This window comes from Lutra lutra, chromosome 9, assembly GCF_902655055.1.
Source record: "Lutra lutra chromosome 9, mLutLut1.2, whole genome shotgun sequence".
Taxonomy (NCBI): Eukaryota; Metazoa; Chordata; class Mammalia; order Carnivora; family Mustelidae; genus Lutra; species Lutra lutra.
This window is the reverse complement of record NC_062286.1, coordinates 129660249-129763103: the sequence shown is the minus strand read 5'-3', so window position 1 is coordinate 129763103 and position 102855 is coordinate 129660249. Positions and strand designations below refer to the sequence as shown.

The 102855-nt window shown below is 49.0% G+C and overlaps 4 protein-coding genes across 13 annotated transcripts; 1 reads left to right on the top strand and 3 right to left on the bottom strand.

Annotated features, from left to right (window-relative positions):
* Positions 1–1091: 1091 nt before the first annotated feature.
* On the bottom strand, positions 1092–12425 carry CD40 (CD40 molecule). 5 transcript variants are annotated; one of them, XM_047746533.1, is made up of 9 exons: positions 12176–12294; positions 8824–8899; positions 8366–8491; positions 7758–7904; positions 7337–7490; positions 4311–4372; positions 2358–2456; positions 2216–2244; positions 1092–1670 (listed from the first exon to the last, which is right to left on the bottom strand). In XM_047746533.1, exons 1-9 carry the CDS (start codon positions 12224–12226, stop codon positions 1509–1511), a joined length of 906 nt encoding a protein of 301 aa, XP_047602489.1. In that variant the 5' UTR covers positions 12227–12294; the 3' UTR covers positions 1092–1508. The 5 variants fall into 5 exon arrangements, with proteins under 5 accessions (XP_047602489.1, XP_047602490.1, XP_047602492.1 ...); XM_047746534.1 differs by having other exon boundaries at positions 2370–2456; XM_047746536.1 differs by having other exon boundaries at positions 7337–7430.
* Positions 12426–21836: 9411 nt separating this feature from the next.
* Positions 21837–33273, bottom strand: LOC125108653 (translation initiation factor IF-2-like). Its single transcript, XM_047744777.1, has 2 exons — positions 32021–33273; positions 21837–22058 (listed from the first exon to the last, which is right to left on the bottom strand). Exon 1 carries the CDS (start codon positions 33076–33078, stop codon positions 32350–32352), a length of 729 nt encoding a protein of 242 aa, XP_047600733.1. The 5' UTR covers positions 33079–33273; the 3' UTR covers positions 21837–22058; positions 32021–32349.
* Positions 32433–63084, top strand: NCOA5 (nuclear receptor coactivator 5). Of its 5 annotated transcripts, none has more exons than XM_047744771.1 (8): positions 32433–32569; positions 44600–44666; positions 53526–53852; positions 55188–55324; positions 56520–56646; positions 58719–58918; positions 60300–60620; positions 61078–63084. In XM_047744771.1, the coding sequence occupies exons 2-8, from the start codon at positions 44629–44631 to the stop codon at positions 61665–61667; spliced, it is 1740 nt and encodes a 579-aa protein (XP_047600727.1). In that variant the 5' UTR covers positions 32433–32569; positions 44600–44628; the 3' UTR covers positions 61668–63084. The 5 variants fall into 5 exon arrangements, with proteins under 5 accessions (XP_047600727.1, XP_047600731.1, XP_047600729.1 ...); XM_047744775.1 differs by having other exon boundaries at positions 60300–60643; positions 61078–61273; XM_047744772.1 differs by lacking the exon at positions 32433–32569 and adding an exon at positions 45277–45495.
* Positions 63085–65942: 2858 nt separating this feature from the next.
* SLC12A5 (solute carrier family 12 member 5) lies at positions 65943–101528 on the bottom strand. 2 transcript variants are annotated; one of them, XM_047744769.1, is made up of 26 exons: positions 101335–101528; positions 87865–87959; positions 87411–87542; positions 86933–87079; positions 85464–85518; positions 84840–84970; positions 82846–83087; positions 81900–82111; positions 80109–80279; positions 79713–79811; positions 79514–79571; positions 77393–77567; positions 76662–76780; positions 76243–76341; positions 75172–75291; positions 74803–74907; positions 73392–73560; positions 71399–71594; positions 70318–70487; positions 69818–69949; positions 68859–68966; positions 67651–67773; positions 67355–67554; positions 66981–66995; positions 66597–66730; positions 65943–66359 (listed from the first exon to the last, which is right to left on the bottom strand). In XM_047744769.1, exons 1-26 carry the CDS (start codon positions 101453–101455, stop codon positions 66268–66270), a joined length of 3420 nt encoding a protein of 1139 aa, XP_047600725.1. In that variant the 5' UTR covers positions 101456–101528; the 3' UTR covers positions 65943–66267. The 2 variants fall into 2 exon arrangements, with proteins under 2 accessions (XP_047600725.1, XP_047600726.1); XM_047744770.1 differs by lacking the exon at positions 101335–101528 and adding an exon at positions 93471–93878 and having other exon boundaries at positions 65944–66359.
* Between the last annotated feature and the right edge of the window lie 1327 nt (positions 101529–102855).

Genomic DNA, 102855 nt, shown 5'->3' with positions numbered 1-102855 from the left:
GAAATGCAAAGCTGCTTCTCAATGGAGAGACAGGTTGAGCTCCATAGGTTGAACCACCCTGGTTGAACCCTCACCATGAATCTTTGTGCCGGGCTTTGTGTGGCTCTTCCCTCTCCTTGTCCTACAATCTTCCTCCCCTCCTCTCCCCTTCCCCTCCCCTTCCTTCCCTTCCCCTCTGCTCCCACTCCATCTGCTGTTCCTCCTGGCTAGGCTCCCCCTCAGTTGGCACAGCAGGAAAAGAGAACAGGATGGTTTATTTTTATCCTAAGATACTGCTGGGGGGCGGGTGTGGGGAGGGGCACCATCTGACCAAGCAGCAGCAGCTCCTGTAGCAGTTGGGAGGTCAGAAGGAAGTGGGAGGCTGAGGACCTCCCTAGGAAGGAGCTACAGATGTAGGCTCCAGAGAGCAGGAAGATCTGGAAGGAGCAGCCCAGGACCAAGAGTGGCGAACTCCGAGTGCCATCACTGAGAACTGCTGTGTGACCCCAGGCAAATCCCTTCACCTCTCTGGGCTCCCACTTTCACCTCTGTTAAAGAGGGAGGGATCTGGACCCTGCCTGCCCGCAAGGCTGTTTTTTATGAACATGAATAAAATGAGGAGAGTGCTTTGCAAACACAATGCCAAATGTGAGCACACATGGAAACCGCGGGAAGGGCGACAGCCTGGGGATGTTCTTATCCTCAGAAAAGTGCCCTAATTCTGTGAGGCTGGCAGCAAGTTAAACAGCTCATGTCACCCAGCATTTCCACCCCCGTTTTCCTTTATACATGTTTGATGACTTTTTTTTTAATTACATAAGCATTATATGAACTCACTCTCCTCTTGGGGGAAAAAAGTCAAATCGTCGTTTAACCCTTCCCCAACTCTTCTTCCCCAACCCACACATTGCAACTCTTGAAGCTGTGCTTGTTCTGTGTATCCTTCCAGAACACTTGTCATATCTACATACACACTGGTATGTTATGATTATACACGTATCTGTAGATGACATATCCTATCGTTCCGGGGTATGTGCTTTAAGAAAAAAAAAATGTTTCCATACCCATCATTCTGCAACCTGATTTTTTTTTTCACGACAGTGTTTTTGAGATCCTGTTGTATAAATATATTATAATTTTATTTATCCAGTCCCCTGCCGATGGACAGTTAAGTGGCTTCTAGCTGTCCACTGTCACAAGCAACGCCACAATGGATATTCGCGTACGCGTCTTCCTGGGCTCGTAGAAACCACCAGGGTACATCTCTGGGTGCTGAAGTGCTGGTTTCGAGGGTTTGGTGGATATTACTCTACGGCCGCCAAAAAGTTTCAGCTCCATCTTTAACAGCAAGTTGGGAGACCGAATGGACTCCAGGGCTGGGGTGGAAGGTTCTCTGATTCTGCACCTCAGCGATGCGCAGGGGTTGCCCTGCCCCTTGCCGCCCAGCGCAGCAGCTGGAGCAGCAGCTCCAGGCTCTGCGGCCACGCGCCCGTCTTCCCCTGCGGCCACACTCCTGGGAGCGCACTGCCTCATACTCTCTCCTGCACAGAGATGCGACTCTCTTTGCCGTCCTCCTGGGTCACCGGCTGGCACCCGTGTAAGGTCTCCTGCACCGGAGCAATGGAGTGGAGAGGGACAGGAAATTCCTCCACGTCCTCCACGGGGTCCTCCCTGTGGTCCTTCCACATAACCTTAGGGGAGCCAAGGCGTGAGGTTACCCCCCAATACCTCCGAGTAGCCCTTCCCTCAGAAGGAGCCCCCTTCCCCCAAACACAAGCCCCTTCCCCTTTCCCAAAGGGAGGGTCAGAGCTGATTCAATGGGGACCTCCTGCCCCCTGCTGGCCACACAGGGAGTGTCAAGAAGCTTCCAGAGTGGGAGCCCGTGGATCCAAGGAGCTGCCCCCTCCAGCCCCTGGCCAGTGACGGGGCACCAAGGCCCCAGAGACACGGTTCCCCATGTATTAAATGCCAGGAAATGTCAGATCTTGCCCATGGTGCCAGGGCTGCCAGGGAGATGAGCTCTGGAGCCGGCAGAGGTTGCTGGTGCCGGGGAATGAATGGGAAGAGGCGTCCCTGCAGCCCAGCCCTGGGAGTGACAGCAGCTGCTCCTGGGCCCTTCCCCTACCCGCCACAGGGGCAGACCCTGAAGCAGTTTTCCTGCCACAGAGGCAACACTGAGTCAGGCTTTCTTTCCAGCTTGCCAAAACCCTGAGCTGGTTCCCCAGGGCTGACCTACCTTATTCTCTGGCTCCTTGGCCACCTTTCCTGGGGGGGAGGGGGTGGAGAGAAATGAGGTGGGGAGTTGATGAAGTCAGATCAGGAAACAGGTGGCCAGCTCCGTACCTTCTCCCTCCCTCCTTCCCTCATCACCTCCCCACCTGGGGACTCACTGACACAGGCGGACACCAACAGGACAGCAAGCAGGATCCCCATGGTGATGGGGATCACCACCAAGGCTCTCATCCGAGGTGGGGGACCTAGAGAAATCAAGACTTCAGTGACAGCTTCCCACCAGTGGCAACCTCCCTCCCAACCCCCATGCCTAAGGCAGCTGCACCTTGCAGGACTCTCAAATCCTTCAATGGCTGAGCTCATCTCAAATCCACTGATTCAAATAGGTGGCCCTGGAGAATGTGGCCCGATGTGTTTAGTGTGACCAGCACATTTAAAAAGAATTCTTGAGGGACACCGGCTGGGTCAGTTGGTTAAGGGGCTGCCTTCGGCTCAGGTCATGATCCCAGGGTCTAGGACCAAGCCCCGCACTGGGCTCCTTGCTCGGCGCAGAGCCTGCTTCTCCCTCTGCCTCTGCCTACTTGTGCTCTCTCTCTCTATCTCTCTGTCAAATTAAAAAAAAAAAAAGGAATTCTTGAAATACTTGCCAACTTTTTAAAATTGGGAGATGGCATATTGGGTATTAGGATATCTGGTTTCTCTTAGAAGTTTGGAAGATCCAGCCACAATGGGCCAGCAGCCCCGCCTGGCACCCCTTACCAAAACTGAGGAGTGGTAGCTGTCTACTCTGGCTCCCCACATGCCTCATACCTCCCCACCCTCTGTCCGGTGCAGAGGTCCACCTTATATCTGCAGGTTGTCTTTGTTATAGAAGAATGAAAGGAAGTAAAGTATTTCTTGGACCTAAGTCTCTATCCTAAATGGAAAAAAGAGATGCACAGCAGGGACTAGGGGAAGGCAAGTGAATCATTCACCTTGGGACAAAATCTAAGGGGACACCAAAATCTCAGTAATCGAGAAAAGTAATATTTCAATGTCATGTTTTGAAAATTATATCAACAAACTATGGCCAATAAGCTGGCTGCCTTTTCTTTTCTTTTTCTGAGATTTATTTATTTATTTGAGAGAGAGAGTGCACACGAGTAGGGGGAAGGGCAGAGGGAAATGGCGAGAATCTCAAGCAGACTCCCCACTGAGTGGGTAGTCTGACACGGGACTAGATCTCACCACCCAAGCCGAAACTGAGATCATGACTTGAGCCGAAATCAGGAGTCAGACACTTAAATGACTGAGCCACCCAGGCACCCCTGGCTGGCTGTTTTTTAAATAAAGTTTTATTGGAACCAGGGCTGGGCTTAGGCTGAGGCAAGTGAGGCAGGACTGGATCACATTTTTATGTAAATTTTGATATTTTGTTCATTAAGGGTTTTTTTTCTTACAATAGCTTTGATTTTTTTAAAAAGAATGTATCAAGTGTTATTTATCTTGATGACGGCATTTTTCTCGCACCCCCTTTAATACTGTGTCCAAGGCACGTGCCTCACTCTAGTCCCAGCCCTGCCAAGACCTGGGCATCTACAAGCAGGTCTTAAGAAAAAACAGAGAAAAAGTCTTTGTCTTAGCAGTGACTTTTCAACTCCTCGACATGACCTGCCTGGTCCCTGCAGTTATCGGAGTCTGTGATCTGTGCTGTGGGCCAACCCCCTCATTCTAAAATCAAAACCGAGGCCCTGAGAGGAGCAGTGTCCCACCATGTTGGTGGTTGAAACGCAGAGTGGCTGAAGAGCATTGCTGGAACACCTCGAAAGCGCGAGAATCCATGCCAGGCACTTCCCCCAAGCTACTAAAGGAGCTGCTGCTATCATCCCACTTCACAGATGAAGAAACTGAGGCTCAGAGTAGGGAGGTGACTTGCCTAGGCTCCACGGATAAGTGGCAAAGCTGGGATGCCTCAAAACCCCAAAACTGCTCCCTCCTCTCACCACCTGCTCTCCCTCTTCCCCGCATCCCCCTCCCCGCCATCGTCTCTGTGCCCCTCTGTTCCCCTTGAGCTCCTCGCCTCCCAAGCCTGCTACGAGGACCCATTCTCCAAGACTCACCACAGACAACATCCGTCTTGTTCGTCCCCTCCTGAATCTCCATCAGGCCTTTGGTCTCACAGCTGTGCACAGACAGACGTGCATGCGTGTGTGTGTGTGCATGCACACACATGCACACACACACACACACACACACATAGACATAGAGAGAGAAAAAGACATGAAATTTCCCCAACCATAAGATTTCAAACCCCAGAGGGAGACCGTCAAAACCAACAAATTCAGGTTCACCGAGTACGTATTGTGTGCACCCTCCGATGCTGGCTATTATGGGAATGACACAGACTCTGTTCTTAGGGAACTCATGAGAGCAGAGAAAAAATTGTTGCACATCTTAAAGGAGGAATAATCGAAGAGTCTCTACGGAGTGCTGTGCTTTGTCACATAGGCTGAAGTGAACTGGGAATCACTCAGAGCAGGGGAGACCAAGCCCACAATGGCTGGACGAGAGGGACGATGAGTTCAGGCTAAGGCAGGGCTTCTCACACTCAGCACTACTGACATCTGGGGCCACATGGCTCTCTGTTGCAGGACTTTCCTGTGCACCACAGGCTGCTTAGCAACACCCCTGGCCTCCACCCACTAGATCCCAGTAGAGGCCCCTCTCCAGTTGTGACAACCAAAATGTCTCCAGACATTGTCAGATGTCCCCTGGGGAGAAAAATTGCTCAGTTGAGAACCTCTGGGTTAAGGGTCATCCAGAAAGGCTGCCCTAGGGAAAGGAGATCTGAGTGGCCTTGAAGGATGTAAATTTTTTTTTTTTAAGATTTTATTTTACTTATTTGACAGAGAGAGAGAGATCACAAGTAGGCAGAAAGGCAGGCAGAGAGCAAGGGGGAAACAGGCTCCCTGCTGAGCAGAGAGCCCAATGCAGGGCTCGATCCCAGGACCCTGAGATCATGACCTGAGCCGAAGGCAGAGGCTTAACCACTGAGCCACCCAGGTGCCCATGAAGGATGTAAATTTAGAACAGCAGCACCTTCAAACTGAAGCAGGACAACGTGATTTGAGGGATTCGGTGGGGGACATGCCAGATGGTGCGAAGGAACTACAGAAAACTGGGCTTTAGAAGCAGATCACTGGTGATCAGCCATGAAGGTTTCACCCGGATTCAGCTGGTAATACTGCGTCAGCATCCAACCAGAGGACCACACAGTGACGGGACTTGGGGGGCCAGAGAGCTCACAGGAGGAGAAATTCCAGACAAGTACAGCTGGGAGGCCCGCACACGCATCCCGATATGGGATGATGAAGACGTGGCTCTAGGGGCACCTGGGTGGCTCAGTGGGTTAAAGCCTCTGCTTTCGGCTCAGGTCGTGATCCCAGGGTCCTGGGATCGAGCCCCGCATCGCATCGGGCTCTCTGCTCGGCAGGGAGCCTGCTTCCCTTCCTCTCTGCCTGCCTCTCTGCCTACTTGTGGTCTGTCAAATAAATAAATCTTAAAAAAAAAAAAAAAAAAAGACATGGCTCTAGGAGGAGTTGGGAGGAGTGGACAGAAGAGAACATCGCCAAGAAAAATACACCTAAAGCAGGGGAAAAAAGGTGAGAAGCTACAAAGAAAGCATGTACATAAGGGTGCCTGGGCATCTACAAGACACTCCTACATGTCTTTTCCTCATGCCTTGTGAAGTGAAGGTCATTCCCATTTTCTAAATGAGGGCACTGGGGCTCAGACAAGGGTCATACACTTATGTGGGGTCACAACCATTCTAAGCTGCACTGAGGCTGGGATCCAGTGCTCTGATTCCACTAACCCAGCTGCCGCCGGTTATCATTCAGCAGTTCTCAGTAAAGATCTATTAAGCATCTACTGCGCACCAAGCATTGATGTAAGCATAAGGAATGCATCACTGGAAGAAAAAAAAAACAAAACACCAAGGCCAAGTCTCTACACTGAAGGAACTGGCGGTCTCCTGGAGCAAGGCAGGCAGGAAACAAATGAGAAAGAATATAAGGAATCCTGGTATTTGTGTGGAAAATACGTGTGTTTGCACGTGCATGCGTTTATTTGTTTGCACATAGAATCTCTGGAAGGACACGCAGGAAGAGTAGCCACCTCCAGGGAGGACTGAGTGGCCGAGGAACAGGGTAAAAGGAGACTGGTCACCCTAGGCCTCTTTGTGCCTCGTGTCCCACGAGCTTGTCTCACCCATTTTTTTAAAGTTAAATGTAAAAATTAATCGGGCACGTGTTGAAGGGTGTTCCAAGCAGGAGAGCTGGAGGCAAGAGAACCAATAACGTGTTGAAGGTTGGGGCCTGTGCAAAGGAGTCTGGGTTTCATCCTAAATGCACAGGGAGCCATGAAGCATTTTACATAGGGAGCTCCAGGATCCGAAATTCACTGCAGAAAGCTCACTGTGGCAAGAAGGTGGGAAGGAAAGAGCAGAGGCAGGGAGGCCGGTGGGGAGTAAAGGCACTGTACAGACCACAGTGATGACTGTGAAGGCAAGAAGAAGGAATCCCGAAAGAGGACCTGGTGACTGATTTGGGAGGGACCGTGGGACAAGTACCCAGACCCATGGAAGTATCTTCCCAGAGGATAAAAGGGCAGACAAGTGAGCCTATTTGGCACCTGTGGGTCACCTGCAGGGAGCTGGACCCCCAGTGATGGCATATGACTGTCTGGGACCCAGGAGACAGATCTGGACAGGAGATATGGTTTGGGAACCATGGACACAGATGAGACGCTCAGGCGAGGCAGGCAAAGTGATTGGGGAGTAGAGCCTAGAACAAAGGCCAAGGAAACCAGGTAGGAGGGGTAGAAGGAAAGCAAGAGAGGTGTCATGGTGCCCCTAAGAAGCGAGTTTCATGAAGACTGAGAGATCAGCAGTGTCTGTTACCACAGAGACAGCGGGCCAAAAAATGCTGAGAAGTGACCTTTTGGTCAGCCACGAGGATGTTCTAGAATTCTCTAACTGCAAAAGTGTGTGGACATGGGGAGGGGCCGAAGGACAGGTAGCCAGAGAGAATGGAAGTGGTCCCACGCCCCTCTTAGGGCCAGAAACACAAGGGATGGATCCTTGTACCTTGTCCAAGGGTGACACTTTTCCAAAGCAGATGACACATTAGAGAAGAAGCCGACGGGGCAGGGATCGCAGATGGTATCAGAAACCTCTGTAGCTGGAAGAAGGAGGCGGCATTCGTCATCACAGTGGACCACCTGTCCGGCTCGCAAAGGAACTGGTGGAATGGCAAGGCAGGACCAACCTCCTGTGTCAAGGGCTGTCCCCCAGCCCAGAGCTGCCCTGATAGAAGCCTCCTCCCACCGTCCGCCCCAGGCAGATGCCCAGGGCTGGAGGCAGGAAGAGAAACATTCTGTTTTCTGCTCACCAAGCAGAGATCCCAAGGCAGGGGGATCAAGACTGAGTGCCCAGTGCCCAACCCCTCACCTGGAGCCTCAGCTCCCATCTCCTGCCTGCAGAGCAGACTCCCAGACAGGCCACGTACCGATCTGCTTGACTCCCAGGCCAGGGGGGCACAGGCTGTGCGCGGTGCAGCTTTCACAGGCCTCGCTGGTACAGTGGAGACCTTCATGGCACGTGCAAGTGGTGTCTGTTTCTGAGGTGCCCTCTCTCTGGACCCGGAGCCCTAGGTCTGAACAGAGATGGCAGGAGGGATAGAGACATCTTACCAGCCGTGCTCAGGCGATCTGCTCCTCACATGTCCCGCTTTTCTTTTCTTTTTTAAAGATATTTTCCTTATTTATTTATTAGAGAGAGAGAGAGAGAGAACATGAGAGGAGAGTCAGTGAGAGAAGCAGACTCCCTGCCGGGCAGGGAGCCCGATGTGGGATTCGATCCCGGGACTCCAGGATCGTGACCTGAGCCGAAGGCAGTCGCCCAACCAACTGAGCCACCCAGGCACCCCTGCCTTTATTTTCTTAAACCATCTTCCAAGTAGGGATAAGTATCAAATTATTTAACAACCCGGACACCCCAGACTGCAGCCAATCAGAGCAGACTCTGGCTATGAAAAAAAGTAAGGGCTCTGTTGTCAGGAATGAGCTAGACTGTCAGCCTAACTCGAGCACACCCCTTCCCCAGCAGCCCACGCACTGGGGTCACAGTATTTGTGCTGGTGACAGTGTCTCTCTGAGTTCCAAGTGCCTAGGAATTCGCCTTCTTTGCAATGAGTGCATTCTGTGTCGATGGTCTGTGTGCAGTCGCTCACCAGTTTCTGTCCTGGAAAACATTGGGAAATGAGATGGTTCCAGCCAGCTCAATGAGTCAGACACTTATCCAAAACTGAGCAGGCTGGGGTGGGGTGGGGGGCTTAAAGATGACTGTCTTGGACCCTTCCAGACTTCATAGTCTGGTGGGGGCCACAGGAAAGATAGGAACCCTAGGGCTGGATAGACAGAGAGGGAACCCAGAACATTCTGACAGCAGGGCAGGGATGGGAAGAATCTCCAGGAGTCATTTAAGACTGGAGTGGACAGTTGACACATGGAGTCTGTGTTCTGCCAGCGAACCAGGAAGGGTCCCACTACGGGGCCAGGGGGTTGGCGGCTCACCTGGAGGACACAAATTACAGCACTGGGTGTTTACTGGGTATTGCTTTTCTCTGCATGCAGTGTATTCTGGGTGGACCTAAAAACAGAATGGGGTGATTGGCGGGGATCTTGCAATCTCTGCTACAGCTGGCAGAGAGGTGGAAATCAGCCAGGACAGAGGTTAGAACTGAAGTCTGGAGCAGAAAAATGGAGCCTGTGTATTACTTGGTGTGTTTGTTTTTAACTAAACTGCCAACTGATGTGATTATAAAAGGACCCAGAGGATCAGTCTGGCATTTCACAAAGTGATTGCACCGGAACATCACAATATTCCCTGAACCAAACAGATCTGCCTTTTGGCTCGACTCCTGAGTTGTTCCTCTTCCCAAAGACCCAGAAACACAGGAGGACTCCAGTACCTCCTCTGGAGTCATGAAGCTGGCTTGCTTCTACTGGTCCTAGTTCTGGCTGGGGCTATATTTAGCACTTGGCCCCTTCCTTCTCTTCATCTGCTCCCCACCCTTTTCTCCTCTCCAAACACTCATCATCTGCTGATCCAACTCCTTCCTCATGAAATGCCAAGACTGTGAAGCTGGAAGGATTCCAATCCAATGCTTTTGCTTTACAGGTGACTAGACTAAGGACCAGAGAGGTGGGGCACTTGCCCAGGGTCACACAAAGAATTTTCGAGAGCTCAGGTCTCAATACTGCCCCCTCTCCATCAAGTTGGGTCTTGCCTGTGCTATTTTTACTCCATCCAAGTAACACCCATGCTATTAATTACTTCTCATTAATTTAAATACATTGGGTTTAAATGTAAACTTTATATCATTGACATGAGAGAAGAGCCAGTATCACTTCTCATAAATAAACGGTAACCCTAAAAATAAATTCAACAGAAATGCAACAATGTTATTAAAAACCCAGCAGAGCCCCTCCTCTCCAGGTCTGCCCTTGGTTTGGGTCTTGTTTTTTTTTTTTTTTTTTTTTTTAAAGGAGTATTAGAGGGGCACCTGGGTGGCTCAGTGGGTTAAAGCCTCTGCCTTCGCCTCAGGTCATGATCCCGGGATCCTGGGACAGTGCCCTGCATTTGGCTCTCTGCTCAGCAGGGAGCCTCCTTCCTCCTCTCTCTCTCTCTCTCTCTCTGCCTGCCTCTCTGCTACTTGTGCTCTCTGTCTGGCAAATAAATAAATAAAATCTTAAAAAAAAAAAAAAAAAGGACGAGTAGCAAGTGCTGGAGAGGTTTTAACTCTATTCTAGCTCCAGAGAGTTCCTCCTTCAAAAAAAAAAAAAAGAGAGAGAGAGAGAGAGAGAGGATTTTAATAGAAGTGTAAAGTGAATTTCTGTTGTTCAGTTCTATATCTGTGTGTTCCCTAAAATCATGCCACACTTCAGGAAGAGCCAGTGAAAAGAGCACAGGCTTGAGAGTCAAACCACTTAAGGCTCCAATCTTGCCTTTGTAACACTTACTAGTTTGGTTTCTCTTAGCCTCAGTTTCCACATCTCTAAAATGGGAGTAGCGCCTGCTCCACAGATAAGGTTGTGAAAATCAGAATGAATATCCATAGACAGTCCGGCACAGAAGCTAGCACATAGTAGGGCTCATTTCAATGGCAGTTTTAATTATCACATGTATATGGATATCTGCTGGGATGACGAACACCCTGGATTCTGCCTAATTGGTGGCTCTCATTCAGCTTGGGTGAGAAGATTACTTGCAGAGAAGCTTCTTGTTCCAAATGGGGAAGGAAATATACAGGTCTGTTGATTCCACTACCACATCCTGTGAATGTTCTCCCTGCAACCCTGTGGACCTTCCCACCAGACTCCCAGAGCAGCGGATATCCTTTGTCATTTTCAAACCCATGAGAAATACAGCTCCTTCTCTGAGAGTTTATCAATCTCCAGCTCCCACTCCATAGCCCCAGTCCTTCTGACACAAAGCAGCTCAGGACCAAGGCTCGGAGAAGGTGGCTCTGGAATCAGGCAGATGTAGATTTATATCCAGGTTCCACCTAGCTATGAGAACTCTGGCAAGTTATTTTCTCTCTCTGAGCCTCAGTTTGCTTAACTGTGTAATGGGGGAGTTGAAAAAAATCCGACCATGAATGCCTATAAAGGATTTTGCTCAGAGCCTGACACATGGGAAGCTCTTACAAGTAGTCCCTGCTATTTTTGTCACCACCCAGTCTCTACCTGGAGCCCGAACTGGCAGTATGTTCTTGAGAAGCCCAGATCACCCGTCACGCTACCTCGCCTGGCTCTTCCTCCAGTAACCTCCTACAACCTCCTCCTCCTCCTCCTCTCTCCAGCTCCACCTTCTTCCTGCATCCTTTCTCCCTAAGAACCATTGCTTAGAATGAAAATGAAAGTTCTGGGACCAAAGCAGCTTCCCCACTGACTCTCTTCCCCTGCTGCTGACTCCCCAAACCCTCCATGGGTCTTTCCTACTCAGACTTCATGCCAGAAACTACAGGCCTTGAAAGTAGGGGGAGACCAGAGGGTTTGGGATGAGAGGGTCAGGTTCTTGGGGGGGATTCCCAGCCTCCAGAATGAGGAACTACCAAAATAGATTTAAACAAAAAGTGAGTCAAGTGTGGGCTTCTGAAAATCCCGGAGACATGCTTGGTTGGGCATAAACTAAGACTTCCTGGTGACTGGAGAAACCCCTGCTGGTCTCCTAACCCCTTCTTGGGTCCCATGAACTACGCAACGCATCTCCCCGGGGCAAAAGTCTCCTATATCATCTTAAATTCAGGAGGTAGACACACAACCTTGGATATGCCTCCTAGGTTGATCACCCAGGATTGGGGGTGGGCATGGGAGAGTGAAAAGCTCCTTGCCTTCTCAGAGCAGTACCTGGCCCTCTGCACCCACACTTATTCCCACAAGAAGGCAGCCCCAGGTGGCCAGGATATGATAACCCTTCACAGAGGCTGGCATCTGTCCACAATGGAAAAGGGACAGGAAACCGACCAGACCCGCCTCTTCCCTTGCCCAGCCTCCCTTCTGGCTTCTGAAACCCCTCGCCAGTCTCTGTGCAGCCAGCCTCTGAAGCAACAAAACTAGACTGCAGCCTTTTGACCAAATAAAGGCTTGAGGCTCCCCAAATCCCATCCCCATCTACACCACAGGTGCACGTTTTTTGCAGTGCCCTCACTACACGCCCTCTGTGGACTACCTTCCAACCTGGAAGAAGACAGAGGCAGCCTACCTCGTACAGCCAGGACCCTGGGGTACCTTCTCCGGCTTCTCTACCCACCTGTCTGTCCTCCCAAAATCAGATAGGAAGGTCCCTTCCCCGAAATATTGCTTCTCTTCCCCTTCCCCCCTCTCCTGTCCTTTGTCGGGTCGGAGCAGAAATTCAACTCACGGCGGTCAACAAGGAGCCCCAGAAGACACAGCGCAGAGGCAGAAGAACCATGGCGAGGTGAATGCCAGGCGGCGGAGTAGGGGCGCGGGCACCGGGCCCCTAGTAACTCCCCTAGCCCGTGCCCCCCGCCCCTCCCAGGAAATGGGCGGGGTCTTCGGGGACCAATCGCGGTCAGTTTCGTGGGGCGGGGGCGGAGCTCCTGACGACTTCTCGCACCGGGATTTCCCCTGGACATTCCTAGGAATCTAATTCTCCCCGGAGTTTAGGGACGCGCTTTTGGCGCGGGGAAGGGCGCGTAGTCCCAGGAACAGCACGGCCGGCCTCCTCTCCTCGCCCCTGGGGCTCAGAGGCCAAGCTGAAGGGCTCAGGGAGCTAGCAGTCTTCCCGGAGAGCTAAAGGAGAGAAGAGAGATCCCCACGTGCTGCGAAGACGTCCCAGGGACACCACCCCCAAATGTTCTCCCCGGCAGCCTTCGGGAATTCCGGCAGAACTGAAAGTGTCCCCACCGCGGATGGAGAGGCCTGAGGAAGTTCCCCCTATCCCTGAAAGCGGGAAGGCCGCAGCTGGGGTGTGGGGAAGAGGAGGGCTCGGGTGGCGTTTCAAGGAAAAGAGTTTTCCAGTTTAAAGTTTCGGTCTCACGGGGCGCCTGGGTGGCTCAGTGGGTTAAGCCGCTGCCTTCGGCTCAGGTCATGATCTCAGGGTGCTGGGATCGAGCCCCGCATCGGGCTCTCTGCTCAGCAGGGAGCCTGCTTCCTCCTCCCTCTCTACCTCCCTCTCTACCTGCCTCTCTGCCTGCTTGTTCTCTCTGTCAAATAAATAAATAAAAAATAAAAATCTTTTAAAAAAAATAAAGTTTCGGTCTCTTTCAGAGGAAATTCCCTCGAGTGGACGCAGCGTCCCAGCCTCCCCAGCCATCCATCCGTGCATCCATGCGTCCCCGCGTTCCCGCCCGGCGGCGGGAGACAGGCAATTAGAGTAGAACATCAGCCTTTCGGGGAGCGGGGATCCCCACGAGTATCTCAGGGGACTGCGGACCCTCTCGTTCTACAGAAACCCCCGCATGCTTGTGCCTACATTTCCCGGGTTCTGGCCCTCCAAGCCATTCTTCAACCAACGTTAACGTTCCCTATTCAGCAGCATGGAACACCTGAATTCTGTTCTAGGCTCCGCCTCTGATGGGTTGCGTTCCTGTTCCGTTGAACCTTGGTTGTCCCCGATGGAACCTGAGGAGCTTGAACTAGATGGCTGTTAGGGTGATGGCCCAACAAGTTTTGCATTTCTGGGCCAGCCCAAAAGGCCAGGCTGCATAGATCAGGGAAGATGGGAGAGGAAGAGACTGCTAACCCCACCTTCCTGGCTTCTGCTAAAAAGGGCACCCTCTTTTCCAACACGTGCCACTAATTCAGAACCCCATCATCTCTCACCTGGGCTGGCCTCAGTCATTCACTAGGTACCTGTTGAGCCCCTACTATGGGCCACGCAACACCCAACAACCCCCTCCCCAATTGTTCATCCTGTTGCAGTTTTCCTTGCAAACCCCAGATCTGATCCGATCAGGACACTTCCCTGTTGAAAAACCTCTTTGGGGGGCGCCTGGGTGGCTCAGTGGGTTAAAGCCTCTGCCTTCGGCTCAGGTCATGGTCCCAGGGTCCTGGGATCGAGCCCCGCATCGGGCTCTCTGCTCGGTGGGGAGCCTGCTTCCTCCTCTCTCTCTGCCTGCTTCTCTGCCTGCTTGTGATCTGTGTCTGTCAGATAAATTTAAAAAATCTTTAAAAAAAAAAAAAGAAAAAAGAAAAATCTCTTTGGGCTCCCCATCCTCAGGATGGTCCAAACTCCTTCTCATGACACAGAAAGCCCTTCTGCACTCTACCCCCACCTGTCTCCCCACATTCACTCCCTGCCATGCCCTCCCATGCACACTGGCTTCCACAGTACTTTCCTCCCCATTTTCAAACACTCTTTTCTTCTTACTCTGTCTTGCTGTTTCCTTCTTTCCCCTCTCCTTCCTGGAACCAGTTTAAGTATCGCTTCCTCTTCAGTTAAGCCTCACCCCAGGACAGAGGTAGCTGCTCTACCTTAGCCCCTCCCCCTGTTTTCTTGCAGCATTAGTGTGCTGGACTAGAACTCCACCGGTCTGGCCCCACTGGACCGGAAGCATCTTGAGGGCAGGACTGAATTCATCCCAGTCCTAGGCATATAATAGGACACCAATATGCACTGGCTGAATGAATGAATCAGTAAATGGGTTCTGTTGATTCTCATTCCCAGCACACCCTCCATCAAGAACGATGTGGGGGGACGCCTGGGTGGCTCAGTTGGTTAAGCAGCTGCCTTCGGCTCAGGTCATGATCCCAGCGTCCTGGGATCGAGTCCCACATCGGGCTCCTTGTTCTGTGGGGAGCCTGCTTCTCCCTCTGCCTGCCACTCTGTCTGCCTGTGCTCGCTCTCTTTCTCTCTCTCTGACAAATAAATAAATAAAATCTTTAAAAAAAAAAAAAGAACGATGTGGGGACAGGAGGTGCAAAGCAGGTTGGTAGTCACAACACACCTAGAGCTGGTGGTCAGACACCAATAAGCCAGGAACCCTTGAAATCAGAGTCCACAGGACTTCACAAAAGCCACCCAAACATGCCTGGGATGAAGAGAATATTAAACTATCTTTTCCCTCTTTAATCCACCTCATAAAGCAAGTAGAGTTTTAATTCCTTTGGGAGGGGGGAGGGCGTTGCTATAATAACTTCAGCCATTACTTATTCTTTATTTGCTTGATTCCAAAATTGGGCCCTTCACAAAACTGCCTTGGGAAGCCAGTACACAGAATTAAAACATTAATTATATTATATAAAACGTATCATAGCCACAATTAAAGCAGCTTAAATTAATGTGTGAAAGAATAAATAGTAGCCTTCGGGTTGCCCCATGGGGCGAAGACCAGATAAGATAAAGGGAAGATATTTTAGTATATGCATATCCAAAGCAGACGTGTGCTGGCAGGAATAGGCCAAGAGAAGGCATAGAATCTCCCTGGACTGAACAGAGTACGCTGGGAAAGGAAGGAGAAAAGATGATTCACAGGGAGGGTGGATTCCATGATAGGAGTAGGGCAAAGAGTGGGGACCCAGGATTCTGGAAAAACAGGAAATGGCCTTTGCAGGGGAGTTGGGGGGGCGTGTCCCAGGGCCACATGGATGGGTAAGAAGCAGGCCTGGAGGTCAAGTCCACAGCACAACCAGAATCTGGTGAGCAGATGATTCTAATACACAAACCCCATTGTGTTCCTCTTGGGTTTGAAGCAACTCCCCAAAGAACCTCGTTCCTTCAAGCTCATGGAGCCTCAAAGCCATGGGTTCCACTGACCTGCATCTCTGACTGTCCTCCTGTCTTCAAATGTCTGCTCCAAGCTGTGCTGTGACCTCTGCCAGAAAGCCCTTCTCCACTCTCCTTTCTTCAGACCCACCCTTTCTCATCTTTCAACTCAGGTGCCCTTCTCTGGAAACCTTCCGGAACAAGCCACCTGGAATGTGCCCACCTACCTCCCTGTGCCCTCTCAGAATCCTGTGGCTGCTTACCTAAGCAGGACTCCAGCCCTACCACACTGTATTTCGATTATTCTGTTTACTCACGGAACCAGTGTGCTGAGGCGGCTCAACTTGATGGGGCATAATAATGAAGCTTTCCCGTCTAATCTCTACCTTCAGCCATGCTGTGCTGAATTTCCCTTTTCCATCCCTTAATGACATCTTGGGCAGATTGCATTACTTTTGGATCACTTTCTGTTGTAAAACCTCCATCCTTGAAAGCTTTATTCTCAAACTCAATTTAAATCTCATTTTGTCTTCTCCCTTATTTATCCGAGGGTTGACTGGAGCCAGTATCCTTCCTGCTTGAATAAAAGGTGGGGGGATCTGGGGGGAGGTGGATATAGCCTGGTTGGGAAACACGCATCCTGCATCCTCCCCCTTATTGAAACTGGGAGGAAGGAACGGGAATAGCTCTGCGATAGACCCCTCCCTGTTGGTTGACCCTGTTTCTTTGGCTAACCCAGAATGGCAAGTGTTCATAAATGGTTTCTCATGGGCCACATGAGTCTATTTCTTGTGGGCTTCTCCACTGCACAGTTTTCTGACAGTGGCCATCCAGCTCAGGCTTGAGCTTCCCTACCTTGCCCCACCACCGAGGCTTCTACCTCTGGTGGGATCCTGTTGCTCAGCAACAAGCCCAGCTGGGTGAGAATGTCAGCTTAGGGAACTACTACAGGGTCACTTGACTCAGAGAAACTCACACATCCTGGCCAGCTGCTCCACAGTGACTCTCTCTCCACCTCTCTTTTCCCCTGCTCAGATAGGGACAAGGGAACATCAGCAAGTCCATTGCCAAGTAAACTCCCATTGGGGAACAGCATTCCAGTATCCTCTTCTTGCATTCCCCTCTCAATCTCCAGAAGGGACTCCCAATTGAAGAGGGGAAGAGAAGGGAACCACCTTTCACCATAAAAACTATACTCTTCAATAAAACCTAAGAACTCCTCCCTCCCTGGTATTATGGGGCAAGGAAGAGGAAGTGAGCTTTTAGCTAGGGGATATAGGGCCAGTTCTGCCCCCTTTAGTAAACCCTGCAGGGAATGCGTCTGGCTTCTTTAGAATGCAGGGTACATGGGGCCTGTTTGCTTTGGTTGTGGGACATAATACCAAATCGTAAGTAACTAGGAGTTCCTGCTCAATAACCTTTGGATTGGGCCATCCTTCCTACCTAACTTGATTCTTGAAGAGGAAGATCTTTGTAGCCTGATGCCCACATAGAGCCCAGGCACATGCTGGATGCCAAGCAAGTGTTTGTTGAGTGAATGTGAGACTATAAACTGATGAGACTGTAGGGATCCATCAGGATCTACTTGCTCATTCTCACACTGTCTGGGGAGTTCTTATCTCCACCAGACGACCAGGCTCTCTAGCTAGGATTCCCAGGCACAAGTGTAAACAAAAATCTCTCCTTTCAGCTCAGCAGAATTGGGTCGGGATTTATCAAAGGGAACTAAGAAACTCAGAAAAGAACCCAACTATAGATTAAGAAAACCCAAGAGCTTGCAAAACAGATGAGTGAGTTAACAAAATATAGACGTTTGTTATCATGATCCGGTGAAATCCACTTACTTACTTGGCTGTTGCTGATTCTTAGACCTCAGGTCTGGTCCTCAAGTCTTCTCAGGCTCTGATGTCTGGAATACGAGACACTTTGGCTGGGGGAGGGGATCAGATTTCTTTACCATGGCCTCAAGATCTTGCGTGATCTGGCTTCTGCCGACCACTCCTTCCACCCTCCTACTTGCTGGCTACACCCCAGTCACCCAGATCTCTCAGTTCCCACCTCAGAGCCTTTGTGCTGCTCCTTCTGCCCAAGAGGCCCCTCCCCGCACTGTTCCTCTGCTGACTCTTTCTCATCATTCAGGTCTCCGGTCACATGGCACCTCCTCAGTAAGGCCTTCTCTGATAACCTTATCTAAAGTGAGTTCCTCTGCTCCAACCCACCTTCCCCACTGCTGTCCTCTCTCCTGGCACCTGTTCGAGTCGGGGTCGTCACTGCAAGCAAGAGAAGACAGAGCTGATGAACTTAAGAAGAGAACATCGTTGGAGGGTGTCAGGTGGCTCATAGAACTGATGGGAAGGCTGAAGGACCCAACTCCGGCAGCAGCCACAGGAAGCAGGACATAGTCAAGACTCTGCTACAGAACAGGTCTTACAAACCAGCCCTGTGTTAGCCAACCCCCCCAAGACAGCCCCCAGCGACCCCACCTCCTGGCCTATGCACCTTCCGGTGGTCCCCCACCACCACCACCACTCACTGTACCAGGGCTGGTCACATAACCAATAAAATCCTGGAGAAGTGATGGCATGTCACTTCCAAGATCAGGTCATAAAACTGAGATTTCAGGCCTACATGCGCTGTAGAAGAGTCCCTCTCCTTCACCTTCCCCCTTTCTTTCTTCCCTCCCCCTTTCTCTCCTCCTCCCCTCTCTCCTTCCTTCTCTTGTCAGGCCCACTGGGAAAGCCAGTTGTCCTTTCAGGAGAACACTTGGGAGTCTATAGAGAAGCCCACCTAGTGAGGATCTGAAGCTTCTGGCCATCAGCCATGTAAGAGGAGTGGCCCCTCGAGCCCCAGTCAAGCCTCAGCTAAGTGAAGCCCAGCCTTGACTGCCTTGACTGCCACCTTGACTGCAGTCTTGTGAGCTCATAAATGTTCTGTTATTTCAAGTCACTAAGTTTTTTTTTTTTTTAAGATTTTATTTATTTGACAGAGAGAGGGAACACAGCAGGGGGAGTGGGAGAGGGAGAAACAGGCTTCCTACTAAGCAGGGAGCCTGATGCAGGGCTCGATTCCAGGATCCTGGGATCATGACCCGAGCCGAAGGCAGATGCTTAACGACTGAGCGACACAAGTCACTAAGTTTTAAGGGAATCTCTTACACAGCAATAGATAATACAATCAGTAAGTGACCCTGAACTTGAGCATCATCCCCTCTAGGTTCAACATCTCGGGAAGGGACCTCGGAGTGGCTATGCTTGATTCACACTCCATATTCTGGTTGCCAGGGGGGTAAGAAGAACTATCTCTGCCTTCCTGGCCCCTGGTGGGTCCTGCCCCGCACTGTTCCCATCAAGTAGGAGGGATGATTGTATGCTAAACAGCCAAAGCAATCTGTCTGTACTGCAATGTTCCATCACAGCATTACCACTAGTTATCGTTCTCTGACAGGATGGCCTTTTTCTCCTTTCTTCTCCTCCTCCTAATTTTGGGCACACAGCAAGGCCCCAGAACTAAAGAAAACAGATACCCCCTTTGCCCAATAGTATAGGGGAACTATTCTCAAAAGTCAAAAGTCTGAATGCCTTAAGAACGCCAAACCCTGGGGAAACCTCAGGGCAACCTCCTCTCGGTGGATTAATGGGTGGGAAGAAGAGAAAATTTGGGAATCGGGATCAAAAGATACAGTTCTGCAACTTTTTGTAGAGCCAAAGGCTAATGAATAATCAAATCTTCCCCACTCAAAATATATGTATGAAACAGATACTTTAAAACAGACCAAAAATTCAGCCATGGTCCCAACCCCAAAATAAATCAATGTTTTATTTGTGCATATCTCCTTCTTGACCTTGTCAATATGTACCTTCAGATTTTTCTTTCCTGAGGATACCCTAGATAGATTTCTTGTTTTACGTTATCCTGGAACATTAGATCGTAAGTATTATTTCCACTTCTGTAAATATCCATTATTTTTTTTCTGTTTACACTCCCCTCCCAATCACAGCTTTGTTGGGATCCTTCTACGTATTTAAGAATATGTTTGTTCAGGGGCACCTGGGTGGCTCATTGGATTAAGCATCTGCCTTTACCTCAGGTCATGATCTCAGGGTCCTGGGATTGAGCCCTGTGTCCTATCAGGCTCACTGTTCAGCAGGGAGCCTGCTTCTCCCACTCTCTTTGCCCCTCCCCCTCCTTGCGCTATCTTTTTTTTTTTTTTTAGATTTTATTTATTCATTAGGCAGGCAGAGAGAGAGAAGGAAGCAGGCTCCCTGCTGAGCAGAGAGCCCGATGTGGGGATGTGGGGCTTGATCCCAGGACCCTGGGATCATGACCTGAGCCAAAGGCAGAGGCTTTAACCCACTGAGCCACCCAGGCGCCCTATCTTTGTGCTATCTTTAAAAAATATATATGTTTCTTCATATCATAAGAAAAGGAATCTTTGCCAATTTTCCGCCCTTTTCTCATTTAACTCTATCGCGGAAATCATGCCAGGTTAGCAGACACAGATCTAACACATTCCTTTTGTAGCAGCTGCATAATATTCCAGGATGTGGGCTTGTCACAACTGATTCAGTGGTTTTTCTGTTGATATACATTCAGGCTACATCCAGGTTTTACCACTGAACAGCATGCTGTAACGGCACATACTTGTACCCATATGCTTGGGCATTTGTGCTTCTATTCCTACAGAAGAGATTTCTAGAAGTGGAATTTGCAGGTATGTATACTGTAAATGGGAACAGTATTTACAAAACACTTGGGAAATTCACATGTATGAAAGGACCTTTACTTTGCGTTCTACCACTAGATGTTATCATCTATTTCAATATCTGACAGTTAATGCATGGAGATAGCTCATTGCTTGAATTTATATTTTCCCAATTAATTGAGCATCCTCCCAAATGTTTATTAACCATTTGGATTTCCTCTTTCATGAGCTAACTGTATATATCCCTCGCCCACTGTTCTACCAAATGTCTTCTTCCTATCAATTTCACTTATGCATGTATTCATTCAACAAATACTCATCAAGGATTTCACTATATGTCACATGTTAGGATTATGGTATTGAACCAGGCAAGTACCAACCCTAATGAAGAGCCCTTTGTATGGTTTCAATAGTAACCCTTTACTATGTCACCCACCTTGAAAATCAGCTCAGATGTCTAATTGTATTTTCAAGCTCTTCCCATACCCATGCTCTAGGAGACTGCTAATCTTTATAGTTTTGGGTTTTATGATGTAAAGTACCTAATACCAAGCACCACCAGCTATTAATTTGTTAGAACAGAAAGAGCACCTTGTTGGTACACCATTTTTATGCCCTTCACATTCACTGTTTCTGTCCCTCCTTCAAGCACCTGTGACCTTCTCCTGAAGGGCCTTTTATAGCCACAAGTTCATATTTAGCCCTTGAGGGGAGAAGGACAGAAGTGCCTGGGGGAATGTCCCTGGGAGCATCCTTTTACCAATGACAGACAAAGAGCTGGTGAATGAATACCCCAGTTCCCTCCTCCCTTAGGTGGGATAACTCAGAGGTGTGTGTTCTCCACTATCTCCGCCATCAAGAGGAAGCCTCAGTTGTCCGTGATGTAACCAGCATATGAACCCTCTCCACAAGGGCTTCCTTCCCTCTCTATTTCACTTCCCCACCAGTGCTTCATGGAGTCATCTTCCAAATTAACTACTTGCCCTCAAATCCTTATCTCAGTTTCTGTTTCTGCAAGACTTCAACTAAGCGCCCTTGGTTTGCAGATGAGAAACTAGCTTGATGGGTAGGAATGTGGCCTCTGAAGTCAGAGGTCTGGGTCCAAAGCCTGGTTCTGCTCCCGATTATGGCCTTGAGTACATTCTAAATCTCTGGTTCCTCCTCTGTAAAATGGGCTTGAAAGCTCCCACGGTTATGATATGGATAAAACTAATTTTGTCATTTCCTCATAATATCCAGTGGAAGTGATATTAATCATTAGTATTAGAAATATAAGAAAACTGCATCCTAGAGAGTAAAAGTAGCTCACCTAAGGTCACACAGGAACGTGGGACTCATGTGCCATTTCGAAAGACCCTAATCCTCTATCTTCCCGGGGCCCAGGGATGTTACAGTCATAGGGTACCACTTGCCTTGGACTTTGAATGCCCCTAGACTCACAGGAGGAACTGGGTATTTACCAAAGCTGTCGAACAGAACTTTCTGTGCTGATGGAAATACTCTATATCTGCATCCAATGTAAGGACCACTAGCCAAACCACAGGGGCCAATTAAGTACTTGGAATATGACCAGTGCAAACAAGGAACTAGGTTTTTTATTTCATTTACTCTTAATACACGTAAATAGTCACACACAGCTAATCACACAGCTCAGGTCTAGAGAATGGGGGTTGGGCAACGATGAGAAGAATCTCTTAGGTTCTTTTCTTCTCCCTTCTTCTCCCTTGCCTCCTGCCCCGTCTCCCAGTGCCAGCTAGTCAGCACCCAGCTTTCCCTCCTTTGAACATGCCGGGTTCTATGGCAGGAAGCACAGGGACTGTGACAGCGGCTGTATTTTCATACACCCAGCAAAGTGAAACACACTCCTTTGTGGTCCTGGTGTTGAAAGACAAGACGAATACCTACTATAAATAAAGTTGAATAGAGATCCTTTTCTAGATGGCTTCCATTGTTCCCTGTTCCCTTCAAGTGTTCACGCTGAGATAATTTCCAGCTTCTCAGACCCTCAATAGTTATAAAACATACCATTACCTCATTTTCATTTCATTAGATTCACAGGTCACAAGACCACTCTGATCCTTACCAACTTCATCTTTAATGGTTTCAAAATAATGGTTCTTTCTGCTTTAGTGTGAGCCCGATACAGAACTTCCTACTAGTGTATTGTTACATCTCCTGCTTCCCCTTTCACTCTCTGTCTAGACAATAGCGGCTAATGGAGTTTTCCAAATGCCAGTGTGCATTTCACATCCATGAAGATGCACTCCACACTGCTCTGTAACTCCACAGCTGGAGTAGGAAAAGCAGTCATTTCTCTCCAAGCCATCTAATGCTGATGGATGGCATGGAAAGGTCTGCCCAAGTCATGTATCTGATAAACCATCAGCTCGCCCAAGCTACATTTCCATGGCACCTTTAGTTAACTCTGCAGGGCACAGTGGGACGCGGGGGCTCTGGAGCCTGACAGATGTGGGTTTGACAGACTGTGTTGCTTAACTATGAGGAAGAGTAACTTACCCTATTTGAGACACAGTTTCCACACCTGCAAAATGGAGGAATGGGATAATTACTCTGCAGGATAGTGAAGGACTAGATTTATGTGGAAAGCAAGATGTTGGCCTTAAAAGTATGAACTCTACCACTGGGATACTGCCCTGTGACATTGGGTAACTTATCCAACCTCTCTGAGCTTCAATTTTCTTGCCTATATACAGGGGATCATAATAATGCCCACGTTTTTTTTTTTTTTAACATTTTATTTATTTATTTATTTGACAGACAGAGATCACAAGTAGGCAGACAGGCAGGCAGAGAGACAGAAGGAAGCAGGCTCCCTGCCGAGCAGAGAACCCCATGTGGGGCTCGATCCCAGGACCCTGGAATCATGACCTGAGCCGAAGGCAGAGGCTTTAACCCACTGAGCCACTCAGGCTCTCCTAATGCCTACCTTTTAAGGTGTTGGGAGGATTAAGTAAGGATGTATATATAAAGTCCTCGGAGAGTGACTGACTCAAAGAAAGCATTCACCTTTTATTTTGTCCTAAGGAGGGCTTCTCACCCCAGACATTAACTTCTTTCTTTAGAGCAGGATTCTTAAGAGTGTGTGTGTGTGTGTGTGTGTGTGTTTTGCAGAATCCTCTGACCATACATAGAAGTCTTTGGACCTTTCTTAGAAAAACATTTGTGAATGCATAGAATATTATAGAGGTACAAAGAAAACCAATTATGTTGAAATACAGTCATCAAAATGGTAAAAAGGCAAATGTGTCTGTAGTCCTGTATGAGCTTCTTCGTTAACGGGTTACATAATAAGATCTAGCGGCAAGTCTAAGCTTTCCATAATTTCAAAGTAATGATGAGTGCAAACAATAATTTAAGACATCTGCAATAACTGTACTGTGATATGAAATACCTGTGATTTCCACTGGAGACAATGTAGCGGGCTCTGCTAATACCTCTATTGCTTACATTCATAACGGAAAAAATTGCTTAATTTCAGTCAGAGGTAAATGAGAACAAAGAAGCAGGTTTTGCCCATCCAAGTTCACAAACCCCAGACTAAAGCCTCCTGCTTAAGAAAATACTTAGCGCCCCTTTATTCTCAACTGTGGGTCCAAAGTCACAGATTAGGAGGTGCCCCCAGGATTCCCCCTCACATCTCATCAAATGGCTTCTGACTGGAAGAATAATTTCAAGATGGGAGAGCATAGTTCTACAGGAGCGTGTGTCAGGTTGACAAACCACTACCAGCTAGCTAATGCTTACTGTGCGGTACACGGCAGGCACTAAGTGTTCTAAGTGTTTTACAGATGTTAACTCAGCAACATCCATAATAATCCTTTCAGGGAGGTCCTATGACTATCCCTGTTTTACAAAGGAGAAAACCGAGGCACAGAGAGGTTAGGTGACATGCCTGAAAGTCACTCTGTGAGTAAATAGTGGAGCCGGAATTTGTACTCAAGTAGTCTGAATCCCTGGTCTATGGTCCTAGCTACCAGGCTATGCTATCTTTCTATTTTGAGTGGGGATTGGGATTCAGATTTAAAAGAACATCTTGTTAACCTTAAATGTAAAATACTCAGGTATTGACCAGCAAAATGAGTTTATTTGGAAATTGTGGAAGAACTGCAATCTGAGACATGCAGGCTATGGCAAACCACACAAAGCAGAGGAACTTTACTCTGTGGAGAAAAAGGAGGAAGTTGGAAGGGGCTGCTCTGAACAAAAGCCCCTTGGAGGAAAGCAGGAGCTCAGGGTGATGACGGCTCCTCATTGGCTGAATTATGGCAGTTTCTCATGGGCTGGGCTGTTGCTGGGCTAGGAGAAAATCTTCCTTCCTCCTGCTGGGTAGTCTTCCTGTCTAGGAATGTGAAACTAGCTGCCCTGGTAAGTTTGTGGGTGAGAACTTCCCCTTCGGGGCTTCCCAACTCCACTCTGCATGACGTTTCCCTTTATTGACTTTCACAACCTTAAGGGTGAATAGGAATTCACTAAAGAGGTGGCAGAGAAAGGAGGAGGGAAGATGGAAATGTAGGAAAAGGGTTAAGAGAGTACTTAAGCAGAGAGAACAGGAGGTATAAAGGCCCTGAGGCAGAAACAATGTGGTGAATGTAGGGCCCAAAATGATACCCGTGTGTTTGCAGGTTGGAAAGCAAGAGGGATAGTGGCAAAATGTTAAGTCTGGATGGCAAAGTTCCAGATCTCACAGGGCCTTGAAGGCAGCTTTATCATTGTCCCAAGGACCATGGGGAGTGATAATCAGATCTGTTACATAAAAACATTCTATGGAAGAAAAAGATAGGGAGAGAAGAAAGGGTGAAAGCAAGGAGCCAAGTTTGGAGACAAGGAAAGCAGTATAAGCTAGGGGTGACAACAGCTTGGACTCGGTGGTGGCCGGGGGGAGGACCAACTTGAGAAACATTAGGGGGAAGGATCTGGTGTACCAGCTACGGGGATGAGGGAGAACTCTGTGGCCCACCGTATTCCCCAAAGGTGGCCACAGCTCTATCTCCCTCCCACAGTTTCTGCTCAGAGTGAGAGCCCTCGCCACTCCTCCCATTGAGAGGGGGTCCGTGAATCTGGCCAGCCTTAGGAGGCATATGACTTCCATGACTATGTCAGAGAGGGCAACACATCTCCTCCCTGGTTCTTCAACCACTCTCCCAGGGCACCGAGCTCCATAGAAGCAGCACAGCTACTCTGAAGCCACCATGTTGTGAGGAAGCCCAGGCTAGCCCATGCAGAGGCCATGTGAGGGGAGAAAGATGTCCCGCCGGCCTCCAGCTGCTCCAGCCCCCTGCTGTTCCAGCTGCAGCCATACTGTCTGACGAACCTGGAGCCAGCACTGCCCAACTAAGCCCTTCCCGAATTCCTGGTTCCCAGAAACTATGAACAAGAATGAAACAGTTGCTTCACATCACTAAGCTTTGAATCTGGAACATTCATCCTTCAGATTCTGCCTCTACTGACTTGGCCAGTTATCCATTTCCAACTCTCATAAAGGAGACTTAACAGTCTCAGTCTGGGTAATTTGTGAGAGACCCTGAAACATGGTAAATGGTTTCTAGGTATGTTATCTCTGTAATCACCAAGCCCAGCGGTTTGTAAACCTGGGAGGAGACTTGTTTTTTTGTTTGTTTGTTTGTTTGCTTGCTTAATATTCTCAAGTTTTACCCTAAACTCACGGAATCAAAATCACCAGGAAACAGTGACCCAGGACTTGGCTCATCTCTGGCATCATCCTTCACCATTTTTATGATTATTATACTTATACTCTATTTCTATAACCCAACATATATAGGCAAATTTGGAGATGGATCCTTTGAGAATTTCAAAGGAAGGGAGGCATTAATCAGATTGCCCTGGGGATCCAAGTAGCACAAAAAAAGATTTACTTACCTGCATCAAAGATAATTCCTTTTAAACATTTTCATAAATATATTTCACATGGCTCTGGAAATAAAACAACTAAATATGTGCCATCTAGGGTAATAATAATTAAAACAATGTGAACTGCCCCCAAAAGGAAGGGTATTATAGAATCAATAAAGAGTAGGATACCTGGCTGGCCCAGGGTCTCGGGGTCATGAGTTCAAACCCCACGTTGGGTTTTTATTTTCTGGAAAAAAAAAAAAGAAAAAAATAGGAAATGATACAGAAGCAATGAAAACCCCTAAATTTAATCCTCCTATTAAAAAGAATATTATATGATAAACAGATACAAAACTGGTTTGGGGGTGTTATTTTGTGTTGAAATGGCTTGGAAGAAAAGGGAATCTAATTGTACCTACCTGTGACATCATACTTCAATATTAATTGGATTAAATAATCAGGTATTAAAAGGGGAAAAGTAAATCACGGAAACATTAGAAAAGGAAAATGTATATTTACCACGTTTTCAGGAGGGTGAAAAGTCAGAAGTTAAAAATGTGTCAGCTGGGGCGCCTGGGTGGTTCAGTGGTTTGGGGCCTCTGCCTTTGGCTCGGGTCATGGTCTTGGGGTCCTTAGATCGAGCCCCGCATTGGGCTTCTCTGCTCAGTGGGGAGCCTGCTTCCCTTCCTCTCTGCCTCTGCCTACTTGTGATCTCTGTCTGTCAAAAGAATAGATAGAACCTTTACAAAAAAAAAAAAAATGTGTCAGCAAAGCTGTGTTCCTTCTAGAGGCTCTGGGGGAATCTGTTTTCCCGCTTTTTCTAGCTTCTAGAGGCCTCCTGTGTTCCTTGGCTCATGGCCCCATTCTCCACCTGCAAATCCAGCAGTGTAGTTACATCTCCCACTATCTCCCTCTCCCTCTCTCCCTCTTCCTGTCTTTCTCCCACCTCCACACCCTTCCCCCAGCCCCCACTTCCATCATCACATCTCCTTCTCTGACTCCAACCTTCCCACCCCCCACCCATAAGGACCCTTGTGATTACATTACATTGGGCCCACTTGGACAACCTAAGATTATCTCCCCATCTCGAGGTCCTTAACCTAATGACACATCCAAAACCCCCATTGCCATGTAAGGTGATGTATTCACAGGTTCCAGAGACTAGGATATGGATATCTTTAGAAGGTCATTACCTGGATTCCCACAGTTGTACAGAGCTATACTAACACTGATGGGCGTGTCATAGAGGCTGGTTTCCCTGATGGCAGGGAGGGACCTCAGTGTGGCTATTCTGCAGTTCCCTGAGCCACTCCTTTCAACATACAACAGACCTTGCCAAGTTGGGGCTGTCCCATTCTGACCCACTTTGTTGGCAGAATCTTACTCTGAGGAGCTATTAGTTCATTTGGGGTTCACCAGGAACTCCATATCACAACAAAGTCCCTTCCACCCCCACCCCAACATCCTGGGGAACCAGGATTCATTCATTCATTCATTCAACTCCCAGTGACATTTATTCTATTTATTCCACTTGTGAACAGAGTAGCCCATGAAAACCCGAGGGCCTTTGTCTTCTAAGGATTTCTCTCTCTTTTTTTTAAAGATTTTATTTATTTATTTATTTGACAGAGAGAGGGAGGGATCACAAGTAGGCAGAGAGGCAGGCAGAGGGGGAGGAGGAAGCAGGCTCCCTGCTGAGCAGAGAGCCCGATGCAGGGCCCAATCCCAGGACCCTGAGATCATGACCTGAGCCGAAGGCAGAGGCTTAACCCACTGAGCCACCCAGGTGCCCCTGTCTTCTAAGGATTTCTAACAAACTGCAAATACAAATAAATCTATAGAAAGACACAAACCATGGCATCATAAAACATCTATGACCCATTGAGCCTGCACGAATCAGGCATAATTCTAAGAGCTTTATGCGTGGTACATACTACCTCATTTAACATACTTCACATTGACCTTATGAGGCACATACTATCATCATTCCCATTTTACAGATGAAGAAGAGGAGTCATGGGACATTAAAGAACACATCCAAGTCTGCCAGCTAGGAAGTAGTAGATTAGAGTTGTGAACGTAGGCCAATCTGATTCTACAGCCTATATACTAATCTACCGAGACTTCATAAATGGTAAATTCCCTCAATAGGTTTGAGCCAAGAAAGCTGGAGCGTCAGAGGTCTGTGTTCATGGCCCACCAGATAGATGGCTAGGGCCACACAGGCAGTTCCCAGCTAGGCTGGCAGTCACCTCCACTCTCAATGCCTCTCCCCTCCCCTGTCTCCTATTGGCAAGGAATCCCTTCAAGACCAGCATGGAGAAATGAGTTTCTTGGCCTCTGTTAGGTTGTGTGAACCCTTTGGGAATTGGAAAGAAGAGATAGTAATCACTTTGCCTGGAAAATGCATTTTATGCACATAATATCACAGAGGGTTCTACTCAAAAGAAAATTGCTGGCTGAGAAGGACACAGCCTCGCTTCTGTGTCTTCCTGCCAAAAATGTAGAACCTGGATCTCACAATGGAGAAACATCAGACAAGCCTCAGTGAGGGTTGTTCTATAAAATAAGTAGCCTGTACTCTTTAGAAATGTCAAGGTCATGAAGGACACAGATGGACTGAAGAACTGTCACAGATCAAAGGAAACCCAAGAGATGAAAATAAAGGCAACATGTAACCTGAAACTGGGTCCTGGACCAGAAACAAATTGTTTCTTTTGCTCTCAAGAACATTAGTGGAACAACTGGTGAAATTCAAATTAGGCTGTGGATTAGATGACACAGAGATAACACAGAGGAAGAGAGACAAACAGAGAGACAGCTACAGAGCAAACAAGGTAAAACGTTCAATATTTGGAGAATCTGGGAAAAGGACATTCAGGAACTCTTTGTACTATTTTTTGCAACTTTTCTGTAAATCTGAAATTATTTGAACATTTTAAAACATATTTTTAGAGATTTTGACATCTAGAGTCACAGTGCTTCATTATGTAGTGAATGAGAATTGCCTTAACCGGCAGCACATCTGAGCTCTGCACATCCTATGTGTCTATAGAAAAGGCTGAGAAGTGTTCTCATGAGACAATTAGCAGAGCAAGACGGCAAAAAGTTCCTAAACCAGAATTAGTATCTGGTTACATGCTTAGAGGTCAGGAGCCCAGGCTGTTCACCTCCAACATTCTGTGACCTTAGGCAAGCTATATAATATAGAAGCTCTCTGTGCCTCAACTGGCTCACCTGTAAAACTGACATACTAACAGTACTTACCAGGGCACCTGGGTGGCTCAGTGGGTTAAAGCCTCCACCTTCGGCTCAGGTCATGATCCCAGAGTCCTGGGATTGAGCCCCGCATCAGGCTCTCTGCTCAGGGGGGGCGGGGCCTGCTTCCCCTTCTCTCTCTGCCTGTCTCTCTGCCTACTTGTGATCTCTGTCTGTCAAATAAATAAATAAAATCTTAAAAAAAAATAGTATTAAAAAAACAGTACTTACCAAGGAGACCATCTATATGACATTAGCAAAGGGAAGGAATTCTTTCGTTTTTTAAGATTTTATTTATTTATTTGACAGGGAGAGAGACAGAGGGAGAGGGAACACAAGCAGGGGGAGTGGGAGAGGGAGAAGCAGGCTTCCCACTGAGCTGGGAGCCCAATGCGGGGCTCAGTCCCAGGACCCTGGGATCATGACCTGAGCCAAAGGCAGACGCTTAACTGACTGAGCCACCCGGGTGCCCCAAGGGAAGGAATTCGTAAACAAGACACAGAATACCACAAATTATAAAGGGGAAGGTTGAAACATATGACTACATTAAACTGTAAAACTTGTGAATGACAAGATACCATTAACAAAGTAAGAGGACAAACCACAGAGAGAAGACCAAACCCTAACATGAGATCGGTATCCAGAATAGATAAACAACTCCTATGGATCAATAAGAAAAACAGAAATAAACCCAATGCGAAATGGTCTAGAAATACCAACAGGCAGTTCATAAAGGAAGAAACTCGGGAAAAACTTGGATAAGAAAATACGCTCGATATCACTAAATTCAGGAGAATTCAAACTAAAACAACAAAAATATTTTTGCATACCTAGAGTCATAAGCAAAAAATAAGTAAATGAATAAAATCCAAAAATATCCAAAGTTGATAAGGGTATCTAGAAATGGTACTTATACATTGCAGACAGAACCATGCATTAATACACCACACATACTTCTCTGAAGAGCAGTCTGGCTAACCCTCCTAAAGTTCGAGATGTGATATATACTACAGAGTCAGCAAATCTACTCCTAAGTGTGTGTCCTTGATGTACCCAAAGAGGTACGTACTAATGTGTTCAGAGCAGCACACTTTTAGCCGAAAGAAAATCTAACCATTCCTTAGTACAGATACACAAACTGTGACAGATTCATACAAAATAATACTACACAGCAAATAAAATGAATACATTACAGCAGTAGTTCTCAGACTTTAGGATGCATCAGAATCACCAAGGAGGGCTTGGGAAAGGACAAATGCCTGGGTCCTACCCTCAGAGTTTCTAATTCAATGAGTCTTGTGTAGGACTGAAATTCTGCATTTCTAACAAGTTCTCAGGTGTTACTGATGCTGCTTGCTGGTCTAGGGACCACAGAAGTAGTTGTAAGTTTCAACACAGTTAAATTTTGCAAACCTAGCAGAGTTAAAAGATAAAAGTTTGAAATGTTAAGGAATTGTTGAAGTTCAAATTATATAGCATCTATCTTGTGGATGGGCATGAATAACAACTGATATAATGTGAAATGTTCTGGATGGGAAAAGATAGGAAGATGAAGTTGGGCCACAAAATCCCTGTCTCTGTATATCTCACCAGAAAAATAATAATAATAAAAATAAAAATAAGTTAAAGGATATCAGAAAATTAAAAGAATTAATCAATTCAACCAAAAAATGAAAAAGCATACAATTTTATGGCATAAACATCAAAAAGGGCTAACACAGGAAAGAAGCAGAAGATTCTGAACTGAGTCCAGTGTGGTTCTTAACCTACCCACAAAAGGATACCAGGGAAGCAGGTGAATCTACAAAATCCAGAGACTTCTCACCTAGAGTGAGTGAACAACCTAGGAAAAGTAGAGAAAAAAAAAATAGTCCCTGGGCGTAGATGTCCCTATCTGCTCTGGGAGCTCTCAGCAGAGGTGGGAAATCCCAGGTGCCATGATGAATTATGAATTATTAAGGACCCAAAGATGACGCGTATCTGTCCAAAGGCATCAGGCACACCCTGCACTCATCACAGGTGAGACTAACGAGACAATACTGTGTGTCTCTGTTTCTTTCCTTCAAATATTTACCTGTTTGTAATTACACACTCAGGTGTGATTATTCCCTAATTCTCTCTCTCCACTAGAAAGTAATCTCAAAGACAGCAGAGATGGGTCTGCATTTGCTCATGACAGTGTTTCAAAAGTAGGTGTCTAATAAATCATAGGGCCACCTAGTAGGTGTGTAATAAACATTCAGTGAGCAAATGAGTGAAGGGGTGAGCAAGTGAATGGTTGTCAAAGAAATCTGACTTCGCATAGCATTCCGATTCCACAGCCACCATTTTTCCTTGGCATGCACTATTCACAAAGAGAAAAACTAGACCCCAGCGGGGTCTGAGACAATTCCTAACTAATAAAAAAGCCTACCTGGTTCATATAGCGATAGCTGTGATTAATGAAGTGTATTTACAATTGTGTGAACAAATTCCATCCCCTCTGACAAATTATTCTAGAGAAAAAATGAATACAGTATTTTGCATGCTTCATAGTCAACAATTACATTCTGCGGTATTTATTTTTGACATTGACTAAATATTCCAGGAAGAAATAACTCAAAAAGAACCTGTAACTAATATCAACAGAAGCCTTTTGCCCCTTGTCAGCAAAACTAATAGGGTACACAGCCTATTTAAATGTAAATTTAAATAAAGCGTTTTTCTACCTCTCTGCTTTCTTTGTTCCTTGGGATTCGGAGGTAACGGGAATACATATACTATTCTCCAGCACACACATCCAAAGGTGTTTTGTTTTTTGTTGTGTTTTATGAAAAACGAAATCAAAGTGTTTTAGGATTTAAATGATCTATTTCCACAGTTAGAATGGGAGAAAAGGCGCTCCGAATATCAGAAGAAAGGCGAAGCCTTTGGGGTCGGAGGACCAAGCCTGGACCCATCCTTAGCCTTGGAGCCGTTACTAGGCAACCCCTAGCGTTCTCAACGGCCGCCAGGAGCCACTTCCCCGCCCTGATTGCTAAGGAGATCGACGCCCAACTTAGCCCTGCCGTAAACCCAAGCGCTCTTGCGACATTGTCGCGCCTGCCGCTGCGTGCGCGCCCTCTGCCCCCACTCTCCGCCCCGGCCGCCATTGCCTCGTGCCCGCGCCGGTCGGTTGGTGGCGCCTTTGTCCTACGGCGGGCAGGTGGGCTGAGGTGGAGGCGGCAGGGGCGGGCCTGAGGCGAAGGAGCGGCCGGGAGCCCGCCGCGCTGGTAGCGGTGAGTGCCGGGAAGCGGTGGCCGTCCGCCGAGGCGTGGGGCTCACGGCAGGCGGTTGAGGGGCCCGGGCCGGACGGGGAGGCTGAGGCGGGAGGGCCCGCTCGACGCGCGACCGCGGCCTCGGCTCCTCTCCGGGTGCGCGCGGAGCTGCGCATGCCCGGTGCGGGGCGCGGCCTCTGGCTCCCGTCAAGCCCAGGCCGGGACAGCCGGGGCGGCCGGTGGTGGGCTCGGGTCCGGGCGGCGCCGCACCGCGGCCGCCTGTTTGTGCGCGAACCGCCGACAGTAGTCCTCCGAGCTTGTCTGTAGGATAGGCCTGCACACCCCGCGTCCCTTTCTCGAAATTGTGAAGTCGCTCGCCTGCGGGTCCTCAGCGAGTCGGTGGCGCAGGCGGGATTCGAACTCGGACCGAGGTGGCCCGCCTCTCCGGGCGTTCTACCGGGCGTGCAGCGCCGTGCGGCGAACCGAACGCTGGCCCCCGTCGCCGCCGCCTCGCGGCCCCTTGACAGCATCTTCGGGGCGTCTGTCTCCTTGTCGCGTGATACCTCCACTCATTTTATAACGCGGACCCCGGGCCCCGAGGATGGGGAAAGAAACTGTGCCCGAGGTTACCGCGGAAACTAGCGACAGAGCCAACGCCCCAACCTGCTGGCTCTTCTGTCTCCTGACCCAGGTCACTCTCCGCTCCCCACGACGCGCCAGGGGCTTTTTTGAGGACGGCGTTTCCCAAATTTCAGTCTCTCGCGTTACACCTTTCTGTCGTGTACCTTCTGTACTGTTATTTATTTACCAAATGTTAATTTTTTTTTTCTTTAAACTGACTCCTTTTTCCTCCTTCTTAAATACATTTGTTTAAGGTGGAAACGTAAATCACAAACCGTATAATGGAAAGCCAGTTATTTTTCTAATGCTCATAAAAAATAAATACCTATCTATTAAACAGTGCGTCCTTGTTCCTCCTGAAGTTATTCTGCGTTCCACGCTTTGGGAAACGCTGCCCTAGGAGTACGGGGTTAATTGTCGTCCTGGCTTTCGCTCTGTGCATAGATTTTTTTTTTCCCTGAGGCATAGCCGATTCCGTGAAATGCTCCAGGATCTTGGGGATGATGATATCACAAGGCTTTTTCGTTGTAAACTGTTCTCATTATTGACTTACCAGCGCTAGTCCCAGGGAACTGCAGGAAATGTCCGCGCCAGTGCGCCGGTGTGCCTCCTCAGTTTTCTTGTAGCATTGTGGCATGGTAACCACCTGACTGTTTCTGCGTATGACCATGGAGCAGTTTTGGTTTTTGACAACTCTATAGATTTAATGTTTTCTGTATGAGTCAGTCCGGGTGTGAAAACTTACTTCCATGTTGCCTTTTTCCAACCAGTAAAGCCCAAGCTTTTGCATTGTGGGTATTGGAGATCACTTGGCTATTTAATATCTGTTTCTTCCTATATTCTAGTTTCTTTGCCTTTCTTTTAGCTCGTGTCATGACATGTGTCATCGTGTCATCTTCATTTGAAACCTCTGACATGATTTTTTAACCTAAAACATAGAAACTGTAGTTTTCCTTGTAAAATGTGCTGGAGAAACTGTATTCCAGGGCCCAGTGGAAGGAATTTTTCTAGCTGCAGGTGGTTCAGGCTCACATGCCAGTGAACACCACATATTTCAAGAAGGTATTAGGAGCTCCTTTCTCCTGGCTAGATCAGATGCTGCTGATTGATGCATTGTTGAAAAAAGCTAATTAGGTTTTTCAAACAAAGGGAAGCATTGACAAATTAACTTATTTATGTAAACAGTCTGTTCTATTTGTAGTCTGTTCATAAACATTGTGTGTGTGAGAGAGAGCAGATTTACTTTAATTTATTGAAAGGAAACTCAGAAAAGTCTGCTCAGACCATTCAGGTGTTGTTTCTTCAAAGTCTACTAAAAAGAAAAATCCACATTCCTTGGAGTTACCTTGGTAAGAGCAAAATGTAGAACTTACATAAGGCTAAGGTGATCAGTCCTGTTTAGAGAAGAAATGAGAATTTTTTACTCAGGTCCGTTTCTGAACTTCAGCACATGGAGGTTCAAGCTATCAGTGCTCAAAAGCTAAGTCCTTTGGAGAAAGGTTTTAGAAGTATGATTTTTAAAAAAAGAAAGAAAAAGAGTGCCTCATGGTTTGAAACTTCATTCTTAAGTACCATTGCAAGCATTCTATCCCTGTGGCCTGCAGATGGCAGTGCCTTTGTATGGCTTGTTACTACTGTGAGACTATTGGAATTCATTTGTACTTGTAAGAGAATGAGAAACCTGTGGAGGAAATGTATTTAGTATTTGAATGAGATACCTGTGGAGGAAGTGTGTTTAAAACTTTATTCCCTTCAACTATCTTTGTTTCTTTGTTTTTGACTCCCCATATAAAGAATGAAACATCTATTCCTAAACTATTACTCTTAATGGTAATGATCACATACAACCTTCAGTGCATATGATTTAAAAGCAGGTTTACAGTACCAATTCATTTGCTCCCACTAATCATCTTGTGAGATAGGTAGGCTGATATTATTAAATTTTTTTTGCTTATGAGGAAATAATGGCTCAGAGAAGTTAGATTTTTTTGCCCAAATCATATACTTAGTAGAACATATTCAGGATACTATTGAAGATAAGATTTTGTGGTCAAGCAAAATTGGGAAATAATGAGATAAAGAGGTGTCCTTATTCCAGAACTTTAATATGCTAAACATATGCACTGTAGATGTCCGAGAGAGGAAGATATCATTGGTACCGTTGTCTTGCTATCCTCTTATGTACATGTTTAAGTCCTAGTGTTTTCCCAAACTGACTGTTTTTTCTGCCATGCTCTGTTTCCTCTCTTTACCATGTGGTTTACTAATGATTACCATGTGTTTTGAGACAGGTGGTTTTAAAGCTCAGTCAGCTTTTTTTTGTGCCAAAAGATTTGTCCTGTGAACAGCATACACATTTGTCTAGACTATTTGGCTTAAGCAGAGTTGAACTATCAAGAAGTGAAAAGGGCAGTGACCAACAGAATATTACCCTCTATGCTACTTTCATTAATGAGAAGCGTTAATGAAAGGATCAGGGTAAGGCCACTGTCTGAAGCCGTAGCGCATTAGAGAAGTATGAAGTATACTGACAGCTAAATATATAATACCAGCATGCCTGCTGTTTTTTAAATGGTGGTTTTATTACCACCAGATATGAATATTTATAGGGATGGTCATTTTCATTCTTTAGCCTGTCACTAAAAACAAACAAACAACAAAAAAAAAAAAACAGAAATAAACAAAAGAAATAATAGGTCAACTGGACCAAGTGCTTTTTTCTTTTTTTATTTAAATTTGATTAATTAACATATAGTGTACTATTGGTTTCAGAGGTAGAGTTCAGTGATTCATCAGTTGTGTAAAACACTCAGTGCTCATTATCAATTATTTTTATGTTAAGAAAATTCCCCTCAAAAAATCAAAACTTTTGCACACCATAATACTCTTTTCCTTTTATTTCCTATTCGAAACAACATTATTGTTGACCTACATAAAGACTGACAACTTTAGGCAAGGATCAGAGCAACTTAAGTTGCATTGGAGAACATTTAGAAAGCAGAATGTCTTATAACTTGAGCTCTATGAAATATCTTGAGTGGTCCCCTGGTTTGGATCTAGAGTGATTGAATTACTGAAGATTAGGTTGATCCTGCAGTTAGTGAGCAAGCTTTGGAGAACTTTGAATTATGAGTAATTTGGCTTTAAGTGAGTATACCTAATTATCCAGTTGAAGATTGAGATAGTAATAACATGTATTTACCATCAGAGATGATGCAGGAAATTTATTTTTAAATGTCTCTTCAGAAATTATTCTTGATATCCAAAAGAAAAAAATAAGAAAAATATTATTTCGTTCAGTACAAAAACTTAAGATTATAAACTTATTTCAGGACAGCATCAGTCACTAGAACAGCTTGTTGAAAATACAAATCTGTATTCAGCTTCCCATCCCCCCAACTCTGGAGTTGGGGGCTGGAGAATCTACCTTTCAGAAGCAAACCCTGCAATTTTTATGTACATTATGGTTTTGAGAACCCCGGATTTAGGCTTTAGAAAAGGAGTTTTCACTAGAAATAGAAGATTGAATCAGATTCTAGTACTAATCTATTCATATCCCAGATTACTAATAGGAATTGGCAACTCTGGTTTATGGTTGGTATACATTTTAAGCAAAACTGTAATTTAACTGTAAAATGTTCTTTGGCTTCATGGTTTGAACTAGAGGTAATAGCAATAGTTAGAATATCTGTAGAGTTTTTAGTATTTTAATTCCTTCCATTTGCATCAGTAGGATGCTTTTACCTCTTGAAAACAAAGAAAGCAGACCTACCAAGATTCCATGGTCTGCTTATTAAATTTAGATTTCCTCCACTTTGCTTTTAGTGGTGTGGATGTGAAATCATATGTGTGACCATTTTTCTCTTCTTGCAAAGAGATGCATTTAGATATGAAAACCAGATGCCTAAGAAGAAGCAGGAGTTTTAGCCCCTGCCAGCAAAACAATATCAACAGGTCTAGTGTGCAGAATTTAGAGAGAACTTTAGTTGAAATTTTGCCATTTATTAGCCAAAGAACTGGATAATACACTATCAAAAAGTGGCAAGCTCAGTGGATAATATTTTTCTTGCTCTTTTATAACTAGGTAATTGGGGGAAAAAGCTTAAGTTTTCAGGATACTTCTTAAATGATCAGGTGAAATTGAAGAGAAGTTGTTGGTATACACTCCTCCTTGGGGGGCAGGGACACTGACCTTACAATTGGATATTATTACTAACTTTATTATTTTTTTTTAAAGATTTTATTTATTTATTTGACAGAGAGATCACAAGTAGATGGAGAGGCAGGCAGAGAGAGAGAGAGAGAGGGAAGCAGGCTCCCTGCTGAGCAGAGAGCCCAATGCGGGACTCGATCCCAGGACCCTGAGATCATGACCTGAGCCGAAGAAGGTAGCGGCTTAACCCACTGAGCCACCCAGGCGCCCTATTACTAACTTTAGTACAGTGGAAACTTGGGTTCATGATTCCATTTCCTTTGGAGGTAGCTATATGATTATGTTTTCTATACTGTTTTCAAGGGTTATACTTTGACAGATTTTAGCCATTGTCATGACTTTTTTTGGTAGCATTATGTTTATGGGTTATTACTCCTTGAATACAGGAGTTTAAAGAGGTTTCTAAATGGAGGATCTAAGTATGTGTTGTACATAAGCTAAGGGATAAATAGATAATACAGTTCCCAAATACTTGCCAAGGATCACCTGAGAAGCTTGTTAAAATACAGGTTCCTAGGCTTCATCCTCAGATTCTCAAAGTTTGTGATGAGGTCTGAGAATGAGGTTTAGCCATCTTCTCGGGTGGTACTGATATTTCTTCATGAAAGGAATGCGACGTGAAGAATGAAAAAGTATGTGTGTGTGTGTATATATATATATATAAATGAGAGGGGACATGGGAAACTGTTTAATGGGTATAAAGAATTTTAGTTTTGCAAGATGAAAAAGTTCTGAAGATCTGTTGTACAATAGTGTGAATATATTCAATGTACTATACCATGCACTTAAAAATAGTTCGTATGAGGGGTACCCAGCTGTTTCAACCTGTAAAGTATGCTACTCTTGATCTCTGAGTCGTGAGTTCAAGCCCCACATTAGGTATAGAGCTTACTTTAAAAAAAATAATAGTTAATATGATAAATTGTGTGTTATGTGTTTTTTTTTTAATCACACTAAGTTGTTTTTTTTGTTCGTTTGTTTGTTTGTTTTTAAGTATTAGGAAAAATTAAGGAAGGGTGTTTGGTTGTCTGTTTCTTCCAGAACAGTGGGTTAAACTAATATTGTTGACTATTAATTCCTGACTTGGGCCCAAGTTTATTTTATATTCCTTTACTGAAGATAGAATCATAACCTTTTAAATACTTTTCTCATTCCTGTACCCTTCATTGTCAAACCAGTGATCCTTGAAAATCATTACTATAGTTAATATTTTGAATATCTTAGGTTTAAATACTCCTGCCCCCCCTTTTTTGGATAATATACGTATAGGAATCCTTTATTAATTTAGCTTCACTGAGACTCTATTATGGTAGCTCAGTGTATACAGACCCTCTTGCCACCAATTTTTTCCTTTTCAGCAGCAAAGTTTTTTGTGACATTTTTCTAACTCTGGCTTGCATCTGTAATTCTTCTCTCTTTTCTTCCTCCTGTCCCCCTATTCCCTACACTAAACTTCCTACACTAAACTTACTAATTATGTTCTTCACGCCATTCCTTCACCTTTACATGGGCTGGAATGACTCTTCTCTTTCTGAACTTTCTAAACTACTCATCCTTCAGGACTCTTCTTTTAGGCCATCCCTGCCTCCTCTTTGTCCCTCCTACCCCTTATTCTTTTCAGTCTCTTCTCCCCTGCCACACAAGCCTTTATTGTCTCTGCAGTAAACCTACTTTAGATTATGATTATCCATGTGTATGTCCCACTCTCCTTTATTAAACAGTGAACTCCTTTAAAGCAGAGACTTTAGCCTTGTTATTTCTGTATGTGTAAGGCGTAGTACAGAGTGTGACACATAGTAAGCCTAGAGGCATCTGATTGAGCTGATTAGAAACTGTTTTTAAGTGTGTTAATTCAGTTCTGTAAGGATTTCTACTTGTACAGTTCAGTGGAAATTTTACCTGTGTTAAATAAGCCTGTATTTTACATTTTTTGTAGCTCAGGCTGTTTTACCAGTTTAGATTAGCTCCATCTTTGTGAGTCTAAATTAGTGATGCTGATGCTGTCCTTGAATCAGCATAACCAACACAGGTAGAGTATCCATTTCATCAGGTTTAGAGAAATCAAATGACTTGACTAACTATCCATCACTCCCATTAGGACTAGAACTCAGATATGCTGATCAGGCGAGTGCTCTTTCCTCGAAAGAAGTAAAAAGGGCAGAAAATTAAATGATGTAGAATTTTTTTCTAAAGTGTTGAAGTGAATAGAATATCGGTAGCAAAGTCAGATTGTACAGTTGACCCTTGAACGACATGGGTTTGAACTGCACAAGTCCACTTATATGTGAATTTTTTTTTATAGTACTGTAGATGTGTTTTCTCTTTCTTATGGTTTCTATAGTAACATTTTCTTTTCTCTACCTTACTTTATTGTAAGAATACAGTATATAATACATATAACATGCAAAAATACATGTTAATTGACTGTTCATGTTATCAGTAAGTCTTCCGGTCCACAGTAGGCTGCCGTTAAGTTTTTAGGTAGTCAAGTTTTTCCGCTGCATGGGAACAGCACTCCTAACCCCTGCATTGTTCAATGTAGTTTGAGGTGATAGAAACCGAAGTGGTAATTTAATAAGTAGGCTCTGCCCTGCTGGGTATCTGGGGCACTTAAACATTGGTGTGACTGGCATAGACTGGGCCTATCCCAGGTTCTGTCATTTTGATCAGGGAGTCTTAGCAAGCGTTCATAATGGAAACCATGTTTTTCTGTTTCCTGTTGGAGCAGTATAGCATAGTAGTTCAGCACTTTGGTGTCAGACAAATCTGGATTTGAATCCTAGCTCTGCCTCCTGACCATCATGTGATCTAAGAAAAGTCAGTTAATTTCTCTAAATCTCAAATTTCCTCATTCGCAAAATAGAGATCATAGTACTTACCTCCAAGCGTTGTAGAAAGGATTGAATGAGATAATGTACATGATGTTCTTAGTACAGGCTCTGGGACAGAGTAAGCATTCTGTAAATATAAGTTATCATTGTTTCCCCCATTCCTGTACCTAGGAATAATAATCTAATATAGTTAAAGATATAATCACTATTTTTTTTTTAAGATTTTATTTATTTATCTGTCAGAGAGAGCAAGAGCGAGCACATGCAGACAGAGTGGCAGGCAGAGACAGAGAGAGAAGCAGGCTCCCTGCCGAGCAAGGAGCCCGATGTGGGACTCGATCCCAGGACGCTGGGATCATGACCTGAGCCAAAGGCAGCCGCTTAACCAACTGAGCCACCCAGGCGCCCCACAAATTCAGATTTCACTATTTTAATTAGAGAATGAAAGAAAGAATCCAATATGAGGGAATGCGTAGTTTTTAAAGTAAGCTTAAAGGATTGAGAAACAACAAGCAGAGCATTCTCTTATCCCTGACACATTGCATTATAACTTGTTACGTATTCCTGGTGTTATAGTACACCATCGAGGCCATCTTCATAAATATAGTTGAACTGAGAAGTCCAATCCTTTCCCCTCCCAGTTTGGGGAATTTAATGTGTGATAACCTCTTTCTTGTCAGTATGGTTTTTCAAGTGGCGTTATCTTTATCATTACGTAGTTCCAATTTAGTAATTACTGATTATTAGTTGGTTTTCAACTAAGCCCTTGGGGAATTTTATTTCATTTATAATCACATCAAAATTACATGGGCTTCTGGGTTCTTTCAGCAGCCAACAGTCCAACAGTGATACTGTCACTAAGTGCAGCAATTCATGCTAGAATAATCCTTATGGTGTTCCATTATGATAGCTTGTGATAAAAATTGATTTTAAGGTGAAAAGAGTTGTTTTTATGATGGTACAATTAGAAAAAATAGAGCAAAGCCATTCTTGGCTTTGAATGAAGCCTATGAATGAAACATGCATTTTTATTTATAGCATTGTACAAAGACCATTGTGTGAACCCTGTCTAGCATATTAGTCTAAACTAAAATTGTACAGTAGGCATTGTGTCATTCTTTGAAAGTTCTTTACCCCAATCTTTTGTGACTTAAAACAGCTTTGCCACTTCCTGTGTGACATCGTGTTTTCTAGATTATTTTCTGGTTTGTTTCCTTTTATGTAGATCCCTTCAGTTGGTGTTATTTTTCTTGCCTAAAAATCCTTAACTGAAAAGTGCTTTTAACTATTTTCAGAAGAAACCTTAGAAGATATTCAGGCCAAGGTACCTTGTGATGGTGATTTTGAATGGCATTCACATAACTAATATAGCTACCAAAGTATGGAGGTACCAACCAAGCTGAGGTAAAAGAGACAATGAGAGACTGACTTCAGGTCTTAAGGGCATTTGGCCAGGATGAGATAGAGCAGGAGGGGAAAGAAACATCAGAGTTGCCACTACCCTCTTGTTGATTAAATTCTCTCCAATTATGGTTCCCTACCTAATGTCCAGAAAGGTGGCCAGATTGTCTTTCCATCTTTTTTTTCTTTTCCTTTATATTAACATTATTTCTATTTCCTTGGTGTAGATTATATATCTCTGTGAAGAGTTAAGAAGGAAAAAATCTAATTAACCAATTAATACAAAAGCCCCCTTTACCAGTCCCAATATTTGCATTTTCAAACCACCTCCAACCTTCCAGTTGGTGGGTTATTAAATTATGTGACCAACAAAAGGGGGGGGAGGGGTTGGGACAAGGGTTTTTTCCTTGACTCTTTAAATCTTAATTATGCTTTGTGACCAGTTCCCTGAAGTTATTTTACTTTTGGCAGCTTCTCTATTCTTCCTGTATTTCTGAACTCCTAGGTTTTCCAAAAGTTCTACGTGACCATGTGTTAGGTTTTTTTGTGTATAGGTCTTGGTGATGATAACAGTTTTGCTTTCATAACTCTCACTGAAACCCACCCCCCCAACCCTCCTCTAACCTGAGCAGCCCTCTTGGGTGGCAGTGAAACTATCAAAAACTTCAGGTCTCATTTTCTCCATATCTCACCCAAGATGGAGGTATAAGGAACTCTTAAATAGAGGTGAATAAACAAACACTTGGCATTTAAGAAGAAACTTAAAATGGTCTAAGAGTTCTCTTTTTTACAGAAGAAACATAAGCCACACCATCCAGATATAATTGCTTTAGGCTATTTAGTGAAAATAGATAGTAGGAGGCAAATTATAATCAAAATGGTTTAAAGATAAAATAATCTTGAATTTTAAATAATCTTTCAAATAATTGCAAAAAAATTTCACTAACTTCAAAGTAAAATATTTACCTCCTTCATTCTAACTGGAGCCAGCTTTGCCCCAAAAGTGTGTAATACAGGACTACTTTGGTCTCCCCAGTACTAATATGTAGGTGCTCACAGAAATGAATATAATTTGGTAGTGTAGTAGTCCTTTTCATACCATGTAAGCAAATTATATCACATTAATAGAAACATGCCCACTAAAATGGTACCATATGTTCTGTACTCTAACCTAAATGTTCAGGTCAAGTCAATGTTTAGTAGAGAAGTTTTCTTTATTCACAAGACCATCCAATAATACCTGGAATCCTGCTGGGAGATCCCGTGCTTATTTAAAAGAAATCTTCACACCCCTACTACCCTCAGTATATTCCATAGAAAACTACTTAGACAATCAAAGAGGTGACATTTCTTTCTGAATCATAATCACCCCATATTAGAGAGCAGTACAAAGTAAGTAGACTAGGTCAGTAGGCCCCTCGAAACCTAAACCAATATTCTTCACAATAACACATAAAAGAACTAATCATTATATAATGTGCAGTTGGGCTGTTGCTGAGCTTTTGGGGTTGTAAGTGAAAGTGCAACTTGCCATACCAAAGCAATGGTCAGATATTACTATTGGCCAAGTCCTGTATAGACGTTATTTTTTTAGTTTTATTTTTTTTTTAATAGAGGGATGATAGCATTGTGTCTACTTAATTGAAAGTGTGAGAGGCAACTTCGGGTGAAATATGCTTCTCTTATTGTTTAGATTTATGTTACCTTCAGTTTATCAAAAGTCATTCTTCTCCTAGATACAGCAGAAACTTGACTTAAAATGGAACTGAAGATTATTCTCACTTAAATAGGAACTCAAAGTTGACAGCATAGCGGGGTAAGGTCTGTAGCAGACCTCTTAAGTTCTGTGTTATTACTGTGATCTCTCACACCGTAGGACTCTGGTTGGAATTTTTTAAATACATAATTACTATTTTAAAGTACTCTAATTATGTGAGTGCTTAATACCATTAAATGTCATTAGATACGCTGCCAGTTGCTTAATATGGAACATGGAGAACAAAACTACACTGCAGCGGGACACAGTTTCATTTCTTCATGCAACCAAAGATTGAAATTTTTAATACAGTTATTAATCTGTAAGTCACATAAAAATTGTCCTGTGTTATCTTGCGATGTAGATTGGTACATTTCTTTAGATAATTCATCAGTTCTTACTCATACATGGTGTTTTTATTATTCATTTCGGTTTTTGCAAAGCAGATTTGTTTTGTTTTTAGCAAGTAGGCCTTAACTGCACAAACTGGCTTTTCTGTAAGTTTGTATGATTCCACTGTTCTCCCTTACCTGGTTGTAAATGCCACACTTCTCTAATGAAAACTTCTTGTGTGGAGTGTTTTACTACCTAACCAAATGCCAGTTTTTATTCTGAAGTACTTACCTGTGAGGATTGTAGTTGCTAACATGTAATATACTTCGTTTAGGAAAAAAATATTCTTCTCTACATCTCATTCTGGAACATTCTATACAATGGAATGCAACACAAGGCACATTAAAAGTAGGCCCTGCTTCATGGCATATTGGCAGTTTTAAGCAACAGAGTCCGGCTGTTTCTTCTTTATAACATAAAATGGAATTATTTTCCTTTGCTGCTTTTTTTTCTTTTTTCTTCTTTCTTTCTTTTTTTTTTTTTTTAACTCTATCTCTCCTGTCTTTCTCCCACTCTCCTGCCCTCAAAAAAGAATCTTGGAGCTGGCACTCGAAGAGTTTAGAAGGCAACCTTTTCTACTTTTGGAGGGGGCAGTTAGGTTTAGGACTTGATAGCGTGTTAAAGCATAAACTGAGGGACATTCCTTACCAAACCATGACAATGTACTGCCGTAACTTAATAAAAATTGCCCAAGTGACAGTGTGTCTGCTGAATGGATTTTCTTACACCATCTGGTTGTCATTGTAGTTTTTTTGTTGTTGCTTTCATTTGAAATGTGCTGATGATTTTGTTTTTATTCCATAGCATTGAACAGATGGGTTGATTATTCTTTTCAGATATTAATAAGGCAGCGGAAAGAAGAAATATGAATACGGCTCCATCAAGACCCAGCCCCACACGAAGGTAAAGTACCCTGAAGCAGTGAGTTACCTTGGGAGAGTTGGGCTCTGGGGAGTTAAGCCCAACTTCGTACGTCAAGGGTCTTTTCTTCCCCCCAACAAATCAGAAACGCTCAAGCAAACAATAAGAACATGAACGTTGTGTGAAGGGCCTTGCTGCTTTTTTTAAACATACATCAGGAGATGCAGAGAAGCTTTGCGTTTTCGGTGACAAACCCAGCAAGTTCAGCTTGCAACATGAGTTGCTGGCGATCGGAAGAGGATAAACCTCTGTCTGTCCCCAGCTCACGTGTCGTTGGGAGCCTCCACAGCAGGAGGAGTGCCCCAGGGTCGTTGGTGCGCGCCATGCTGCGCTGCAGTGGGCAGCAGAGATTCGACTCTTCGTCCCAAATGGCTTGCGGGCCGCACGTGAACCGGGTTTATGGACAGCGCTGCTTGAGAGATGGCTGCTGCACCTGTGCTGCAGACCCCTGTCTGCACGCATGCTTGGGTTACCGTCTGAGGGGAAATAAAAAGGGCAAAAACATTCCAGCTCTCAACAGTCTCCCTTTTTCTTAGCTTTCCTGGAAACAAAAGGCATTTCCCTAATACATTCTTTCTTCCAGTATCTACAGAAGAGATAGTCCTGATGTATACCCACGAGATATGCATTAAATTGGCCCCTTCTCTCAAAGAAGAGCCTGTTTATGTTACCATATGCACCAAAGAGGCGTTATCCAAACTAGCACCCTAACCACACACGAGTGGATGCAGTGTGTGCACTTCTGTGTGGAATGCAGACAGATTTGATCTGTTTCATATCTGGTGTCTCTTCATGGCCAGATGGATACTCAGTAAGGATTTTGCTTTTACCTCTAAGTAAAAATACCAGTTTTCCACAGTAAACTACATACCTAAACTACGTACCATGATAGACTACGTTTCTTATATTGAACTGAACATTGCTGAGTACGATGAATCCTGGTCTGTACTGCTAGCACCGCAGATCACCTGGTATATACCCAGCTAACTTACACATGACATACAGCTGTCTTTCGAGACAAAAACACCTCTATTTTGTTCCCCACTCATAGGAAGGAATGGCTGCTGTATGTTTGGTGTATGTTGCCCCCACTTGGATGTGAAGGGTGGGTATTTTCTAAGATACCAGGAATAGATTATACATGATTGCTCTGCAGAGTTCAGGCAGACGGTAGCAGCAAGGTGGTGATTTCAGTTGGCTTCTCTGAGCACTCTGCCAGTGCAGAGGAGTTGATTCTGACACCACAGCCACAGCTGCACTACAGCCACCGGGTGGATGCCCTGGCTGGCCATTGGTCTCACTGCAGAAGTGAACATGTACATTGGTATTCTGTCTGTCCGCTCTCACACTGGAAGGAATGCCTGTAACTTACAGGTAAATACTGTGCTGATTGATTTTGTGGGCATGAGTGAGTATCCTGAAGAACTTAAATGAATCCTGCAGAACTTCAGCAGTTCCGTATAATGTCTCCTTCTATTATGCCGCATCAAACCATGCTGTAGATGTTGGGAAGTCCCATCTGTGTTGCTTCTCATGCCCCAACAAACACGGAATACAGAGGGTGAAGAGTTTACATCTAATGGTCAGAAATAGAGGGCGCCCATTGGAAGCTGTGGTTGCCAAGAGGCTTGAAAGGAGATAGAGTGTGTATCCGGTTTCCAAGGAGCAAGAATGCATGTGTTCCTGAACTAGGTAACTTACCCAAAGGAGTATGGAATTGGTATCTACAAAGACACTGGCTCCACTAGTAAAATCCTCTCCCCTCTCTTGTCCCCATGATGCTTATAATCTCTGGATCATGTCTGTGTGTTTTTGCAGGCAACACGCCTTTCCCCCGCCCCCGCAAAAAAAAAAAAAAAAAGGCACATCACAGAATAGAGTAGTTCCTATTTGTGCTCTTGATTTGTGCCATCTTATTAATAATACTTAGTTAAATCTTTTTAACATTTCCAATTGATTATAGGTATTCAGCAGACATTGGCAATGTTGAGAAAATAACCATCTCCCCTGCTTGGAATCCAATATAGCTATTGCCAGAACATTAAATTAAAAAGATTAATTTCATCCCCTCTTAAAATGCAACTCTATAATTTCTTGTGTAATGGAAGAAATAGCTATATGCTTTTCTTCTTTTTTTTAATAGTAGATCCCCCTACCAAAAAAAAAAAAAAAAACCAACATACAAACAACATTGGAAGGGGCTTTTAAAATGTTCTCCCTGGGACGCCTGGGTGGCTCAGTTGGTTAAGCAGCTGCCTTCGGCTCGGGTCATGATCCCAGTGTCCTGGGATCGAGTCCCGCATCGGGCTACTTGCTCAGCGGGAGCCTGCTTCTCCTTCTGCCTCTGCCTGCCATTCTCTCTGCCTGTGCTCACTCTGACAAATAAATAAATAAAATCTTAAAAAAAAAAAAAATGTTCTCCCTACCAGAGACATAAATACAAATACGTCACTTCTATATACCCTTTTAAAATATCACCTTCCTCAGGGCACCTGGGTGGCTCAGTTGGTTACGTACCTGCCTTTGGCTCAGGTCATTGACCCCTGTGTTGGGCTCCTTGCTCAGCCGGGAGTCTTTTTCACCCTCTCCCTCTGCCCCTCCACCCCACTCATGCTTGCTCGCATGCATGCTTTCTCTCTCTCTCTCAAAATCTTTTAAAAAAAATAAAATACCACGTTCCTCAAATAATTTCTAAAATGAGGTTGTTTGGGATGTGAATAGGGCAGTAGCCTCCTGCTTCTTTTTGCAATCAATGGGAGGCACAGTTGGGCTCGTTTAATTGCCATCAAGAATCAGTCTTCCCCCTTGGTGCCGTGTCCCTAACTGGGTTCCTCAGCGTGTTATTTAACATGACGAAGTGTCATACAGTTGCGCTTAATAAGGTTCAGGGAAGGAGGATATTCACATTTCGTAAATCTGTTCAGAGCCCTGTCTAAAACCTGAGCAGAGAGTCCCAGTTTTTTATCTCTAAGAATAAAAATTTTAAAGCCAGACAAACTTGATACTGTATTCAAAACAGAACACTAACATTTTGATCACACTGACCATATATTTTCTCTTATGGTATACCAATAAGGCAGAAATAAAATGGAATAAGTAGGCAAGATGGACAACTGGCTAGCCTGGAAGAGGCTAATCATTTCTCCAAGGATGAACACTGGGTATCACTGGGTATCACTCTTCGGGTACATACTCCCAGTCAGAGCCTTGAAGTAATTCAAAATATACCAGTCTGTTGACAACTGCCAAACTGCCTTCATTTGGCAACCCTAATCAGTTACGTGTCCCCCAGCCAGACGGAATGCATTGTTCACGGGCAGGGTGGGGGGAGTATATTTGTGGCAGATAGTTCCCTGGAGTTGTATTTTAATGTGTTCAGTGTTGCTCCTTTTAATAAAATTATTTCTAAACATGCTGGCAAGACCTTTGTAACACCTTGTTTTTCTGCACGTTAACCTTGACTGTCAAAACACCTAAGTGTCTTTGGGAGTTTTCACAAGATTATCACCTCTTCAGATGGCTCTGTAAGCCACAGTTCTGCTGGCATTGCTCTCTGTTCGGTAATGTGCCTCCCCAATGCCTCCAGCTGTCAGTGTGTAATTCTGACACACTGTCCAGCTGAGCACAAAACTCTGCATCAGGGATCCCTGCTCTGGATCAAATTTCGGCCTGAATTCTCATCATTTAACCCTTGGACCACTTCACTGGACTCTTGAGCACATCGCTTAGTTGCCATGTAGGCTGTCTAGCATTGGTGCTAGGCACTGGCCCTTACTTTCTTCAGAGACTGTACCGTGATTCTGGTTGTACCTCAGATGTTCTCAGTTTCTGTCCTCAGCTCAACACCCTGGCAGTCCAGGTCTTGGAACATATCCCTACACAATTGTGGCCTCCAAGTGAGACTCGATTTCCTAAACCTTCCTGTCTGACATTAAAAAGAGCAAATAGAACTAATTTGTCTACACCAAAAGCTCTGCAGAGAATTTCCCCTGTGTGTTAAGGATGTTAGGTTTGGTGCATCTCGGTGAAAGTCATCGGGGATCGGCTCATCAGAAATATACTAGCTATAGACGAGTTTATGATGTGGCTCAAGATGACTCCTATCTCCGCTAGTTCTTTTGATAACTACAACGCTAGCTCTTAACGCTAGCTCTAGGTGGGCCTCGCAAGTTAAGATTCCAGGCTGTGATTACCTCTGCACTAACACTTAAAGAACAGCCATCGGTTCTCAGGAAGTGCCGCCTCTACCGACAAAAAAAGTCGTATTTGTCCTTGAGAAAATCATCAGCGTTCTTCCTAGGGAGAAGCATGGACACTTAAAAAATTTGGATCTGTGAGGTGCGATAACTCATTGCACCCCATGTCCTACCAGCACCTATCAGCAAAATTCTGCACAAGTCTGTTGTCTCCGTTTCTCACAGTAACATGGAGCCATCATGGTGGGGGATCAACATCACGCAGCAGCCAGCCATTTTAGATAATGATATTTGTGGACAATATCTGCGACAGAAGTACCAGCAACTACTGAAGTTGGTTTTTTTTTCAGGAACGGCCAAAGAAAAAAAAAGCTCGCCCTCCAAGGGAAAATATTCCAGTGAACAGAAAGGAGATGCTGACAAAAAAGGACAGAGGCCTTTCTCCCTGACATTCTGTAGAGCCAAGGCCAAAGAACACCATCCTGGGCTTGAGGTTTCGGTCTGTGGAGGAAGAGAAGCTTAAAGTCCATCACAGACTTCCAAGATGATCATCTGTCCGTTCTTACTCTGTAGGCTTTCAAATGCCTAGCGCTCTGCATACCTCTTGGTAGTCCCCGGAAGAGAAGCTGTTCTACCAGAAGCACATCACTTTACCATCTGAGCCATGGCTTTTCCCGTCACCCACCCTTCTCTTCCCTCTCAGATGTTTCCAGGTGATACGACTGTATTTCTCTCAAGGCAAAGAGCATTTAGCTTTTTCCCCAGCTGAATAGATGAGAAATGTATAGCAATTTTAGTCGTATTTGTCATCTGCCTTCAGTTTGTGGACTCCAGTGCTGAAATTTGTTTAACTGGTTCTGTTTAAAAGGTTCAGTTCTTTTTAGCTTCTAGTGACCTGGTACCTGAGGGTACACTGCGGTTGTTCTCCAGTAAAACACCTCTGGGATGAGATTATGAACCCTATTGTGCTCCAGAAACTTGCTGTTATCTAAGGTCAAGTATCTCATTCAGAGGCTTCCTCCTTGTGCACTCTGAATCCTGCACCCTGTACCTCCCTTTTGTTAGCTGGTTCTTGTTTTGAGAAAGTTGTTGGGGCCAGCAGCAGGAGCCCTTTTGTTCTGGGGAGATCTTTGTTTGGGTCCTAAAGTGACCCTAAAGGTTTTTTTGTTTTTGTCTCTAGAAGAACAGCTTCTGCCACACTGCTCGTCTTTTGGAGAAAGGAGAAAAGCTTTGCCTTTTCATATTATTATCTTCTCTGTTCCTACTTCCACTGTTCTTTGGTTCTTTCCCCCTTGTGAATATCATCTTTTCTCCATTTTACCCAGAAAGCAATGAGGGAATTAGTAGTTTTGTTGCATATGGACTTTAGATTCATTGAGGGGAAGGGAGTGCTTGCCTTCTCACACTGGAAGTGTGATCTGAGACTTTGGGAATCTAGGGTTATGGTTAGCCTCCAGGGATGGAGGTAAGTAAGGTAAGTTTAAGGTATTTCAGTGGATTCAAAACCATGAGGACAATATGGCATTTTTAATTATCCTAAGGCTATGAATAATGTACTATGACTCGGTGTTCTTAGCCATATCCCCACCCCTTGTTGCCACCACCTGAAGGCTTTGTGTATGGTCTGTGGTCTGTCAGGTTCATGGTATCTCTCATCCCTGATTGCCAAGAACACTTGAAATCTGATTCTATCTCTAATGACTACTTCTGACTGCTCCCCAAGGCAAGTTTATCTGCTGATCATTAATCCAAAAATACTTACTTGTCTCTTTCCATAGGATCCTGAGTTTTTGCCCACATTATATACTCTTATCAGATGTTATACACGTGAGGAAGATTCTAGGACATGATAGAAAAAAATAAAGAATCTTGGTTAGTCTGCACTTTAATAGGAAAAATCTTTAGCGCCTCCTCATTTAACCCTGGTCTCCCATGTTTGCGCCCATAAATCAAGAGTGCGTGTGAGCCTTAAAATATATGACAAGGACTTTTCATAGATGCAGAATTGGCATTTAAATTCTTTTTACTGTGCCCACATGAAGTAAAATTGAGGCTTTCTACCAGACTTGATGGCATTGTGATGGCTGCCCAGTGTGTGTAATCATGGTAAATGACAAAAGCTTAGACAAAATATGACAACTGCTCGTAAGAGGCTTACAGTTGAGTTGAATAATTCGATTTATTAAACATTACTGAACTCCATGCTGATGTCCTAGGGATCCAAAGACTTCAGGAGAACTTACTCTTCAGTAGAGAAGCAGTGTAAACAGGTAATGACAGAACCCTGTGATAAGTGCAGTGATAGAAATACATACAATGTAAGTTATGGGGTATCTGCTGCATGTCAGACACAAACTGACCTAGTGGGTTTACAGTGGAAAGCCAGACGGACAGCCCTTGTCCTCATGGACTCACGGTCTAGTAGAGCAGACAGATGTTACACAAGTAAATAGATATGTCGAATTGTGATAAATGACAAGTAAAAACAGTGCTATGAGAAAGTGTGGCCAGGATTTAAGGGCAGAAAATAAACTTTTAGACTATTAGAATCGAAGGTAAGAGACACATATTACACTGAGACCTAGAGAATGAGTATGTTCTGTTCTCGCTGCTCAAGCAGAGGCATCAGGAAAAGCCTTGGCTAGTCACAGCTGAGAGGCCAGTGTGGCAAGATAGTGTTCGAACTTCGGAGGGGAGGGAGTGAAGTTGGAGAAGACAGCCAGGACCGTGCAGTACCTGACTTAACCTTACTGGAGATTTTGGATTGAATTCTGAATACGGTGGGAAACCAGTGAGAGGTTTTTACATATTTGAAAAAATCACTCTAGGATAATACAGAGAAAGAAAAGAGGCAAGAGCAGAAATGAGGAAGTCTTATCCCACAGTAGAAGTCTCTTGCTGTGGTTTTAGGGAAAGGTCATTATGGGTTGGCCTTCAGCAGTACTAACGGACATAAACATGAACAGAATTGATACAGATTTTAGAGAAAGAATGAACAGAATTTGAAAATGGAATTGGAAGAGGGGATGGGGCTTTGGAAAAGATGACATTCAGCTTCTTGGCTTAATGATCTGAGTAGGTAGGTGTGCCATTTATTGAGATGGAAAGGACTGAAGGAGGAGCATTTTTGTTGGGGAAGTTCGAGAGTTCGGGGCAGATTTTATGGAGGCGGTAATCCTTAAAGTAGGTCAAGCAAGGAGACGCCGTTGTGAAAAGGTAACTATCAGAGATGAGTAATAGAAATAGTAAGTGTTCTAAGAGTTGAGCCGCAGGAAAGATCAACACTTATTAGGGAGATTAGAGAAGATCTCTTGGAAGATTTGGGACATGAACTTTCCTGTGAGGTTTGGGTGATCCTGGCATTAGTGCAGGAAAAATATTCTAAGTTGAAAAACCATGTGAACAGAAATCCTGAAGCAGATAGGATCATTCTAGTTAAGTCCTAAGAACAGAACAGATGAGATTGAATCAGGAAATGGGGGGAGCAGTAATAGTTGGGAAGGGTCCGGATTTGTTAGGGAGGGGTACCTAAAAGTGTGATTGTCAAGCTGTGATTAGTAACAGGTGGAAATCTGATAGTTAATCTGATGTTTATATGTTGAATGAATTGAAATCTGGAAGATTGGTTTTTGGTTTGGTTTGGGTTTTTTGTTTTGTTTTGTAAACTTGTGAATCCAGTAGGAATGAAAAAGAAAAGTGAACAGGATTCAAGTGACTTAATGGAGAAAGGAAAGGAAGAAATCAACATTAACTTTCAAGAACTTAAACCTTGGTAACCAGGAAGATAATTTCCAGCAAAAGTGAAAAAGTCGGGAATGGGACTAAGAAGTGGGTTGGATAAGAAGTTTAATTTTAGATATGTTGAGGTTTAGTTTCCAGTGGGGTAGAATGTCTCATGAAGCCCAAACATATCTGTGACTTCAGACACTGTTCAAAGACCCAAAAAAAAAAAAGGGGGGGGGGGGGGGAACCAGGTTCTGCATTAAACTCAGATTGAGAGAGACCACTACTCAGTAACTGTTGAGAAGACAGAGAAGCTGAGTGTTCTTATACTTTACTGTGTGTCATATTGTACTTTTTCTTTTTTTCCCCTTAATTTGACTACCCTACTAGATATTTTAAGTGAGATTTTCTGTACTTCAGGAACAACTACTTTGATCACTGTTACTATATATGAAATTGTGCATTTGCTCTTTTTTTTCTTCATGAGTGTTGCTCCTTACTATGTCCCTCCCCAACTTTTCCCCCTTTTAAAATCTTTCAAACATGTCTAGTGGGAGAAAACAGGTTCTGGGGGAAAGATGCTTGAACTTTGAAAACCTGGGGAGATTTAGATGATAGCATGGCATGCGTAGGGAATACCGAACGGCTCTGGGACAAATACCTGACCCCAGTCGAAACCTTTGGCTTTGGATCTACATTCTTCTTTTGATGTCCTAATCTTTTGGGATCCTGAAACCTACTAGTCTTTATTTGCTAACCAGATGGGTGACTGTCTTTAAAATTTTAGTCATGTTCTCACTGTTTGGCTGCTGTGTTTTAGAGAAAAATGCTTGGAGAGGGTGGGGACTTCCTCCAATAAAGAGCTGAAGGGTTGGCTACCTTCAATTTCTTTGTCTTAGCTCCTCCTTGCTACCTCCCACAGAGATCCATATGGCTTTGGAGATGGTCGAGATACAAGACGTGATAGATCCCCAATCCGAGGAAGTCCAAGGAGAGAGCCCAGGGATGGCAGAAATGGCCGGGATGCCCGTGATAGCAGAGCCATGCGAGACCCCCGAGACTTGCGGGACCACAGAGATGCCAGAGACATTCGGGATCACAGAGACAGCCGAAGTATGCGTGATGCTCGGGACATGAGAGACCTTAGAGACTTTCGTGATCTAAGAGACTCTAGGGATTTTCGAGATCACCGGGACCCCATGTACGACAGATACAGAGATATGAGAGACTCCAGAGAGCCCATGTACAGGTACATATGCAGCCATCTGCTTGGATTTTTGTTGGTTTTTTTGGTAACAGTCTTTTTTATGGGTGTTCTGTTGAACAAATTGAAAGCTTTGTAAGGGCAGTGACTTTATCAGCCTTGTATTTCCAATGTCTAGCAAGTGGCAGATGTGCTACTCAATAAATATTTGCTGAATGTGTGAATGTTTGATGAATTATGCTTAGTGAATGAATCTGGATCTCCATGTGACCTGTGAAAGGCAGCATTGTGCAAATGGAAAAAAAAGATGGATCGCAAATTGTTCTGGCAGTGCAGAAACACAGGGAAAATGTACGCGTGGCCAGTAGGTCCAGGAAAAAACACTCAGCATCATTCATCAGAAGGGAAATGGAGATCAAAGCCACAATGGCCCACCCCTTCATACCTACTAGGCTGGCTGTAATCACTGAATCGTTTATCGAGGCAAACAACAAAAGAAAGTAGCAAATATTGGCAAGGTGGGGAGAGAGAGAACCCTCGTGCATTGTTGGTGGGCATGTAAAATAGTGTGGCTGCTGCAGAGGACAGTTGGCAGGAGGTTCCTCAGAACGTTAAATACAGCAGAATTACTCGGACCCATCAGTTCCACTCCCGGAACTGAAAAGAGGGACTCAAAACAGATCCTTGTATGTGAGTATGCATAACAGCACTCTCCACAGTAGCTGAAAGGTGGGTCTAGCAAAAGATGAATGAATAAAAAAAGTGATCTATCCATACAGTGGACTTGTATTCCAGCCATAAAATGGAAGGTAATTCTGACATCTGCTACAACAAGGATGGACTTTGAAAACGTAATGCTAAATGATGTAATCCAGACAACACAAAAGAACAAATACTGTATGATCCCACCGACATGAAATACCCAGAGAGAGCAAATGCATGGAGACAGAAAATAGATTAGTGGTTACAGGGATGGGAAGTGAAGAGTTTCTGCTTAGTGGGTACAGAGTTTCTGTTCTGAGTGTTCTGCTCAAGGTGATGAGAAATTTATCTGTGTATTTACACGAAATATATGTCTGTATGTATTATAAAATTAATATCAGTAGTTACTATCAATTATTTTGCATTTAGTTTAAGCCAGGGACTATTCTGAGATCTTTCTGTACATCCTCCCAGTCATTTGCAAAGCAGGTTAACACAGTCACAGTCACAGAGCTCATAAGCAGTGAGTCTCAGACACAGACTTCATTTGTCTAATCCCAAAGTCCTGCCTTACCGTGCCTCTTCCTCACAGAGGAGTGGGTGTTGAAGAATTCTCTCTATCTGAGTTTTGCAGCATAGGTGAGTTTTAACTTTGTGCAAATTTGTTCCGCTTTTCAGGAGAGAAAGCTCTTATGACCGATACCTGCGAATGGATGACTATTGCAGGAGGAAGGACGACGCTTACTTTGACCGCTACAGAGATAGCTTTGATGGACGAGGCCCTCCGGGCCCAGAAAGTCAGACTCGTGCAAAAGGTAAAGTAGCAGTTTATTTCTGTTACTGGTGAGACACTTGACAAATGGGACAGGAAACGAATAACTGATTGGAAAGGGACTGATGTTTTGGCGAAGCAGTCCACGGAAAGGAGAAATGCAAATATCCCTCTAATATGTAGGGAACGTACAGCTGAAAATAATTTATAAAATGCAAATTAGTACCGCCATCCGGTTTAGTCATGTAACAAGAAGAAATGAATATGGGATTCCAGCAGGAAGAAATGAACAAAAGATTAGAGCTAAAGAGGGTTAAGTGTTTGCTTTTTGCCAATTAGCAAAATAACTACAACTGTTTGCACTGCCTATGCATCATGTGGGGTTTTTTGTTTATTTATAATTTTTATCTAACAGCATCTCTTTTTTAGGTAAAGACAAACATGGTTTTTCTTTCTTTCTTTCTTTTTTTTTTTAAGATTTTATTTATTTATTTGACAGTCAGAGATCACAAGTAGGCAGAATAGCCGGCAGAGAGAGGAGGAAGCAGGCTCCCCGCTGAGCAGAGAGCCCGACGCGGGGCTCGATCCCAGGACCCTGGGATCATGACCTGAGCTGAAGGCAGCGGCTTAACCCACTGAGCCACCCAGGCGCCCCCGAACATGTTTTTTCAAATACTCATGTTTCATAATACATCTTTAAAGATTTTTAAATTATTTCATAGTTGAATTAAAAAGCTCTTTTAATTTGTAATAAAACTTTACTGCATGATTTTTTTTTTTACAGAAAAAATTAAAAATACCTGTCAGTAAGGGTCTTAAATATTTGTCCCCAAAATGCAAATTAAAATAATAACAGAATACCATCTTTTACCTATTAAGTTGGCAGGAATTTTCAGAAGTGACAATTCCAGTATTGACTAAGATGTGAAGAAATAGCACTGGGTGATCCACCCCTCTGGGGGATAAGTTAGTAACAGCCTCTCTAGAGTAACAGCCTTGGTGTCGTGTGTATCAGATGACACATTAAAAATGACCATGCCCTCTAATCGAACACTTCCATTCAGTGAATTTATAATAGTAAGGAACAATTACACTGGTTATTTTTAGGAGGTAGACCAGAGTGTGTTTATGTTACAGCCTTGTCCGACAAGTAGTTTGGGATTCACAGTAAGCCTTATGACTTATTTTTATAGAAAGTCACAGTCCATATTTCAGTTTGCCTTGTTGGTGTCTTACAGAGCGTTTGAAACGTGAGGAACGGCGTAGAGAAGAACTTTATCGTCAATATTTTGAGGAAATCCAGAGACGTTTCGATGCTGAGAGGCCTGTTGATTGTTCTGTGATTGTGGTCAACAAGCAGACTAAGTAAGAATCCTTTGGTTATTTCTCCTGAGTAAGGAGAAACGTCAGAAGAGAAATTAAGACGTCCTTTGGCAGCTGTACCCACTGGATTTGGGCTGTATATTCCAGCACTGCTCTCCTGTGTTTAGCCAGAGTTTGGTCTTTCAGTTGTAGCTTGACAAAAAAGCCATTGCAAACGGTCTTAGACCCAAAGGGAAATTTTTAGTTCGCTTGATGGGGAACTTTGGGTATGGCCACATCCAGGGTCAAACCATGTCATCAAAACTTAGTCTCTGTGGCGCCTTCATTCTCAGACATGCTTTCTACTTGAAAACGCAGAAGGGCGCTGACCCTAGACGTTTATCTTTGTAGCAGAAGCTTCTTTCCCTGTGCTTCCACCTAAAAGCCTGGAACTGTTTCTCACTGGACTGACCTAGCTTACTCTCCCATCCTTGAGCTAGCAGCGCTGGGATACCTTGATTGACCAGGGCTAGATTATGTGCCCATTCCTAGAGCTGAAGGTAGAATTAGGTCTGTGGAATCATGTGGACTCAGTAGAAGGGTGCATTCCCAAAGGGAAATTGGAGAGGGAGGGAATATATGTTGGTCATGCAAAGCAGCAGATGCCCCCTTCATGGAAAAACCCTGAATCCCAAGTGCTTTGAGAGGTGCATGTCTCTGCATTTGTCAGCCAAACCTTCTTTGTGAAGATCCGTGATCTTGCAGAACTCTTAAGAGACCATTCCGGGGGCGCCTGGGTGGCTCAGTGGGTTAAGCCGCTGCCTTCGGCTCAGGTCATGATCTCAGGGTCCTGGGATCGAGTCCCACATCGGGCTCTCTGCTCAGCAAGAAGCCTGCTTCCCTCTCTCTCTCTCTCTGCCTGCCTCTCCGTCTACTTGTGATCTCTCTCTGTCAAATAAATAAATAAAATCTTTAAAAAAAAAAAAAAAAAAAGAGAGAGAGACCATTCCGGCCAATCCAGAGTTCACAGTACCTTTTCGCGTGCCTCTTTTTCACATTCTTTCCTGAAGAGACCGAGCAGAGAGGCAGAAGGGAGCATAGCAGCTTGCAGGCTTTGGCACTAGCTATGTTCCTTTCCCCAGGTGGTTAGTAAATAACTTCATGTGTTTTCTAGCAGTTTGGGGTTAAAGAGCTAATTTCAAGGCAGAGACTAGGGAAATAGGTGTTGAGACACCAAGCAGCAGGCAGAGTTCCCAGGCTCTGGGCTGCCTTTGTTTAGAGGTAGATGCTGCTTTGACTGTAGATCGCTTTTTTTTTTTTTTCTCTCGACACATGGTAATAGCTGTCATTTTCCGAGTACCTACTCTACCACCCCTTGCTAGGCGCTTTACTTAAATTATTTTTAATCTTCACTCTCGTCATATTACATGTATATTCATTCAGCTCCTCTCTTAAATACATGGTGAAGCTCACTACTGGGCCTGTAATGGTCCGCTCACACACAGGGCCCCTTCCTGTTGTCGAGCTTTACAGCCTAGTCAGGCAGATGACAAAAAATGGATGTATTGGGCAATGAGCCCTAGGAGAAGAAATACATCAAGGATCTAATTTAGATTGGAAGGAAAGTCAGGGGAGTAACATGAACCGAGCCATATTGTTCCTGTTTAATTGGTAAAGAAACAAGTTTGTAAGAGGTTAAGGGATTTGCTTAAATCTTAACAACTCTATAAGTAAATGTTAAGGCTGGGATCCAGATTTATCTTTGTAGCATTAAAGCCCATTTTTTCCCCATTATATTATGTAGCCGCCCCAAAGACAGACACATGCCTCAAGTCTTGGGCAGCAGGATGGTGTTTAAGGAAGGACCACTGGACTACAGGGACCCAGAGAAGGACCTGTATACTAAGTACTGCACTAATGGCAACTTGTGTGTGACCATTCTGAGCTAGTTCACAATTGTTCTGAGCTAGTGTAAGGGAAGGAATTGGTCTAGATTCTTGAAGAGGGTTCTGGGGAGGCCACTGGATACACTAAGATTTGAACTCCCCTTAGGAGCACACACTGCTGACAGGTGCAGCAGCTACACACTGGGGGTGCTCAGGCAGTCCTCACCTGGATCCCGTTTGTTTCTACAGAGATTATGCTGAATCTGTGGGCCGGAAGGTACGAGACCTGGGCATGGTAGTGGACTTGATCTTCCTCAACACAGAGGTGTCACTGTCACAAGCCTTGGAGGATGTTAGCAGGGGTGGGTCTCCTTTTGCTATCGTCATCACCCAGCAACACCAGATTCACCGCTCCTGCACAGTCAACATCATGTTTGGAACCCCTCAAGGTACGGAAGCCCCAGTGGGTCGGATTTCCAGAGGTAGTCACTAGTCATTAATTCTTTCATGTCTTACTCACAAGAAGCAGTTTTGACCACATGACTTGTAGGTCAGCTCAAATATGGCAGGGCCCTTTTATAAGTACACTTGAGGAGACCTGCATGGCCACATTCTCATCTGATAATCTTTCAATGGATACAGTTTTCAGTGGATACAGCTCTGGGCCTGCTACAGAGAAGACATATTTAGCCCATAGGTAGAGACAGTGGGATCCCAGCAAATGTTTAACAGCTAGTTCTGAGGAGCGGGTAGGAGGCATTGTGGTGTACAGTATTTGTTGATCTCCATGATGTAAATGCTCCCACTGTGTCCTGTTTCAAGCCGCCAACATGAAGTCACTTCAGAAGAGAGGCGCACCGTCCGCTCTCGTCTGTGAGAGCAGGCCCCGGTGCGTCTCTGGTGTGGGCTGCTCTGAGTGCGGCAGAACCCTTCCTTCCTTTCACCAGGCCCCGCAGTAAGGGGCAGAGGACAGAACAGGCGATGAGGATGCTACCTGTGAGTGTGCTGGAGAAGTAGAAGGGGCAGGAGAGCAGGGAGGAGGCCCCAGAAGTCCTCGAAGCCCTTCCCTGAAGTCACTTTTATTTAGTATTTCGCACTCAGAATGTTGGGATTCGGCCAACTGATGTCCTTGTCATTGCTTCTCTAGTGGGGACTTTTCCCTTTTCCCACCACATACGGAATCTCCTCGCCTGACAGGTTATACACATAACCGTGAAGTATGTAAGGCTCTCCATTAGGTCATTCAGTCGTTTGTCTCTCTGAGGACTAGTTCTCAAGATGCGGGAGGATATTTATGTAAAGTTCTGAGGCTTCTCACCACCCTGTAAGTCACGTTGCCCGAGGGCGGGTGAGGAGAGGAAGCTGTTCAGGGTTACATTTGATCTTAATCCATGACCTTTGAACTGATGAATTCAAAAACAGTAGGCCGGCTCCATCCCAAGCATCACAGGGGAGAGCCAGGCTTTACAGGAGCCCTTTTTCTGGCCCCCCACAGCCTGCCTCCCATGCTTATTCCCTATGTGGTCTTTTTGAATCTGTGGGAGACTGTCGTGTTTCTTTGATTTTTGCTACCAGTCTGTGTGATCTAGGAATTCCCCCGAAGAACCAGCCCTGCAGAAGGTGTGTGTTCCCCACCAAAGAAGTCTATTCACTTTTCTTCCCAGCCTTCATTTCCTCCCCCCCCCCCCCCACTCCCCATCCCAAGACTTTTTGTCACCAAAATGGCTTTCTTGCTGGTTTGAGGTTAGGAAAGGCCTGGTAGACTCCAGCAGGTAGACTACACTCAGGTGTATTGGGGGAGAAAATAACTCCTGCCGTTGTCTCCTACAGAGCATCGCAACATGCCCCAGGCAGACGCCATGGTGCTGGTGGCCAGAAATTATGAGCGCTACAAGAACGAGTGTCGGGAGAAGGAACGTGAGGAGATTGCCAGACAGGCAGCCAAGATGGCCGATGAGGCCATTCTGCAAGAAAGGGAGCGCGGAGGTCCCGAGGAAGGAGTGCGCGGGGGGCACCCTCCGGCCATCCAAAGCCTCCTCAACCTGCTGGCAGATAATCGGTACCTCACTGCGGAAGAGACCGACAAGATCATCAACTACCTGCGAGAGCGGAAGGAGCGCCTTATGAGGAGCAGCACCGACTCTCTGCCTGGTGAGCTACGTGGCAGGGCCGAGGTGAAGTTCTGACTCTGCATTTCTCTAACCCCCAGGCTCTGTTGGGAGGGTGGCAGGCCCCACTCTTTGGGGTGGGTAAGGGGAGTGAGCCCATGCCCTGGGTTCTCCCACGGGCTGTCCTTACTGATGTAATGATAACTTAAGATTTGGGTACTGAATTTCAGTCCCTGTAGTGAATGTGGTGACCGGTGGGCTAGGATTGCTGGCCACCTGGTAACCGAGTTGGATGCCCTTTTGTCCTTAAGTCCTCTGGGGCACCTGAGCTGTTTCCTGGAGACAGCACATACCATGAAGTAGCCCCTTGGGGAAAGTGATGTTATAGTCTGTGTGTTATGTGATTGATGTGATCAGTGATTATTGTTCTTCCCTGGCTGCTAAGCCGCCTGCCCAGGGAGGGTACTTTCAACTGGATACCTCCTCCTTCTGTCTTTTAGGCCCGATTTCCCGCCAACCACTCGGGGCGACCTCGGGTCCCTCGCTGAAGACACAGCCAAGCTCCCAACCGCTCCAGAGCGGCCAAGTGCTCCCCTCTGCTACACCCAGTCCAGCTGTACCCCCCACCTCCCAGCAGGAGCTTCAGGCCAAAATCCTCAGCCTCTTCAATAGTGGCACGGTTGTGGCCAATAGCGGCTCTGCATCCCCCTCAGTCGTTGCCGGAAACACCCAGAACCAGAATTTTTCCACAGGAGTGAACAGCCAGCCTCAGCAGAGGTCACAGGCCTCTGGCAATCAGCCTCCGAACATTTTGGGACAGGCAGGATCTGCTCGGAACATGGGCCCCAGGCCTGGGGCTCCTTCCCAAGGGCTCTTTGGCCAACCTTCCAGTCGCCTGGCACCTGCCAGCAACATGGCTAGCCAGAGGCCCGTGTCTTCCACAGGTATCAACTTTGACAATCCAAGTGTACAGAAGGCTCTGGACACCCTGATCCAGAGTGGCCCTGCTCTCTCCCATCTGGTTAACCAAACCGCAGCACAGGTGGGGCGACCCCCGGCCCCGATGGGATCTTACCAGAGGCATTACTGAGGCTCAGTCTCTCAACTACCCCCGGTCCCTTCATCCCCTGGCCTCCCACCTACTGCGTGCAAATAGAGTTATTGGAGGATGTTTTCGGCGCCTCTCCAGGTCTACATCGAATGTCTCTACCGCCTGCTCTCACTTCTGCCTGAGCCTGTGTTGCTTATTCTTTCCGGCGTCAGAGTTTATACTGCATTTGGGGGTGCATCTTCTTTTGTTGTTTTTGTTTTTTGTTTTGTAGAAAATAAATATCTCTGGGGTCACTTGGGCAGTATAGGTGTCTGGGCTCAGTTTATATGTCATGGGTTTCTCTGGTCTCTCTGTGCACGGATTCGGAGGTTGCGGCTGTGGGAGGCGGCAGGAGGAAGCCGAGCCCGAGCGGCTGAGTTTGGAGTGGCGCTTTCATGTCATTCGCCACCGCCTTTGTTCATTTTGAATCTGCCAAGGTTTTCAGCTTGGCGCGGGCCGACCAGATCTCAAGCTCCGGTCTGCAGCTCCTGCCTCAGGTTGCGGGGGACCAGCCTGGCCTTGGCCGGCACGGCGCCGTCATTGTGCCCCCCATCCCATGGGTATGGGGTCTGCTTGAGGACTCACTGACCAGCTGCCCTGGAGTTGTCGAGAAGTGTCCGTGGCAGCCACAGAAGCAGGCGCTTTTCTACATCATCCAGGGTTGTGGGTTTAGGGTTTGTTTTGTTTTCCTTTTTCTTTTTTTCTTCATTTCATTGGAGGATCTCCAATGAGCTGAACAGCTACCATCACCAGCAGTTCAACAAGAACTGTGAACCTGGACCCTGACCACTCTCACCCCCTTAACGTTTCTGTCAGCCTCTCCCTCTCCAGTGCTAGTTTCATGGAGGTTCTGAGAAGGCAGCTCTAGACTCTGACAGGGAGCACCCTTTTTTTTTTTTTCTCTCTCTCTCCCCCTCCTCCCCGCCCAGTGATTGTTTCAAGCTTTTGGCTCAGAAATCAGGTTCTTATTTTCATTTGGATTCTTGTTCTGTTTTCTGAGCAGCAGGAAGTAGGGACCATTTTGATGTCAGACTTTTGGTAGATGGACATGTCCTTAATACAGGTGGCTGTTCCTAACTTTTGAGCCAGAGTGAAATTATTAAGAGGGAGGACTTCAGGCTGCTGCTCTAAATGGAGCCAAAGCGAGCTGCCGTCTCCCCAGGGAGGTGCTCATTAGAGCCCTGTGGATCACAGTCTCGAGGGGCCTCTGGCGGGACGAGGGAGAGCAGTGACTTCAGCTGAGTCCCTGCCAGTGGCTGAGTAAACAAATGATTGCAAAAATTCACGGTCCCCAGGTGGCAGCGTTTTATGTTCTGACATGTTTGTGTTACAGAGTGGGTTTTTTCCTCTTTGGAATTCTGTGTTGTTAATAAGATGAGATGATTACTTTTTAATTAAAATGAAAAAGTAAAACCTGTGTTGTCTTTTTGGGGCCTTCTGTCTGCAGGGGCATTCCCTCCCAAGGTCAGAAGGTGAAGGTCCCGGATAGAGCCCTGACTGCTTTCGGTCTGGCGTGAGGTCTGCCCCTCTCGTCCTCCTCCTGTGGTCAGGCCTGAAGACCTCCTAAGCCTGGGCTATCCTCACGCATCCCACCTACTTAAAAGCTTTTAATAACATTCCAGAGCTACAGCCTATTGGCTAATGATGATGTGGTGTTAAACATCCGTGTTTGTGTGGCAGCAGGCTTGTCCTCAACTCTAGGAAAGGAAAACAGGACCCTGAGGAGGCCCTTGCTGGCCAGTGGAGCAGGGCACCCTCCTGTTTTGATTCTGTTCAGTTGCCACCCTCTGTTCTGTCCATTATATGTGAGGAGTTGGCAGAACTCTAGAGTCCTAGAGGCCGTGGGAGCCTGGAAGGGCATTCAGTAGCCCCACCGGGACACCCTGGGGCAGGTGTGGTGAAGTGACTGGCACTAGGCCTCCGTGGCCTGGGGTTAGCACTGAGCCCGACCTGCCTAGTGCTTGCCTTCAAGGGATGTTGGCAGAGCTCTCCAGGACAGGGCCCCACAGCCATCAGAACACAGACCAGGCCCCTTCTGCCAGTGACAGGGTTTGATGATGCCAGGCTCCCGAAGAGCCACCTTGAGTGCCCCTCTTCCCACCTACTCACTCTTCCCCCTTGGGTGTCCAAACAGCACGCCTCAGGCTGTGAAGGGTATAATAAAATTATTTTTATTGCATTTTGTGCAGACAGGAGTCTAAAAAATACAGTAAAAGCTGTAAAGCATTAAATGGGAGCATTCAACAATAAAGGAAAGAACCCACGCGCTCCTTTCCGTATTGGCACAAAGAACACAAGATCAATACTGAGGCAGAGTGCGGAATACTGAAACACACTGAAAATTAAAGGCAGGCCTAATAATAATAATAAATAATCTTGATTTGGTTTGCAACCTCTCCTATTTACAAGGGTTTTCAACTTCATTGCATTGCCCTGCACATAGATCGTCTAAAACAAAAGCAACACTAGTTATCACTACAAGGCTATTGAAATATTGCACTCAGAATAAAAGTCACTTGAATGGACATGAAACATCTAGCTACAATGATTATAAAGATAATTTGATGAATGACTTGTGAGAACATTCATAACAAATATTGCACATGTAGCACAGAAAAGTTGGGTTTTGTTGTGGGATGTTTGTCTTCCTCAACGGAAACTTTGCTCTTGCCAACCGGACATTCTGGGCCCAGATAGTGCAACTTTGGTTCCCTAATTGGTGTTGATACAGACCCCTTCCTCTTCTGCCCAGCCCACCACTTAGCCTAGGATGTTCAGAACACCCAGAAGCCTAGGCCCAGCTGTGGTTCTCAGGGTGGTGTTTAGGAAGATGCAGGGGTTCAGGTGGGGGCCGGGGCCGGTGTCTTAATACTTCCAACTTTCTGAAGAGTCTATCTGGCCCCCTCACCAAATCTCAGAGGGCTTGGCCTAACAGGCAGACGTCCAGACCTAACCTCCAGCCACACCTGACCCAGTCTATAGATGGCAACAGCTCCAGCTCTCTGCCTTGGGCTCAAAGGGAAGGAGGTGGTGAGGTCAGGAGTACCCAGTAGCCCCAGCTCTGTCTGGGAGGTGGGCAGGATGTCTAACTAGGTGCAAATGTCAGGGCCCTGGGGCTGGAGGTACTGAACCCAGAGGGCGCTGGAACGAGCATGCAGTGCCTATCCCCCTTAGTAACGTGCCCTGGGGGAAGGGAACCCGCCCAATGCGCCTTCTCTAGGGATAGAGGGCGCCTCTGACCGGGCTGCTTGGAGCAAAAACGCCAAGGATTGGAGTTGGAGAAGCCAAAGGCTTTGGGTCCTAGTTGGAGGAGGGCCGAGAGGCGCTAAGAACAAAGCACATGGCGACCCCAGCCCTCCCCCAGGCCCAGGTGTCTGGGAGACGCAACTAGAGGCCGCTGCTGGGCAGCGAGGCCGGGCCCCGGGACGCGGAGAGGGTGACTGGGTCCTCGAGGCCGGAGCTGCCGGATGGGGACAGGAGAGGGTACATCAGGGGCAGCGCTGGAGCCTCCCCGGTGGGTCTGGCCCCTAAACCCAAATCGCCCCCCTTCCTCCCTCGCCTGTCCCAGGGACGCAACTCCGGGGAGGGGACGCCGTCCAGCTCCCCAGCTTCAGTCTTTGGCGAGGAGCCATGGGATAGGGGGAGCAGGCGACAAGCCGACGAGGAGAGACGCCTGCAGCCCCAGCGAAGGCACGGGGGCGGGGCTTCCTCGGTCTCTCCCCATCCCCGAGGAGCCCCTCCCCTGCCCTGGAGCCTGCACGCCGGGAGCCTAGAGGAGGCCACGCGCTTCCCCGCAGCCGCTGGGAGGCGGATCCAGGAAAAGCTGGACACTGGTCTCACCCCATCTCCGAAAAGAGCTCATGGAAAGGGTCGGAAGCCAGGGGCGCGCGGGAAGGGCGAGGAGGCGAGAGCGGGGCGAGCGTGCGGAGGGGCCAGGACCGCGACTCTCGCCTAAGCCGAAAGCACTTCTGCTCCCAAACTCTCGGACGTCCGGGAAAACCCAGCCTCCCCGAGGCCGCCGCCTCCCCCCGGCGCTCCAGCGGGAGAGCTCGACAGTGGCGAGCAGAGAAGTCCGTTGCGCTTCTAGTCACAGAAATATGGGGACGTTAAAAATACACGCGATGTCTCCTGTACACTATGTATAGGCGCGGCCCCGCGCGGGGGGGCGGTGGATCCGGCCGAGCGCGGCCTCCCCACCGCGCGCCCTCGGGACGCGGGGAGCCGGGCCCGCGCCGCGGCGCCGAGGATGGGGCGGGGCGGGGGAGAGGACCCGGCCGCGAGGCCCGCCGGGACTCCTCACGGCCCCGCGCCCCCCGCTCTCTGCGCCTCCCCGGCCTTATTGCAGCGTCTCCTCCCGCGGGGCTAGGCCAGGCCCGCGGAGCAACGCGCCGACGGGGCGCCCGGGCTCCGGCCTCCGCTTGGGGCGGTCCTCTCCGAGTCAGCCCCCAGCGGCGTGGCCTCCGGGCTTCAGGCAGCGGGGAAAGGGGCCAGGGCGCGGGCACAGGGTCTGTATGTAAACGGTGACAGCGGCGGGGGGCGCGGCGAGAGCTCCGGGGCCGCCGGCCGGGCGCACTCGGGCCCGGGTGGCAGGTCCTGGCTCTCAGGAGTAGATGGTGATGACCTCGCGGCCACCGCCGCGGACCAGCATCACCCGGTCCAGGTGCTCGGTGAGGACCTCGAGGAACTCCATGTCTGAGCGCGCGTCAAGGAGAAAGACCGTCCCTTTCCCATCCACACCCCGCTCCCGGGTGGAATGGGGGCTGCGATCGGCGCCAGGGAACCCTGGGCCCTGGAACCGTCCGGGTCCCAGGTAATTGAAGCAGGACCGGGCTCAGCTCTTCCATCCCAGGACTAGGACCCCGGCCCCCTGACGTCCGCCTCGAGCCCCCACCCCGCACCCCCCACCCCCCAACGTTAGGTCCAGGATACAATTTTCGTCACCGTTGCGGTTGCGTGGAGGTCCCGGCATGTTGAGCAAAACCAGCTTGGCCTCCCGGGATTTCTTCACGATGACCTCGTTCAGCCGCACGGCGGTGTGCATGCGCCGCACGTTGGACTGGTTTCTGGGGTGGGGGGTGGGGGGGGCAGAGGGGAGGAGGGCGCGTGAGCTGGAACTGGGAAAGCTGGACCCACGGCCCTCCCAGCCTCGGGGGCACTGGGCCGCTGGCACCAGGTCAACCCAGGCCTCTCCAGACTGGGCTATTCAGAGACCCCAAAGGCCAGGACCACGAACTGAGGATTCATGATAAGAGTCAGGAGAGCAGGGACACTGGCAACCCAGAAGAGAGAATGAAAAAATCCTGAAGCACTTACAAATTCTCCCACTCCCTTCAGGAAACACAGGAGAAGCAAAGAGAAGAACAAGAGATAGGTCAGAAAAAGGAGAGACTGAGGACTTGGGCCATCATCACCCCTTACCATTCGCCCACCCTCACCGCCCCCCCCCCCCCCGCAGTAGGTACTGCCCCCCCCCCCAGCCACTCCCCCTTCACTTTTTCACTGGCTCGGCCTGGGAGTACTGAACCTCACTAATCAGCGCAACCCCTCAGTTCTCAGATGGGGAAACCCAGACAAGGTTTGGGCTGGGTCTTCCAACCAGGACCTCCTCTGCTCCTTTGCTCTGCCATGGGGAGTAAAGACCCTGTAGGTTCACCCAGCCCCCAGCCCCCAAGGCCCCAGGCCCCTACGGCTTCATGCTGAAGAAGTCCTTGATGCCCTCAGAGGAGACCGGACTGGGGCCCTTATTCTTCTCTGCTGCCGACTTGTCCTTGGTCCAGGTGAGATGCACCTTCTCTGGGTCTCCCTCGCCCTCCCCTTCGGGTTCCTCCCCCGGGGATGGAGAACTGCTGGGGCAGCTGGGAGCGCTCTGGTCATGGATCAGCTGCACCTGGGAGAGGAATGACAGGGCAGCATGTAACTCCTGTAGAGGCAGGCCAAAGCTTCTGCCCCCACCGGCTGGGGCCAGACCACCCCCGCCGCGCACCTCCTCCTCTGGCTTCTCCTCGCTGTCACCAGCTGTCTCTTCTGGGACGTTGAGGCGGAGCCGAGTGTTGGCTGGATTCTTTCTCCGGATGGAGCCCCGAGACTCATCTGTGATACTCTGGATCTAGAGAGTGACACGGGTTAGGACCAGCTCTGCTCTCGCTCAGCACCCGTGCCCTGCAAAACGCTATGGCCAGAGCTGCTGCTCAGCCACAGACGCGCACTGCTGGAAGCGGTACCAGTTGTTGGAATACTGAGGTGTGTCCTTGTCAAACAGCTACTGCCCTGCTCACCGGGCTGCTCCAAAGCATTGGCAGAACACCCTCCAGCAACCAAAGGGTTAACGCTTGCCCCCCACCACCCCCCCCGCCCTCACAGGGCTCTATCTTAGCTTAGCGCCCAGGGCCAGTTCTGAGTGGTCAGTGCCCTTGACATTTCTTACGTCTTTGTCTTTTACTATCAGCCCTGGAGTGTTCATCCTTCCCAGCTCCCAGAGGCACCCATCACCCATTCCCCTGAGGACCCATTACTCACACCTGGGAGACCACCTCAACCGTGGTCTGTCACCCTCACCTACAGGATCTGCCCCCCACTCCCCAGACACCCTGTCACCTGCCTCTGAGAGCTCTTCTGTCCCTGGTCCCAGAGTACCATCCTTCATTTCCCCGAGGCCTCCACTCCCTGAGGTGCGGCTGTCCTCCCAGCTCCCGGGGACAAGTGGTCCCACATTACCTACACCTGGGCAGTCTGACACCCACACCCCATGGGAGACTCATTGTCGTCGCCCCTGAGAACTCCGCAACCACACCCTAGGAGGTGAGCCCCAACTCCCACCGTTAGCTAGTTATGGCCCATCTGGTGCCCGCTCTGGCAGGGTTTATCATGTGATCCCTCGTCCCCCACACTCGAAGCCCATGCCCCTGAGGAATCATTATCATATATATTTAGCTTCCGCTGTTCTCCATTGGGCCCCAGAAGTCACATACAGAGGGGGGAGTCTGTCACCCAAGCCAAAGCCCTTGGCATCATGGCTGGCAGGCTTGGTAGGTGCAGCAAGGCGGGCTCGAGGGGGGGGAAGGGTGATGAGTAACGCTCCAGGGTGAAGGCGGTGCCAGCGGCCAGGAGTGGGAGCCCTGGGCCCTCCCTGCCATGCAGACCCGGACTGGGCAGCAGCTTGAGGCGCTCAGAACCCTGCCAGGGCGAGCTCACCTCCCGCTCTCGCTCGTTCTTGGTTAAATGCATCTGTTTGAGGATCTGGGAACGCTGCTCCATCACCAGTGTCTTCTCGTAGGTGTAAGCTGAGATGTCGCTCTCGTGCTGTGGGCGGGCAGTGACGGGGGCAAGGGAGGAAAGCTTGAGTTCAGGGGCGAGGCCAAGGGAAGGGAGGCAGCCTCCTCTCCTTCCGCCAGCCTAGGGCTTCTCCATCTAATGACCTAGTTTAACCAATAGCTGTGGGAGGCAAGGATGAAGCATCGGGCAATGCTCCGTGAAGGCAATGCAGCTCATTCCCTGCTCAGCCCAACGCAGGACCAGGCGTATGAATGGGTGAATTAATGAATGAGTCGATTAATTAATTACCTGGGTGAATGGAGAAGGGGAAGACATTTCATAAAGGAACAGTGATGAATGAATACATATATGGATGAATGGGTGGTTGAGTGAATGAACACATTAATGAACACAGAGGGACGGATGGAGGGATAAATAAACGGGGAGAAAGGAGAGAGGAGAGGCTCTGGCCCGTAATGACGAGGGGCGTGGACTCTGAAGCCAGCTTGCCGGGACGTGAATCCTGGCTCTGCCGCTTAGCTGTACTGTTGGGCAAATTACTTAACCTTCCTGTGCCTTGACTCCTAATCTGTGAAATGAAAATGCCGATAGTTCTGTTTCACTGGTTGCTGTGAGAATATACGTAAAGTGTACGAGACAGCGCCTCGCATCTAATGGCACCGCTGTCCTTAGAAAGGGAGGGAGAGACAGACGGACGGATGGAGGGACAGACTGGCTCTTGGGTGACTATGTGAGAGGCTAAGAGGTGGATAGGGTGGGGAGGAGATCCATCGTCATAAGCTGAAGGATTTGGGGCTTGCCCTATTCGGTGCTGGGGACCAAGGGCAAAGAGGGCCAGGAAGGACTCCAAAACCTCCGGGCAGTTCCGGGGAACTCACCATCTCCACCACCTCGACCTCCGCGGTGATCCGTAAGTGGTACAGAAAGGTGGTCAGGTCCTTCTTCATCTGGATGCTATTGTCGTCCATCTGGGCCACCGTGAAGATGCGCATCTTGCACTTGCGCCAGACCTGGAGGGGTGAAAGGGACCCAGAAAGGTCCAGCCCAGATGCAGTGAGGAGAGATCCAGAACCCGAACCTAGAGAGGACCCTGTCCCTCGCCCTTCCCGCCCACCTTCCCATGCCTATATGCAGACCCGAAATCCTCTATCTCAGGGATCACTGCCTACAAGAACTCCCTTAAGTAAGGGTCCCCCATTAAAGCATCCCTTGTGTGGGTCAAGCACTGCTCTCCTTTATAGGCAAGGGCACAGCAGGAGGAGACACGATCAGTTCCCAGACAAGGGGGGTGGTTAACCCCCTTTCCCAGGAGCTCTCGGGGAGGAGCTCGCCTGGAGGCTGGCCGCGGCTCGAGCCCCGGAGCCACGCCTGCCCTCACCTTGTGGTGCCGCAGCAGGAAAGGCAAGAGCATGAGCATGCCGCCGTCGTGAACGATCCACCAGACGTCGATGCTGCCCTCCGAGAAGCGCTCAGGGTTCCCGGGGAACATGGACACGTTCTTGGTGACCAGCAGGGCCAGGTGACCAGCTGTGGTTTCCCGGACCAGCTCTGGGGAGGGCCAAGGAGAGGGCCAGATGGGAACACAGTGACCCTGGTCCCTTTCCCATACCCACTGGCGGCCGCAGAGGCTCCTGGCACCCAGCGTCCCCACCTCACCCCCACCCCAGCCTTGGACAGAGTCGTCAGAAAACCAGCATCCATGTAGGTCTCATCACTTCATTGTTGTTTGGATTTGGGAAGGCCTCTCAGCCTCGCTGGGCCTCAGTTTCCCCACCTGTCAAGGGCAATAACACCAGGTGCCCTTCTTTTTAGGAACTCTCCCATGCGTGGCCTCATTTATGCTCTCAACTGCCTTCTAACTATGACCTCCGCCCCCCATTAAGGACCCAGAATAGCCTGGAGTAGTCGCCAGGGCAGCCTCTAGATTTACCAGCTGTGTGACCTGGAGCAAATTCCTCAGTCTCTCTGTGCCTTGGTTTCACACCAATAAAGTGGCGATAACAGGGAATAACCCTCCCGGGACTGCTGAGAGAACGAGAGGCTTAGAGTCTGGCCCACGGAGCGTGGTCTGTAATCGTTCGTTATTGCGTTACTACCGAGGGATCTAGTGTTCAGAGAGGGTGAGTCACTTGTGAACCATCACACAGCTAGGAAGGGCCAGAGGCGAGATTCAGACCCCGGCTTCTCTGACTTCACAGCGGCAGCTCTTTCCACGGGCCTCCAAGGACGCCCTCCCAGGGCTGAGCCAGCTCTGCGGGGCCCAGGACTACCTCCTTCACACCTGAGTCCCGGCACCCAGTGCAGCGTCTGGCACATGGCCAGCTCTGAACGCCCGCACCTGCAGATGCAGAGTCCGCACCTGTCACATCCGGGAAACAGCACCCGGGCCCAGGAAGGAGAACCCACGCCCCGCTCACGGCGCCCCCCCCCCCAACGGCCCCACACCCTCCCCATGTTACCAATGAAGTTCCTCCACGTCTGATGGTCTTCCTTCTGCCGCCAGTTTCGGGGCCAGCCAACGAGGACCGTGTTGTGCTGCAGCCCCCCAAGGCCCCCAGACTGAATCAGATGCGACACACCGTCACGCAGGTTGGAGGAAATCACTACCTGGCAGAACCCCTTCACTTTCTCTGCCTCCATCAGGCGCCGGATGGACTGGGGAAGGTGGCGGTGAGAGGAGCGTGTCAGACAAGGATGAGCCTCAGGCCTCCCTGGCCCTGCTCAGCCCTTCGTGGCCTCCCTTCCTCCTCTCTGTCCCCTGTGTCATCCCGATCTTCCTGACACTCAGCCCAGGGCACCTGAACTGTGCGGCTCCCATTCCTTGTTGATGCGTCAAAGCTCTTCATGACCTTACCCCACACTTGCCCCCACCCTGCCATCATTCGCAGTCCCCCTGCAAGCCCTCCAGCTCCGCTGGGACCTCTCCCCACACTGTCCATTCCACCCTGCCTGAGACCACCCCCCACCCAGACCAGCATGGAACGGGGCTCCCCTGCATGCCCAGATGATTTGCTTCGAACGACTTTTAAAAAGTTAGCCTGGATGATAAGCAGTTTAAATGCACATTCCGCCTGCACTATGAGGGTAAGGCTCTTCTTACTCTCACTTTACAGAGGAGGAAATTCAGGCTCAGAGGAATTAAGTCTTGCTTAGGCCACCCAGCTAATGGCTGTCACTGTAGGGGTGAAACTCCAGGGTTCTGACTCCATCCCCCACACTCTGGACCCCTACCCTGATGTCAGAGAGGACCTCAACTCCTACCTCTGCCACCTCCTGGCTGTGGGACCTCAGGCAAATCACCTAACCTCTAGGAGCCTCAGTTTTCCCATCTGTCAAATGGGAATCATAACAGCTACCTCATTTAGGAACAGGGAGAATTACAAGACATGATGTGGGTAAGGTAGAATGTTGCCTGACAGATTGTAAACACACAACACATTCTATTACTCGGATATGAACTCAAGTGGGTTTGAGAGCCCTCTGGGTATGTTCCATCTTCCGACTAGCATGGGAGCGCCTCGAGGGCTGGGATTTGGTCTCACACCCCACCCCCAATCTCCCCACGCCTGGTTCACAGCACATTCTCAGCCTCTGCGTGTTGAAGGAAGCTGACCAGCGGAGGCTTCCAGCTCTGGGCCTTGACAGATTGGTGTGAACGGCCCAGTGAGGCAGAAACACCAACTGTCACAAGCCATTAGGGGTGCCCCTCCCTATCTCGCCTTACCTCCCTCCGGCCTTCTTTCCTTTCTCCACAACTAGTCACAGCCCGAGGGGAGAGAAGCCTGGATCGAAGACCGAGCCCACTTCCCCTGCTGCCCACCAGGTCTCAAACACCTGTCAGTGCCCCATCCTGCATAAGCCGCCCGCCCCGCCGGCCCTGGCTCTGGACTCTGCTCTGAGAGCATGGACCGTAGATGTGGACAGGAGCAGGTGACCCAGAGCCAGGGCCCCAGGTTCAAATCCTGACTGTGCTTCCAGCCAGCTCTGTGGCTGTCTGCAAGCTGCCTTCCCTCTCTGGGCCTGTTTCCTCCTGTACTAAATGTGGGTACTCACACTGCCAATTCCACACAGTGTGGGGATTGAGAGAATCACAGATGTGAGAACACCCTGAAAGGTGTATCCTTTGGCAGGGAGAAGACGGAAGTAGCAGTCAAGCTGTCCTAATCTGAGTCTCCGTTTTCTGTCCTTAGACAAATGCCCTGACTTCTCTAGGCTTCAGTTTCCTTATGCATCAAATGGGCCCTTTGGGCTCTGACGGTCTTGGCTTCTGAGAGCTGGATTCTAAGGAACTCTCTCTCTCTGAGCCCTTAGATTCCTGTTCTAAGGAAGATGACAGAAAAGCCAGAGCCCACTTCGATCCCAAGGGTGGGAAGGAGGGAAAAGTGTAAAGGGACAAGGACTGTCTTCCTGAGTGCCCTCCCGTTCCCCATCCCCACCAGGGCCTCAGCTCACCTCCTCTGCCCGCTGGGCCTGGGGATGGTTATCCAGAAAGGTGCCCTCAAGGACGGAGCCCACAATGGTCAGGCCCTTCCCTGCCTTGAGCTGGGAAGTCAGCGAGAGCAGCTGGGGGTGTACCACATTCTGGTCTTGGTCCACACGCACCAGCACCAGCAGTTGTGGCCTGAAGAGGATGCAAGGTGGTCCACACCACACACGCCCAACCTCCACCATACACCACACACCCCTGTGCCATAAGCCAGTGAGTTCACTAGCCATCCATCCTCCATACCCCCATCCCCTACCTGTCCATTTAAACATCCACCCACCCATTTCCTTGAACATCAACCCATCCCACCAGCTCCCGCACAGCCACCCACCCACCCACCCACTCACTTATCTCTCATCCACCTCACTTATCCATCCATCCATTCACCCATCCAGCCCTCTCGTCCGTCAGTCCCCAATCATATCCGTACTAATTTCCCTATACCTGCATTAATCACCTAATTACCTGACATCCACATGCCCCCATCCATTCACACATTAACCTGTCAGCAGTCACCCTCCAATTCACATATACACTTGGCCATCGACCCAACTATTTATCCATTCATTTCCTTTTTCATTTGCCCCCCCCCCCAATCCATCGCACTGGCCATCAGTTTAGGAGCATTCTCTAAGCACTCGGGGTTAGACCCTGTGCTGAGCATTTAAGAATTCACAGATGAGTAATACAAAGCCCTGATCTCTGGAAGCCCCAGTTGAGTAGACACCAGCAAGCACAAGCCAGCAATGTCCTAGGCATAGCTCAGCCTTCAGGCCTTCCTCTTGGCCAAGCAACCTGAGGGAGATGAGTGAGGCCGGGCTTACATAACCGTCATCTAGAAAGCACCCTGGGTGGAGAAGTGGGAGGTAAAATTCCTGCTTCTAGTTCTGCCTTCTGTGACCTCTGAGACCTTTTCTAGTCCCTGACTTCCACACAAGTAAAGTAGAGGGATTGCTCTGAATCTAGAGATTTCTAGGAGCCCCTATATCTAAGTGAATGAAGCCACCTCTCCCAGAGCGAATGCCACACAACGTTACATTCGTCTGTCTCTGCATGTGCCTTCTCCGTGGAACTGCCAGCTCACTGGGTTCCTGCAGACTAGAAGGGGGCCTGGCGTGTATCCTGCGATCGTACATTTTTTAAACATATGACGGAATGAACAGAGGGATGAAGAGATGGCAGCTCGGCCCGGCCCCGGGTGCTGCAGGGGGAAAAGGTCAGACTAGGCAGGGCTGAAAAGGGGAGGTGAGGGCAGACCGTGGCAGGGAGGAGAGCACTCACTGACCAAAGCAGGTGAGGAGAGTCAGACCCTGCTCCCTTCCTTCCCTTCCTTCCCTTTTTTCCCTTGGGCCCTCCCACGCAGGCCTGGCCACTTACCTCCAATTCTTGGTATGTGGGGGCCCTTCCTCCAGGCGTAAGAGGGCGTAGCGTGCGGCACTGAGGGACAGGCCTCGGATCCCATCACCCCACTCCTTCTCGGCCCTGGGGGTCCGAGGGGATCAACCAGGGCAGAAAGTCAAGGGTGTTAGTAAGACCCACGCACACCCAAGTGGCCACCCCAGGACAGAGGATAGGCAACCATTCTGCCACCTCCTTTTCTCAAAGCTCCACCCCCTTCCTCAGCTCCTGTCCTCTATCTCCCAATCCCACCCCTATCACCCCATCCCCTCCCCCACTTACTTTATCCCCACTCCCTCCCATCCCTTAGCCTCTCCCATCCCTCCCCATTCCCCCACCAACACTTACCCACGGTACTCAATGTACTTGTAGATGAGCCCAGCAATGAGCATGGCCACCAGCGCATAATACCAGGAGCAGATAAACATGAGTGCCAGGCAGAGGCTCATGCCCAGGAAGGAAAGTGTCCTGGACAATGGGAAAAAGACCCAGCCCCTGAGCCCTGGCAGGACTGTCACTCGTGCCAGGGCTCAGACAGCAGGAGTCAGATGGGGTGTGGAGTGGACAAGAACTGGAGGTCTAGGGTGGCTCAGGTCTGGGGGAACTCGCAGCATCATCTCCACGAGCAGCCCCATGGGGATTTGGGACCTTCTGGATGAATGAGCAGCCACAGACTGTGCACCACCCCAAGCCTCACACAACTTGTGAGTCAACACACTACCTTGCTCCAGTGCCTTTGACTCTGCCAGACCACCCTGCCAGAGGCCTTCCAAGGCAGAGTTCCCTGGAGGGAGTCAGAGGCAGGATCTCCCAGTAAGAGTGTGCCCCCAGGAAGAGGTGACTGGCAGAGCAGGAGCACTAAGATGGGAGTCGGGCAGCCCAGGTCCTAGTCCTGGTATGCCATAGTCTTTCTGGGTGACTTGGGGCCAGTCCCTTCCCCTCTTTGTGCCTGTTTCCTTTCTGTAGAGCAAGTAGGGTCCTTCCTACCCTGTCTGCCCCACAGGCCAACTGTGATGCTGAAGGGCCATAAAGTGAAATGATCCGAAGAGCCCCGGCTCCATGTAGCAAGCATCTTCTGTGCACCAAGCCCCGTAACACTCACAAGGGCCCCATGAGGTCACTGCGGTTGTCACCCCCATTTCACAGCCAAGGAAACTGATGTCTCTTCTTCTAGTCTGTAAGATGTTGAGCAGGATGGGCAGGGGTGGGACCACAGCTGAGACCCCAGATGGTCCTGTTATATTACTATGTGTGATCCAGAATCTTTCTAGTGCTAGTTGGGCTACAAAAGCCGGAGAAATGGGCTCCCTATTTAAGTTTGGGATCCTTAGACCTCGGGGATGGGCTAGGGTGAGGTGAGGGTCGGGGTGGAGGCAAGAGGGTGGTTCCAGCAGCCAGGGAAGGAGACAAGGCGCCCACCAGTGGTAATATCGAAAGCGTGGCCTCCAGTTGGGCGTCCTCAACAGTGTCTGCACTGCACAGGCCAGGTTCACAAACATGTAGCACATCAGGAAGAACCTAGAACACAGAAAAGCCCCAGGAGAGACAGAGATGCAAAGGGAGGCAGAAACAGAAAGAGAAGCATAAACAAAGAAAGTGGGAAAGAGGGTAAGAAATTGAGGAGGTGGTCAGATCACATTCTGGTGCTGAGGGAGGGATTTGGAGGCCAAATCCCCTTAAAACACACCATGGTGCATGTGGGAATGAATCTCCATATAACAAAAGACAGACCGTTAAACAACTGGGTGGGCTATCCAGGGTCGCAACTGGAGGATCCAGGTAGAGAGACATCCCCCCTCCCCCAGAGCTGATGGAGTGGGCAAGAGGCCAGCACGCACATAGAGAGGATGGGGGCGACCTCATCAAGGGACGCGATGAGGATTCCAATCTCACAGATGCAGGCAGTCAGCAGCAAGGCCCATGTTGGCTCTCCGTTTGCTTTGCCGTGGCCAAAGACCTGGGGATAGAGCAGCCACCATAGAGGTCTGAGATCTCAGAGACTTGTCATCTCTCTTCTCCAGTCTTGGGGACTAGTGCAATAGAGGCAGGACTCCCCTAACCAGAGGAAGGAGGGAGAGGACATGTATTCCTCACCCTTTAGGGGTACCCAAGGGGATGTCAGGCTTTGGCTGTGTCTCTCCCACTCTGGCATTGGTAACTCAGTGCAATGAAGTTCGAATCATCCCTTAAGGGGAAAAGAAGCACCTGTGGGACAGATGGAGAAGAGCTACAGGGTCAGCAAGTGGCTATGACTGTGTGCTCTGTGAATCTTTTTTTTTAAAGCACCATGGAGAGAGCTACATCTTCTTGCCCTTTGGCTGCCTCCCTCCCTGGTCACTCAGCCAAAGGAGGGCCATTTGTTCCTCCCCTAAGAGCAGACAACTCTCCCCAAAAAGATGACACTGCCATAGGCCAAATCCCAAATAAGGCGCACCCATTCTTCTTAGTGGGAGTGCAGAACGGAAGGGCCCCAGGGGGCCTTGGCTCCCTGGGTGGCCTCTCTGGGCAGTGGCTTGGCTGGCTGGTGTAGTGGATGGGCTGTTCTTCCCACACTCTGCCCCTGACTGACCTGCAGGAAGGGCACTATGCCATCCCGGGAGATGGCCTGCAGCAGGCGTGGGGCCCCCGTGAGGCTCTGCAGCCCAGCCCCACAGGTGGAGAAGAAGGATCCAATGACAATGACCCAGGGGGACGGCCAGGCCAGTGTGCCCACCACCAGATTGCCATTCACAGCTTCGCCAAACCTGGAATGAAGGGACAGGAGATTCTGGGTGAGCAATACCTCCTCAATTTCAAGGGCATGTCTCCTACACCAGCCTCAAGACCAGCTGTGTGCCCACCGTAGGCCTAGGTTCTAAGGGAGCAAGGCGAGGGGAGGAGACAAAGCTCCTGATACCCTGCACACTTTCTATGTGACCCTGGGCAACTCATTTAACCTCTCCTTGCCTCAACATCCTCAGTGGTAAAACAGAATGATGATAAACCCATCTCACGTGATTGGTGACCAGATAAAAGGAGATAACACAGGTGAAATGCTCAGTACCGTGCCCGGAACAAGAGTGATCACAGTAAATGGTCAATTGTGTAATATTATGTTAATGTGGCCAAATCTCTTAGCTTGTTAGAACCTGTGCCTCCATCTGAAACATGGGGTTCCGACCTCATTGGTGGTCATGGTCGTGTGGTGAGAACATCAAAGGTAAGCAATTTCTAACAATGGCACTATCTTCAGTTGGAAGATGCCTCCTAGGTCGGTAAAGAGAACCCTGTGACTGGAGTGTGGAACCAGAGGTTATGCTCAAATGGGCCATTGCTGAAGGACTATGAGAATCAAATGAAGGGTTTTAGTGGATGACTTGCTGAATCCCTTGCGATCCTGTGGGAGGTCTATGATTAAATGAAATAAGTGTTGATTAAGTTGCCCTCAAAAGTGAATAAGTGTAATATATGCAAATTGTCCATTTGGCCAGGTCACTCCCTTGCTAAAACCTGTCAGGGTGCCTGCAGTTCTCAATAAAATAAAGCTCTAATGTCCTGGTACCAAAAACCAGGCTTCCAGGACTGGCTCCTGCCTCATGTTCCCGTTCCCCCAGCCCTTACAGAAGCCAGGACAGCACCATGGAAACTGACTGTGACAAGACCTCCTACTTCACCCTGCTGGTGGCGCATGCCCACACCCTTCAAAAGTGTATGTTCCAGAAGCTCTGAATTGCTTATAGCTACAGGCACCCACGTGCATGTGTGTGTGTGTGTGCGCGCGCACACACACACACACACAGACAGACAGACAGCTGTTTCTCTTCTCTACCTTTGTTCATGCTATTTCCACCACCTAGAATGCCCTTCCCACGCCTAGTCACCTAAGTAATCTCTACACAACATTTAAAGTGAAGAGGATATGGGGACGCCTGGGTGGCTCAGTCGTTAAGCATCTGCCTTCAGCTCAGGTCATGATCCCAGGTGCTGGGATCGAGTCCTGCATCAGGCTCCCTGCTTCTCCCTCTCCCACTCCCCCTGCTTGTGTTTCCTCTCTCACCACTTCTCTCTCTCTCTCTCAAATAAATAAAATCTTTTTTAAAAAACCAAATAAATAAATAAATAGAGGATAAATGAGAAAACATGCATAAGGCACTTCCAGCATCACCTCCTCCTCTCCAGCCTCCTGGGGACTGGGTTGCAGTGTCCCGTGCACAACCAGAGCCCTTGTACTTTACTTTATCCCACTCTTGCCACCCTGCGTTCCAAGTCTGTTGTTGAGTATGGTTACCAGCCCCCAAAGAGCTCCCTCAGGACAAAAAGTATGAGTTATTGATCTTTATTCCCCACAGAACTCTGGATAACAACCAACACATAGACATCTAGGAAATGTTAAATGAGTTAATAGATTTTAAAGGGGGGGGTAAGTAGTACTATCTTAGTACCACTTAGTACTAGTACTAATAGTAGTAGTAGTACTAGTACTACTTAGTACTACTCTTAGTACTAACTACTAAGAGAGAGACACACACCATCCAAGCTTCTTGAGCAAGATAAAATGTAATACAAGGTAAGTTTGCAAGCAACCCTGTGAGACCTCCCTCCCACAATTCCCCTTGCACAGGCTCAGCACTCCCTGCTGTGTCTGTCTCCCAGAATTTAGTCCCCTACACCCATCACCCAGGACAGAATCAGCCCTGATTCCCTTACTTACTTGTCCCGCAGGACGACCCCCTCAATGCAGGCCCCAAACAGAACAACGGAGCTGATATCTGTAGTAGAGGATGAAGGAGAATCTCCAGGGTGACATTCCCCTTTCTCCTCCCAAGCTAGTTGGGTGAGGCAGAAGCTGAAGCTGCCCTCCCCCCAGGCCTCCCTGCCCAGGGTGCTCCCAGCCCAGCAGTGCAGGATACAGACAGCCGAGGTGGTGGCAATGGCCAGGATAGTGCCAGTGGGAATTGACTTCTGGGCATCCCGTAGGTCCCCGGAGCGGTTAGAACCAGCCATGATCCCTGTGAACAGAGGAACAGCTAGAACAGGGTCCACAGGAGACCAAACAGAACAAGAAGAAAGGACACCAACCCTGGAGTCAGGTAGCCTGGGATCTAGTCCTGGCATACCAACTGGTGTTGAGACCTTGGCCATATTCTTTGGCTTCTCCTGGCCTTAATTCCCTCATCTGTGCAATGGGAACTGGATTGTTGGCTCCTGCCCATGTGATGAGATTGTAGGACTAAGAAATTTCCCACATCATTATTGAATCTCTCCACCCATCAGTCCCAGGCAGAGTCTTCTGAGCTCCCCTTCACCTGTGACTGAGGGGAAGTAGATGCCAACCAGCAGGGTGAAGTAGGAGGTCATATCGCTGAAGACATAAGGATGGTCCATGTCGACAGGGGTGCCCTCCGCCAGGCCCACCGAAGGCATCCCACGTCTCTCCACAATCACCCCTTTAGTCAGGTAGGAGCTCCAGAGGTTCTCTGTGGGGGGGAGAGAGGACGGTCAGGAGGAAGACCAGAAGTCAGGTTGTTAGAGTTCTAGGGCCAGGAGGTGGGGTGAGCAAAAAGGAAGGGTCAATGTCAACCACTTCTCACTTTCCTGGGGTCTTGGCTCTATTTTATTTCCACCAACATTTCCCAAGCTCCTGCTTTGGGCCAGGCCATGTCCAGAGGCTTTGCACATGAATTAGATCTAGTCCTTGCCCTCAAATAGTCCTGTCTAGTGGGGTAAAAAATCATATAAAGAGCTATCTCAGGCTGATTCATTATGTCCCAAACCAATCTCAGCACCCAGCCACCTCAAACCAGCTCCTTTTTTGTGCCTCTTGTCTTAACAAATGGCACCACCACCATCAACTCAGACAGTTTTATGTTGCCCTCAGATGCTCCCCTGCCCATCTCCACTTCAAACCATCTCCGACTTCTGCCCACTATTCCTTTTAAATGTTTCTCAAATATGCCCCTTCTCTCTTTTCCAGGGTTTCCCCACTTCTGCACTATTGACATTTTGGGCCAAATAATTCTTCGTCATGGAGGGCTGTCCTACAGCACTGTAGAATGTTTAGCAAAATCCTGGTTTTTGTGCATTAGATGCCAGTAACAAGCATCTAGTTGTGATAGCCAAAAATGTCTCTAGACATTGCTACATGTCTTCTGGGGGACAAAACAGTCATGGGGGAGAACTGCTGCTCCACGCCCACTGACATCACTCCATCACTCTAGATTAGAAAACCACCATCTCTCACCCGGACTCAGCATCATCCTCTTCCTGGACTCCCTGCCTCTGTTCTCTCTCCCTTTTACCTTATCCATATTAACAGCCAGAGTGAACCTTTAGAAATGATGAGCTGACCAAGTTCTTCTCTTATCTGAAACCCTTTGGTGGCTCCTCATTGTCCTTAGGACATGGTTCAAACACTTCAACGTGGCTTCCAAGGCCTGCCACAATCTGGCTTATGCCAGCCTCTCCAACATCATTTCTTGCCCCTCCTTCCTTTGCACTTTATGCCCCAGTCATACCAAATTATTTGTGGTTGGAAGGACACAATATGCTCTTCTCTGTCTGCATGCTCTCAGGCAAGCTGTTCTTCTCCCTTAATTCCTTTATTCCCCTAGTATAACTCAAAATCTCTCTTATTTTTCCCTCAAAACTCTTCTAAGATGAGTCTAGGAAGGCTTGTCTTGCCACCTTGTACACATGACTGCTCCCTCCACTGTGAGGTCTCTGTTCATTGAATGCACATCTACTCAAATTGCAATTTATTTGCTAATACATCTGTGTCTGCTATTAGACTCCTTGAAGCCAATGACTGTGACTTATTTATGCTGTATTCCTGGTGCTTAGCACAGTCCTAGAAACTAAGAAGATGCTTAGTGAATAGTTGTTAAACTGATGACTTTCTTTGCTACTAGGTGGTAAGATATTTGAAGGCTTCCTGGTATTCCTCCATGATACCAAGGACAGAACATGGACCAGAGTAGGTGCTCAATTAAAACTGATTGAATTTAAGTGAATCCCAAGGAGAGTTCCTTAATCCTGACCGTTTAACCCACAATCCCTGTAGTGTTCCCTGGACACCAGCCCTCTTCCCTCCCCCAGACCTTTGATGAGGCCACTGGCGGCGCCAGGGATGCCCTGGATCTCCGTGACATTGTTTCGGGTGAAGTACTCATCACAGGTGGCGTTGAGGAAACGGGAGGAACAGAAAAGGCCCCAGAGCCTTGTGGTCACCGTCTCATTTCCTTCCCAAGCCAACTTGGCACACACATCAAAACCATGGCGAGACAGTGTGCGGTTCCCCAGGAGGCAGATCCTAGGGAGAGAAACAAGGGAGGAAGAAGGGGGAAGGACATAACCTTGCCTTGGCTTCACAATAGAACCACTGGGGGAGCTCTAAGAAACACAGATCCCAGGGCCCCGTATCCAGAGATTCTGATTTAGTTGGGATGGAGCCCAGAATCAGTGTTTTTTCAAAGTTCCCCCAAATGATTTTAATATGCAGCCACCGCCAAGAAGCACCGTTTTAGTGCAACGCTGTGTTTCAGCACCATGGACAACAGCCTCCGTGCGTCATCCTGGCAGTGACATGTAAGGGAATCTGTCCTTAAGAAAGAGGCAGAGCCCACAGAGATCTGAGCCCCTAGACCCTCTCTTCTGTGACCTTGCCCATGATAGAAAAGGTGTCCAACACTAATAAGTTGTCCTATTCCAGGAATTTGTCTCCATCCAGGAAATGCTCCCCTAACATAGAGAGTCATCCCTTCAGAAATCGTCCCACTTGGTTCTTCCTAAGCCCACCCCACCCGCAAGTAGTTGACCCTCACAGGGGAAACTCTGCCCACCTGCAGAACATATTACCCCACCCTGTAGAGATTCCCCCCAAACCAGGAGAGCTTTTCGCTCCCAAGGGAGGTTGCTCTGAATCCACAATCACTCAGATCCTGAGATATGAGGAGAGGGAGGTTGGCAGGGGCTGGCATTGCAGACCCAGAAACCGAGCCAGGGAGGAGGAAGACAATGCCTAAGGCTCAGAGCAAAAGCACTTACGGGAAGTTGGGCGGGTCAAAGGCAGATTTGATGACCCCAGCATAGATGGCCAGGATGGAGAGGATGACACAACCCAGGAAGACAAGGGCAAATTTGTTGACATACTTGACGCCCACAAAGACCACAGTGGCCATGCAAGTGAGCACACAGGTGCCATACACACGCATATTGTTCAGCATGGCTGCTGCCTCCCCGCTGGCATCTTCTGCCTTAAAAATGGCCATAGCTGGGAAGAGGTAAGCCTGCAGAAGAGGGCCAAGGAGGTCAGGTGAGTGACACAGCAAGAAGAATCACCCCCAAGGATATAACCCAAAGTGCAGAAAGACACTTTGGGGAAAAAAAAATATGCTCATCACGGCATATTTACAGTAGCGTAAGACTGTAAGGAAATGACATCCACTGATAGGAGGAGATGTGATCATCTGTATTCTTTCTGCACATGTGTATTTTCTAAAATTTCCATACCAAATATTAATATGTTGCTATTCTTAGAAAAGTTATTTTCACTTATAAATGATATTTACAAAGGGAGCTTCTAATTATTTAGGGAAACCCATACAGATCTATTTTACAAAGACAAAATACAATATCATGTTGTAAAACAAACCAAAAAAAATAGAAGGAAATACACCAAAATGTTAATGGTGATTTTCCTCGGGCAATTATTATTTCCCTTTTTATGTTCTCTGATATATTGGCAGTTTTACCCAATGGGCAGAACTGTTTTTATAAAAATTTTTAAATTATTTAATTTTTTAAGTCATGGAGGTCTATTATTATCCTCTCAGAATGTGGCTCTTTGGGTCTTCTATTCACCATCCATCCTCTTTGTCCCCATACTCCTCCATTCTGCCCCCAAACCAGACGCTGCATCTTTTAGCTTCTGTTCTCCAAGACAGTGTGATAAAGTGGAAATGCACTGGCTTTGGGGTCAGAAAGGCACAGCTCCATATCCCTTCCACATGTTCCTTAAAATTCCTGAACTCTGCTTTCCTCATCTGTAAAATGGGGACATTATCTAACTCATGGAACTGTTAGAAATTGCAGGCCAAGGAGCCTGGATATGGTAGGGGCTTGGAAAATGTCAGCCCCACTTTCTGTGTACCAGGCAACCCTCCTCAGCTCCCACCTCTTCACGGAGGGGCCCGAAGAGCCAAGACCCACATCGGCAGCCTCCCCTTCAAATAGTGACCAGCAACCTGACTTCTTCTCATCAGTCACTACTCCTAACAGGTCTCTTTACTCGGCTCCCTCACATCCTTCTTCTCTTTCGCAACCTACTGGTCACCAGCCCTGGACAGTGAACGTGCACTGGGAAGCCAACGCAGTCCCAGGCACATGGCAGGCAACCAAGACGCAGCTATTTTGTGACATTAGTTTTATTTTTATTATTTCTACCACGATTTTACTCTTATCGACCCACCTCTGCTACTTAGTAGCTGAGTGACCTTGAACAAGTCGTCACCTCTCTGAGCTTCTCGTTTGTAAAATGGGCATAATAATATTTAAACCTCATGAGGATTCAAGAAAATGACTGTAAAGCGATTGGAACTCTGCTGAGAGCACAGTGGGTGCCCGATGAACGGCAGCTGTTCGGTTACGTAATTACTGTATCTTGTCTCCCCAACTAGACTGTGAATTCTTGAAAGACAGAACCACGGGGGCACCTGGCTGGCTCAGTGGGTTAAGCTTCTGCCTTTGGCTCAGGTCATGGTCTCAGAGTCCTAGGATTGAGCCCTGCATCAGGCTCTCTGCTCGGTGGGGAGCCTGCTTCCCCCTCTCTCTCTGCCTGCCTCTCTGCCTACCTGTGATCTCTCTCTCTCTGTGTCAAATAGATAAATAAAATCTTAAAAAAAAAAAAAAAGACAGAACCACATCTGATTTCCTTTTGGCCTCACTGAGTGGCTTGGATCTCTCCCTAGGGGGTGTCCAGGGAGCATTAGTTAACTGACTGACAGCCTGGAACCCCACACCCCCTCCTCGACCCCTCTCACCAGCAGGATTTCAATGGTGCCCAGGATGTACATGGCCCCAGCGAAGGTAGTGCCCAGGTAGAAGCAGAGGCCCACGGCGCCCCCAAACTCTGGGCCCAGAGACCTGGAAATCATGTAGTAGGAGCCGCCAGCTGCAGAAAGAACTTGGTGTCAGCGAGTCGTTCGAGGGAAGCTGGGCTGCCGTTAGGGGTGAGAGGGCTCAGGGACAGAGGTGAGAAAGGAGTTGTTCTGGGCCTCACGCCTTACAGGCTGCAGCCCTAGGACTGGTGGGAGACTAAGCCAGCCACTCTGAGTGGATTTTGCTGCACTAATTACCATGTTGCTAATTACCCCTCTAAGGAGGTCATGGCTCAGAAAAATAGGATGACAGAGAGGAGGGTCTCAGGCAAAGGGAGATATGGCATTGCCCTGTTCAACTCCATAAACAGCTTCCCTACCTTCCCCTTAATACCACTGCCCCCCTGTACCCCACCAGAATCACAGCCCAGCCTCCAGGTTAGCAGTATTGTCTCTCTTGGTCCTGAAGGCCCATAAACCCTATAGCCCTGTCTCCCCTTCCAACCATCCAGGCCACCCTCCCAAACATCCAGGCCCCTTCCCCCTCCAAGAAACCCCATCACATACCAGGTACAACTCCATTGGTTGCAATAGCACTCATGGAGATGGCCGTGAGCATTGTCTGTCAGGAGAGAGATCATCAGAGTGGCAGCTAGGGCAGGGGCCGCAGTGCCCTGGGTAAAGGCCAAATCTTATACCCCATAAACACCTGCCAAACCCACAAGTCCTTGCTGAGCTTCTCCCTGGTCGTGTTCCAACTTCTACTCCTGCCAAGTCCTTCTTGTCAAGAAAACCTCTTATTCACCACGCACACGGAAGCATCACAAGCTACTTGTGCTCATCAGAGAGCTCTGGAAATCCCAGTTTGGCCTCTGACCAGCTGTCTGACCCGGGACAAGTCCCTTCACTTCTCTAAGCCTCCGTGTCTTTATCGATAAAATAGGCGTGCTGTCTTCCTACCTAAAGGAACACGCTGAATCTGATCCTCAGCAGATGTGGGACAAACCCAGACCAAGGGACGTTTTACAGACTTACTGATCCATGCTCTTCCAGAGTGGAAACGCCATGGAAGACAAAGAAGGAAGCGCTGCTCCAGATTAATGGAGGCTAAAATGAGCTCATAAATGAATATGAACGTGATCTTGAGTTTTCTCCAGTTACAGAGGACATGATTGGGACAATTGGCAAAATCTGAATGAGGCCTGCTGCTAAACCATGATTAAGGGGTCACTATTAAGACATCGTTAATGTCTCAATGTTAGTTGCCTGGTTTTGATCATCGCACTGTGGTTATGTAAGGGGATGTCCTCGTTTTTGGTAAACACACACTGAAGGATTTGGGATAAAGAGGCATCATGTCTGCAACTTGCTCTCAAATTCAAGGGGAAAACGGTACTTAGAGAAGGGAATAAAAACGATAATAGGTTAACGTCTGTTCTATTCTCGCAAATTTCCCGCATGTCTGAAATTCTGTCAAAATAAAAGTTAAAAAGAAATAAAATAGGGGTACTAGCATCAGTCCTGGCTACCACACACGCAGAGGTGGCTCTCAGGCCGCATGCGAGGAAATGGAAACATGGCGAGAAGTAGGTGTCCGGTGAATATTTGATATTTTAGGGAGGATGGAAAGGATCCTGTTACAAAGCTGTCTGTGACCCAGGCTGCCATTTTTTGTGAGCCCGGGGCGACCACAATGTTAAGGACTGCGGTTTTCAAGGCTCCAGGTTAAAGGATTTGATTTCCTTCACTATGCCTATCTTTTTCATCAATGAATCTGCATTACTTGTGTAATTATACACACACTCACTCACACACACACCCAAACACAGATCCAGATGAAACCTGGTTAGTGGCCATCGGGGAGCAGCCTGTGAGATGCAGGAAGGACCAGTCAGACCTAATTTACTCTCAAAGCTCATACGCAGTGGTTCCTATAAAAAGCTCAGGTCTCATGCCTCCCCGCCTCCCTCCCCTCCACCCCAGGTTCCTGCTCTGGCCCAGCGGTCCCGGGGCGGGGAGGGGAAGGCGTCACTCACACAAGAGCAGCAGATGAAGACCATGCAGAAGGCCTCCATGATGCCCGCGATGCCCACCACCCACGTGAGTCGCAGGAAGAGGATGACGCCAAAGATGTTCTGCAGACACGGCAGGTACACGCCCATAAAGGTGCCCATGCGTGGGGCCTGCGAGGAGGCCAGCTTCAGTTCCTACAGCCCCTAATCACCGCCAACACCCCAGACCCACTCCTTCTCCCCTTTCTCCAACCCCCGCTCTCTGCCTTTCTCCACCCCCACCCCTTCATCCCTCTTCCCTCTGGTGCTCAACCCCTCTCCCTCTCCCCTCCTTCTTCTTCTATCTCTATCCCTCATCCCCCAACCCCTCCTCACCCTCTACCCCCTAACTCCTAGCTCTCTGCCTCTCATCCACCGCTTCAATGGACACTCTTTTGCTCCCCATCCTCTCTCCCAACCACCCCTCCTTCCTCCCTCCTCCTTTTTTCCCCAAGGCCCTCACCTGCACTGGCTTCTTTTTTCCACCCTCATTATTTTCTGCTTCTTCATGCTCCCTACTTCCCTGGGGCAGGTTGGTGTAGTTGGCCAGGCCACTGAGCAGGGAGGACACCATGGGGCTGGTGTCCATCTCCTCCTGTGGAGGGAGGGTGGCAGTGGTAAGACACAAGGTCCTAAGGAAGGGACAGGCGAGCTACGTGGTAGGAGGCCGGGAGAGATGGGGTCAAGGATATTGAACCACGGGGACTGGGATGACTCGGGAAAAGAGGAGGAACAAGCATGGAAAACAGGGAAAGACATGGCAGGATAAGGAGAGGGAGCAGCAGGGGTGACGGGAAGGAGAATAAGGTGGGCCTTAGGAGGGCGTGGAGAGGAGGACACCTCCTGAGGGAGGGAGGGAGGGATGGCAGATGAACAGGGAAATGAAATGGGGAGGGGGGCGCGCCCCAGCAACCCACCTCAAACAGGGCCATGTTCTTGCCATCGTACTCCCTTCCCTTCTCTGTGTCAGTGCTGTTGATGAAGGGGCTGCTCTCCTTGGGGTTGCCATCACCTGAGAAGGCAGAGGAGCCAGGGGTCTGGTGTGAGCTGCTTGTCATCCCTCGGCCTGCGCATCCAGCTGCGTGGCCACTTGAACTCTCTGAACCTCCATTTAACGGAGCTAACGGTATCCCACCGAGCTGTTTCAGCGGACAGCACGTACAAGAGCCCAGTTTTTAATGAACATGTGAGTGCTTCCTTGCCCTTGGGGGTCCTTCTCCATTCACCAGGACACCCTAGATTCTCCAGGTTCCCCTCCTTGACCATACCTGGGACCTTGCTGGTGTTCTGGGATGGAAGCATGCTCTTTCCCAGAGGCAAAGATAGAGAACACTACAGCCAGAGGCCCAAAGGAAACTCCACCTCTTGGAGAAGTGACCCATTTGGCATCTTCTGTGCTCCTCATGTATCTTCCGTCAACACATATTCACTGGCTCTCTCCCATGTGCCAATACGGGCATGGGGAGGGAGGGGGGAGTAAACACAGACCAAGACACCATCCCTGCCACACGGAACCCACAGGCAGGAGAGATAAACCAGGATGTGGGAATTTCCAACCCAGAGTGGTAAATTCTGTCATAGAAGATGAACAAGGGACTGTGGGAATACAGGAGAGGCATTCAGCCCATCCTGGGAGGTCACGGAAGGCTTCCCAGAGGAAGTGACGAGGAGGCTGAGAACTGAAGGATGAGTAAGAGCTAGATAGGGAGGGAGGCAGGAGGGTGTTCCAGCACAGAGAACAGCATGTTCGCTGGCTGAGAGGGGAGAGTGAACAGAGTGGGTCAGAGATGCTGAAAGAAGTTTGGTCTGGCTTGAGTCTGACGAAGGGGCATGGAGAGAGGGGCTGAAACGTGGAGACTGACCTATGAAGAGATGAGCCTCCGAAGGTGTGGGCTGGGTCCTTAAATGATTAGCAGACCATGTTACAGATTTGGGCCTTCATCCAGAGGACAATGGGAAATCATCGAAGAGTTTCAGGCAAAGACGTACCATGAAGGGAGCTGTGTTTTAGAGCAACCACTCTGGCCTTTAGATGAAGAAACACAGATGCTGGTTTGAGACTTTCAGCAATCCAGGCAAGGGTTGATGATGACCCAGACCAGAGCAATGCAGGGCAAAGGGGCAGACTCAAGAATTACTGGCACATATTTCTATGCCAGATGTTTGGGGATGTGGGAAGGGGGAATCAAGGAAAATGCCTGGGTTTCTTGCATAGGTTAATGGATGGGTGATGGTGCTATTTAGTAAACGGGGGCAGAGAAGAGACGGAGGGTGGGGAAGATGCTGAATTCAATCAACAGTAGGGCAGAATAGGACGCTCAAGCAAATATGTCCAGAAGCCACTTGGATATACAGAGTCTGGGGCCCAGGAAAGAGGTTGGGCAGAGAAAAGATGACGGTAACCCATGAGACTATGTGGAGGAAGTGTGTGAAACCATGTATCTGGCTGAGATCACCCAAGGAGAAAAGCTCTTGGACACCTAGGAGAGATCCTTTCAAAGAGATGTAGGAGACCCCCACAGGCACTTAACCTTGGCTTCAGTCAGCACCCTTTCTCAATTCTAGGGCTGAATCCCAGTAGCAGACATCTCTCTAGACCCTGGGGAGACTCTCCAATAAATAAATCCCGAATGAAGTTGAGGCCCTATGTATTCTGAATTTCCTGTCCCCTCGTCTCCTGTCATGTCTCTCTCCACCTCCATCTTCCCAAATCCTTCCCCATCCTTCTTCCTACCTCCTGGAAACCTTCCTTAGTCACCCAGCAGGGGTCCATCCCTAGAGCACAACCTGTTACAAATCCAATCTCAGCCTGACTCAAAGTCATGGAAGAGGGAAGAGATGCCTCACCGAATCAAGGGACAACTTCTCCTGCCCCCACCTCCACCTCATCCATCAGGCCAGGAACTCCTGATTCCCAAACGGGGGGGTGGGGGGCACCATCACCTCTTCCTTCTTACACATGAGTTTCTGGAAATGACAGACCTTTCCCACAGTGAGAACCTAGCACATAATAAATGCCCGGGGGGAAGGGGGGAGTCTTCGGAGGTAAATTCCCCCAGCCTCCCTTCCTGACCCCCAGGGTCTCAGAAGAGCTGTCTGTGGCCAGAGAACAGGAGAAATGAAAAAAGAGAAGTGGGTTCCTCCTCCTTTTAAAATGCTGACAAGATGTTTTAGATTCTCACCACACTATGGAGGGCACAAGAGGGTTTGAGGCGAATGAGAGCAAATTTCTTGATGGTTAAGGAAGAGGGTTGGGGTCAAGATTTAGGCTCCAGTTCCAGCTTTCTAGGCTGTGTCAACATATTGGGCAAGTCGCTTAAACTCTCTAAGCCTCAGTTTCCTCCTTTGCAAAGGGATAATAATTGTGCTTAACTCACAGGGCTGTCCTGAGGATTAAAGGAAATAATGCGTATTGGGTGTGCCTGGCACATAAACGGAACTATTGGGGCTATTATGAGTACGATTATTATTCATGTATCTGGTGCTCCACTCAGACCAGGGTCCCCATCCCATGCCCCTCCCCAAGCCCCAAGATTTAAGTCCCCTGTGGGTCTGGGTCCCCCTCCCCCGGCGGCGTCCGCTCAGCCGGACACGGGAGCCCCTCCTCTCTGCCTTTCACGCCCCCTCCCAAGCCCCTCCTCCCTCCAGGGGTCCCGGGGCCCGTGCGGGGCCGCAAGGCAGGCGTCCTGGCCCGAGATCCGGCTACTAGGCAGCCCCGCGCCGGTCTCCATGGCGACCGCGCGGGCAGAGAGCGCAGCGCCGAGCCGAGGCGGCCACGCGCCCGCAGCCGCTTATGTAACGCGACGCGCAGCGCGGAGCCAGGCTTGGGGCCGGATCCCAGCTAGGAGCGGAGGGCCGGGGAGAGGATGGCTCGATAGGCTCGTCCTGGGTCCCGCCCTTCCACCCGCCATCTGGACGGGACGCCAGGCCGCCGGCCGCGTCAGCCGCGGGCTGATTTCGTCCCCTCCTTGGAACGGCGGGCGCACTGGTTGCGGGGAGAGGGGCGAGCTTCAGGAGTTCTCAAAGGAGCCGGGGGAACTCGCCCTGAATCCTCAGAGCCAGGACGCAGGTTCATGGGTACCGGCGAGCCGCGCGCGCGCGGGAGGCAGGGCCAGACTGAGGCTGAGCCCTCTCCGCCTGGCCCCCGCCCCGGCCCCCGCCCCCTGGGAGCTCTCAGCCCGAATCGGCTTTCAATTAAGCTGCGGCGGCCAGAGCTCCAGGGGAGGAAACAGGCGAGCGGCGCGGGCTAAGGATCCTCCCTCAGGGGCCTCGGACCAGGCCTGGGGGAATCCCCAAGCCAGATTGGGGAGTGGGGGAGGGCGTCAGACCCCAAGGGGATAGGGGTCTTCTTTAGTCGAGAGGATTCTTCTTTAGTCCGGAGGAGTCCTCTTACTCCTTGGGATAGTACCACCTCCCTGAGGTCAGTACCCAGGTCCTCACCTACATCCCCAAGAACCTAAGATCAGAGATGGCAGAGGCTCTTGGTCTGATAGACCCTCTTCCCTCAAGCCCAGCAGGTCCTTAGGTCCCCTATGACCATCTTGGGGCATCGCTGGGAGTCTGCCTCTCTCTGGGAACCCAAACATCTGACCCAGGTCCTGGCCACTCTAGTTCCAGGTCCTGGACCCTACACACAGAGAGAAGGTCTGGAGACAGACCCTCTACACTGAGTCTAGAAACTAATGGGGAGTGGGTAGAACCAAAGGGAGTTCCTCATTCGACTCCTGTTCCACACACATAAATGCTCTTTTCTAGCTCTCCTGAGACCCCATGGAAACCCCAAGACCCAGAAATGCAAAAACCTAGGGGTAGAGAAAGCAGGGGCTGGGGGATTGGACAATACCCTGTGCGGGGGGGGGGGGGGGGGCAGAGATTATCTCTCCGGCTGAGCCCCTGTCCTCAGACTGAAGGCATCTGAAGGGGATCCCAGATGGCAATGACCCCCCCCCACACACACACACAACTCGTCCCCTGGGCACCGCATCCGGATGCCTGGATCTGCCGCAGACTCGACTTTGCCAAACCCTCTTCCCCCATAGCCTAAGCCTCCCTGTTGGGGAGGGGGGCTGCTGTTGGATGAGGCAACCCCCAGGTCACCGAGAGATGGATGAGCTAGCTGGCCAGCCAGTGGCTCCAACCTCTGTATACCACTCAACTTCAGGGAGGAAAAGGGGGTCTTAGACAAAGAATGGGGGAACCTGGTGTCCACAGCTTTCCCAAGCGGCCACTTGGCTCTGACTTGGATCCAAGATCCGGAACACTTCAAGTCTAGGCTCCCAGTCCCTGGAAGACCCCGCTCTTTCAATCCTTGGGTCTCTTTGGCCATCCCCCGGGGAGGTCTGCACGAGTCTCAGCTTAGAGGGTCAAGCAATGCCCAAGGGAGCGTTTGAAGACTCGGAGCGCAGACAGCGGAGCCGGAGGCGCGCTAGTGCGCAAGGGACGCAGCGCCGCTGGAGGGTGGGGGGTGGGGGCGGCTGACAGCCGTGATGGATGGCTGAGACCGCTGGGGGGCGGCGGGGGGCCTGGGAGCCAGAGGGGGTGGCTGGCCCCAAAGACCTCGGAGCAGGGAAACCGTGGAGGAGGGCGGCGGAAAGCAAGAGCAGCGAAAGGACTTGCTTCAAGCCCCTGGGCTCCTAGCGAGTCTCCGCACCCACCGCAGCGCGTCCGCAGTGTCCGCGCCGCGGCGCCGGGGATTCAGCTGCTGGGACCCCATTCCTGAGGCCTCACTGGGGAAGCTAGCAGAGCTGACTAGAAAGGCTCCCCCTTCCCCCGCCCTGGAAACCTCACTGTCATCCCAGGGTGCCGAGAGGAAGGGGAAAGAGGGAAGAAAGGGTGATCTTGCTTCCCGTCCTGAATAGGAACCCGGGTACGCGAGAGGGAGAGGGAGATTCCGCAAAGTAGAGCCGAAAATCTCCGGAGGAGGTACGCTTCAGTCTGAGGTCGGACCTCGGGCAGCTTTGGGGGAGGGGGCCAGGATTGCACCAAGTGTCCCCTTAAGGAGACACCGCAGCCCGGACGGGGGCTGTCATATGGCTTCAACCCCCCATGGGCACCTTCCCCCCACCTTTCAGCTGGAAGTCTCAGAGCGAGGGACTGCAGCAGACTGCAACCCCCCCACCCCCTCCCCGTGCCGCCGGTCAACGCTCTGCGCCAGGACGCCGGGGTCCCTTCTTGGGGAAGGACCCCTCCACCCGCCTGTCGAGGTCCACGTCAGCCCATTCTAGCTCTTCCATCCTCTTCCCACAGCCTCCCCCGCTTAGCTAACCCACGTCTGCCCCCGGGCTGTGGGCAACAGCAACACCTCGGGGCCCCCAGCCATGCCCCGGGCGCGGCGCATTCCAGCACCTCGGACAGCGCCTGGCGCATTCCAATGGAGCGGGGCTCCAGGCCGCCTTGGGCGCCCACCGCCCCGGTCAGTCCCAGCCTCTTCTCTGAAGGAGGAGGCCCCCGCTCTGCCTCTAACCCTAGAGCTGCCTCCTCTCCTCGCCGCCCCCTCCCTCGCCGCCCCCGGGCCGCTGCTTACCGGGGTTGGCGCCCCCATCGCCGTCCTCGCAGTCCGTCAGGTTGTTTAGCATGGTGGCAGCGCGGCGCCGGGCCCGGGGATGGCTGCTCCGCCTCGCCCGCGCCCCTCTGCCCGCCTTCGCCGCTCTCTCGCTCGCTCTAGCTCTCTCTCGCTCTCCGCTCCACGGAGGAAGAAGCTGCAGTGCCCGCCCGCCCGGCGCACACACACTCGCACACGGACACACGCTCACACCCGCGCGCGCCCCCTCTCAGCGGCGGCGCTGCTCACCTCATCCCGTATGCAGGAGGCGTGAGCCACTGGCGGGGTTTTGGGGGGGAGCGAGAGAGGGAGGAAGAAGAGGAGACGAGGGGAGGGCAGAGCGCTGCTGGAGGCCCCCTAGCACGAAAACCGGGGGCTTGCACGGGTCGGATGGAGGGGGTGCTGCGGGGGACCGGGGCCTCGCCTCCCACGAGCAGACGCAGCTCCGCCCGCCCCCCACTCCCCGGCACAGGCGGGGCCGGCACGTGGGCAGGTGCCATCCCGCGCCCTAAAAATAACGGCAGGGAACTAGGTCGCGGCCGCGGGGAGGTGGCCCCGCAGCGGCTGCCTGGCTGGGGGTCTGGGGTGACCCCTAGGGGGAAGGCGAGAAGTACTGAGGCGGCGGGGGTGGGGCGCCATGGGATATTGGTCCCTAGGGAGCCTCTCTGCAAAGCTGGGGAGGCCACCCTGAAGAGAAGCGGAAAACCAGACCCTTTCCCAAATCGCTATTCAAGAGGTTGAAGAACGGGGTGGGGGGCGGTGTTGAGGCCAGAGCCCTTACCTAAAGCACTGTGCTGCCCCCAGGGGTTCAGGATCACTGGGCTGAACTGTCTGGCTCATCCTGTCTTAAAATGGGAAGACTGGAACCTGAGGAGTTGCAGTGAACCCTCTCATTGTTCTTAGACTGAGTCCTAGGTTTTCACCCCCAAGACAAATCCCAGGAGTCCACAGACAGGGACCCTCTGACTGTAGAATGACCCTGGGAAGATGTGGTGAGGAGGAGAGAAGGCACCAGTGAGATTCCAGGGATGGCTGACTCCCCACTGGGGATGGTGCTGCCCTGAGGGAGGGCAGGCTGGTAGGAGGCTGGCCAGGGACAGAGTGGGGGAGGGAGGAATGAGGCCGCCTGTCGGTTTGGGATCAGATTTTCTCCTGGGGCGGGAGTGTCTAATCCCCTAATCCAGGATTGCTTTCTGAGGATTCCAGAGCCAGCATGCTCTCTGTGTCCCTCCCCCTCCCCTGACACCAGTCCTCCAGAAGCTTGATTGTCCTGGGACCTCTCCGGGAGAACCCCTAGAATCCAGACTTGAGCCAGTGGTGGAGACATCTCAGGAAGAAGCATCGGAGGTGTGGACCCTTTGTGTCTCTGGAATATCTAAACATCCAAGGGCGAGAGCAGGGGAAATCCACGGGGAAAGCATTTTCAGACTCACTCTTAGTCCCCAGCACTGGCCCTCTAAGTTTCAGGAGAGTTCCAGGGCTAGAGAGGATCACATCAATCATTTTATCTAATGGACAACTTTCATCTTACAGATGAAAAAGCTAAAGTCCAAAGAGGAGAAATGACAGCCTTTGGACACACAATGCCAGTGAATGGCAGGATTTGGTCTAGAATCAGTTCGCTTTACTCTAGTTTAGGACAGTTCCTCAACATATATTCTTCCAAATTTGTCCTGTCTCCAACAGAAGGGGAAGGATAGAGTCAAACCAAACTGCGGAGCCGTCTCTGATTCTTGGCTACTAAAAGGGGTACAGGGAAAGGTGTGAGATGAGCTCTTTCCCTTTTCCTGTGGCCAGGCCTTGGAGGTGCAGGATTGAAATGGCCCCTCGGCTTGCAACCGGAGGTAGGCCCAGCAGATCTTCAAGGGTCCTAAAAAGCCATCCACATGACTAGAGACCCCGTTCTGGGACATGACTTCATAGCCACTGACAGGATCCGCCACTCAGAGTCCTTGCACACAATTATCAGTGGCTTCAGATCAGGTCAATCACAATCTTTGGTAGCTGACTAGAAAGGGCTTCAGAGGGATCCACCAATAAGGTATCATTGCCACTGGGTTTTGTGGGCGCTGGAAGGACTTGCTAGGATGGAGAGCTAGCTATTCAGACAAGGTATAAGAAGTGGTCGTCTTGGCTTTCCCAGGGAGAAAATCTCTCTCTCTCTCTCTCTCTCTCTCTCTCTCTCTCTCACACACACACACACACACACACACACACACACACACAAAGTGAGATGAGTTTGGATTGATGACAGGGGTTAAAAGGATAGCAGGTGGATAGACCGTGTTCAGGAATTTCTAAGCACTCCACTACCCACGCCCCGCACCGGCACCAGCACTAGCAGCAGCATTATGGTTTTCCACTACGCTGTAGGGACAGGTAACATAGCAAAATGTGTAGCATGTTTCTCTGAGAAATGCTGTGAAAGAAATTAAAGACTGAGATTTTTGTTCAGCAATCTCAGATCTGGGATATTTCCCTGAGGTATTTCCATTCATCTGTGGTCCAGAGCCCTGGCTGCTCAGGGACTGAGCCCACCCACATCTAGATCCCAGGGGAGTACAGGTGAAGGCAGGAGTGATTCCTCTTCCCCTAGGGTCCCCATGTGCCAACCCTTGCCGGAGCTCCTATCTCACAAGGCACTGGAATTCAAGACATAGTGAAATTATCCTGTCCTCTGCCCCCAAATTCTGTGTATCCCTGGGAAAAAAATAAGTCCCTCTTTCTGGGCTTCAGTATCTCCATCTGCAAAATGAAAGGGTTAGGTTGCATAAATCCAAGGGACTTCTTCCCACTCTGAAAGCTTAGTGCTCTCTCCATTTATCACAGACTAAAGCCATGGAGCCCTCCCCGGGGAGCACAAACCAAGTAAGGAGATGGCCCCAAGGGGAGACCCTACCCCTTGGAGTCCCACCCCTTACCTCTCAAGGAGCCTGGCCCCCATTCAGGCTTCAGACCAACCGTCTACAGTGTGGCTTTGAGAAGACACCACTGCAGGTACCTGCTGCACTGTCAGCCTGGCCTTGGCCAGTAAGGTCACCAGCAAGGTGACCCTCAGCTCTGAGCCCTGAGAACACGGCTGCCAGCTTAGCATCCCAACTGAGAGCCCTAGGAAGATCTAGGGCTAGGGAAACTCTCTCGTTCAAGCCACACAAGATGCAGAACTGGGAAGGGTCCTGTTTCTGAATTCTAAATTTCACCCCCGTCCCACCGTATGCTTTTCAGAGAGAAAAAAAAATTCAGGGAAGCTGCCCAAGTCTCAGGTGTGGGAACTGGAAGAGAATTCATAAATTATTTTTGCCCCCCCTCACTTATGGGAAAATTAGAGTCCAGAGATGAAAAGATACAAATTTTCTTCATGGGGTGAACTTGCGGCAGACTGGGGACTAGAACCCGGCTCCCTGACCTCCAGCCCCGGGCTCCACCCACTGAAGCTAGAGCCACCTGACTTCCTTCCACAGTAGGCAGGCACAGTATTCTTCCTTATGGCTCAGTCCCTATCCATCCTTATCCGCATATCATTACCCCCGTGACCTAACACAGCCACCCCAGCTCTGTCTTCCGGGAGCCAAGGCCCTGAACTCCCTCTTTCACTCCTCTCCCCAAACTACATGCCCGTCCTCTCAGTGAACTGATGAGTCCAGCACGCAGCACACCCCACACACACAGGGCTCGCCGCAGAGCACGTCAACCACCATCGTCTCCGTGGCAACCAGGGGCTTAATTAACAGGCTGCAGCCCTGTCACCATGGCAATGGCACCCCAACAGCCCCCCATTCCCCTACAGATTCAGCCCATCTTTCCCCTTTCTTAATCTGGACCCCCTTCTCACGGCAGTCATCCCCCCCCCTCACCCCACCTGGAGAGCTGGTGCCCGAAGATCGCTCTGGTTCATTGAGAAGAGGGGAGGGGAGATGAGGGGGATGAGAGAGAGAGAGAGAGAGAGAGCAGCCCGTCACCATGGCAACTGCAGCCTCATTCATAACCAGTTTGTTGCCATGGAGATTCCCAGGGCTCACCTTGGGCTGAGGTACTGGGCAGTGAGGTTCTGAGTCCCAGCTTGAGGAGGGGGTGACTGGAGAACACCCTGAACAGGCTGGAGATCTCCAGATCAGATATTCATACCAGTAACTCAGTGTCATTCTTCCCAGTTTACAGATAGAGAGACTGAAACATGAGGTTTGGGTATGGGGGAGGCAGAGAACTTCACCCTTCTAGACCACCAAAGAATCCTAGCATTTTTACGGCTAGCATGACCCTCAGATAACTTCCTGTTCACCTCCTCTGGACTACAGACGAGGAGACTGAGGCTCAGACAGGGAAACCAACGTGCCCTAAGGCGACACCACAGAGCCTCAGCGAAGAGCGTGGATGGGCTATTTTGGGGTCTTGTTCCATCTCTCTAGCGTAAGTCAGCTCCTTCTCACTTGTGGGAACACATCTCAGATCCTGTTAGTCTTAATCCAGGCCCATGTTTCTTTCCAGTGCCCCGTCTTGCTCCACCAGAAACGGAGGCACAGTGGAAAGTGGTATAATGGGGTGCAGGAATCACTCAGAGTAGTAATAACCGGCCCCAAGTCCACTTCTGTCCAGCTAAGTCATCATCAACCTCTCCATAGTACAGAGGAGGCAACTGAGGTACAGGGGCTGCTGCCAGGGATCGTGGTGGATTCAGGGCTCAGCTTCGGACTTGTCTCTTTTACCCCCATCCGTTGTCAGTTGCGTCCCCACTACAGTTGGTCGGTCCCGTGGCAGCAGGAGGCACTTCCAGGAGCAAACCCCATGCCCTGGGTCCAGAATTAAAGACCGTGCTCGGGGCGTCTGGGTGGCTCAGTGGGTTAAGCCGCTGCCTTCGGCTCAGGTCATGATCCCAGGTCCTGGGTTCAAGCCCCACATCGGGCTTTCCGCTCGGCGGGGAGCCTGCTTCCTCCTCTCTCTCTGCCTGCCTCTCTGCCTACTTGTGATTTCTCTCTGTCAAATAAATAAATAAAATCTTAAAAAAAAAAAAAAAAAAAGACCATGCTCATGCACAAGTGACCTGCCAAACCTCTCCCAACCCTTCCCCACTTTCCACAGGCCGCCTTTTCTCCCCAGTGGGCCTGAGTGAGGACAGGAGGTGGGGCCACATCTCCTCGGGGCCGGAGGGCTGACCCAAGAACAGCTGCAGGAAAGATATCGCCAGATTTCGGTTCCGCTAGAGCGCCCTCGCCTACTGCTCCGTGCAGTGACCTACCAAGGAGGAAGGCCTGGAGGCACCTCTCAGGCACGAAAGAGGTTAAAAGTGACCCAAACCATTCTCAAGAGGAAACTTATAGGGTGCCTGGGTGGCTCAGTTGGTTGGGTGGCTGCCTTCGGCTCAGGTCATGATCCTAGAGTCCCGGGATCGAGTCCAACATCGGGCTCCCAGCTCCACGGGGAGTCTGCTTCTCCCTCGGACCTTCTCCTCGTTCATACGCTCTCTCACTGTCTCTCTCTTAAATAAATAAATAAAATGTTGAAAAAGAAAAGAGGAAACTTACATAAACTCATGCACACAGGTACCCACCCCACAGGAATTTACACATGCCCATCAACACACTGGAATGCAGTGACACATATAAGCACTGACCGCCCCACTGGCCGTCAGAGCTCATGTGGGATGCTCCTCCCTCCAGACACACAAAGACACACGCACACTGCCTCTGCCACATTCTAGATTCACATCCAGTTAGCACGCACGCCTGCACACCCCCAAACTGGGAGCCATCTTTTACTTCAACAGAGAGGAGCTTGGAAATGGGAATGGGAAGACGTGTCGATCACGTAGGAATGAGAGAGGGCCACCTTATTCTCAGGCAAGGGGATGGGGAATGGGAGGAGAGAAGGCAAGGGTAGGAGAAGTAGGAGCTTGCAGCCCTCCCTCTCTGGTATGATGGACATTAAGCACCTACCAAGAGCCGGGCTGTGGGTTTGGAACTCGGAACACTAAGATAAAAGGAAATGGTCCCTGCTTTTAAGTTGGAGGAGCCACGCAAGTAAATAACTTCCATCCACTGGGACATGTCCTCTAATGGTGCGGTGGGTGGGCAGAAGAGGAATGACAGCCTCTGCCTGGAAGCAAGGAAAAGGGAGAAAGGTTTTCAGGAGAGGTGCAATGAGCCATAAGCTACAGAGTAAGTAGGAGTTTCCCCAGCTAATGGAGGTGAGAAGGTGAACACGGACAGGTATGTCCAGGAGCAAATGAGGAAAGAGTTTGAATGACAAGACTACGGCATTGGTCGTTATCCTAAAAGCTATGGGGAGCTTGTGTGGAGGGTGGTTAGGACAGAATCCGAGGCAGGTAGACCAACGAGGAGGCTGTGCCTCTGGCCCTGACCATGTGAGAAATGATGGAGGTTTGTACAGAGTGATGGTGACCAGAAGAGAGAGAAGAGAGTTGGGATTAGTTTTGGGGGTGGGTCGGCCAACGCGTGAGGACCAACCAGATCCGGTGGGAAAAGAAAAGGAAGCGTTCAGAATAGCTCCTAGAGTTCTGACTTTTGAAACTCTAAGGATGGAAAGGACATTCATGAAAATGAGAAAAAATGAGAAAGGAGGCAGACAGTTTACAGGGAAATAGGAAGAATGGAAGGAGCCCAAGAAATCCAAGTGGCCACGTCCAGGAGGCGGTTGGTTCAGGGGCTGGAGGCCTGAGGAAATCTAGGCCTCAGTTTGGTCATCTACACAACGCAGGATTTCGCCAAAGCACCCCCCCACCCCAAAAGGCCCCCTTCAGGGCTGTTGGTGCTTAGTTTGGCTGCAGAGTGAGCTCACCTGCGGCTCAGCAGCGACCCCTGGCGGCCCGGGGAGGCTCTTCCTCCTCCCCGTGCTGGGGCCACTCCAAGCAGATTCGCAGCGTTTCTTCCAGACCTGAGAGGCGCAGGGTCAGGAAGGGGACTCCTGACAAGTGCCCCCTGAGGAGAAGACTGTGGATGCATCCAGGATACTGATTCTTTACTGAAAGCTAGATGGATCCTTCACCTCCCCTCTTGCGTACCCTGCCTGTAACTTCCATGGCAAGACCCAGCAATGGGTCCTCGAGGAGGACGCCCCCAATCTAGCCTGAGCTTGCTCCACCTAACCCTTTTCTGGAGCTGGAGCAGAGGGACTTAACTGGGTCCCCACGGGTCGGGACCGGAGACCCCCACAGAATCCTCCCAAGATTTAGCTGCCCAAAAGTAACGTATCTTGCTCCCGTCTCCTCCCCGGGATCCCCAGGCGCTGTCCGCGACGTCTCTCGGGAGGCCGAGGACTGGAAGATCCTCCAGGCCCCAAAAACCTGCTGAGCCAGCACCAGACCAAGCGTCTCGGACTCATTTTACCTCCAGCCCTTAACCCCAACCTATTCTCCTGGCTCGACCCCTTCCTCTCTGCTCCCGCCCTTTTCTGCCCCCAAACAGAGAGTCCTGCCTCCTCCCATTGCCTTTGGACCCACCCCTTAATCATATGGCCCTCCCCTTTCCCTGGTTTCACCTTCTTCCCTCTGGTCCCGCCCCCTACCCGAAATGACCCCGCCCCTTAAGTGCTCTCCAGTTCAGCCCTCGTTTGACCCTAGCCCCTCCATCACAAGATCCGCCCCTTTGCCTATAGCCCCACCCCTTCCCTGTGCCCCGCCCACCTCGAGTCTGGCCCCTCCCTTCACCATTTGCCGTCCAGCCTCCTTCCCTCCCGGCTAGGTCCGCTCTTCTTCCTTCTCTAGCCCTCCGCTGAGACCCCCAACCTCCAACCCCGGCCCTGACCCCTTCCAAGAGAAGACCCGCCCACTATGGCCCCGCCTCTTCTCTCGCCCCGCCCCACTCCGGCAGGCCCCGCCCCCTGCGGCCTCTACCTTTGGCGTCTTCCCCAGAGAGGTGGCGGAGACCGGTTGCCGAATGCGGGTGGGACTCTAAGTCAGAGGTCCCGGCGGGCGCCGCGGGGGGCAGTGAGGTGACAGTGAACCTGCGGCTCATAGTGCGGAAAGGGACCGGGCAGCGGCGGTACGGGCCCAGATCGCACAAGTGTCTGCAGCCTGGCTCCAGCAGACAGAAAGAGCGGATTCCCCCCGCTCCCGTCCGCCGCCCCCCACCGGGCGCGGCGCCGCGCAGGGTCCTAGTGCCCGCTGTGCTGAGCCTCAGAACGTGACCATCTCGCTCCAAGTCCCTGGGCTCTCAATTCCTGGAAGCGCCTGAGGATCCCACCTGCAGCTGAGAACTGTCCCTACACCGGAGCCCCAGTGTGTGGCTCCTGGAGCCGGGGCCCGCTTCTGCTGGGATCTCCTAAACACCTAGGTTTTATTCACTCATTCATTCATTCAACGCAGTTTGAGAGCTCCCTTGTGTTTCAGGCAACGGTACTTGGCACTGGGGACACAGCGCTGACTGAGATCCACTGGCTTCCTGCCCTGGTGTGGCTTAAATTCTAATGTGGAGTGAGGGGAGAAAGATTGTAAGTGAGCAAATGCATAGACAAGATGATTGGAGATTCTGGTATATGTTAAGGATAAAAAAAGGGGGGGGGGCAGGGGAAAGGACTACTTTAGAGAGTGGTCTAAGAAGATTCCTCAGAAGATGTGATACCTGAGCTGAAACCTCCCTGATGAGAAGGAGCCAGCTATGCAAAGATCTGGAGGAAGAGCTCTCTGGCAGAGAACACAGCAAGAGGAAAGGCCTGGATGGAAAAGCAGCCTGGATTGTTCAGGGAGCAGCAAGAAGGCCAACGTGTCTGGAACAGGGTGAACTGAGGTGAGAGTGATAGGAGATGAGGGAGGGAAGGAAGGCAGATCATGTGGCCTCTTGAAGGCTTCAGAGAGGAGACATTGGAAGTTTTTGAGCAGAGGAGGGATGTGATCTAACTTCTATGTTAACAGGATCGCTCTGGCTGTTGCATGAAGTCTCCAGACCAGGAGTAGAAACTGGGATTCTGGGGAGGTAGCTCCTGCAGAGCCCCACGTGAGAGGTGGTAAAAGCCAGATGAGAGTGGTGGCAGCCATCCAATTCAAGGTATGTTTTGGAAGGAGAACGTACAGAACCTGTTGCTGAATTGAACATTGTGTGGGATGGAAAGAGGAGTCAAGAAGGATGCCTGGAAACTGTCGCACATTGCTGGTGAGAGCACAGATGGAGAGAGCACTTTGGAAAATTGTTCGATCCTAACTGCTCAAGCCGAACATTCATATACCTGTCTTCCCAGCAATTCCACCCCCAGGTATGGCCCTGCCAAAGCACTTGTCTGAGTAAGTAAGTTATTAAGTAAGACTTAATACATTTGAATACACAGTATCCTACTTCTACTTATGCAATTTCTCAATATATTTCTAATTGCACCATTAATTTCTGTATGAGGTATACTAGGTATATGCCCCAGAGAAATG

What these genes read in the sequence shown, in the direction of transcription:
- NCOA5 (XM_047744771.1), top strand. Translation starts at nt 44,629, where the DNA reads ATGAATACGGCTCCATCAAGACCCAGCCCCACACGAAG. An exon ending in TCCAGAGAGCCCATGTACAG is followed by an intron (nt 53,853 to 55,187) that starts GTACATATGCAG and finishes TCCGCTTTTCAG; the next exon opens with GAGAGAAAGCTCTTATGACC. An exon ending in CATGTTTGGAACCCCTCAAG is followed by an intron (nt 58,919 to 60,299) that starts GTACGGAAGCCC and finishes TGTCTCCTACAG; the next exon opens with AGCATCGCAACATGCCCCAG.
- LOC125108653 (XM_047744777.1), bottom strand. Translation starts at nt 33,078, where the DNA reads ATGCTGTCAAGGGGCCGCGAGGCGGCGGCGACGGGGGCCAGCGTTCGG.
- CD40 (XM_047746533.1), bottom strand. Translation starts at nt 12,226, where the DNA reads ATGGTTCTTCTGCCTCTGCGCTGTGTCTTCTGGGGCTCCTTGTTGACC. An exon ending in GCACAAATACTGTGACCCCA is followed by an intron (nt 7,905 to 8,365) that starts GTGCGTGGGCTG and finishes ATCTCTGTTCAG; the next exon opens with ACCTAGGGCTCCGGGTCCAG. An exon ending in CCAAGGAGCCAGAGAATAAG is followed by an intron (nt 1,671 to 2,215) that starts GTAGGTCAGCCC and finishes GGCTCCCCTAAG; the next exon opens with GTTATGTGGAAGGACCACAG.
- SLC12A5 (XM_047744769.1), bottom strand. Translation starts at nt 101,455, where the DNA reads ATGAGCCGCAGGTTCACTGTCACCTCACTGCCCCCCGCGGCGCCCGCC. An exon ending in TCTTCATCTGCTGCTCTTGT is followed by an intron (nt 85,519 to 86,932) that starts GTGAGTGACGCC and finishes CTCTCCTGACAG; the next exon opens with ACAATGCTCACGGCCATCTC. An exon ending in GTCGCCCCCATCCTCTCTAT is followed by an intron (nt 76,342 to 76,661) that starts GTGCGTGCTGGC and finishes TCTGTGTTCTAG; the next exon opens with GTTCTTCCTGATGTGCTACA.